The sequence below is a fragment of the Bufo bufo genome, chromosome 1 (assembly GCF_905171765.1).
Source record: "Bufo bufo chromosome 1, aBufBuf1.1, whole genome shotgun sequence".
NCBI classification, from domain to species: domain Eukaryota; kingdom Metazoa; phylum Chordata; class Amphibia; order Anura; family Bufonidae; genus Bufo; species Bufo bufo.
In genome coordinates, this window is record NC_053389.1 from 718,484,971 (window position 1) to 718,612,349 (window position 127,379).

The window sequence follows — 127,379 nt, forward strand, 5'->3', positions numbered from 1 at the left end:
ATAAATGACAGTCTTAAACTGTAGGGCCAAATTTCATCCACGGCACTTGCTGGGTATAACCTATAATGATAGGCCCAATACCGCTGCCTCCCACAGTAGGATATATATGCTCTGACAGAGCTCGGTCTTACCGGTCTTCACTGCTAATACTGCAGCGTTGGTCTGTAGGCCGCACACCCGCAGCGTCCCACGTGGTGTGCTTCTCCCTGAACGTAGCGTCCCACGTGACCAGGTATCCAAAGAGACCGGATGCTTACTTGATGACGTCAATATTATGCGACAGCTTTCACAGCAGCGCTGCTGAATTGGATTTTCTTCCTTTCTTTGCCGGCTTTGTTCCTTTTCTTTGGTTTTAGGTGGATCAACGCTCACTCTAACAACCGCCAGACGCGTTTTGGGGTCTCTCGCCCCTTCCTCAGTGGCCTACTGAGTGAACGGATCCTCACTCTTTATAAATGGTAAGCTCCGCCCACCATCCTCCATATTTCTTATGCATATTGTATTTTATGGAGTGGATTCTCCCGTAATGGAGCGGATCATCTGTGCATTTATATCTGTACATTACAACAGTTCAATACATAAAAACCATAAAACAATAAATAGACCTTATATATGTAGACCCCATTAAAATATAGACACTTGGAGAGGACTACAAAGTCACATACAAAATATCAAAAAACGCACAGAAAACGCATTGAAACCGCTATTGTGCTACATGCGTTTTCTGTTGCGTTTCTTCCTATTGATGGAAGGCTAATTGACTGGAGATAATTTGGAGATGATTTGGAGATACTTTTGCCAGACGAGAGTGGGGAATTCTGTAAATATTGTAGCCTGGGAGGAGCCATCCGGCAAGGAGGGGAGATCACAGTGTCGAAAAACGACCAAACTGCAATGTCCCATCCCTACCGGACAGGCCCTCACAAAAACCCGAACACTTCCATCTCAGCGTTAAGGCCCCTAGGGATGATGGTATCGTATTCAAAAATCCTCCAGGATTCCTGACGCGACATGTGTGCAATATGGTTCCCCCCTCTCCAGGGTTTTTTTACTTTTTCAATTGCTACAAACTTCAACCCCGTAGGATCACTGTTATGTATTACTCTAAAATGTTTGGATAGGGAGTGCGTCTCCAGGCCTTTCCTAATATTTGCCACGTGCTCCGCTACTCTCTTTTTTTAATGTTCTTTTTGTCCTGCCTATATATTGTTTCTTGCATCCACATTGTAACAAATATATCACATCTGTGGAATCGCAAGTTAGGCATTCCTGTATTTCCAAACTAAATGAGTTAACTGTCGACACTACTTTTGTGGTCTTTTTTGGGAAACTAGTAATTTTGCAGTTGGCACACCTGCCACATCTAAAAAACCCATTGACTGCTAACCAGTTTTCTTTTTTCTTGGTTTCTTTCCTCAACTTCACTGTTGGAGCTATCTTGCCGGCCAGATTATTTGCCCTAGTGTACGTAATTTGAGGGGCTTCACTCAAAAGGGGACCAATTACCTTATCATTTAATAAATGTCCCCAATGTTTTCGGATACTTTTTTCCATTGTTTTATACTGAGAATTGAATGGTAATATAATTCTCAATACCTCATCTTGTGGTTGGGGATCACTAGCCAAAAATAAATTTTTTCTTTCCATTTTTTTCACTTTTTCCAGTGACCTATCTATCACCTGAACTGGGTAGTCTCTTTCTAGCAATTGTTGCTTCAACACAGTCGCTTCCTCCTCAAATTTATTATCCTCAGTACAATTTCGCCTGAGTCTCCGAAATTGACTGGTTGGCACATTTACCAGCCAGCGAGGTAGGTGACAGCTAGCATATCTAATAAAGCTGTTCTTAGCGACTGGTTTGAAATAAGTATTGCAATATAATTGGTCCCCCTTTGCCTGTATTTCCAAATCCAAAAATTCCACTTTTAGCTTACTCACTGTGGGGCTGAACACCAAATTTTTTTCATTTGTATTAATGTCCTGAAGGAATACATCCAAAGATTCAGACGTATTTTGCCATATAAACAGGATATCGTCTATGTAGCGCCGCCATAGTACCAGATCCGTCCCCAGCCTGGGCTTGATGACCTCCTCTTCCCATTGCGGCAAAAAAAGATTGGCATAGCTGGGGGCGAATCTGGTACCCATGGCGGTGCCAGTGCGCTGTACATAGAACTCCTGATCGAATGCGAAATAATTATGGGCCAGTATATATCTTAACCCGCCCAATAGGAACTCCAACTGTTCACTCGGGAGGCCGACCTCTCCCGACATTTGTTCCTCTAACGCCTGCACACCCTGAGTATGATCTATAATTGTGTACAGGGATCCTACGTCCAGCGTCCCCAAGATCCATCCATCCACCCACTTAATTGTCTCCAGGGTACCGACAATGTCAGTGGTGTCGCGTATATATGACGGCACCTGTTTCACGTAGGGTTGAAGCCATTGGTCAATATATTTAGATAAATTGCATGATATGGATTCAATCCCTGACACTATCGGGCGACCTGGAGGTGACTGGAGATTTTTATGGATCTTGGGGATGCAATAAAACATCGGGATCCTTTTTTCCGTATTCAAAATGAACCTCGCTTCCTGCTCAGAAAGAAAGCCCATCTCTAATCCCTTTTCGCAATACACCTTTAGCTTTTTATAGTATTCCTCTGTTGGATCTCCCCTTAATTTCTGATACGTGTTTTGTGACTCTAATTGCCTATGACACTCCTTCAGGTAATCTGCCATATTCTGTATCACTACAGCCCCGCCTTTGTCGGCAGGCCTAATAATGATCTCATTTATCTCTTGTAGTGATTTTATAGCCTTAATCTCTTCTTTGTTCAGATTTGTATTAATCTTCCGGCTTTTCATTCCTCTCAAATCCCGTTCAACATTATTTTTAAAAGTGGCCATTTCACTACTGATCTCCTGCCTAGGAAATTTCTTTGATCTCGCTTTTAGATCAGTGTGTGCATATCTGCCTATATCTCCTTCAATATCCATTTCCCTGTTAATTGGATTTTTTAGGAAATATTTTTTAAGGCATAACCGCCTAATAAATTTTTCTACCCCAATGTATGTAGCAAATTTATCCACAGGGTTGGACGGGGCAAATTTCAGACCTTTGTTTAGTAACTGTATCTGTGTATCTGTAAGTACAGTGTCACTTATGTTAATTATGTTGGTCGTCGATTGTACTGATTTCTGTGCTCCCTTCTTGTGTGCGTGTCGCCCTCTTCTAATTGTCCTTTGTGTTCTTGCCGTTTTGACCTGGTCAATGTCGGCGTGTAATAGTGTTCCGTGTTCTGGTGATACCTGTGTTCTTGTCTTGGTGGTTGATGATTCCCCCTGCCCCGTGTGTGTTCCATCGGACGATCTCTCAAATTGTAATCGTGTGTGTACACCCCTGTCTGTGACTGTGTTTCCTCGTATTCTGTCGTGGTGGCGTAGGAGTGCGTGTAGTTCTCATTCGTGCTCTGTGGTGTGGTGGAGTGTAGTCTAAAAAAATGAGGTGTCGCTAGTGTTTCTAATCTATTGGAAATTTTTACATTCCCATATTCTGTGTTTTCACCCTGTTTGTCAGTATCCTCGACTTCCCTATGTGTATTGACATCTGTAGCTACCTTCCTCTCCAAGTAATGTAGCTTCCTAGATTTTTTTCCCTATTATTTCCCTTTCCAAGGAGTCTAGATTTCTGCAAATTCTTTCATGCCATTTATGTACTACCTCGGTATCTGGGAATGTCTCCATTTCTCGTTTGAGGATGTCTATCTGTCCCGTCATTTCCTCTGACATTTGTATCCTCCTTTTGATAATCATCTGGACAAGGGTTGGCAAAATACGTCTGAATCTTTGGATGTATTCCTTCAGGACATTAATACAAATGAAAAAAATTTGGTGTTCAGCCCCACAGTGAGTAAGCTAAAAGTGGAATTTTTGGATTTGGAAATACAGGCAAAGGGGGACCAATTATATTGCAATACTTATTTCAAACCAGTCGCTAAGAACAGCTTTATTAGATATGCTAGCTGTCACCTACCTCGCTGGCTGGTAAATGTGCCAACCAGTCAATTTCGGAGACTCAGGCAAAATTGTACTGAGGATAATAAATTTGAGGAGGAAGCGACTGTGTTGAAGCAACAATTGCTAGAAAGAGACTACCCAGTTCAGGTGATAGATAGGTCACTGGAAAAAGTGAAAAAAATGGAAAGAAAAAATTTCTTTTTGGCTAGTGATTCCCAACCACAAGATGAGGTATTGAGAATTATATTACCATTCAATTCTCAGTATAAAACAATGGAAAAAAGTATCCGAAAACATTGGGGACATTTATTAAATGATAAGGTAATTGGTCCCCTTTTGAGTGAAGCCCCTCAAATTACGTACACTAGGGCAAATAATCTGGCCGGCAAGATAGCTCCAACAGTGAAGTTGAGGAAAGAAACCAAGAAAAAAGAAAACTGGTTAGCAGTCAATGGGTTTTTTAGATGTGGCAGGTGTGCCAACTGCAAAATTACTAGTTTCCCAAAAAAGACCACAAAAGTAGTGTCGACAGTTAACTCATTTAGTTTGGAAATACAGGAATGCCTAACTTGCGATTCCACAGATGTGATATATTTGTTACAATGTGGATGCAAGAAACAATATATAGGCAGGACAAAAAGAACATTAAAAAAAGAGAGTAGCGGAGCACGTGGCAAATATTAGGAAAGGCCTGGAGACGCACTCCCTATCCAAACATTTTAGAGTAATACATAACAGTGATCCTACGGGGTTGAAGTTTGTAGCAATTGAAAAAGTAAAAAAACCCTGGAGAGGGGGGAACCATATTGCACACATGTCGCGTCAGGAATCCTGGAGGATTTTTGAATACGATACCATCATCCCTAGGGGCCTTAACGCTGAGATGGAAGTGTTCGGGTTTTTGTGAGGGCCTGTCCGGTAGGGATGGGACATCGCAGTTTGGTCGTTTTTCGACACTGTGATCTCCCCTCCTTGCCGGATGGCTCCTCCCAGGCTACAATATTTACAGAATTCCCCACTCTCGTCTGGCAAAAGTATCTCCAAATCATCTCCAAATTATCTCGTCAATTAGCCTTCCATCAATAGGAAGAAACGCAACAGAAAACGCATGTAGCACAATAGCGGTTTCAATGCGTTTTCTGTGCGTTTTTTGATATTTTGTATGTGACTTTGTAGTCCTCTCCAAGTGTCTATATTTTAATGGGGTCTACATATATAAGGTCTATTTATTGTTTTATGGTTTTTATGTATTGAACTGTTGTAATGTACAGATATAAATGCACAGATGATCCGCTCCATTACGGGAGAATCCACTCCATAAAATACAATATGCATAAGAAATATGGAGGATGGTGGGCGGAGCTTACCATTTATAAAGAGTGAGGATCCGTTCACTCAGTAGGCCACTGAGGAAGGGGCGAGAGACCCCAAAACGCGTCTGGCGGTTGTTAGAGTGAGCGTTGATCCACCTAAAACCAAAGAAAAGGAACAAAGCCGGCAAAGAAAGGAAGAAAATCCAATTCAGCAGCGCTGCTGTGAAAGCTGTCGCATAATATTGACGTCATCAAGTAAGCATCCGGTCTCTTTGGATACCTGGTCACGTGGGACGCTACGTTCAGGGAGAAGCACACCACGTGGGACGCTGCGGGTGTGCGGCCTACAGACCAACGCTGCAGTATTAGCAGTGAAGACCGGTAAGACCGAGCTCTGTCAGAGCATATATATCCTACTGTGGGAGGCAGCGGTATTGGGCCTATCATTATAGGTTATACCCAGCAAGTGCCGTGGATGAAATTTGGCCCTACAGTTTAAGACTGTCATTTATATTTTTGGGGGTCATCAATAAGAAACTGTCTAGCATCAATCCACCATATCTGGACATTTGCTGGCTCATACAGTGATTGTGGATATCAATATAAGATTGCAACTACTTACCACCAGCCGCTTCACGGCTATATTTTGCGGTATTACCTTGTGTGCATTGCTTAGATTTGTACATGGTCTATATTTTATGTATATTTTAGGGGTATGTTCTTAATTATTTTAACACAATAAAGTGTATTATTAGTATACTGCCTGGTGTTCCCTTTTGTAGTGTGCCCCCCCATACCTGTTGTGTTTATCAGTATTCCCATTTGGTCCTGAGGGTGGGACCCGGGGGTGAGCACCTTTTCCGTTTAGAGAGGAGGTGAGCCGCTGTACCTTGTTTATACCAAACTAAAAGCGATGCTACCTGGTTTGAGAAGCTTTTTACAAAGGACACCATACCTAGTCACGTAATCTCCATCCTTTATAAGTTCATCTCCTCCCAACCTTCTAAAGAAGTACCCACATACATTAGATACTGGGAGTAGGAACTACAGAAAACTGTCTCTGAACCTGAAATTAACCAGATCCACCTCAGATCACACGGTTTCTCCAGGTGTATTAGAACCCAAGAACACTATATATAAAACCATGACCAGATGGTATGATGATCCAAAAAAGCTTCATCAGATGGGATTGTCTGTCTCTGATAACTGCTGGAGATGCTCCCAGCCAGGAGGAAATCTTAGCCATCTTTTCTGGTTTTGTCCTATTATACAATCCTTCTGGTCACAGGTAGAGAACATCATTAATAAAGTTTGTAACACGTCCTTGAGGTTAAATCCGATCTCAGTCTTACTTTGGCTACCTTCAGACTATTGGAACCTTTCTATAAATGACCTACCTACACTTTTAGTGCAAGGCGCCAGGCTCTTGATTCCAATGAACTGGCTCTCCCATATCACACCTAGCATCATCCTTTGGCAAGAAAAAGTAGACCAAATCTACTTATTAGAAGAACTGGCGAGCTGGGCTACGCGTAAGGCCTAATGCACACGACCGTATGGCTTTTTCAGTGTTTTGCGGTCCGTTTTTCACGGATCCGCTGTTCCGTTTTTTGTTTCCGTTGTGTTTCGGTTTCTGTTCCATTTTTCCGTATGGCATATACAGTATACAGTAATTACATAGATAAAATTGGGCTGGGCATAACATTTTCAATAGATGGTTCAGCAAAAAACGGAACGGAAACGGAAGACATACGGATGCATTTCCATATGTGTTCCGTTTTTTTGCGGACCCATTGACTTGAATGGAGCCACGGAACGTGATTTGCGGACAATAATAGGACATGTTCTATCTTTAAACCGAACGGAAATACGGAAACGGAATGCATACGGAGTACATTCCGTTTTTTTTGCGGAACCATTGAAATGAATGGTTCCGTATACGGACCGTATACGGAACGCAGAAAACGGCCAGTAAACGGGGGGAAAAAAACGGTCGTGTGCAGGAGCCCTAACCATGCTAAGTTTACGAAGCTTTGGGCTCCATGGAAGACTCTACCTGAATCTAATATCAGCCTATAGCACCTTATATTTGAAGCTTTTCATTGTTCCATTATTGCAAACCCTCTTTCATTATACCACAACATACGATACAATTGCACAGCAATAATATTTCTCTCTAATCACTTGCCTCGAGGGCTGGAGTGCCTGGGTTGCGGCATAGACTGTATTTTATTTTATTCTAATTTGAATCCACTCATTCCTTTCCTCCTCATTTATTATATTTTATTCCACACATACCCTTTTTTCTCAATCTCCAACCCCCAAACTGATTTATATCCTTTCCTCTACCCTATTTTCAGGTGATTGTTATTGCAGCTTCTCTAGTAGATCAACATCTTGAGGCTATATAAGAATAAGTTTATAATTTCCTGATAGGAATTACAGTGGGGAATGATCCCTTATTGTATAGCTATTGTTAATCCCTTTAACAATCCCAGCCCCTTCCTCCCCATTCCCGCCGACCCTCCCACCTTTAAACTTTTCTCCATAGTTTACCTTTCAACTGTATTACATTTAGGCCTCATGCACACGACCGTTGTGTGCATCCGTGGCTGTTGTTCCGTTTTCCGTGATTTTCTGCGGACCCATTGACTTTCAATGGGTCCGTTGAAAACTCGGAAAATGCACCGTTGTTCATCCGCGGCCGTGATCCGTGTTTCGTGTCCGTCCAAAAAATATGACCTGTCCTATTTTTTTGACGGACAACGGTTCACGGACCCATTCAAGTCAATGGGTCAGTGAAAAAACACGGATGCACACAAGATTGGCATCCGCGTCCGTGATCCGTGGCCGTTGGCAACTTTCACACAGACGGATCGCAGATCCATCTGCATAAAAGCTTTTTCAGATATGAGTTTTCACTTCGTGAAAACTCATATCCGACAGTATATTCTAACACAGAGGCGTTCCCATAGTGATGGGGACACTTCAAGTTAGAATATACTGAGAACTGTGTACATGACTGCACCCGATCTTTTACAGGGGGCTGTGATCCGCACAATTAACCCCTCAGGTGCCGCACCTAAACGGTTAATTGTGCGTATCATAGCCCCGTGTAAGAGATCAGGGGCTGCCAGGCAGGAGGGGGCACACCCCCCCTCCCCAATATTATATTCATTGGTGGCCAGTGCAGCCTCCCCTCTCCCCCCCCCTTTGTTAAAATCACGTTTCGAATCCATCATTGGTGACAGTGGAGAGTTCCGATCGGAGTCCCAGTTTAATCGCTGGGGCTCCGATCAATAACCATGGCAACCAGGACGCTACTGCAGTCCTGGTTGCCATGGTTACTTAGCAATTTTTAGAAGCATTATACTTACCTGCGAGCTGCGATGTCTGTGACCGGCCGGGCGCTCCTCCTACTGGTAAGTGAAAGGTCTGTGCGGCGCATTGCCTATAGCACAGACCTGTTACTTACCAGTAGGAGGAGCGCCCGGCCGGTCACAGACATCGCAGGTAAGTATAATGCTTCTAAAAATTGCTAAGTAACCATTGCAACCAGGACTGCAGTAGCGCCCTGGATGCCATGGTTACCGATCGGAGCCCCAGTGATTAAACTGGGACTCTGATCGGAACTCTCCACTGCCACTAATGATGGGGGAACGTGATTTTAATTAGGGGGGGGAGAGGGGAGGCCGCACTGGCCACCAATGAATGTAATACAGGGGAGGGAGGAGGGTCTGCCCCCTCCTGCCTGGCAGCACCTGATCTCTTACAGGGGGCTATGATACGTACAATTAACCCCTAAGATGCGTGAGGGGTTAATTGTGCGGATCACAGCCCCCTGTAAGAGATCGGGTGCTGCCAGGCAGCAGTGGGCAGTCATGTACACAGTTCGTAGGATATTCTAACTTGAAGCGTTCCCATCACTATGGGAACGCCTCTGTGTTAGAATATACTGTTGGATAGGAGTTTCACGATCTAACTCAAATCCAATGGTATATTCTAACATAGAGGCGTTCCCATGGTGATGGGGACGCTTCAAGTTAAAATATACCATCGGATTGGAGAAAACTCTGATCCTATGGTTTATTAACTCCTGACTTTACATTGAAAGTCAATGGGGGACGGATCCGTTTGCAATTGCACCATATTGTGTCAACGTCAAACGGATCCTTCCCCATTGACTTGCATTGTAAGTCAGGACGGATCCGTTTGGCTCCGCACGGCCAGGCGGACACCAAAACGACTTTTTTTTTCATGTCCGTGGATCCTCCAAAAATCAAGGAAGAGCCACGGACGAAAAAACGGTCGCGGATTACGGACCAACGGAACCCTGTTTTGCGGACCGTGAAAAAATACTGTCGTGTGCATGAGGCCTTAGTCTAATAGCCTAATTTAAAGCTCACATTGTATGTACGATTGATGTTATGATCATACTGTTGCATTCATACGCAGTTGTACCCATTGTTCCTTTTATTTCTTAAAAATTTCCATTACAAAATTACTTGTTAAAATGAATACGTGGATTTAAATTTTTTTTTTTACGAAAGCAAAAAGGGAAAAAATGTGTGTATGTTTGTAAATAGTACACAAAAAATCCTCTATTCTAGTGCTATTTTTTATTTTAGTTTTTTATGAACTAAAAAGGTCTATGTGTATGTGTGTATTGACTTACATTGTGTGTCAGGACAGATCCGTTAGGCTCCGCATCATCATGCGGACACCAAAGCGTCCGCCTCAAAAGCGGAACGGAGACCAAACGCAGACAAACTGATGCATTCTGAACGGATCCTTATCGATTCAGAATGCATTGGGGCTAAACTGATCCATTTTGGGCCGCTTGTGAGAGCCCTGATACAGATCTCACAAGCGGACCCAGAAACGCCAGTGTGAAAGTAGCCTAATTGAAAAATATATATACTAGTAACTACTGGTATAACTTTTTATTGTTTGTATTGTCTTTATTTCACTTATTTTTTTAATTTAATGAATTTTCTTTATTTAGAATTTTTATTTATTTTAAAAAAGTGAATTAACCCCTTCCTGCCACAGTCATGGCAGAAAGGGGTAACTCTCAGCCTACAGACTCGCAGTTAATATCACAGCCAGCAGGAAGAGCGCTCCCCGACAGCTTTTACATTGTACACTGCAATGAATCCTTGCAGCAGGGTCCACGCAGTGAGACTGCTTCTGCTGGTCTCGGCACTCCTCACTGTGACCGCAGCTGTCTAATGACCGTGCAGTCACAGCAATCTGCAGCGCCACGGGGTTATACGTCAGGTTGCAAATAAGAGCCTACTGTCGCAACGTATAAAATCGTGCAGCTGTAGGGAAAAGGTTAATCAAATATATTATTTATGTTTTGGGATATTATATATCTCCCTTCTGGAATCTGTAGATTATGCTTATAGATTTCTTAGGCCTTGTTCACATTTGTGTTGGAGGCTCTAATTGAGACCTCTGTCGCAGAGTCCATCAAAAACAGGAAACAAAAGTTCTGCATGCGGGACTTTTTTTCTCAGCTAAAAAAAAAATTTAACCCGAACAAACGCCATTATTGTTCGGATTAGTTATGTGCCAAATCCGTCACTTCTGTTATTTTTATTAATAAAAAAGGAGCAGAACAATGGAAATCAATATCGGTGGTGTGAACTCTGCCTAAAATATAGGGCTCATTCAGACGACCCATTCATCAAAGGGGCTGCAAAACATGCAGACAGCACACGTGCTTCCATTCCGTGGCCCCGAAAAAAATAAAGAACATGCCCTATTCTTGTCCGCAATTGCATTTCTATCATAGAACTGACCGCGTGCACTCTGCAAAATACGGAGCACACATGGACAGGTATCTGTGTTTTGCGGATCCGTGATTTGCGGATCGCAAAACACTTACGGCCATCTGAATGAGCCCTAAAAATGAGTTATTTGTATGCCAAAAAGATTCCATTGAAAAATATAAACTAGCTATACTGACAGAAAAAGTTATGCCTCTTGGAATGTGGTGAAGAAAAGCAAAGTGAAATATCCAGAAGCTTCGTCCTTATGGCGCTAAAAACTGAAATCATTATTTTGGATGGTGTCAGGTGGAAACACATCTAAAATAGATATATTTTCCTTCAAATATTCTGAGAAAAGTACATAGTCTGTTAGCAAGTGGCTTATCTTTTGTGTGCAGTAGCTCACATTTACTAATGTCAGTACACCTAGACACTGAACATTAAGTTAACATGGGCTAACTAACTAATGATATTGAAATTAGGTGCATTGCGCACCAAAAGTTAAAGGGTTTATCCTGGAAATAATATTGATGACCTGTCCTCAGGATCAGTGGGTGTCTAACAGCTGAGACCCCCTGCCGATCAGTAGTTAGGAGAGCACCGCGGCCTCTTCCTAGGCCAAGTGACGTCACTGTACATCAGTCACATGGCCTAGTTGCAGCGCAGCTCTGTTGAAGTGACTGGGGCCGAATGGCAATACCAAGCACTGCCACTATACCATGTACGGCGCTGTGCTTGGTGAGCTTCCAGGAGCGTTGCAGCTACCTGAAACAACTGATCGTCATGGGTGTCGGGAATCGGACCCCTGCCGATGTGACAATGATGACCTATCCCGAGGATAGGTCATCATTTTAATTTCCTGGATAACCCCTTTAACATGGCGACGACACAACAGTCAGGAGAAATTTAATGTAACCACATTTACTATAGTTAGTTGTGATTTTAGGGGTTGTCTAAGACTTGGGGGGGGGGGGGATAGTTGGGCATGGTGTGAGAATGGGGAAAAAAAAACAAAAAACACTCACCTGATCGTGTTAATCTGGTTACAACGCTGCAACTCCTGGCCTTGTCGGGCTAGAAGTGATTCCGCCCCTCTGATCATCTGTTTGAGAAGCCATCAGTCCTCGCAGTAGGACTTCTCCCAGCTCACCAAGCACAGCACTTCACTTCAATGGAGCTGAGCTGCGCCTAGGCCATGTGACCGATGAACGTGACGTCAGGGAAATCTGAGCCTAGGGAAAGATGTAGAAGGCCACAGCGCTACTGCGAGCACCACTGCCTTCTCAGCTGCCTGGTGGGGGGCCCGGGTGTTGGACCCTCACAGATCAGATACTGATGATCTATCCAGAGCATAGGTCATCAGTAGGGATGAGCGAATTTCATATTTTGAAGTTTCGTGTGCGGGTTCGTGTTGTGGTATTTACTGAATTGCGTTATGGATTCCGTTACCACGGACCATAACGCAATTTCATGACGGAATGCACTCTAAAGGCATTCCGTTATTCCTTCTGTCATAACAGAAGTTAATGGGCTGCAAATCTGTTGCAATTCCACAGCAAAATCTACATATGTTGAACGCAAATTGTGCTGTTGATTTCACCCTGTGCATTAATAAAGAGTGAAATTCTCAAGATCTTCACACAGGAAAAGTCTGTAGCATGTTCTTATTTCCATTATGAGTTTCCCCCATGTATTTTAGTGAAAATTGCCACCGATTTGGGATGTGGAATCTGCACTGCAAGTCTGTGGCAGTACTGAACCATCTAGACGGCCTTATGGAAACAGCAGAACTTTGTCACAGTAATACTTTGTGGTTATGATGTGTGCTTTCTGGCTGCACTGTAAGCAGCGTGTGAATGACACCACTGATGTGTGCTTTGTGCACAGTATATGTACTTTTACTGCCCCCTCAGGGTACTTTCACAATAGCGTTATTCTTTTCCGGCATTGAGTTCCGTCCTAGGGGCGCAATACTGGAAAAAAACTGATCAGTTTTAGCCTAATGCATTCTGAATGGAGAGCAATCCGTTCAGGATGCATCAGGATGTCTTCAGTTCAGTCTTTTTGACTTCTCAGGACGGAGATAATACCGCAGCATGCTGCAGTTTTATCTCCGTCCAAAATTCCGGAACGCCGGATCCACAATTTTTTTCCCCATTGAAATGCATTAACGCCGGATCCTGCCCCGAGTTTTCCGGAAAAACTGATCCGTCATTGCGGTCTGCGCATGCTCAGACCGCAAAAAATGTGAAAAATAAATAAATGCCGGATCCGTTTTTCCAGGTGACACCGGAGAGACGGATCTGGCATTTTAATGCACTTTTCATACGGATAAGGATCCTGATCCGTCTGACAAATGCCATCAGTTGGCATTAGTTTTGACGGATTCGGCAGGCAGTTTCGGCTACGGAACTGCCTGCCGGAATCCTCTGCCGCAAGTGTGAAAGTACCCTTAGGAAGTGTTTTGGATTTCAGATTGTCACAGGGTATCAATCACAGAACAAATGCACCAAACGGATATGCTGGCTAGTCATAGACTTTTGCCAATATATTCCTGTCAGGAAAATATCGGAGCCCATCATGCACCACGTCACGGTCACTCAGCATGGCAAGGGGTCCTACCACTAAGCTACCTATGGTGTGAACACGGTCTGAAGGTGATGTAATCCAGCTCACAGCCAAGCTTCCACACAACCGCCTAGCAGGACCACTAGTGCAATGTGAACAAAGCAAGACTGTAAGCCACACCCATATCAGACCATGTGATGGAGGTTACCAGGTGCAAAAGAGAGTGTTTGAATGCCAGGTAAAGGCACATACACTACATATAAAACAAGACACAAACACAGAAATATAGTGGCAATTCTGGGGGAGCTGCTCAACCCCTAACACTGTAGCGTGTTTTTCATTGGGGGAGCAGTCCCACCACATGTGGACTGCAGCAAACGACTATCCCCAGCAAAAAAAATTGCATATGGTGGAGGATGCCGGCACGGTCCACATGCACCACAAAGGCATCCTACACAAAACGGAGCATTGTGCGGATGAAAATATAATCATATAAATCACAGAAAAAATGCACCAAACGGATATGCCACTGACTATACTGGCTAGTCATAAATGCAGATATTAAAAGCTGAGACTTTTGCCAATATATTCCTGTCAGGAAAATATCGGAGCCCATCATGCACCACGTCACGGTCACTCAGCATGGCAAGGGGTCCTACCACTACGCTACCTATGGTGTGAACAAGGTCTGAAGGTAGCTTAGTGGTAGGACCCCTTGTCATGCTGAGTGACCGTGACGTGGTGCATGATGGGCTCCGATATTTTCCTGACAGGAATATATTGGCAAAAGTCTCAGCTTTTAATATCTGCATTTATGACTAGCCAGTATAGTCAGTGGCATATCCGTTTGGTGCATTTTTTCTGTGATTTATATGATTATATTTTCTTCCGCACAATGCTCCGTTTTGTGTAGGATGCCTTTGTGGTGCATGTGGACCGCGCCGGCATCCTCCACCGTATGCAAATTTTTTTGCTGGGGATAGTCGTTTGCTGCGGTCCACATGCAGTGGGGCTGCTCCCCCAATGAAAAACACGCTACAGTGTTAGGGGCTGAGCAGCTCCCCCAGATTTGCCACTATATTTCTGTATTTGTGTCACAGGGTATCAAACTGTTTTATAGACTTATGAAAAGTGGAAAAACACAGATCCCAGCGTGTCACAAATATAGAATGTGAATATGTCATACCAGCAGTCAGAAGCCAGAAGTGTTGGCAATAAATTCTGCACTGCGTACTGTTTATCCATAAGGCTTTCATTTGGAGAGATGAGCAGATAGCATGTCACCCACCCTGCTTGTGTTAGGACATTCTGTGTGGGGCTCAAAGCGGGCAACACCTACCCCATATTGCAGGGACCCCCCAGAGCGGATAGCTTGGGGACATGGGCACTTTTCCTGTCAGGTGGTTTTAATGTTCTGGCAGTTTCAGTGTTGCTGTGTGGTTGCTTTTTCCCCCCCCCCCATCCCTCTCTTATGTTGACAGGTCTTACCTGGTTTTATCCGGATCCAGCTGGTCCTGTCAGAAGTGGATATTGATGGCTGGAAGATGATTGGCCAGTTGTACAAGCGGCGGGAAATCCTCATCAGCTGATTGGAGAAGCAGTCCTGTAGCTTGGATCGCTGTGTGAATAAAAGACGGGACATAGCTATCAGCTGCTGCAGTGTTAAGAAGATCCGGACCTGAGCCCCGCCCTCCCTCCCCTTTTTTTCGTCGTGTTGCTTATTAGGGGGAAAAAGTCATCCAGCTATTGCTGGTTGGGCTTGTTTATCATTGGGTAAAAGTCACCCAGCTAATGCTGGGTGGGCTTGGTTGTTATTGGTTTTATTGGTCTATTAATTGACCTTGGTTCATGGTTTTATTAAAGATTCACTGGTTCATTACATTTAAGTAACCCCATAATAAAGCAACACGGCCTATTTTATCCAACTAAGTGTTTGGTGTCTTATTTACTGGTTATAGTTATGGTTGGGTCATTATGTGTCCTATGTCCTACATGCTGCTGCCGCCTTTTCCTTTTTCCGTCCAGAGTGCGGGTGTCACGCTTTGGTGTGGGAGGGAAACACCACACCAAGCATAGGAGGGTAAGGAGTGAGGGAATAAGGCCTGGAAACTAGGGAAAGAAGATGGACACCTTCTAGTGCAAACTCTAACCAAAATCCTGACTGACTACCAGTATGAACAGACCCCAGAGGTAGGTGAGTTCATACGCAGGAATACCTACAGTCCTAACTAGCCCTATAGGACCCTGGTACTAATGTCAGGGACGAGACTACCTGTTCCTCCTAAAGGAAGGACAGACAGGAGTCTCCTTCAGGCCTAATACAAGCAATAGGGAAATGCAGCACACAGAACCCATACAAAAGGGAAAGGAACGACTTAACTTCAAAGGAACAATGGAAGCACCAGGAACTCAGCCGAGATCCAACCACAATCTATCCAAAGGTCCAAACAGAAGCTATAAACCGCACAGCATTGTGGGAGAAGCAACTATAAATAGAGAAGGTTAAATGACCCTAAGGCCGAGTTCATGACCCGTGCCCCTGCTGCGGCCCGCAAATTGCGGGCCACAATGCACGATCGACGGCCGTAGGTCAGCCGCATCGGATTGCGGACCCATTCACTTTAATGGGTCCGCGATCCGCCCATTCCGCAAAAAGATAAGACATGTTCTATCTTTTTGCGGAACGGAAGTACTCCGTAGTGCTTCCGAGGGGTCCCGTTCCGTGCGGCCGTTCCGCAATTCAGGATTTGCGGACCCATTGAAGTGAATGGGTCCGCATCCGTGATGCGGAATGTACACGGAACTGTGGCCGTGTTTTGCCACCCGCAATTTGCGGGCCACAATACGGCCACGGATCACACACGTTCGTGTGAACTAGGCCTAATAGCCACACCTGTGGAAAGAAGGTGTGGCAAGCACCAGAAACAACACAGACGTCATTTGATCCAAACGAAAAACATGTCAGATCAAACCACGTGTTGCCAGTCTCACCGATCTCCTGCCACCTGTCAGCAGGAACGTCAGTGACCGCGGTAACAACAGGGAGGCAGCTGCGCCATCTTAGAGCGTGACTAAAGTGAGTACGCGGCTTCTTCTTGTATATACTGTAGTGATATGGACCAAGCTGGTACAATCTGGGCATCTCCTGTATATAATTATATATGTACAGCTAGTATAAGTTATACATCTTCTTATATACACTGCTCAAAATAATAAAGGGAACACTTAAACAACACAATGTAACTCCAAGTCAATCACACTTCTGTGAAATCAAACTGTCCACTTAGGAAGCAACACTGAGTGACAATCAATTTCACATGCTGTTGTGCAAATGGGATAGACAACAGGTGGAAATTATAGGCAATTAGCAAGACACCCCCAATAAAGGAGTGGTTCTGCAGGTGGTGATCACAGACCACTTCTCAGTTTGTATGCTTCCTGGCTGATGTTTTGGTCACTTTTGAATGCTGGCGGTGCTTTCACTCTAGTGGTAGCATGAGACGGAGTCTACAACCCACACAAGTGGCTCAGGTAGTGCAGCTTATCCAGGATGGCACATCAATGCGAGCTATGGCAAGAAGGTTTGCTGTGTCTGTCAGCGTAGTGTCCAGAGCATGGAGGCGCTACCAGGAGACAGGCCAGTACATCAGGAGACGTGGAGGAGGCCGTAGGAGGGCAACAACACAGCAGCAGGACCGCTACCTCCGCCTTTGTGCAAGGAGGAACAGGAGGAACACTGCCAGAGCCCTGCAAAATGACCTCCAGCAGGCCACAAATGTGCATGTGTCTGCTCAAACGGTCAGAAACAGACTCCATGAGGGCCCGACGTCCACAGGTGGGGGTTGTGCTTACAGCCCAACACCGTGCAGGACGTTTGGCATTTGCCAGAGAACACCAAGATTGGAAAATTCGCCACTGGCGCCCTGTGCTCTTCACAGATGAAAGCAGGTTCACACTGAGCACATGTGACAGACGTGACAGAGTCTTGAGACGCCGTGGAGAACGTTCTGCTGCCTGCAACATTCTCCAGCATGACCGGTTTGGCATTGGGTCAGTAATGGTGTGGGGTGGCATTTCTTTGGAGGGCCGCACAGCCCTCCATGTGCTCGCCAGAGGTAGCCTGACTGCCATTAGGTACCGAGATGAGATCCTCAGACCCCTTGTGCGACCATATGCTGGTGCGGTTGGCCCTGGATTCCTCCTAATGCAAGACAATGCTAGACCTCATGTGGCTGGAGTGTGTCAGCAGTTCCTGCAAGACGAAGGCATTGATGCTATGGACTGGCCCGCCCATTCCCCAGACCTGAATCCAATTGAGCACATCTGGGACATCATGTCTCGCTCTATCCACCAACGTCACGTTGCACCACAGACTGTCCAGGAGTTGGCAGATGCTTTAGTCCAGGTCTGGGAAGAGATCCCTCAGGAGACCGTCCGCCACCTCATCAGGAGCATGCACAGGCGTTGTAGGGAGGTCATACAGGCACGTGGAGGCCACACACACTACTGAGCCTCATTTTGACTTGTTTTAAGGACATTACATCAAAGTTGGATCAGACTGTAGTGTGTTTTTCCACTTTAATTTTGAGTGTGACTCCAAATCCAGACCTCCATGGGTTGAAAAATTTCATTTCCATTTTTTTATTTTTGTGTGATTTTGTTGTCAGCACATTCAACTATGTAAAGAACAAAGTATTTCAGAAGAATATTTAATTAATTCAGATCTAGGATGTGTTATTTTTGTGTTCCCTTTATTTTTTTGAGCAGTGTATAATGATATGGAGCATGCTGGTATACCCTGGGCATCTCCTGTATATAATTATATATGTACAGCTGGTATAAGTTATACATCTTCTTGTATATAGTGACATGGACCATGCTGGTATACCCTGGGCATCTCCTGTATATAATTATATATGTACAGCTGGTATACGTTATACATCTTCTTGTGTATAGTGATATGGACCATGCTGGTATACCCTGGGCATCTCCTGTATATAATTATATATGTACAGCTGGTATACGTTATACATCTTCTTGTGTATAGTGATATGGACCATGCTGGTATACCCTGGGCATCTCCTGTATATAATTATATAGCCAGTTTCATAAATACAAAACTGCTGACAGATGTCCTTTCGGGCTCATGCACACAAATGTATTTTCTTTCCCTGTGTGTTCCGTTTTTTTTTTTTTTTTTTTGCGGACCATATACATTCATTTCGCAAAAAATAACGGAAGTTACTCCGTGTGCATTCCGTTTCCGTATGTCTGTTCTGCAAAAAAATAGAACATGTCCTATTATTGTCCACATTACGGACAAGGATAAGACTGTTCTATTAGGGGCCAGCTGTTCCGTTCTGCAAAATACAGAATGCGCATGGACGTCATCCGTATTTTTTGCGAACCGTAAAATACAGACGGTCGTGTGCACGAGCCCGTAAAGTGAGAACCACAGCAGGGCCTGCCATGTGAACACAGCCTAAAGATCATGTTTGCGGCACCATCCAAACTAGCCTACGTCTAACCCCAGAGATCAGCCCTAGAACTCACCCATTCTCAGGTTTTGCGGCGGTCTCAGTGGTCAGACCCCCTTTGTGTTCAGTGATTTATATCCCATTCATTACATGTCCCAGTGACAGGTAATAAAACATTGAGGTGGTAAACAAAAAATGGAAAATCCAGTACTGATTACACTTCCTATGAGGACTGGCATCGCTAAATGATAGACGTCTTTTAAAAACCACACAAGCCATTAAAAAGCTGTTTTGAAGGAAACCGCAGGCATATATTTTCCTACAGAACCGTCTCAGAAATGAGCGTCCAGCTGCGCCTCTCTCCTGTGGCACCAGGTGGCGCTGCTGCTCTCCGCTGTACTCCGGCATGACGTGTTTCCGCGGTCCCTCTGTCTGGGCTCCTCCCATTGGCTGCTGCTGCCGCTGATAGCAGGGCTGAAGGTAACGCACTCATTCCACCCCCCCCTGAGATCGGAGAGAGTAACAGCCGAGGGACGGGGACAGCCACACCGACCTACAGCTGTGGAGCACGCTGCCAAGCCCAGGCAAAACATGCCCAAAAGAAAGCCCGGACCCATCCAGCTCAACCCCACCCCTGATGGGACCGCTGTGAACGGGACCCCGTCTGCAGAGTAAGTGACCGCGGGGGGTGATGGAGGCGGGGGCCCCTGTGGTGGTGGCCCACCGGTTACCTATGAGGCAGGCTCCTACCAGTCATTTCCCGCCTTCTCCAGTGCTGAGACTTTTCCTCCAGTGGACGGGAGAGACACTTGATGCACAGGTCCCCATGTCACTCCCTGATGCAGGGCAGTGCCAGGCTCTGCTGGTATCCCCCTGCTTTGCAGATATATAGTGAAGCCCCACTGTGTGCTACTGGGCATTGCAAGCTAATTGCAAATGTATTCAGGTACTAGAGATATATCACCCAAATACTCACTGTGCCACTCACCATGCCCCAGAACCAATGGGGGCAACTGAACCCTGTAAACTGCCCCTCGGGGTGAATGGCACAGTACACCATGGTCTTCTCTCCTAATGCTCCAACTTCCATTCAGTCTTCCCCATTCTTTAGAAATGTAATACCGAAGAGTCTGACCAGAGAGGGGGAAACACTAAAATATATATATATATAGGGGTTTCTGTTGATTTATGTGCGTTAGAGTATGGCGCCTCCGTTACGCCATGGGCTGCGTCTTGGTTCTTATATAATATTGACACCTATATCTGCAGAAAGTGATGAGGGAGGCAGCGCTGGGTGTTCGGGTGCCTGGTATAACGGGTGCTCCCTTCGGTCTGGGTGTGTCTGGCTGGGAAGGTGTGGAGTGAGCAAGCCCTAGGACAAGAATGTGCAGAGTGCAGCTTTCCTCCTCCTCCTCCTGCAGTGAGTCTCCATTCCAGGCCTGTAAGTGTCCAGACATGCTCAGCTAGGACCCTCCATCGCCATCTTTGTTATGGTGGACACCTGACGGGGTCTCCACTATCCCCCCTTCCCCAGTACTGTCAGATCGCTTCCTCTATAGGACAGAGAAGGGTCTGGCTTGTCATGCCAGCACAAGTCTTTAGGCTGAAATGAATGTGTGAGGGGGCTGAGGGTTGGTATCCTGCCCAGTGCCAGCAAGAATCCACGCTGTGTCAGGTTACTGGCTGTGTACATTAGGAGAAATGACACCCACACAGTCGGGTCACATTATTATGACCACTTCCTAATTTCATTGTCGGCAGCGCGTAGCTCATGAAGGAAGTCGCGTGTTGTGAGCTGGCTCGGTGGGTATATAAAGGGGTGGTGAGCTGGCTCGGTGGGTATATAAAGGGGTGGTGAGCTGGCTCGGTGGGTATATAAAGGGGTGGTGAGCTGGCTCGGTGGGTATATAAAGGGGTGGTGAGCTGGCTCGGTGGGTATATAAAGGGGTGGTGAGCTGGCTCGGTGGGTATATAAAGGGGTGGTGAGCTGGCTCGGTGGGTATATAAAGGGGTGGTGAGCTGGCTCGGTGGGTATATAAAGGGGTGGTGAGCTGGCTCGGTGGGTATATAAAGGGGTGGTGAGCTGGCTCGGTGGGTATATAAAGGGGTGGTGAGCTGGCTCGGTGGGTATATAAAGGGGTGGTGAGCTGGCTCGGTGGGTATATAAAGGGGTGGTGAGCTGGCTCGGTGGGTATATAAAGGGGTGGTGAGCTGGCTCGGTGGGTATATAAAGGGGTGGTGAGCTGGCTCGGTGGGTATATAAAGGGGTGGTGAGCTGGCTCGGTGGGTATATAAAGGGGTGGTGAGCTGGCTCGCTGGGTATATAAAGGGGTGGTGAGCTGGCTCGCTGGGTATATAAAGGGGTGGTGAGCTGGCTCGCTGGGTATATAAAGGGGTGGTGAGCTGGCTCGCTGGGTATATAAAGGGGTGGTGAGCTGGCTCGCTGGGTATATAAAGGGTGTGATAGGCTGTCTGCACACATTCCTCGTCGCTGTCATGGGTAAAAGGGATGATTTTTCAGAGTAGTAAAAAGGGATGATTACTGGCTTTCGGGGGCGAGGATGCAAAACTGTTCTCGTGGTGCAGGTGTATCATGAGTGGACAAGTGGCAGCATTGTGAATAAGTGACGTGGACACTGCGGAGCACAACGTGTCACTGATGTGAGGTGAACATCAGCTATGGAGGTGCGCGAGGGCGGAGCAACTTCTTCAGTGGAGCAACTCGCGACCAAAATGAATCGGGGCTAACCAGACGTGTGCCTAAAACGACAGTGCAGCGGATCCTGCTGCGTATGGTTCTCAGAAGCAGACGGATGGTCACCGCACCTCTGTGAAAGAAGTTGTATCGGCAGAAAAGGCTTAAATTTTGAGGCAATATCCGAATTGGACCTCTGCTTAATTGACAAAGGGCTGCCTTCTGAGTGTTTTTTTTTTTTTTTTTTTTTTCTACTTCATGGAACGGCTAGATGTCATGTCAGGCGAGAAACACGGGAGAAGAAACACCCTACAACCATTACAGGAAGAACACAAGCTGGTGGTGGCAGCGTTATGGTGTGGGGAATGGTTTCATGGCATTCTTTGGGCCCACTCATCCATGTGGCAGGTGCTTTCAACCGATTTGGGTTTAAGTCCATCCTTGCAGATCAGGTACACCCTTACATGCTGATGATCTTCCCTGTGGCGGATGGGATCCTCCAGCAAGACAACGCGACATGTCACACGGCATCTAGAAATGTCTGAAATTGGCTGGAAGAGCATGACCAAGACAAGAAAAACAAGAAAAAACCGGCTGCGCCTTTGTGACATACGTATAAAACATTTTTGCTACATTTTCAAGTATTGGCAATATATTGTAACAATACCTATGATACATTATACACTGTAAGGCATTTATACGCTGATCAGCCATAACATTAAAATCAGCTGGATCCTACATAGCTGTGACCCGTCGAGGCATGGACTCCACAAGACCTCAGAAGGTGTCCTTTTGGCATCTGGCAACTGCATGTTAAAGCATGTCGGATATATGAAAGAGGGAGCTCTGTGATGTACAGTTGAGTAGAAAGCAGAGTCAATCCTCACAGGACTCCTAGAAGAGACGGTGTGAGTCCTGATTACCCCGCCCACAAAGGATGATTGACAGCCTTTTCTGTATAGGCCTGGACCACAGGCCAATATCGGGAGCATTTGTTAACGATAATTGCCTGCTTCTCAGAGGAGGTGAGAGCAAAAGTCACGTCCTCTATATAGGGATGAGGGATCGCTGGTGTGATCGCCTGTCCTCCTAGAGAATCGTTGTTTACACAGGATGATCTGATGCCCAGAAACAATGATTCTGCTGACCACATCAGCAATGCTTTCACACAATGAATGTGATCAGCCGAACCTGTAGGCTTCATTCACATGACGGTGAAAAATGGCCGTTGCACAGCCATTTGAAGAACCAATTGAATAGAACCATTCACAGGGCCATTTTTTTTTTTTTTTTTTAAATAAAATAAAAATAAGACGTACTATTTTTGGCCGTTTTCACAGCCAGACGGATCCCATTGAAATGAATGGGACCGTTTTTAACAGTTGTTTAGACAAGAGTGCATTCAGGGGTTAAAAGTAAAAAAAAAACTAAAAAAAAACTCATCCACTTGCTAGCATGGGAAAACTCACTCCTCGCTTTAGGACCTGATGCTCCAAGCGTATTGATGTCATGTGATGTGACGTCATCATGCTGGGAGCACAGGTCCTGCTGCCTCCAGTGAGGAACGAGTGTTCTATCACATTTAAATGAATGAGGTGAGTATTTCTATTGGACTGCACTCCTGTCTGCGACGTTTCGGCTCATACATTAGCCTTTCTCAAGTCTTGAGAAAGGCTCCTGTATGAGCCGAAACGTTGCTCCGTGCCACTTTATGGGTGAATAAAGTTTCTTCACTGACAATTTTGAAAGTCTACAGGAGTACAGTACAATTTTTCTTTCTACACTCACCTAAAGAATTATTAGGAACACCTGTTCTATTTCTCATTAATGCAATTATCTAGTCAACCAATCACATGGCAGTTGCTTCAATGCATTTAGGGGTGTGCTCCTGGTCAAGACAATCTCCTGGACTCCAAACTGAATGTCAGAATGGGAAAGAAAGGTGATTTAAGCAATTTTGAGCGTGGCATGGTTGTTGGTGCCAGACGGGCCATTCTGAGTATTTCACAATCTGCTCAGTTACTGGGATTTTCACACACAACCATTTCTAGGGTTTACAAAGAATGGTGTGAAAAACATCCAGTATGCGGCAGTCCTGTGGGCAAAAATGCCTTGTGGATGCTAGAGGTCAGAGGAGAATGGGCCGACTGATTCAAGCTGATAGAAGAGCAACGTTGACTGAAATAACCACTCGTTACAACCGAGGTATGCAGCAAAGCATTTGTGAAGCCACAACACGCACAACCTTGAGGTGGATGGGCTACAACAGCAGAAGACCGCACCGGGTACCACTCATCTCCACTACAAATAGGAAAAAGAGGCTACAATTTGCACAAGCTCACCAAAATTGGACTGTTGAAGACTGGAAAAATGTTGCCTGGTCTGATGAGTCTCGATTTCTGTTCATTGTTCAAATGGTCCGAATTTGGCGTAAACAGAATGAGAACATGTATCCATCCTCTGATGGCTACTTCCAGCAGGATAATGCACCATGTCACAAAGCTCGAATCATTTCAAATTGGTTTCTTGAACATGACAATGAGTTCACTGTACTAAAATGGCCCCCACAGTCACCAGATCTCAACCCAATAGAGCATCTTTGGGATGTGGTGGAACGGGAGCTTCGTGCCCTGGATGTGCATCCCTCAAATCTCCATCAACTGCAAGATGCTATCCTATCAATATGGGCCAACATTTCTAAAGAATGCTATCGGCACCTCGTTGAATCAATGCCACGTAGAATTAAGGCAGTTCTGAAGGCAAAAGGGGGTCCAACACTGTATTATTATGGTGTTCCTAATAATTCTTTAGGTGAGTGTATACTAGTGGGTAAGCACCTATTCCCATACTTGGGCTCTGCACCCGTTTCCCACTTTTTTGGATGGTGCTTCTGGTGATATATATAATTTTATTCTGAGGTACACTATGGTGGGCATTTGATGTCCAGGGGGGGCATAAAATATACTGAGGGCACTGCAGGGGTTGGGACGTAAAGATACCCCAATGATCTACATCTGGTTTTTAACGCCCGTTGACAACTGATGCAAAATAGCTGAAAGGCGGTGAAAAAAAGGATGCGCACACTGATGCAAAATGGTTATGAGAAACTGCCAGTGTGTTTTTTTTTTTTTTTTTGTTTTGTTTTTTTTTTCAATGTCCAAACAAAATGTTAGAAATGTTTGCAAATTTATTAAAAAGGTAAAACTAACATTTCACATGGACATAAGTATTCAGACCCTTTGCTCTGACACTTGAAGTTTAACTCTGGGGGGCTTCCATTTCTCTTGATCATCTCTGTGATGTTTCTACACCTTGATTGGAGTCCACATGCGGTAAATTCAGTTGTTCAGTTGATTGGACATGATTTGGAAAGACACAGCCCTGTCTATATAAAGTCTCACAGCTGGCAATGCATATCAGCAAAAACCAAACCCTGACAAAGCTTTGAGTGAAACCCGGATCGGGTGTTTGATCTTTGTATACACTGCTTTCATCTCATTGAAATATTGTGAGTATATTAAACCCCTTTTGCATTTGACCCTGGGTGACTGTGCTTCACTATTGCTGCGACCTTTTGGTTTTCCACAAAAGCACGTATAGGAGTGAAGGAGGCTTCAGGTGGCTTTCGGTGCTTACCCTTGTCCATTAGTTCGAATGGCTCTGACTTGATGAACTTCTTCCGGGACTTTTAGAGGCAGCGCGGTCCAACCAAAAACGCAACTAGACTGTATGTGAATATCTACCCACTTCACAATTGGGCACCTACGACGCCAAATATTATTTATAACGTACAAGGGGAAGTTTTTATTATTTTATTGTCTCATAAGCAGAAAAGAACTGCCTGTAGAGCTCAGAGACAGGATTGTGTGAAGGCCCAGGGTCTGAATTCTTATGTCAATACAATAGTTTTTTTCTTTTCAATAAATTAGCAAAGATTTCTAACATTCTGTTTTCACTTTCTCATTATGGGGTATTGAGGGCAGAATGATGCGGAAAGCCTGAAATTTTATTGGTTTTATTTTTTCATTTTAGCACAAGACCACCACATAACAAAATGTGAAAAAAGTGAAAGGGTCTGAAGACTTTACGAATGCACTGTATATAATGTCCCTCATAGTGACTTCCAGTATAAATATTTGGCTCCATATTGGCCTCAGCATATATAGTGCCACCAACCTTCACATGCCTACATGTTTAAAAAAAAAATTAAAAAAAAAAATATATATATATATTTACAGTAAGTCCACCCCTCACATTTTTGTAAATATTTTATTATATCTTTCCCTGGGACAACACTGAAGATCTGACACTTTGAAAAAAATGTACAGTAGTCAGTGTACAGCTTGTATAACGGTGTATATTTGGTGTGCCCTCAAAATAACTCGCACAGCCATTAATGTGTAAACCGCGAGCAACAAAAGTGAGTACACCCCTAAGTGAAAATGACCAAATTGTGCCCAATTAGCCATTTTCCCTCCCCGGTGTCATGTGACTCCTTAGTGTTACAAGGTCTCAGGTGTGAATAGGGAGCAGGTGGGTTACATTTGGTGTTATCACTCTCACATTCTCTTACTGGTCACTGGAAGTTCAACATGGCACCTCATGGCAAAGAACTCTCCGAGGATCTGAAAAAGGAATTGTTGCTCTACATAAAGATGGCATAGGCCAGGGATGCTCAACCTGCGGCCCTCCAGCTGTTGTAAGAAATACAACTTCCACCATGCCTTGCTGTCCGGGCATGCTGGGAATTGTAGTTTTGCCGCAGGTTGGCATCCCTGGCCTAGGCTATAAGAATGCCAACTCCCTGACACTGAGATGCAGCACGGTGGCCAAGACCATACAGCGGTTTAACAAGTCAGGTTCCACTCAGAACAGGCCTCGCCATGGTCGACCAAAGAAGTTGAGTGCACGTGCTCAGCGTCATATATAGAGGTTGTCTTTTCCAAACAGACGTATGAGTGCTGTCAGCATTGCTGCAGAGGTTACAGGGGTGGGGGGTCAGGGGGTCAGCCTGTCAGTGCTCAGACCATACACTGCACACCGCATCAATGGTTTGAATGGTTGTCGTCCCAGAAGGAAGCCTCTGCTAAAGATGATGCACAAGAAAGTCTGCTTGTCTTCAGAAAACTGCAGGCTAAGGCCTCTTTCACACGGGCGTTGCGGGAAATAGTGCTGGTGCGTTGCGGGAACACCCGCGATTTTTGCGAGTGCAAAACATTGTAATGCGTTTTGCACTTGCGTGAGAAAAATCGCACATGTTTGGTACCCAAACCCAAACTTCTTCACAGAAGTTCAGGCTTGGGATCGGTGTTCTGTAGATTGTATTATTTTCCCTTATAACATGGTTATAAGGGAAAATAGCATTCTGAATACAGAATGCATAGTAAAACAGCGCTGGAGTGGTTAAAAAAAAAAGAAAAAAATCATTTAACTCACCTTAATCCACTTGAACGCGTAGCCCGGCATCTGCTTCTGTCCCCTTTACTGACTAGGACCTGTGGTGAGCATTAATTATAGTTCAAGGACCTGTGATGACGTCACTCCGGTCATCACATGGTACGTCACATGATCTTTTACCATGGTGATTCACAGGTCCTTGAACTATAATTAATGCTCACCACAGGTCCTAGTCAGTAAAGGGGACAGAAGCAGATGCCGGGCTACGCGTTCAAGTGGATTAAGGTGAGTTAAATGATTTGTTGTTGTTTTTTAACCCCTCCAGCGCTGTTTGCTATTATTTTCCCTTATAACCATGTTATAAGGGAAAATAATAATGATTGGGTCTCCATCCCGATCGTCTCCTAGCAACCATGCGTGAAAATCGCACCGCATCCGCACTTGCTTGCGGATGCTTGTGATTTTCACGCAACCCCATTCACTTCTATGGGGCCTGCGTTGCGTGAAAAACGCAGAATATAGAGCATGCTGCGATTTTCACGCAACGCACAAGTGATGTGTGAAAATCACCGCTCATGTGAACAGCCCCATAGAAATGAATGGGTCGGTGTTCAGTGCGGGTGCAATGCGTTCACCTCACGCATTGCATCCGCGCGGAATACTCGCCCGTGTGAAAGGGGCCTAAGGATATGGATTACTGGAACCACGTCCTGTGGTCTGATGAGACCAAGATAAATGGATTTGGTTCAGATGGTGTCAAGCGTGTGTGGCGGCAACTGGGTGAGGATTACAAAGACAAGTGTGTCTTGCCTACAGTCAAGCATGGTGGCGGGAGTGTCGTGGTTTGGGGCTACATGAGTGCTGCCAGCTGCGGGAGCTACAGTTCATTGAGGAAACCATGAATGCCAACATGAACTGTGACATACTGAAGCAGAGCATGATCCCCTCCCTCCCGAAACTGGGCCGGAGGGCAGCATTCCAACATAACGACCCCAAACACCTCCAAGACAAGCTCTGCCTTGCTATAAAGAAACTGAGGGTAGGGGCTCATGCACATGAAAGTATTTTCTTTCAGTTTTTTTGCGTACCGTATGCGGAACCATTCACTTGAATGGGTCCGCAAAAACAACAGAAGGTACTCAGTGTGCATTCAGTTTCCGTATTTCCGTTCCGCAAAAAAGTAGTGCATGTCCTATTATTGTCCGCAAATCACAGTCCAAAGCCCCATTCAAGTCAATGGTTCCGCAAAAAATACGGAACGCATCCGTATTTTGCGGCTCAATACTGTAGAAATGCTATGCCCAGCCCATATTGCTCATGTGTTTGGTGATTAATAAGTTACTGTTTTCCGTTTCCGATCCTCAGAAAAACGGATCGCATACGGAAACCATACGGATATGTTTTGTGGAATAACGGAACGGAAGAGGACTTAAATCAGAGAAAAAAAACCTTGGATACGGAACAACAGATCCGTGAAAAACGGACCGCAAATCGACAACGGTTGTGCGCATGAGCCCTAAAGGTGCTGGACTGGCCAAGCATGTCTCCAGACCTAAACCCTATTGAGCATCTGTGGGGCCTCCTGAAATGGAAGGGGGAGAAGCACAAGGTCTCTAGCATCCACCAGCTCCGTGATGTCGTCATGGAGGAGAGGAAGAGGATTCCAGTGGTGACCTGTGAACTCCATGCCCAAGAGAGTTAAGGCAGTGCTGGAAAATGATGGTGGCCACACCAAATATTCACATTTGGGCAAAATTTGGCCATTTTCACTTAGAGGTGTACTCCCTTTTGTTGCCAGCGGCTGTGTGTTAAGTTAGGCCTCTTTCACAGTGGCATGTGCGGCCCGTAATACACGAGCACAGTCCGTGGGGCAGCGGATCGCGGACCCATTCACTTGAATGGGTCCGCGATCCGGACGTTCCGCAAAAAGATAGAACATGTCCTATCTTTTTGCGGAACGGAAATATGGGACGAAACCCCACGGAAGCACTCCATAATGCTTCCGTAGGGTTCCGCATCTCCAGATTTGCAGACCCATTCAAGTTAATGGGTCCGCATCCATAATGCGGATTTCCCACGGAACGGCACCTGTGTATTGCGGATCCGCAAATACGGCAACGGGGCGCACACGCCAGTGTAAAAGAGGCCTTAGGCTACTTTCACATTAGCATTTTTTGCGGATCTGTCATGGATCTGCAAAAAAACGCTTCTGTTACAATAATACAACTTCATGGATCCGGTCAGTGGTGGGCAACCTTTTTTTTCAACTGAGCCAAATCTCGCCAAAACCACGATTGAAATTTATTTTGAGAGCCACATTTTTAAAACCGAAAATACATAGGATGGTACACTGTTTTTAGTTTCAATAAGTTTTTATTGAGAATATTGTGCATGCAAGTATCCACATAGGTCGGGTACTGTGGGACTCTTTGCACCGGCCCTGTCACGTGGACGTGACCAGAGCCTGTGCAAGGATTTTTTGGCAACACAAGCGAAGCTACATCTCGGTGACCCCCTTCTCCCACCGCCCCGCCCGCAGCTCACCTGGTCCTGGTTCTGTCTGCAGCAGCTGGCTTCTCCTCTGTGTGGTCCTGATATCTTCGATCTGGTTTGAGGACTGTACTTTTCGCCCTATAAGATGCACATAGGTTTTAGAGGAGTATAATCAGAAACAATATTTTCCATTATACCTCAGGTCAGACCACCAATCAGACCCCCAATGTTAATCATACCTCAGATCAGCCCCCTATATCAGCAGTCAGCACCCCATCCATCATGCCCATGTCAGCCCCCATCCATCATGCCCCCATGTCAGCCGTCATGCCCCTATGTCAGCCGTCAGCCCCCCATGTCAGCACCCCATCTATCATGCCCATGTCAGCCGTCAGCACCCCATCCATCATGCCCATGTCAGCCGTCAGCACCCCATCCATCATGCCCATGTCAGCCGTCAGCACCCCATCCATCATGCCCATGTCAGCCGTCAGCACCCCATCATGCCCATGTCAGCCCCCATCCATCATTACCCCCCATGTCAGCCATCAGCCCCCCATGTCAGCCATCATGCCCCCCATGTCAGCCGTCAGCACCCCATCCATCATGCCCATGTCAGCTGTCAGCCCCCATCCATCATGCCCCCCATGTCAGCCGTCATGCCCCTATGTCAGCCGTCAGCACCCCATGTCAGCCGTCAGCCATCAGCCCCCCATGTCAGCACTCCATCCATCATGTCCATGTCAGCCGTCAGCCCCCATCCATCATGCCCCCCATGTCAGCCATCATGACCTTATGTCAGCCGTCAGCACCCAATGTCAGCACCCCATCCATCATGCCCATGTCAGCCGTCAGCACCCCATCTATCATGCCCATGTCAGCCATCAGCACCCCATCATGCCCATGTCAGCCCCCATCCATCATTACCCCCCATGTCAGCCATCAGCCCCCCATGTCAGCCATCATGCCCCCCATGTCAGCCGTCAGCACCCCATCCATCATGCCCATGTCAGCTGTCAGCCCCCATCCATCATGCCCCCCATGTCAGCCGTCATGCCCCTATGTCAGCCGTCAGCACCCCATGTCAGCCGTCAGCCATCAGCCCCCCATGTCAGCACTCCATCCATCATGTCCATGTCAGCCGTCAGCCCCCATCCATCATGCCCCCCATGTCAGCCATCATGACCTTATGTCAGCCGTCAGCCCCCCATGTCAGCACCCCATCCATCATGCCCATGTCAGCCGTCAGCACCCCATCCATCATGCCCATGTCAGCCGTCAGCACCCATCCATCATTACTCCCATGTCAGCCATCATGCCCCCCATGACAGCCGTCAGCCCCCATCCATTATGCTCCCTAATGGGGGACAATGTTGGAGTCTGCACCATCGGGGGGGTGACATGATGAGGGACAATGTTGAAGTCGGTACCTGATATATCACTGGGGTCTGGCTGGAGTGGGGTCGGTCTGGTCCTGGCTCCAATCTCAGCTGGCTCTGCCTTAAGGTGTCTTCTCCAGAGTCCAGACTAGAGTCCAGCAGGGTCGGCCAAGTTCCAACAAGTCGTGCCTCAGTGTTACTCTGTGACTGTGTTCTTCTGCTGCCAGCCTGGAGGGGCAGCTTTTACAGGTCATAGCAGACAGAGCAGCTCCGCCTCCTCGCCTCCCTCCGCCGCGGCCCCACTGACAGTCAGTGACGCCTCCTTTGGCCTGAGCGCCGCACGGCACACATGTAGGCAGGACAGCCGCAGGCTGCCGCCCCCGAGAGGAGGGAGGGGAGCGGGCGCCGGGCACACAGAACAGTGCTCCAGACTAAAAAAAAATTCCAAGTAGCCATTGGCTCCTGAACTGAAAAATTTAGGAGCCAAATCAAATTTTTAGTTGCCAAATCGAAACTGAATCAAAATTTTGGTATCGTGACAACGCTACGCCGATCAGATCGGCGTAGGGTTGTTTTGAAACCAAAATTTTGATTCGCTTTCGTCACCATAAAAAAGTATTGTGATACTCAATACCGTGCAAAAAAAAAAAAACAACAAAAAAAGCTGTGTGCATTTCGCATTTTATGAAACATTCGGCCCATAATAGAACAGTCCTATGCTATTTTTTGGGGTGACAAGGTGACTAAAAAGGCTATGTAATATGTTTATTTATTTATTGTTTATATATTTTATATGTAAAATTGGGAAAGGGGGGATTTAAACTTAATATTTTAAAGTACTTTCACATTAGCGTTTTTCATTTCCGGCACTGAGTTCCGTCACAGGGGCTCTATACCGGAAAATAACTGATCAGTTTTATCCCCATGCATTCTGAATGGAGAGTAATCCGTTCAGGATGCATCAGGATGTCTTCAGTTCAGTCATTTTGACTGATCAGGCAAAAGATAAAACCGTAGCATGCTACGGTTTTATCTCCGGCGAAAAAAAATGAAGATTTGCCTGAATGCCGGCTCCGGCATTTTTCCCCATAGGAATGTATTAGTGCTGGATCCGGCATTCAAAATACCGGAATGCACCCGCACTAAATCCGGACCCATTCACTTCTATGGGGCTGTGCACATGAGCGGTGATTTTCACACATCACTTGTGCGTTGCGTGAAAATCGCAGCATGCTCTGTTGTGCGTTTTTCGCGCAACGCAGGCCCCATAGAAGTTAATGGGGCTGTGTGAAAATCGCAAGCAAGTGCGATTTTCACGCATGGTTCCTAGGATGAAAGTCTATTCACTGTATTATTTTCCCTTATAACATGGTTATAAGGGAAAATAATAGCATTCTGAATACAGAATGCTTAGTACAAGGTCAATATAATAAACATTGGTGGCGCAGTGCGCCCCCCCATCACCCCAATATAATAAACATTGGTGGTGCAGTGCGCCCCCCTCAATATAATAAACATTGGTGGCGCAGTGCGCCCCCCCTCAATATAATAAACATTGGTGGCGCAGTGCGCCCCCCCATCACCCCAATATAATAAACATTGGTGGCGCAGTGCGCCCCCCCTCAATATAATAAACATTGGTGGCGCAGTGCGCCCCCCCCATCACCCCAGTATAATAAACATTGGTGGCGCAGTGCGCCCCCCCCATCACCCCAATATAATAAACATTGGTGGCGCAGTGCGCCCCCCCAACACCCCAGTATAATAAACATTGGTGGCGCAGTGCGCCCCCCCCATCACCCCAATATAATAAACATTGGTGGCGCAGTGCGCCCCCCCTCAATATAATAAACATTGGTGGCGCAGTGGGCAGTGCCAATGAGGGTTAAAAAATAAAAAAATAATTAACTCACCTCCTCCAATTGATCGTCTCCTGTTCTTACTTCTTTCTAGTTTCTTCAGGACGCAGGACCTGTGGTGACATCACTGTGCTCATCACATGATCCATCACCATGGTAATGGGCCATGTGATGAGCTCAGTGACGTCACCACAGGTCCTGAAGAAACTAGAAAGAAGTAAGAACAGGAGACCGGCAGCTACCTGATCAACTGGAGGAGGTGAGTTAATTTTCTTTTATTATTTTTAACCCTCATTGGCACTTCCCACTGTGCCACCAACGTTTATTATACTGGGGGAGGGGGGGCGCACTGTGCCACCAACGTTTATTATACTGGGGGGGGGGGGGCGCACTGTGCCACCAACGTTTATTATACTGGGGGGGGGGTGGCGCACTGTGCCACCAACGTTTATTATACTGGGGGGGGGGGCACTGTGCCACCAACGTTTATTATACTGGGGGGGGGGGGCACTGTGCCACCAACGTTTCTTATACAAATACAGGAGGCGGGTGCCGGAATCAAATAGCCGGCACCCGACCTTTGTGACAGGGAGCTGCGATCAGCGGCAGTTAACCCCTCAGGTACCGCACCTGAAGGGTTAACTCAACTGCAGCGGATCGCAGCTCCCTGTCACAGAGGTCGGGTGCCGGCTATTTGATTCCGGCACCCGCCTCCTGTATTTGTATTAACAGGTCAGTTTTCTTCATTGGTGGCGCAGTGGCCACAGCCCCTCCCCTCCTCCTCCTGCCTCTTCTTATTGGCAGCGGCGGGGACAGCAGCAGCACAGGGGGGAGGGAGAGACTCCTCCTGCGCTGCTGAGAACGATCATCTCCTGTGCCCGCCGCTGTATTGAGCAGAGCTGCGGCGGCGGGTCTAGTCGCTAATGGCATCTGGAGCCCTGCAGAAGAGCCGCATTAAAGTGTGTAAAGAGCCGCATGTGGCTCGCGAGCCGCGGCTTGCCGACCACTGGATCCGGTGGTATAATGTCTTTTTATAGCCATTGATTCGTCTTGAACACCATTAAAAGTCAATGGGGGATGGATCCATTTTCTATTGTGTCAGAGAAAATGGATCCGTTACCATTGACTTACGTTGTGTGTCAGGACGGATCCGTCTTGCTCCGCACCACTTCGCGGACAGAAAAACGCTGCTTGCAGAGTTTTTCTGTCCGCGATGGGAACGCAACCAAACGTAACTGAATGCATTTTGGTGCACTCAGTTTTGTCTCCATTGACAATGAATGGGGATAAAACTGAAGCGTTTTCTTCCGCTATTGAGATCCTATGACGGATCTGAATTAGCGGAATTGAAAACGCAGATGTGAAAGTAGCCTTATTTTGAGGGCACACCAAATTTACACTTTTATAAAAGCTGCACACGGACTACTGTACATTGTATTAAAGTGTCAGATCTTCAGTGTCCCATGAAAAGATATAAAATGTTTACAGAAATGTGAGGGGTGGACTCCCTTTTGTGACATACTGTAGGTGCTTTACATTGTGGACCCTGACCAGCCTGAAGCTCCTTCGTATCATACACAGCAATCTACAATGCTCTGCGTGTACTAACTCCTTTCTGTCCTAGACAACATTAAAGGGGTTGTCCAGGACTTGAAAAGCATGACTGCTTTTTATTCCTAAAACGGCACCACACCTGACCACAGGTTCTATGTGGTATTGCAGCTCATCCCCATTCACTTCAGTGCAGCTGAGCTGCAATACCCAGGCACAACCCGTGGACAGGTGTGGTTCTGTTCCTGGATAAGGCCTCTTTCACACAAACGTATTTTCTTTCCGTGTCTCTTGTTGTGTTTTTTTTTTTTGTTTTGTTTTGCGGTCCGTATGCGAAACCATTCATTTCAATGGTTCCGCCCAAAAAAAAGGAATGTACTCCGTGTGCATTCCGTTCCACTAAAAGATAGAACCTGCCCTATTCTTGTCCACATTATGGACAAGGATAGTACTGTTCTATTAGGGGCCAGCTGTTCCGTTCCACAAAATACGGAATGCACACGGATGTCATCAGTATTTTTTGCGGACCCCAAAATACATTCGGTCGTGTGCAAGAGGCCTAAAGCAGCCATGGTTTTCTAATCCTGGACAACCCCTTTAACTTTTTTCAGCAACTAATGCTATAGTAGCTATTCTGTGGTGTCCAGTCAGGTGGCTAGACTTTTTCGCTGACCCCCTTTTTTTGACTATATCTCCTTAGGTCTCATGTATGAAGAATAAGTACTATTTTTTTTCAGAAACCATTTTGACATATGAAGTCCCCTGTATAAAGAATGCTGCCTTGCTTCAAAGTCTCCGAGGAATTATTATTGATCCACTTAGTACAAGTGACTGCAGTCTTTTCTACAAATAAGTAATTAGGATGAGTAAAATCAAATGATGAATTATTAAAATGTTACTGTTTGCCTACATTCACACAGCAGTATCCATTTTGCGGTTTGTAAACTATGGATACCAGAAATGTTACTACCATCCATGTGCATCCCGCACTTTTCACGGGGCCCCATTGTCAAAATGCCTATTTTTGTCCGCAAAATGGACAAGTTGTATAACTTGGGACACAGCAGCACGGATGCGGACGGCATACAGATGACGTCTGTGTGCTGTCCGCATTTTTTTGGGGTCCATACAAATGAATGGGTCCGCGTGTGATCCACAAAAACACAGATTGGACGCAGTCTGAAAATATAGTCGTGTGCATGAGTCCTTAACTGGATTGGTTATTATAATATGCTACAATTCATATTTCTAATGTAGCAATCATGAACCCCTTTAAAAAGCTAATAAAATATTGCTGTTTTCTTTATAATCCTATATTTTATGCTTATGAATAAACTAGTAATAGGTCTCGGGTAGGGGTGAAACGATTGCTCGATTTAATCGAGTAATTCGACACAAAAAAATCTCGATGCAAACTTTTTGCATTGAGGATTCGTTTGTGTCATGTGACCATGGAGCGGGAGTGAAGCGCTTGTTATTACCGTACTTAGCGCTCCGTGGTCACCCGCCGGCCCACACCACATCGTCAGGTCATAGTGCTCGTAAGCGCGCGCTATGACCCAATGCTGTGTGACGTCAGGATCTCGGTGCAGCGCACCGAGAAGAAGATGGAGGAGCTGTGGAGCTGCGCCCCTACAGGAAAGGTAAGTACTGTCGCTGGGGACATGGCTAGGAGGGGGTGGCACTGGGGGGAAGTTGCGGGCGCAAGCTGGTGGCACTGAGGGGGCAGCTGATGGCACTGGGGTGAGGAAGAGCTGAAGGCACTGGGGGAACTGATGCACTTGGGCTGATTGCACAGGTGGGAAGGGTGTTGGGGACTGATGGCAGGGGGTCTGAGTTTTTATAAAGGAAAACAGTCTATTAATTCATGTTTTCTTAGATTACTCGATTAATCGTAAAAAATCGATAGAATACTCGATTTCTAAAATAATCGTTAACTGCAGCCCTAGTCTCAGGTTGCTGAGCACAAAAATAAAACCTGTTGTCTATATAGTAAGGCCTTTTATTGTTATGTGATTACATATTTATTATTATGGGTTAAATGAGAGAAAAAAAATAACAGAAAAAACAAGATTATGTAAGGCCCCTTGCAGACGAGCGTGTCCGGATGCGTCCAGATGCGTTGCGGCAAACCCGCGTGAGTAGGAACGCAATTTTGACTGCGATTGCGTTCCGATGTTCAGTTTTTATCGCGCGGGTGCAATGTGTTTTGCACACGCGTGATAAAAAAACTGACTGTGGTACCCAGACCCGAACTTCTTCACAGAAGTTCAGGTTTGGGTTAGTTGTAGTGTAGATTGTATTATTTTCCCTTATAACATGGTTATAAGGGAAAATAATAGCATTCTTAATACAGAATGCATAGTACAATAGGGCTGGAGGGGTTAAAAAAATAAAAATAATTTAACTCACCTTAATCCACTTGTTCGCGCAGCCGGCATCTCTTCTGTCTTCATTTGTGAGGAATAGGACCTTTCACTACGCTCATCACATGATCCGTCACTATGGTGATGGATCATGTGACGGACCATGTGATGAACGCAGTGATGTCATCAAAGGTCCTATTGCTCACAAATGAAGACAGAAGAGATGCCGGCTGCGCGAACAAGTGGATTAAGGTGAGTTAAATTATTTTTATTTTTTTAACCCCTCCAGCCCTATTGTACTATGCATTCTGTATTCAGAATGCTATTATTTTTCCCTTTATAACCATGTTATAAGGGAAAATAATAATGATCGGGTCTCCATCCCGATCGTCACCTAGCAACCGTGCGTGAAAATCGCACCGCATCCGCACTTGCTTGCGGATGCTTGTGATTTTCACGCAACCCCATTCATTTCTATGGGGCCTGCGTTACGTGAAAAACACACAAAGAGGAGCATGCTGCGATTTTCACGCAATGCACAAGTGTTTTCCGGATCCGCAATTTGCAGACTGCAAAACAGGCAATGGTGGTGTGCATGAGCCCGAATTCACAAAGTGCTGAGACGTGCCGCCACCATGCACGTACATGTGATTCACTTAGGACCTCCTTTTATCTGTTTCTTCCATACCTAGCACCTGTGTTTCCATCTTTATGGGTCCCTGTGGATGCTGAACAGCTGAGAGGGCGGGTCTAGAAGATTCAGCTACTATCTAATTAAATGACATCTAATTATTATTATGAAGATGTCTCTGTAGCGTGTATTCCTCTGAGCACCCGTCCTGCTGTTTGTACAGGGGATTAAGCTACCAAAAAGGATTCTGCAGTTGCTTGCTTGAAAGCAGTGTCCAGCGTAGTGGCAGTGTATGGATCTGAAATGAAAACTGAAACCACTATACATATAATAAAAAAAAATCTTTTGTTTGCCTGCAGCTCCTTTGCAGATCTGTGTGTCTCCATGGTAACAGGTCACAGACAGAACACTGTGTAGTCAGGTCCTGTAGGTGTACTTTATTCCATCTACCCCCTACTTGTATATGTAGTATACACGCAAGCGCTGCAGCCCCCTCAAACATGCTGATCAGCGGGGGTGCCGGGAGTCTGATGCAACCCGATTGTGATATTTGATGACCTATCCTCAACATAGATTATCAATATCATGCCCTCCAAGAGCTATAGCTTTTTTATTTTTCTGTCTATGTAGCCATATGAGCACCTGTTTTTTGCGCTGGACAAGTTATAGTTTTTAATGGTGATATTTTGGGGTACATAAATAACTTACCGATTAAGGGCTCATGCACACGAACAGAGGGTCCGCAATATATGGGCCCCTGCCATTTTTGCGCCGCATCATGGATGCGGACCCATTTACTTGAACGGATCCGGAAGGTGCGGAACGGAGGCACGGAACCCCACAGAAGCACTATGGAGTGCTACCGTGGGGCTTCTCTCCGTGTCTCCGCACCGCAAAAAAATGGAACAAGTTCTATTTTTTTTTTTTTTGTGGTGCAGACTAATCACGGAAACCTTCAAGTTAAATGGGTCTGGATCCGTCCGAGGCAGCCGCAACGGCCGCGTGTATGAGCCCTAGCCTTTTACGTTTATAAATTTTGCAGCGCTAAATTTTTGGCATAAATAACATAACTTTCTTCATACCAATACGAAATACGTGTGTGTGTGTATATATGTGTGTGTGTGTGTGTGTGTGTGTGTGTATATGTATATATATATATATATATATATATATTCCCCTTTCTACAGAGTTGTGTGATGGCTTGATTATTGCAGGACAACTTGTCGTTTTTTCATTGATTTATAATTTTTGGATATATAACACTTTTTGATCACTTTTTATCCAGCCGCACTCCCCTTCACAGATACACGGGAGACCCCTTCAGCACTTGGACTGGGCTTCCGTTCTTTGCAGCGCCTTCAAACAGCTGACCCAGAGGGGGGTTCTGAGAGTCGGCTATGACCTGATCTGATATCGTCCAGTTCCAATTTGGTATTCTAACCATGTGGACCTGTCAGATCTGCTTTAAAGCATTAGGTTTGGTTGACTTTTTGTGCAGAAGTCTTCAGTATTTCACATGGAATTAAATTCTTTCAGTCTATCAACATGGCGCATGTATCAAAGCCGTGGAGCTATTGTCTGCCGCAACGTCTGCCTGGTTTTTCTGGATGCATCTGTACGATAGGAAAAGTAGATTATCCATGAGAGCGACTGTATGTTTCGATCCATGGAAGTAGAACGTGGGGGATGTGTGTTTGATTGGGGGGGGGGGGGCTGTAGTGTAAGGACGTACTTGTTATTTATGTTGCCTAGCAACACTGGCATTGGAAACAAGCCGAATCCTTATAAATACTACTCTTGAAATGCCTTTCCTCCTACAGAACCCATTAACACTACGATGTCTATAGACCGGAGCAAGGATATCCTAAAATTGTCTTTACGAGCAGGAAATCAGCCCAGGTTTTGCTTGAGATGGAGCAATACCTTTAATGTCACCCAATCTCAGGATGAAAAGGGGAAATACAATAAAAAGTTTCATTTGTGTGGCTGCTTCTTTCTTCAGGGTGCAGGCAAAGCAAGAGTTAATAGAGCGAGTTGCGTGTGTGCGGATTGACAAGCTGAAGCTACCCACGCTGTACCCACATTGCCCACACAATCTTATGTAATGGGAAAATGGGAAACGTGATGGAAGGTTTTACAGCAGGACGGGTTTGGATCGACTGAAGGGGTTAACGATCGGGGATGCTTTGCAGACAGCTCGGCAATGTCCGGGGAAGTACTATACAAGTTCATGGCATCCAGTAATCCCCAGAACATTCCTTTGGTGAATTGTCAGTGGCACATGGGGACAGAAGTAACGCCTGGTTTGTATAATCAGGGCATATATTTAATATTTATGGGGACACTAATTACATGGGGGCTGCCCAGGTCAAAGGACTCGCATACATGGCAGCACTGTGTACACTGTTGATTTCATGGCCTTTTGTCTTAAAAGGGTTTTCAAGGAATCTACTATCCGTAGGGTAGGTCATCCATATTTTACAACGGCGGGGTCTAGGTCCTAGCACCACCACTAATCAGCTGATTGCTGTACTGTATTGGCCGCGTCTGGTTACTACAGCAGTCCCACGCAAGTGAATAGGACTCGGCTGTAGTAACCAGGCACAGCCAGTGTACGGAGCAGTGTCTGGTTCTGTTGCACTGTGCGCTTTGTAATCAGCTGATCGGCGGGGGTGCTGAAAAAAATGAAGTCTTAATGTATGCAAATGAGCCTCTAGGAGCAATGGGGGCGTTGCCATTACACCTAGAGGCTCAGCTCTCTCTGCAACTGCCACGCCTTCTCCATTTTGATTGACAGCCAGCTGTGATGATCTTCATACTGACTGGTCCTGTCAATCTAACTGCAGAGGGTGCAGCAGTTGCAGAAAGAGCAGAGCCTCTAGGTGTAATGGTAATGCCCCAGTTGCTCCTAGAGCTTTATTTGCATATATTGAAGCTTCATTTTCTCAGCAATGCAGACCCCTATGAACATGGGACCAATACAGATGCCTTCAGCTTTGAAGTGCTCATGTAACAGGTCAGCCAGTGTCATAGGGACAAATCTGCTGACAGATGTCCTTTAAGGCTCAATGCACACAATCAGGATTGCATGTGGATTTGCGTGCGACAAATCCGCACCGTAGGTCATGTACACCCAGGTCTATAAATATTGGGACATCGACACAATTCTAAGATTTTTGTCTCTATACACCACCACAATGGATTTGTAATGAAACTAACAAGATGTGCTTTAACTGCAGACTGTCAGCTTTAATTTGAGGGTATTTACATCCAAATCAGGTGAACGGTGTAGGAATTACAACAGTTTGCATATGTGCCTCCCACTTGTTAAGGGACCAAAAGTAATGGGACAATTGGCTTCTCAGCTGTTCCATGGCCAGGTGTGTGTTATTCCCTCATTATCCCAATTACAATGAGCAGATAAAAGGTCCAGAGTTCATTTCAAGTGTGCTATTTGGAATCTGTTGCTGTCAACTCTCAAGATGAGATCCAAAGAGCTGTCACTATCAGTGAAACAAGCCATCATTAGGCTGAAAAAACAAAGCAAACCCATCAGAGAGATAGCAAACATTAGGCATGGCAAAAACAACTGTTTGGAACATTATTTAAAAAAAAGGAACGCACCGGTGAGCTCAGCAACACCGGAAGACCACGGAAAACAACTGTGGTGGATGACCGAAGAATTATTTCCCTGGTGAAGAAAACACCCTTCACAACAGTTGGCCAGATCAAGAACACTCTCCAGGAGGTAGGTGTATGTGTGTCAACGATCAAGAGAAGACTTCACCAGAGTGAATAGAGAGGGTTCACCACAAGATGTAAACCATTGGTGAGCCTCAAAAACAGGAAGGCCAGATTAGAGTTTGCCAAACGACATAAAAGCCTTCACAGTTCTGGAACAACTTCCTATGGACAGATGAGACCAAGATCAACTTGTACCAGAGTGATGGGAAGAGAAGAGTATGGAGAAGGAAAGGAACTGCTCATGATCCTAAGCATACCACCTCATCAGTGAAGCATGGTGGTGGTAGTGTCATGGCAGCCATACATGCCCACGCCAATAGAACTGGTTCTCTTGTATTTATTGATTATGTGACTGTTGACAAAAGCAGCAGGATGAATTCTGAAGTGTTTCGGGCAATATTATCTGCTCCTATTCAGCCAAATGCTTCAGAACTTGTTGGATGGCGCTTCACAGTGCAGATGGACAATGACCCAAAACATACTGCAGAAGCAACCAAAGAGTTTTTTAAGGGAAAGAAGTGGAATGTTATGCAATGGCCAAGTCAATCACCGGACCTGAATCCGATTTGAGCATGCATTTCACTTGCTGAAAACAAAACTGAAGGGAAAATTCCCCAAGAACAAGCAGGAACTGAAGACAGTTGCAGTAGAGGCCTGGCAGAGCATCACCAGAGATGAAACCCAGCATCTGGTGATGTCTATGCGTTCCAGACTTCAGGCTGTAATTGACTGCAAAGGATTTGCAACCAAGTATTAAAAAGTGAAAGTTTGATTTAGGATTATTCTGTCCCATTACTTTTGGTTCCTTAACCGCCTCCGGACCGCCTAATGCAGGATCGCGTTCCGGAGGCGGCAGCCCTGCACACAGTCACGCATATATGAGTCATCTCGCGAGACGTGAGATTTCGCTCAAAGCCGGCCCGCGCATGCGCATCGCGGGCCGGCAAAAGTTAGAGGACAAGTTCGTCATCAGCCTGCCAGCCAATGATCGTGGCTGGCAGGTTGGCGATTTTCAAAAAAACGAATGAAAAGCCAGATAACACATCATATTAGTAAATATGATGTGTTAAATGGCTTGTCTGCTCCTCTGCTGGTCCTTTTCGTCGGTTGGTTCCAGCAGAGGAGCATAGATCACTGTGAGTACCCACCAACACTACACTTAGCCCCAGATCACCCCCCATCACCCGAATTAACCCCTTGATCGCCCCTGTCAATCACCTAGTGAAAGGAAAAAAGTGATCAGTGTAAACTGTCACTTTTTTTTTCCACTGGTATTGACTGTTAGGTTTTAGGATAGTTTAGGCCCCTTGGTTAGGTAGTTTAGCGTCGGTTAGCGCCCAGCCCACCGCACCGCAGTCACTGATTCGCTGATTAGTGTATCGCTAATCAGCATTTGTACATTTATAGTATCTGTAAGTGATCAAAACTGATCACAGTCAGATCTATAATTGTATTAGTGTCACCTTAGCTCGCCCTCCACCCAAAACGCAGTGTTTGCCCGATCAGGCCTGATCGGTCGCCCACACGTGCGTTCACCCACACCCGCCCCGCCGCAGTGACAAAAAAATATATATTTTTTTTGATCACTGCACAATCACTTTCCAAGCGCTGCGGCGATAAAAAAAATCAGTTTTGATATTTTTTTATCAACCGCAGCGGCCTCCGGTACTTCGATAGCCTCCCCTTTGTAAGACAGGCTTGCTTTTTTTCTTGGGTAGTCTCAGGGAATACCGCTAAATTTAGTAGTCCAAATGTCAAACAGGGGGTATTCTTCTGAAGAGGCCTACAGGATTCTGACCCAGTCGGATGAGGAATGGGAACCCTCATCTGACGAATCTAGCGGGTCAGAATATGAACCTGTAGAAAGCAGTGGCAGTCTGACCCAAAGTTCGGACGAGGAGGTGGAGGTCCCTGATAGAACCAGGTGTACCCGGCCCTGTGTCGCTAGACCACAGGTTGCGCAGGATCCGCTTCAAGAGCAGCAGAGTGGGGCTGGCGCTGTCGGATCACGTGGTGATCCAGGGGTCAAATTGTATAAACTCTGTGAAAGGGCCACAGGCTATACCCACAAATTTCGGATCTATGAGGGAAAAGATCAGACCCTGGAGCCGGTCGGTTGCGCTGACTACCTGGGGAGCAGTGGGAAGACAGTCTGGGACTTGGTGTCACCCTTATTTGGCAAGGGGTACCATCTTTATGTGGACAATTTCTACACAAGTGTGGCCCTCTTCAGGCATTTGTTCCTAGAACAGATTGGCTGCTGTGGCACCGCGCGAACTAGTCGCGTGGGCTTCCCCCAACGGCTCGTTACCACCCGTCTTGCAAGGGGAGAGAGGGCTGCCTTGTGTAACGAAGAACTGCTCGCGGTGAAATGGAGAGACAAGCGTGACTTTTACATGCTCTCCTCCATTCACGCAGACACGACAATACAAATTGAGCGAGCAACCCGTGTCATTGAAAAGCCCCTCTGTGTCCACGACTATAATTTGCTCATGGGAGGGGTGGACTTCAATGACCAGATGTTGTCTCCGTATTTAGTTTCCCGACGCACCAGACGCTGGTATAAGAAGGTGTCTGTATATTTGATTCAATTGGCTGTATATAATAGTTTTGTTCTCTACAGTAAGGCTGGGAGAACGGGATCCTTCCTCAAATTTCAGGAAGAGATCATCGAGAACCTCCTGTATCCAGAAGGTTCCGTGGCCCCATCCACCAGTGTAGTTAGCCGTCTACACGAGCGACATTTCCCCAGTGTCGTTCCTGGTACCTCAACCCAACCGTCACCCCGAAAAAGATGTCGTGTCTGTAGCAGGAGTGGAATAAGGCGTGACACCCGCTATTTCTGTCCTGACTGTCCTGACCACCCTGCCCTATGCTTAGGGGAGTGTTTCCGGAAGTACCACACACAGGTACACTTAGCATAGGGATTGCATCTCACAGGACAGGCACACAGGGCTATTAGGGCCCTTTTACTCACAGCTGCTGCAAACCTCTCCTTTCACCTGGGATAAAGTGCATAATGTACTTCGCCACATCTTTGGGCGATTTGCGCTTTGCACATTGTCCCATGGGGAAGGAGAGGTTTGTCCTATAAAAGGTAAGCAAAAAAGTTAACTTCAGTTCAAAAAGTAAAAAAAAAGTTTATATGTTCTGTTCAAAAGTTATTATAAAGTTAATAAAATTTATTGTGTTGCGGCCTGGTTTTTTCTTTTTTGTTTTGTTTTTTTTACCTTCCAGGTGGACCAACCGATCGACTAGCTGCAGCACTGATGTGCATTCTGACAGAAGCATTGCGCTGCTGTCAGATTACACACAAGTCGGTGTATGCGGCGCTGCAAGACGAGATTTCTCCTCTGCAGTAAAAGATACGTTTGCCGAGGCATATGAGCTGAGGAGGTGGCGGTGTTCATATGCTTTGGCAAACACTTTGTGTATATATAAAAAAAAAAAAAAAAAAAAATCCCGGCAATGATTTATTCATCCACATCGATTGATGTGAATGGATAAATCTGGTTTGCCAGGGCATACGAGCTAAGTGGGTATGGATGTTGGGCGGAGCTCCTATGTCCTGGCAGACGCCTTTCCCCTCCTTCTTTTTTTTTTTTTGGCAGAGATTTTTTCATCCACATTGATCGATGCGAATGAAGAAATCTGTGCCGTTCATTTTTTTTCTTTCAGCCCAGAGGCTGAACGGAAAAAAAAAATCTCATTACCCGTATGCTCAATATAAGGAGAATAGCAGAAACTCCTAATGCTGGCCATACATGTAATGATTGCGGAGACCCTCAAATGCCAGGGCAGTACAAACACCCCACAAATAACACCATTTTGGAAAGAAGACACCCCAAGGTATTCGCTGAGGGGCATATTGAGTCCATGAAAGATTGAAATTTTTGTCTCAAGTTAGCGGAAAGGGAGACTTTGTGAGAAAAAACCCCAAAAAATCAATTTCCGCTAACTTGTGCCAAATTTTTTTTTTTCTATGAACTCGCCATGCCCCTCATTGAATACCTTGGGGTGTCTTTTTTCCAAAATGGGGTCACATGTGGGGTATTTATACTGCCCTGGCTTTTTAGGGGCCCTAAAGTGTGAGAAGAAGTCTGGGATCCAAATGTCTAAAAATGCCCTCCTAAAAGGAATTTGGGCACCTTTGTGCATCTAGGCTGCAAAAAAGTGTCACACATGTGGTATCGCCGTACTCGGGAGAAGTTGGGCAATGTGTTTTGGGGTGTGATTTTACATATACCCATGCTGGGTGAGATAAATATCTTGGTCAAATGCCAACTTTGTATAAAAAAAAATGGGAAAAGTTGTCTTTTGCCGAGATATTTCTCTCACCCAGCATGGGTATATGTAAAATGACACCCCAAAACACATTGCCCAACTTCTCCTGAGTGCGGAGATACCAGATGTATGACACTTTTTTGCAGCCTAGGTGGGCAAAGGGGCCCACATCCTAAAGAGCACCTTTCGGATTTCACCGGCCATTTTTTACAGATTTTGATTTGATCAAACTACTTACCACACATTTGGGCCCCTAGAATGCCAGGGCAGTATAACTACCCCACAAGTGACCCCATTTTGGAAAGAAGAGACCCCAAGGTATTCGCTGATGGGCATAGTGAGTTCATAGAAGTTTTTATTTTTTGTCACAAGTTAGTGGAATATGAGACTTTGTAAGAAAAAAAAAATCATCATTTTCCACTAACTTGTGACAAAAAATAAAAAGTTCTATGAACTCACTATGCCCATCAACGAATACCTTGGGGTGTCTACTTTCCGAAATGGGGTCATTTGTGGGGTGTTTGTACTGTCTGGGCATTGTAGAACCTCAGGAAACATGACAGGTGCTCAGAAAGTCAGAGCTGCTTCAAAAAGCGGAAATTCACATTTTTGTACCATAGTTTGTAAACGCTATAACTTTTACCCAAACCATTTTTTATTTTTTTTACCCAAACATTTTTTTTTATCAAAGACATGTAGAACAATAAATTTAGAGAAAAATGTATATATGGATGTCGTTTTTTTTTGCAAAATTTTACAACTGAAAGTGCAAAATTTCATTTTTTTGCAAAATAAAATCGTTAAATTTCGATTAATAACAAAAAAAGTAAAAATGTCAGCAGCAATGAAATGCCACCAAATGAAAGCTCTATTAGTGAGAAGAAAAGGAGGTAAAATTCATTTGGTTGGTAAGTTGCATGACCGAGCAATAAACGGTGAAAGTAGTGTAGGTCAGAAGTGTAAAAAGTGGCCTGGTCTTTAAGGGTGTTTAAGCTAGGGGGACTGAGGTGGTTAACAAGTGGGAGGCACATATGCAAACTGTTGTAATTCCTACACCGTTCACCTGATTTGGATGTAAATACCCTCAAATTAAAGCTGACAGTCTGCAGTTAAAGCACATCTTGTTCGTTTCATTTCAAATCCATTGTGGTGGTGTATAGAGCCAAAAATGTTAGAATTGTGTCGATGTCCCAATATTTATGGACCTGACTGTACATTGCATGCTATGAGACTTTGAAATTCTCATGCACATGATGCGGATTTTGACCTGCTGTGCGGATTTTAAAATCTTCAGCATGTCAATTTAGTTTCTTTCCTGATCGGATTTCATTCAGGAGAATCGGCATGTGGAAAATCTGCATGCAAGTCCGCATGAATTGATGTGGATTGCCCGCACGGATTTCCCTGCGAACACCTGCAGACTTCAGTGCGGATTCTACGCACATAAATCCTTATTGTGTGCATTTACCCTAAGGCCTCTTTCACATGGATGTCCCGGATTTGCTCTGGATGCGTCGCGTGTGCATTGTGGGAAACCCGCGCGAGTAGGCACACAATTTCAGCGCGTGAGAAAAAACTGAATGTGGTACCCAGACCCGGACTTCTTCACTGAAGTTTGGGTTTGGTGTTCTGCAGATTTTTATTATTTTCCTTTTATAACATGGTAATAACGGAAAATAACAGCATTCTTAAAGAGGACCTTTCACTTGTATACAAACTAAAAACTTACTATATCAGTGGGCAGAGCGGCGCCCAGGGGTCCCCCTGCTCTTACTAGTATCTCTGGGCGCCGCTCCGTTCGCCCGGTATAGGCTCCGGTGTCTGCGCTCACTGGACTGATTTTTTTGTATGAGGCGTGTCCCTTGCTGCAGCGCTGGCCAATCGCAGTGCACAGCTCATAGCCAGGCTATGAGCTGTGCGCTGCGATTGGCCAGCGCTGCAGCAAGGGACACGCCTCATACAAAAAATCAGTCTAGTGAGCGCAGACACTGGAGCCTATACCAGGCGAACGGTGCGGCGCCCAGAGATACTAGTAAGTGCAGGGGGACCCCTGGGCGCCGCTCTGCCCACTGATATAGTAAGTTTTTAGTTTGTATACAAGTGAAAGGTCCTCTTTAATACAGAATGCTTAGTAAAATGTGGCTTGAGGGGTAAAAAAAAAAATATTACCTCACCTCATCCTCTTGTTTGCGCAGCCGTTATTGTCTTCTTTCTTCTTCCTTCAGGACCTGCAAAAGGACCTTTGACGTAATTGCGCTCACCACGTGGTGAACGCGTTGACATCAGCGAAGGTCCTGCTGAATGAAGATAGAAGATCCTTCTATCTAAATTCAGTAGGATCTGCGCTATTACAGCATCAAAGGTCCTTTTGCAGGTCCTGAAAGATGAAGAAAGAGGATGATGCTGGCTGCGCGAACAAGAGGATGAGGTGAGTTAAAGAGGACCTTTCACCATTCCTGTTTTAATAGCTTCATGCTATGTAATACCAATTCTGGAGCATCTATTCTTGGGGCTCTATGTTGTGCCATTCCTTTATTATTTCATCTAGAAGTTGTGAATGAATGCTAGCAGTCTTCAGTAAGGGTACAGAGGGGTGGTAACAAGTTGGGGGGGGTGTACCTGCACAGACTCGCTATATCCAATCAGTGCTGCCATTGTCAGACTGTGCAGGTACACATCCCCTACTGGTAATACCCCTCTGTACCCTTACTGCAGACTGCTAGCATTCATTCATACCTTTATTATTTCTACTAAAAGTTATGGCACAACATAGAGCCATAAGAATAGATGCTCCAGAATTGTTACATGGGGAATGCATGAAGCTATAACGCAGATTATAGAGCATGCTGCGATTTTCACACAACGCACAAGTGATGCGTGAAAATCACCGCTCATCTGAACAGCCTCATTGAAGTGAATAGGTCCAGATTCAGTGCGGGTGCAATGCGTTCACCTCACGAATTGCACCTGCGCGGAAAACTCGCTCGTGTGAAAGGGGCCTAAGAGGCCCAGGGATGTTAATTTTGGTGTATCCTTGGGAGGTCTGTGCACCAGAATCTGGAGTAATTTATGCCAGTTTTCTGAAACGCATATCAATAAATGTGTCTGGCCATGGTGATGCTGTCTTTGATTGCCTCTCATGGTACGGGCAGCAGGATGGGTGCAGTGGGAGCGCACATGTAAGTCAGCTAATGACTGGATAAGATCCAGTTCCTGTTCGGAATCTGTTCCCACATCACAAGGACTCATTACCGCTGGCAGAAGATGACACAGGAGTGACAAGTCATTTTCTGCCTGTGGATAACGGTCCAGTTATTAATTACTCTGTTATTTTTGGTCATACAGGCTGTTGAGGAATGGTATTAAAGGGTGGCTGTCATGTTGTCATGCAGTCCGCTATGGGGGCAGCACAGTATATACAGATGAGCAGATTGTTATATAGTTTCTGGGAAAAGATTCAGTATAATTTGTATTTAATTTAATTTTAAGGAGAACCTGGTTACAGACATAGGTGCTTGCCACCAGGGAGTCTCCAGATTTCATCCTGCCCATGGCTCCTGGCAGGTTCCCTTTAACCCCTTCCATCCTGGAGGGTTTTTCGGTTTTGCATTTGTTTTTTTATGCCTGGCCTTCCCGGAGTCATAACTTTTATTTATTTTTTTTTATTCTCCCATTCACATAGACATATGAGGGATTGTTTTTTGCAGGATGTGTGGTTCTCTCTAATGGCACTATTTAATGTTGCATACAATGTAGTAGGAAGCTGGAAAAAAATTCCAAATGGGGTGGAATTGGAAAACAAAATGCAACTCCACAGTTTTATGGGTTTTGTTTTTATGGCGTTCCCAGTTTGGTAAAAATGACCAGTTCCTTTTCATTCTTCGGGTCGGTACAATTACGGATGTACCGCATATGTATGGTCTTAAACACCTTAAGTACCCGGCTCATTTTTGGTTTTGCATTTTTTTTTTTTTTTTTTTTCTCACCACTTTCCAATAGCCATAACGTTTAAAATTTTCTATTCATATAGCCATATGAGGGTTTATTTTTTGTGGGACAAGATGCATTTTTTAAGGCACCATTTAATTTACCATATCTGTTATTGGAAGACGGGGGGAAAAAATTCTTTGTGGGGTTAAATTGAAAAAAGGAAAAAAAAACGCTGCCGCTAAGGTTTTGGGGGTTTTGACATCACGGTGTTCACTGTGTACTAAAATTGACATGATGTCTTTATTCTGCGTCTTAATACGATTTTTGTGTTACTTTTTGATCACTGCCATTAAATTTTTTTGGGGGGGGGGGCGGGGGGGGTGACAAAAAAAATTGGCGAATCGTGTGTTTTTAATTTTTCTGTCACTGCATTTACCGCACAGGAATAAAAAAAAAATTATATTTTAATAGCTCAGAGATTTTTTAGACACGGCGATACCTGATATGTTTATTTTTTTATTAATATATTTTTATATGTAAAATTGGGAAAGAGGGGTGATTTAAACTCAATATTTTAATGTTTTTTTTTATTTATCAACTGCATCAAGACTACGACTAGTTAATAATCAGGCTCTTAACCCCTTCCTTTGTAATATTACGTCAGCAGTGTGCAGGTGTAGGGAGAGAGGCCTATGGCTGATTCCGCTCCATACACAGCAGGTACCGGCTATATTGCACTTAAAAATTTCCCGGTCCTTAAGGGGTTAAACTGAAAAACAATCTGCAGGGAGCAGGTTGATAGTTTTATGGGGAAAATATTCCGTAAAACTTGTGATTTGTACATTTAAAGGGAACCTGTCTCATGGATTTTGGGTATAGAGCTGAGGACATGGGTTGCTAGATCGCCTCTAGCACATCCACAATACCCAGTCCCCATAGCATATACATATATACATATCCAAATTAACCTGAGATGAGTCAGAGCTTGAAATTATGACTCTTCTCTGGTCACACAAGTAAGATATGACTCTTTTAAAGGGATTCTGTCACCAGGTTTCACCCCTGTCAGCTAAACATATGCTGATGTTCAGGGCCTCATCAGGATTCCTAATGTGGGCTTCTAAATGTGATCCGTAGCCTTATTTTGCTAAAAAAACTGGTTTTACTAACCTGTCACTCAAAGAAATAAGGTTCCCAAGGGGGTGTCAAGGGATGCAAGGTGCCGTTTGTGCCCAGCGCCGCCTTTCCAGACTTCTGCACCGCCTCCTAATCCTCTGTGCCGCCTCTCGCTCTCCCTCCACCCCCCCCTCCTCCTGCTGTAAGATCTTGCGCGTGCGCACAGGGCTCTGCCTGATGCGCCCGTGCGGACTTCTCGATTTGGCTTCTTAAAGCGAAGTGCGCATGCGCCGGCACTTCGCTCAACCCAGGTATGACCTGCACTCTGGCGCCAGCCTCTCAGAGCTCTGTGCGCACGCGCGATATCTTACAGCAGGAGGAGGGGGGAGGGAGGGAGAGCGAGAGGCGGCACAGAGGATTAGGAGGCGGTGCAGAAGTCTGGAAAGGCGGCGCTGGGCACGAACGGCGGTGGGTGCGGCCGGCACCTTGCATCCCTTGACATCCCCTTGGGCACCTTATTTCTTTGAGTGACGGGTTAGTAAAACCTGTTTTTTAGCAAAATAAGGCTACGGATCACATTTAGAAGCCCACATTAGGAATCCTGATGAGGCCCTGAACATCAGCATATGTTTAGCTGACAGGGGTGAAACCTGGTGACAGAATCCCTTTTAAAGGCGGGAAGTACAAAAATGCATAATACTTATTGAATTCTTCTGCAAATGAAATTAAAAGTGTAATTTATATGTTTCGGGTAACACGATAAACATTTAGAAATGCTCAGTGAGGGTAGCATAAGTAGAGGTGACAGGTTCCCTTTAAGTCTCTGCCTTTTCTGAGCTCAGATGTACACAGGGCCTTCTCATCAGTGATTAATAGCATTCTGTGTAATGCTTTATGTACATGGCCCAATTGTCGGGCCAATCTTTCCTACGAACTTTCATTCCTGATAATCGACCCGTTTAAAGGCGCCGCTGATCACCCGATAAGACTGCAAAACGCCCCTTCGCCGGGTGAAATGATCTTTCATGCAGGAACCTCGATCCTAGAAACGAGCCACCTCTTGTCCTCCTATAGCGTAATAGAATACTAACAAAAAAAGGCCATTATTACCCATAACAACTAATTGGGAGTCCGTTTATATTTCTTAAAGCAAAAGTCCAGTCAGGTGCTCCAAAATGATATACAAGTCAGTACCGACAGCGCTCTATATTTCTCAGATCTGACTCCATTAGGGCAGAGCTGAAATCTGTGACTACAGTTTAGTCAGTGTCTGTAGGGAGTCTGCGGTAGTCTGAGAGACCCCCCCTCGGTCTCCTCATTGGTAAAGCTGCTTTCCAACCCTATTGGGTGATGGATGTGCACATGTACGTGTGACGGCAATAAATTACACTGTTATACTTTATGATTGTTAGAGGTTTGGCCTCTAAGACCCCACCGATCCTGAGAATTCAGCATTGTGGACGCTTTGCGGTCTTTTTCTATACAGCGGCCCCAGCTAGCTGCTGTGCATGTATACAGCAGCTCAATTCCATTTGAGAGAATGGGGCCGGTTGCAGTTTCCTGCACAGACAGGCGGTCGAGAGCGCTGCTTTGCAGGGAAAACTTAATCGGTACTGTGGCCCTTCATTATCAAGATCGGTAGGGGCTCCAGAGTTAGAAAATCCACCAATCAAGTGATGGCATAACCTAGCGATATGCCCCCATTTTAAGATATGAGAATACTGCTTCCTAGCTTTGACCATCACTTTTCTTATGAGAAGCCTGCTACCAACTGGTTAAGTTTTTATTTTTTTCCCCCACTGTAATGTCTTGAGCAGGTCATCTGAAAATCTGCACGCCACTTAACAGCTTGCCTAGAGGAACACATCCATGGTCTTATATGACCCATTTGCAGATATGGGGACAGCGTCATGTTGAAACAGAATTTCAGGACTTTGGCTCTACTTTGGCAGTCTTACTGATGTGTCAGGTGTTGAAAAGTCCATCACCTGTTGATGCACCACTGCCTCCAGCATGTAATAACATCTTCAAGCACTTTAGACCTTTTCTTGATGTATTTCTCAACTTCTTCCATTCTCAGGACCAACCTTGAGGCCCTTCAGAAGAAGTTAGAGGAGCTAGAGTTGGATGAACAGCAGAGGAAGCGCCTGGAAGCATTCCTCACTCAGAAGCAGAAAGTTGGAGAACTGAAGGATGATGATTTTGAAAAAGTGTCCGAGCTTGGTGCTGGAAATGGTGGGGTGGTCTTCAAAGTTTCACACAAACCATCCAGTCTTATCATGGCTAGAAAGGTGAGCTATTGCTATTCCCTTAAAGGTTCAACAAACATAATATACAAGTTGAATTTTACAAAGGCATACCAGAAGAGTATGGACCAGTTTGGGAGATCTCATTTATGGTTACCAGAGGACTTTTGTGGCATAGTATGTGTCAGTTGTACTGTACGGTTATTGCGGGGTAGTCAATGGGAGTCATTTACTAATGCCAGTTTGGCATAAAAAAAAGTCTTTAAGACCCTGTTTTTACGGTGTCCTCCCCACCGGGAAAATCCCAGCAGCCGCTGTACGGTCTCGGTAGTTGAAAAAGGCTGGGACCAGCCGAAACACACCCTGTATCTTGTTTGCTGAAATAATGGTCTACTGAGAGTATACAGCATCTGCTGGGATCTTCTTCATATCGTGTATTTGATTTATCCCTTCCTGCTGCAGCGCTACTAGTGTGATTGAATGCTGAGCAGCTTTCACATGGAAATCTGCTCCAGTCAGGGGCTGAAGTAGACTGGGACCAGCAGAGGATTCACCTCATTTATGATGAGACCTACACCCCGCCATAAATGAGCCGCATCCCCCGGCAGTGGAGGGAGAATAAAAGACCTACGTAAATCACCAGTCTTTGATAAATGACCCCCAATGTGTTATTTCCTCTTTTTTAGCTGATTCATCTGGAGATCAAACCAGCAATCAGAAACCAGATTATTCGAGAGCTGCAGGTTCTGCATGAGTGTAACTCCCCATACATTGTGGGCTTCTATGGGGCATTCTACAGTGATGGGGAAATCAGTATCTGCATGGAGCATATGGTAAGAATGGGTTCATGGAGGGGATGTGGTGGTGCAGAAACATTGGAGGAAAGGTGAAGGTTTAAACATGCAGGTGACGAATATAAAGGTCTAGTTTTAGAGCACTGAGCAGTAATAAGGTTAGGCTGGGTTCACAGCAGCGCTAGAGGTTCTGTTACTCTGGATTATAGGAGCAGAACAACAAAATTAACAGAAGAGCTAAATGGAACGGACAAAAAAAAAGTTTGTGTGCATCAGCCCTAACTTTCTGAGCAAGGTTGAAAACATACATTCATAAAACATACAGACATAAATTAATCTAGCCTCCTTTGCTGGCTTGATTAATTTTTTCCATCACATTATACACTGCTTGTTTCCAGGGGTTGTGACCACCGTGCAATCAATCAGTGGTGGCCGTGCATGCCGACTATAGGAAAAGGCGCCAGCCTCTCTGGTGACCAAATATAGACCTGTGAAAGTGGCCTAAGATGTAGATGAAAGAAAGACAGACAATCAAACGCCCATTAAAGGGGTTTTCCGGGATTTTCATATTGATGACCTATTCTAAGGATCGGTCATCAATATCGGATAGGTGGGGGTCCGAAACCCAGCACTCCCGCTGATCAGCTGGTTGAAGAGAAGTATATAGGAAAGAGCCGTCCCATAGAAATGCATGGGGCGGATTGTAATTACAACTGCAATGTCAACAGCGAGCAGGTAAACAATAAAGGGAAGACTGTGCTCACACCCAGCGTGGCCTTCTCTTCAACCAGCTGATCAGCAGGGGTGCTGGGTGTCAGACCCCACCGATCTGATATTGATGACCTATCCTGAGGGTAGGTCATCAATATTAAAATCCCCGAAAGACCCTCTAAATCAGTTCTTAAGTGTTTCAAATCAGTTTTTCGGGACTAAGGATAGTCAATCAAAGTTTAATAGGTGGGATTCCAACTGTTAACAGTCCTGATAATCAGCACAGTGAAAGGGGCGAACTTATAATGTTAGACCATCAATTCTTAAAGGGGTTGACAGTTATCTGTAAGATAGGTGATTAATGTGTTATAGCCGGGGACCCCACTACTAGGTACCCGACCGATCATTAGAAGAGGGTTCTTGAGCCTTTTGTTTATCTTCACAGAGGGGTGGGGGTTGGGGGGTTAGGTTTGAAGTGAGTGGTGGTCATACATGGGTCCTGCTTCTCCATTTAATGTCTGTGGGGCTGACGGAAGCAGCTTTCTCTGCCCCATAGACTTTCAATGGAGCACATGATTCTCACTTGATTACCACTTCAGTTTAACTCCTCCTCACTATGGTTGTACAATAACGAGTAGAAGGGGCGTGGGGACCCCTATTCTAGTAATCAGTGGTACCCCGAGCGATTGGATATTTATCACCTAGAGTATTTGTATGAATAGACTCCATACAAACTATTGGTTGGCTTACTTTGAGACAGATTTTAATGCCAGAATTGTGGTGCAATTTTGGCACATAATGGCACATCTTAGGCCTGCCCCCTTTCACGTGAAGCATCCCCTTCATGCTAAACCCTGCCCCCTTGTAGGGCAAGTGTAGAAACCCTAGATGCGCCAATTTGTACTTCTTTTTAGACAGGTTTTTGGCACAGACACTTTAGGAAATCTGGGTGGATGTATTTAGACAAATTATGGTTCTAATTGGCTGGATCTAGATGCCACATTTTAAAAAACGCTGTGTTTTATTTTTTCTTCCAGGATGGTGGGTCACTTGATCAAGTTCTAAAGAAAGCCGGAAAAATTCCTGAGAAAATTTTGGGAAAAGTCAGCATTGCAGTAAGTATCTATAAGCAGTACTGAATAAATACTTCATTCAACCTAAAGGTAGCCTCACACAGGTAGCTTCATTTAGATGGGTGACACTTGGTAACCACCTAATTTTAAAGTGTAAGATTGTTCGCACCGATGTTATGTCCACATATTTTAGCAGATCAGATTGCGTTTTCTTCATCCATTCTGTAGTTTTTCGCACATAAGCTTTTGTTTAGAAAGCAGTGAATGTAAAACATATGGCTGTTTATGCGATTCAGTCTGCTAAACTCCCATGCTGTAAAATAACTAGTTTAACATTAAGGGTCCATTCACACGTCTAAGTGTTCTGCGGATCCGCAAAACACGGACACTGGCAATGTGCATTCCGCAATTTGCGGACTGCACATCGCCGGCACTATAATAGAAAATGCCTAATCTTGTCCGCAATTGCGGACAAGAATAGGACACGTTCTATTTTTTTGCGGATCCGCAAATGCGGACAGCAGTTTTTTGCCCCATTGAAAATGAATGGGTCTGCACCCGTTCTGCAAAATTGCACAACCGATGCGGACACATTTTGCGGACGTGTGAATGGACCCTAAGGGTGGGTTCACACTAGCGTTATGGAGTCCGTTATGGCTTTCCGTTATAACATGGTTATAACGGAACATAACGGAATGCAAAACGGAAGCCTTTAAGAGGCATTCCGTTTTGCTCCGTCCTAATAGAAGTCTATGGGAAAACATAACGGAACCGTCTGGGTCCCGTTATGCAAGACGGAAAACAAAGTTCTGTCGACAGGACTTTGTTTTCAGTCTTGCATAACGGGAACCAGACGGATCCGTTTTGATTCCTATAGACTTCTATTAGGACGGAGAGCAAACGGAATGCCTCTTAAGGGCGTCCGTTTTGCATTCCGTCATAATGCAAGTCTATGGGCAGCAAAACGGATCTGTCCTTCTGTCTTATGGATTCTGTTATTTTCCGTTATAACCCTGTTATAACGGAAAGCCATAACGGACTCCATAACGTTAGTGTGAACCCACCCTAATATTGCTATTTTGCTGTGCGGGTTAACCTGAATAGTCTGTTTATATGCAGACTGCTAGCTCACCAACTAAGCTTGGATTCAGATAACTGATGTTGCTGTCATTCACACTCCTCTATGTGTACATGATACAACGCCTACAAAAGACACCAAACGGTACACCGCACATCAAAAACATAAAAACCTCAAAACCATGGCATTATCCATACACAGATATAGACAACCCCTTGCCCACATGTAGGGTCAAAGGTATATAATACAGCAAGAAATAAAGGACCCAAGGGACTGTGGAGCTCATTCATTGGTTAGCAGGCAATACCTGCAGACTTGGGTGCCGCTTACAAAAGATGTTGTGCAACATTACTGCGACAAATGTCATCGTGTAGCCCTGTACACAATCCCCCATTGCTCCTAGAGGCTCATTTGCATACATTAAGACTTCATTTTTCTCAGCACCCCCCGCCGATCAGCTGATTACAGAGCGCACAGTGCAACAGAACCAGACACTGCTCAGTACACTGGCTGTGCCTGGTTACTACAGCTTTCATGGGACTCAGCTGTAGTAACCAGACGCGGCCAATACAGTACAGCAATCAGCTGATTAGTGGTGGTGCTAGGACCTGGACCCCACCATTGTAATATGGATGACCTACCCTACGGATAAGTCCTCAATACTAGATTCCTGGAAAATTCTTTCAAGGCCTCCTGCACACTAATGTGTGCGCGCCGTGGCCGTGCACAAACACCGACCCTGGGGCAGCCGCAGCAGATCGCGGACCCATTCCCTTTAACGGGTCCGCGATCTGCCTGTTCCGCAAAAAGATAGGACATGTTCTATCTTTTTGGGGAATGGAAGTACGGGACGAAACCCCACGGAAGCACCCCGTAGTGCTTCTGTGGGTTTCCGTTCCGCACCATTCCGCATCTCCGGATTTGCGGACCCATTGAAGTGAATGGGTCCGCATCCATGTTGCGGAATGCCCACGGAACGATGCCCGTGTATTACGGATCCGCAAATGCAGTCCGCAATACGGCAACAGGTAGCACACCTTACTGTAACCCTCCTTTTTTTTTATTTATTTTTTTATATCCCTTCTATGGTATTTGACTAGACAAAATCCTGTAAATCTACCGCATTTGCCGGATCAATTTCCGTTGACGTGTATTAATGCCGGATCCGGTACCAAGTGTTCCGGAAATTGCCGGATCCGGTTTACCCGTCTGCGCATGCGCAGTTCTTTCTAGCTTTGAAAAAATTGAATACCAGATCCGGATTGTATTATTCCGGATGATACTGGAAACACTGATCTGGTATTTCAATGCAAAAGTCTAACGGATCCGGAAAAAAAGATATCCGTTTGCATATGGACTTTATTTTCTAGGGGTGCATTAAGATGTGTTTTGTACTGGCTTTCTAGCCTGATATTAGTAAATGGAATAGATCAGGGATCAGCAGCCTCTGGCACTCCAGCTCTTCTGAAACTACAACTCCCAGAATCCACCTTTCACTTCTATAGGAGTTACAAGAACAGCCAAGTAAGTGTGCATGCTGGGACGAAGGTTGCTGATCCTTGGAATAGAGGATACCCTCCTCTCTTTCCTTCCCATAGTTCTATATTAACCCCTTTGACCTTACATGCGAGGGAGGGGTGGTCTATATCTGTCTCTGTGTATAGATTATGCCATGTTTTCAATGTTTTTATGATATTATCTAACAATAAAGATTTGTTTTTGATGTGTGGTGTACCTTTTGGTATTTTTTGTAGGAGTTGTAGTTTGTAATGTACCCATACAGTATATAATTTATAGACCCGCATTTCTTGTAGATTGGTGTTGAACAGGTTGCTCGATCAGACTGCTGTAGACAGTATTTTTGTGAAATATTCACACGCCAGTTTCAATATATTTGATTACATATAATTAGGCAATGTCCACATCTACGCTGGAGCCTCCGCTTGTTCATTCTGTCATATTTGATGGGAGCAATAGCATTGCAAACTGCATTATTTTCTCCCTAAAAATGGACACCTTGGCAGAACCAGGCAGACCCTATTGTCACATGTGTGATGAATCTGCGTCATGGTTTCTGTTATATATGGAAACCACGGAGCAGATGTGAACAGAACAGGCAGACCTATGCAGACCTTATTCGTTTTCCAAAAGGGTCATCCCGCGAGAAAGGCACCTGTGTCCACATGACAACACTTCATGATGAGCCTTATAACGAATAGCGTCACCTCTTACTTCTGTTATAACGATTTAGGCCCGGTTCACATCCATCGGAAAAAAACACATCCTGTAGTTAAAGCATCTGTTATGCTCATTTATGCACACTTGGCATCTGTTCAGCCGTTTCCGTCTGAGAGCCGTTATGTTAGACGGAAATGCCCTGCACGCACGGTGGCTCAGTGGTAGGCACTGGCGCAATGCAGTTCTGGGCTTTCCAATCCAACCAAGGGCATCCTCTGCATAATAATAAATAAATTAAACGGTTCTCAGATTGAAATGGCTAAAACGGATGCCAAATGTGCATAACTGAGCATAACGGATGCTTAAAATACAGGATCAGAAAAACGGAAAAATAAACGGTGATGTGATCCCGGCCTAAATGAAGTCGAATTAGCACTGTGCATTGTGGCCTTGATATTGTTACCAATTTGACACCAATATATTTTTTTAATAGGTGATAAAAGGCCTGACTTACCTGAGAGAGAAGCATAAAATTATGCACCGAGGTAAGTATTTTTTTTTATTTTTTTTATAATATATGTAATTATAGCCTGGTTGGAATATGAGGAAAGGTATTTCCAGTGTTAGTATTCGGACGTATGCAGCGATGGGTACGTTCACTTCAGTGATGAAAACCTTTCACCTTTGGACTTCTTTTGACCTACATGCTGTGGTTTCTGACCGCTAAATAAGACCAAGAAAGAAATTGCTCTCAGGTCAAAAGGTTTTCAAATCTGAATCCTTTGCACTCTGTTTACTCCATTGAAGTGAATTTACCCATTATGGCATATGTTTGAGGTATTCAAATGTATACCCCCAACAGAAAGCCCAGCGGGGGTCTAAACGCAGGGTGAACTCGACCTTAAAGAGGAGCTGTCACATCTCCTGACATGTCTGTTTTAGATACTACAGTAGTATACACTCAGTACTACTTAAATAACAGAATCTGCACCCTGTCTGCACAGGGCCTTAGAGCTCTGCATCAAACAGGGTGATACGGTTCCCCTTGTTAATTGGGAATGTCTCTACATGCTGATGGCATTAGACTGCTGTACAAAATGCCATGTCGCCCCCATCTATCAGGACACAGATAACATGATTGTCTTAAGGTCCAGGGAAAACTGTTAGGCCCCTTTCACACGAGCGAGTTTTCCGCGTGGGTGCTATGCGTGACGTGAACACATAGCACCCGCACTAAATCCTGACCCATTCATCTCAATGGGTCTGTGTACATGAGCAATGTTTTTCACGCATCAGTTCTGCGTTGCGTGAAAATCGCAGCATGTTCTATTTTTCACGCAGCCCTGGCCCCATAGAAGTGAATGGGGCTGCGTGAAAAACGCATTGCATCCACAAGCAAGTGCGGGTGCGATGTGTTTTTCACTGATGGTTGCTAAGAGATGTTGTTTGTAAACATTCAGTTTTTTTTATCACGCGCGTGAAAAACGCATCAAAACGCATTGCACTCGTGCGGAAAAAACTGAACAACTAAACGCAATCGCAGACAAAACTGACTTAACTTGCTTGCAAAATAGTGCGAGTTTCACTGAACGCACTCTGAACGCATCCGGACCCAATACGCAACGCCCATGGGAAACCAGCCTTAGGCCCCTTTAACACGAGCGTGACGGATTGGCTCCGGATGCGTTCAGTGAAACTCGCACCATTTTGCCAGCAAGTTCAGTCAGTTTTGTCTGCGATTGCGTTCAGTTTTTTCCGCGCGGGTGCAAAGCGTTTTGATGCGTTTTTCACGCGCGTGATAATAAACTGAAGGTTTACAAACAACATCTCCTAGCAACCATCAGTGAAAAAACACATTCCATCCGCACTTGCTTCCGGATGCAATGCGTTTTTCACTGAAGCCCTATTCACTTCTATGGGGCCAGGGCTGCGTGAAAAACGTAGAATATAGAACATGCTGTGTTTTCATGTAACGTAGAACTGATGCGTGGAAAAAAAAGCTCATGTACACACCCACTGAAATGAATGGGTCAGGATTCAGTGCAGGTGCTATGCATTCACGTCACGCATCGCACCCACGCGGAAAACTCGCTCGTGTGGAAGGGGCCTTACTGTGTAATGCCTAATTCAGGCCTGAGGGGGGCGGTAGAAGACTGCATGCCCTCTGAATCCTCAGGCAAAGATGATTGGGAGATATATTACAATGGAGAGAGCTGCATGCCTAAACCTCTCTAGAGTGTTGACCAGGGAAATAGGGGATCCCAATTCTCCAAATAGGTGTGGGTCCTAGAGGTGGAACTCCCACCCATCAGACATTTTATACAGGTATTTTCAGTATTGGATTTAAGCGGCCCTTTGTTTTATTGACGCCCTTGAGAGTCACGCAGTTTGACATGGTGGCCCTCAGACCAAAAAACGGGGCTGTGAAGTCAGAAAGCTAAATTTCTGCCTCCGACATATCTGACCCATGTCAAATAATTACTAAGAACATGCTGTTGTAAAATTGGGGCAGCATCGGGCTTTTCTTCACCATCACGTAAATTTATATTTATTGCAATAGAATGTCTTCTCTAAATTCCTGTGAGTACTGCATTTTATATGTGCATTTTATAGAACAATAATATAGAATATTTAAATTTTTTATTTTAAATCCAGAGTTGAAGTCAGTACATTTCTGCTGACTATGCCGCCACGACTCTTAAAGGGGTTCTGCACTTTCATTTAACTGATGATCTATCCTCTGGATAGATCATCAGCTTCTGATTGGCGGGGGTCCGACACCCGGGACCCCCGCCGATCAGCTGTTTGAGAAGGCAGCGGCGCTCCAGTAGCGCCGCGGCCTTCTTACGGTTTACCGCTGGCCCAGTGACGTCACGACTAGTATCAACTAGCGTGGGCGGGGCTAAGCTCCATTCAAGTGAACAGAGCTTAGCCCCGCCCACACTAGTTGATACTAGTCGTGATGTCACTCGGCCGGCAGTAAACAGTGAGAAGGCCGCGGCGCTGCTGGAGTGCCGCTGCCTTCTCAAACAGCTGATCGGCGGGGGTCCCGGGTGTCGGACCCCCGCCGATCATCAGCAGCACATGATCTATCCAGAGGATAGATCATCAGTTAAAACAAAGTGCAGAATCCCTTTAATTCTTGGTGTACTGAGACATTATTCACAAGGTGTTGTCAATTTACTTAATTTCTAAGGCCTCATGCACACGAAAGTATTTTCTTTCCATGTCCGTTCAGTTTTTCTTGCGGACCATATGCGGAACCATTAATTTCAATGGGTCCGCAAAAAAAAACCCTGAAGTTACTCTGTATGTCCGTATATCTGTTCTGCCAAAAAAAAAAAGTCCTATTATTGTCCATTTTATTATGGACAAGGATAGGACTGTTCTATCAGGGGCCAGCTGTTCTGTTCCGCCAAATACGGAATGCACACAGACGTCATTCATATTTTTTGTGGACCGCAAAATACATATGGTCGTGTGCATGAGTCCTAAGAGTAATATCCGAGGAACAGCAGTATGCAAAGATCTAAGATAAGTGCTGGGGAGTTGATATTTTATGGGTAAAACCAGTAGTCACTAAAACAGACGTATCAGGAGTGCCGTCAAGTCCTCTTAAAGAGGTTTTTTCATTAAACAATTTTATCCCCTATCCTGTTACGTGTCTGATTGGTGGGAGTCTGAACGCTGGGTATAGGGGAATGAGGCGGCGGTCACGCATGCACACTGCTTGGTGGGAGTCTGAACGTTGGGTATAGGGGAATGAGGCGGCGGTCACGCATGCACACTGCTTGGTGGGAGTCTGAATGCTAGGTATAGGGGAATGAGGCGGCGGTCACTCATGCACACTTATGGGTGTCTGAACGCTAGGTATAGGGCAATGAGGCGGCGGTCACTCATGCACACTTATGGGTGTCTGAACGCTAGGTACAGGGGAATGAGGCGGCGGTCACGCATGCACACTGCTTGGTGGGAGTCTGAATGCTAGGTATAGGGGAATGAGGCGGCGGTCACTCATGCACACTTATGGGTGTCTGAACGCTAGGTATAGGGGAATGAGGCGGCGGTCACTCATGCACACTTATGGGTGTCTGAACGCTGGGTATAGGGGAATGAGGCGGCGGTCACGCATGCACACTGCTTGGTGGGAGTCTGAACGTTGGGTATAGGGGAATGAGGCGGCGGTCACGCATGCACACTGCTTGGTGGGAGTCTGAATGCTAGGTATAGGGGAATGAGGCGGCGGTCACTCATGCACACTTATGGGTGTCTGAACGCTAGGTATAGGGGAATGAGGCGGCGGTCACTCATGCACACTTCAACTCTGTTCAGCTCTATGGGACTGGTGGAGATAGCTGAGCCACACCAATTGTTACCCAACTTTCCGAGTCTCAGATATTAATAAGAAATGTCAGAATTAGAAACCATTTTTTTATTTCAGAAGTCCACTTGAAGGCGTTGGCATACAGTATATTTTCTGTTGTGCAATGGCATTAGATTAATTCTCCTTTGCTTTAAAAAAAAAATCTGCTGCGAGAAAAAGTACAGTACGTTTGCCTTCGAGTTGCATCATACAGATTAGTTGAAGAACATAATGAAATCTGGATTTCACCCGTCGGTATAGAGCAGGCAGCAGTTACATGCTCTACAGTACATCACATTGATCACTGGATACGGCGCCTTCCTTCATTGTTTCACCAAGGACAGCGGCGGCTGTCAGTAGGAAGTCTGAATCTCCATGTCGCAGTAGAGTTCATCCACAAGTGCTTTAATTGCCCCCATAGGAGAAGCTTTTAGAGCATCTGTCACTGAGTAACTGAGCACATTGTTAGAGGAAGGAATACTCTGACTACTGGGCTTACACAGAGATGTCGCTGTCTGCTCCATGCCACCCCCAGCTCCAGTACTTTCTATTGCTATTCCTCTGCACTCGTTAATTCTTTCCTTACTCTGTTGTAGATGTGAAGCCATCTAACATTCTTGTGAACTCCAGAGGAGAAATCAAACTCTGTGACTTTGGAGTCAGCGGACAGCTCATTGACTCAATGGCAAATTCTTTTGTGGGGACGAGATCATACATGTCCGTGAGTGTCTATATGTCTTTCCAATATATTGTACAGATCCACCTCATTATCACTGCGTGTACTGTAGGTTGTGTGGCACATTACTAGTGCGCATTATGTAATTTTCTGATTGCCATGCAGCGTGCAAGATATGCCATCTTTGTATACTGGATGCCATTTGTTCACATTGTGTGTCACACAGCAGATGGAGTATTAGAAATGTCCTCCCACACAGTGATTGTGTGTATGTGTGTGTGTAATAACAGCTCTCCGATACACGTGGGGGTGGGTGTAATCCGTTCACATTATGTCCCCCAGAGACATTTTGATGCATTACAGAAAACGGATTAACACTTTGTTCCTGTGAGGGTTTGTATTAGGGTACATTTTACAACACAATATTTGAAAGATGCATAAGAGAAAATAATGGTGTTTTCTACGTGTTCCAAATATATGAAGACATTACACATCTGAACAGGAGTTCTTATATACAGTGCATTTGGAAAGTCTTCAGACCCTTTTTCCTTTTTTCACATTTTATGTTGCAGCCTTGTGTTAAAATAAAAAAATAAAAATAAAATCAGCATTCTGCACTCAATCCCCCATAATCATAAAGTCAAAAAAGAATGTTTGAAATCTTTGCTAATGTATTGAAAAGGAAAAACAAAAAATCTTGCATTGACATAAGTATTCAGACCCTTTACTCAGGATTTAGTTGAAGCACCCTTGGCAGTGATTACAGCCTCCAGTCTTCTTGGGTACGATGCAACAAGGTTTGTACACCTGGATTTGGGAATTTTTGTCAAGCTCTGTCAGGTTGGATGGAGACAGTTGGTTTTAAGTCAGGGCTCTGACTGGGCCACTCAAGGACATTCACAGCGTTGTCCCTAAGCCACTCCTTTGTTGTCCTGGCTGTGTGCTGAGGGTCATTGTCTTGTGGGAAGGTGACCCTCCAGCCCAGTCTGAGGTCCAGAGCACTCTGGATCAGGCTTTTATTAACCCCTTCAAGACCGCAATCCGTATATATACGTGATAGCTGCACATACCCCGTGCAGCTGCCACGTGTATAGACGTCAAGGCAGCTCTTTAATCCAAGCACTGCAAAGCGCTTGGATTAAAGCTTCTGCCCCTGTCCTGCTGCTGTCACGGACAGCATACAGTGCAGTAATGCCGGCAAGGGACCACTCTGATTGCACTCTGTGCAGACTAACCAATCGGATCGCGGCAGTGAAAAAATGCCGGTTTTGGGCTCTGATCTGCGCTTTGCAGATCAGAGCCTGAAATCAGATAGTGTCCTCGTGCCCCCCCCCCTATCTGTGCCCCTCCAAGCCCCCCCTTGTGTCCGCCTGCCCCTGAAGCTCTCTCCACATTCAAGCAGCCTGCCGAGTGCCCTGATGCGGTCCGCCCCCTCCCCGCCCCATACATTCCTCCTGCCTCCATTTTGTGCTGCCTCACCTCCCTCAATGTTGGCAGTGACACCCCCCCGCCTTCCAGCGCTGCCCCCGATGCAGTTCGGTCCCCCATCAGCAGAGAGTGTCAGCTCTAACCCCATAGATGCCGCGGCATCCATGGGGTTAATAGAGGGAGGGGGCTCACTCTTTCCACCATCAGGGCTGCTGCGCTGCGATGGCAGCGCCCGATGGTTGCCATGGCAACCGGACGCTTTGCAAATACACATATTAGGTATCACCGCGTCCGTAACGACCGTCTCTATAAATATATCACATGATAGACCCTGTCCGATGAACACCATAAAAAAAAAATATAATGTGTAAAAAATGCCATTTTTGTCACCTTACATCACAAAAAGTGCAACAGCAAGCGATCAAAATGGCTTATGACCCCCAAAATAGTACCAATCAAACCGTCACCTCATCCCGCAAAAAATGATACCCTATTTAAGACAATCGCCCAAAAAATAAAAAAGCTATGGCTCTCAGAATATGGAGACACTAAAACATAATTTTTTTGGTTTTAGAAATGCTATTATTGTGTAAAACTTAAATAAATAAGAAAAAGTATACATATTAGGTATTGCCACGTCCGTAACGATCTGCTCTATAAAATTACCTAACCCCTCAGATAAACGCTGTAAAAATAAATAACCCTGCCCCATAAAGTGTCATAATGAATGATCAAAAAATCCTATGTACCCAAAAATGGAACCAATAAAAACCTCAACTCTTTCTGCAAAAAACGAGCCCCTGCACAAGATGATCGGCAAAAAAATAAACATATGGGGCCAGATTTATCAGGACTCTGACAGCTCACTCCACTTTAACATATGGCTAAAGTCAGTTTTAGCCAAGTCAGATTTATGATCGGCCCTTTAAGACTGTAATCAATGTGGTTTGACGTTAGCAGTTTATCCGTCAGTAAGCAGCTTTACAAAAGTCACACATCTTTACGAAATAGTCGCACGTTTTTATGAAAAAGTCGCATGTTCTATTAAAAAGTCTCATAAGATAAGCATGGTCCTCACTGGAGTGAAATTGCGACTTTTTAAATAGTCCCAATAGTAAATCTGTCTAGAGATTCATTTACATAAGAAAACACGCCCACTTTCAGAAAACTGGCGAGCATAGTGCAGAGCAGAAAAAAGTTGCAAATTTGTGCGCAGTTTTAGCGTTTGGGACTTTTTTGGGGACTTTTTCACTCCATTTTTCTGACCTGAGCTAATGATAAATCTGTCCCATGGCGTTCAGAAAATGGACACACACAAACATAATTTATTTTTCAAAATTGCTTTATTATGTAAAACTGAAACAAACAAAGTAGACATATTTGATATCTTTGCGTTCGTAACAACCTGCTCTATAAAAATAGCACATGATCTACCCTGCGAGATGAATGTTGTAAAAAAAAAAAACCTGTACCAAAACAGCCATTTTTCAGTTACCTTGCCTCACAAAAAACTTAATATTTTAAAATATTAAAAAAATAAAAAATCATATGTACCCCAAAATAGTACCAATAAAACTGGCACCTTATCCCCTAGTTTCCAAAATAGGGTCACTTTTTGGGAGTTTCTACTGTAAGGGTGCATCAGGGGGACTTTAAATGGGACATGGCATCTAAAACCAATCCAGCAAAATCTGCCTTCCAAAAAACCATACGGCGCTCCTTTCCTTCTGCGCCCTGCCGTGCGCCCTTACATCAGTTTACGACCACATGTGGGGTGTTTCTGTAAACAGCAGAATCAGGGTAATAAATGTTGAGTTTTGTTTGGCTGTTAACCCTCAATGTGTTGAAGAGAAAAATGTAATAAAATAGAAAAATCTGCCAAAAAAGTGACATTTAGAAATTTCATCTCCATTTTCCTTTAATTCTTGTGGAACACCTAAAGGGTTAGCAAAGTTTGTAAAATCAGTTTTGAGTAACTTGAGGGGTGTAGTTTCTACAATGGTGTAATTTATGGGGGGTTTCCACTATGTAAGCCCCACAAAGTGACTTCAGACCTGAACTGGTCCTTAACCTCTTAAGGACATAGGGCGTACAGGTACGCCCTTGTGCCCTGGTACTTAAGGACACAGGGCGTACATGTACGCCCTGTGTATTTTCGATCACTGCCGTGCGGCTGGCAGTGATCGGAACCCGGTGCCTGCTCAAATCATTGAGCAGGCACCTAGGCTAAATGCGCGGGGGGGTCCCGTGACCCCCCCATGTCGGCGATCGCGGCAAACCGCAGGTCAATTCAGACCTGCGGTTTGCTGCGATTTCTGCAGTTTCTGGTCCCCGCGGTCCCTGACCGCGGGGATCAGAAACTTTATATGCCTAAAAAAAGTTTTATTCACCCCCCCCCCTGCACCCCCGAATGATTTTTATGGTGGCGGGAGGTGCAGGGGGGGGGTTGTGGGCGGTGCGGGAGGCGGGCGGTGCGGCAGGCGGGATCGCGATCCCCCGCCCGCCTCCCCTTGTATAATCGTTGGTGTCTAGTAGGGATCGACCGATATTGATTTTTTAGGGCCGATACCGATAATTTGTGAACTTTCAGGCCGATAGCCGATAATTTATACTGATATTCTGGGAATTTTCATTTTTGAAAAAAAAAAAAAATTCCTACACAAATCTGCTGAAAATTAATATGTTTATTGTTAATGTGTATTTTTTTTTTTACTAACTTTTAGCCCCCTTAGGGACTAGAACCCTTGTCCTTTTCCCCCTGATAGAGCTCTATCAGGGTGAATAGGATCTCACACTGTCCCTGCTGCTCTGTGCATAGTGCACACAGCAGCAAGGAGCTGAACATGGCAGCCAGGGCTTCAATAGCGTCCTGGCTGCCATGGTAACCGATCGGAGCCCCAGGCTTACACTGCTGGGGCTCCGATCGGAGGAGCAGGGGAGAGGGGACCCTGTGGCCACTGCCACCAATGAGTAATACTGGGTGGGGGGGGGGGGGGCGCACTGCGCCACCTTTTTTTTTTTCCTATTGGCCGGGATTGGGGTGGGGGGCGCACTTGGGGGGGGGGGGGGCGCACTGCGCCACCAATGAAGATAAGTCTCTCAATCATTCATATACAGGAGGCGGGAGCTGGCTGCAGAATCACATAGCCGGCTCCCGACCTCTATGAGCGGTAGCTGCGATCCGCGGCACCTGAGGAGTTAACTACCGCGGATCGCAGCTATCGCTCATAGAGGTCGGGAGCCGGCTATGTGATTCTGCAGCCAGCTCCCGTCTCCTGTATATGAATGAATGAAAGGCTTATCTTCATTGGTGGCGCAGCGGCCACAGCCCCTCCCCTCCTCCTTGTCTTCTCTTCTGTCATTGGCGGCAGCAGCAGCACAGGGGGAGGAGACACTGCTTCCTTCTCCCCTGTGCTGCGGAGGGAACACAGAACGCGCTGAGAGCAGCGCGTTCTGTGTTCCCAATACGTTATCGGTATATCGGCAAAATAGATGCCGATACCGATAACGTTCAAAAACCTCAATATCGGCCAAACCGATAATCGGTCGATCCCTAGTGTCTAGTGGGGATACCAGGGTGCCAGCACATTGCTGGCACCCTGGTATAAACGGCTGACATCTGCGATGCGATGTCAGCCATTTAACCCTTTCCATACAGCGGTCCGTACGGACCGCTGTATGGAAAAGGTTAACAGCGCAGGGAGCTCCCTCCCTCTCCCATCGGGGGGCTGCTGTACCTTTGCAGCCCCCCAATGGAGAGGGAGAGAGCTCCCAGACAGCCCCCCGAGAGATCCCCTCCTTACCCTTCCCCGTCTGCGAAGTTCTGAGCAGTACTGAGCAGACGGGGAAGGTTCCCATGGCAACAGGACGCCTCTCAGGCGTCCTGCTGTCCATGGTGCTGAACAGATCTGTGCTGAAAGGCATAGATCTGTTCAGTGTAAGTAAAATACAGTGCAGTACAATATATATTGTTCTGTACTGTATTATACAGACATCAGACCCACTGGATCTTCAAGAACCAAGTGGGTCTGGGTCAAAAAAAAGTGAATAAAAGTGAAAAAAAGTAAAAATCAAAAAACACATTTATCACTGATAAAAAATGAAAAAAATAAAATTCCCTACACATGTTTGGTATCGCCGCGTCCGTAACGACCTGATCTATAAAACGGTCATGTTACTTTACCCGAACGGTGAACACCATAAAAATAAAAAACTATGATGAAATTGAAATTTTGCCCACCTTACTTCCCAAAAAAGGTAATAAAAGTGATCAAAAAAGTCGCATGTACGCCAAAATTGTAACAATCAAACCGTCATCTCATCCCGCAAAAATCATACCCTACCCAAGATAATCGCCCAAAAACTGAAAAAACTATGGCTCTTAGACTATGGAAACACTAAAACATGATTTTTTTTTGTTTCAAAAATGAAATCATTGTGTAAAACTTACATAAATAAAAAAAAAGTATACATATTAGGTATCGCCGCGTCCGTATCGCCCGGCTCTATAAAAATATCACATGATCTAACCCCTCAGATGACCACCGTAAAAAAAAAAAAAAAAAAAAAAACGGTGTAAAAAAAGCCTTTTTTTGTCATCTTACGTCACAAAAAGTGTAATAGCAAGCAATCAAAAAGTCATATGCACCCCAAAATAGATGCCAATCAAACCGTCATCTCATCCCGCAAAAAAATGAGACCCTACTTAAGATAATCGCCCAAAAACTGAAAAAACTATGGCTCTTAGACTATGGAGACACTAAAACATTTTTTTGGTTTTAAAAATGAAATCATTGTGTAAAACTTACATAAATAAAAAAAATTGTATACATATTAGGTATCTCCGCGTCCGTGACAACCTGCTCTATAAAATTACCACATGATCTAACCTGTCAGATGAATGTTGTAAATAACAAAAAAAAAAACCGTGCCAAAAAAGCTATTTCTTGTTACCTTGCCGCACAAAAAGTGTAATATAGAGCAACCAAAAATCATATGTACCCTAAACTAGTACCAACAAAACTGCCACCCTATCCCGTAGTTTCTAAAATGGGGTCACTTTTTTGGAGTTTCTACTCTAGGGGTGCATCAGGGGGGCTTCAAATGGGACATGGTGTAAAAAAAAAACAGTCCAGCAAAACCTGCCTTCCAAAAACCATATGGCATTCCTTTCCTTCTGCGCCCTGCCGTGTGCCCGTACAGCAGTTTACGACCACATATGGGGTGTTTCTGTAAACTACAGAATTAGGGCCATAAATAATGAGTTTTGTTTGGCTGTTAACCCTTGCTTTGTAACTGGAAAAAAAATATTAAAATGGAAAATCTGCCAAAAAAGTGAAATTTTGAAATTGTATCTCTATTTTCCATTAAATCTTGTGCAACACCTAAAGGGTTAACAAAGTTTGTAAAATCAGTTTTGAATACCTTGAGGGGTGTAGTTTCTTAGATGGGGTCACTTTTAGGGAGTTTCTCCTCTAGGGGTGCATCAGGGGGGCTTCAAATGGGACATGGTGTAAATAAACCAGTCCATAAAAATCAGCCTTCCAAAAACCATACGGCGCACCTTTCCCTCTACACCCCGCTGTGTGGCCGTACAGTAGTTTACGGCCACATATTGGGTGTTTCTGTAAACGGCAGAGTCAGGGCAATAAAGATACAGTCTTGTTTGGCTGTTAACCCTTGGTTTGTTAGTGGAAAAAATGGGTTAAAATGAAAAATTAGACAAAAAAATGAAATTCTCAAATTTCCTCCCCATTTGCCAATAACTCTTGTGCAACACCTAAAGGGTTAACAACATATGCAAAATCAGTTTTGAATACCTTGAGGGGTGTAGTTTCTTAGATGGGGTCATTTTTGGGTGGTTTCTATAATGTAAGCCTCGCAAAGTGACTTGAGACCTGAACTGGTCCCTAAAAATTGAGTTTTTGTAAATTTCTGAAAAATTTCAAGATTTGCTTCTAAACTTCTAAGCCTTATAACATCCCCAAAAAATAAAATATCATTCCCAAAACAATTCAAACATGAAGTAGACATATGGGGAATGTAAAGTAATCACAATTTTTGGGGGTATTACTATGTATTACAGAAGTAGAGAAACTGAAACTTTGAAATTTGCAAATTTTTCCATATTTTTGTTAAATTAGGTATTTTTTGGTGCAAAAAAAATTATTTTTTTGACTCCATTTTACCAGTGTCATGAAGTACAATATGTGACGAAAAAACAATCTCAGAACGGCCTGGATAAGTCAAAGCGTTTTAAAGTTATCAGCACTTAAAGGGACTCTGGTCAGATTTTCAAAAAATGGCCTGGTCCTAAGGTGTAAAAAGGCTGTGTCCTTAAGGGGTTAAAAAGTGGGTTTTGGAAATTTTCTTAAAAATTTGAAGAATTGCTTCTAAACTTCTAAGCCTTCTAACGCCCTAAAAAAATTAAATGACATTTCCAAAATGATGCCAACATAAAGTAGACATATGGGGAATGTTAAGTTTTATAAATATTTTATTAGGTATGACTAATAAATGGAAATTTTTGATAAATTTGGGATTTTTTCATAAAGGTGAAATATATTGACTCAAATTTATGACTATCATGAAGTACAATATGTCACGAGAAAACATTCTCAGAATGGCTTGGATAAATAAAAGTGTTGCAAAGCAATTACCACATAAAGTGACACGTCAGATTTGTAAATTTTGACCTGGACACTGGGGCATCAATGACCCTTGGTCATGAAAGGGTTAAGAATATGTCTGAACTTTGCCCCATTCACCTTTCCCTCAACCTTGACTACACTCCTTGTTTTAGCCACTGAACGCCCTCCCGGGGAAATTTCAATTTTTTTTATTTTAGCATAAGACTGCTACAAAATGTGAAAAAAGTGAAAGGTTCTGAAGGCTTTCCGAATGCAATGTATAGGCACAAGTTGCAGAGTTAGCCTCTTAGTGCTCACGTGTCAGTTTTTTTTGACTAGCTGATGGTCTGTTCTCTGCTTCTTTATAATGAATACAATGCATAGGACACTGTTTCGTAACCGGGGTTTATTGGAACATGGTCACGTGTCCTCCACAGCACAGTGGCACCAAATGCTGTCACCTTTACAGCAGGGATGAAAAGTTATTTCGGTCTGCCCAAAAATGCTTGGCAGCGGGACAGGCAAAGTCAACAAATCTTCACCAGAATATAGATTATTTTTGTTGTTGCTGCTCGTACTCCAAATGTTTCTTTGAGGTGAGGGTGGGGGGGTCCCTATGGTTACATTCGCACCTGCTGGCATAGACAAACAACTGGTTAGACATTATGACGCCAGTCTCCAGTTAGTAAAAATGACAAAACTGACATCTACTCTATTCGGCACATAAAGGCCAGAGATATTAGGAAAAAACTATGAGAGTCATTTACGAACAGATATCAACCACTTTTTGGCATATATCTGTCGCAGATTGCGGAGCAAAGGTTATTTTTGCCGTAATCTGCGACTTTATCCCCTTTTCGAACGCTAAAGCCAGGTCTAAAAAAGGGAGGGCCAGCCGCCCTTTATTTTACACCCCTGTTTTAGGAGTAGAAAATGGTCTAAATCTACACCCGCCAGGGCAGGAGAGAATAAGACTGGCGTCTAAATCGCCGATCTTCATAAATGTCTGTCTGTCACCCCCCCCCTCCCCCCATGTGCTGACAGGACCCCCTACCTTTTATGAGATGAATTTATATATTTTTTTTAACACATTGGAGCATTAAAAATATTCCAAAACTATGTGAAAAATCACATGTAGACATCACTATCTGCAGTGCATCTTATCCATATGACTGTATGTTCTCTTACTCTAGCCGGAACGACTACAAGGCACACACTACTCTGTGCAGTCTGACATCTGGAGCATGGGTCTCTCACTGGTGGAAATGGCTATTGGGCGCTATCCAATTCCACCCCCCGATGCTAAGGAGCTGGAACTGATATTTGGCTGTTCTGTTGAAGGAGACCCTTCGTCATCTGATCTGTCTCCCCGTCCCAGACCACCTGGTCGCCCCATTAGCTGTAAGTATTGCATTTGCAGGTCTCTGTACTTACTACTGTGTTTTCTTCAGCAATTTGTCAAGTTTATGTCTGAATACTGCCTTGATTTCCACTGATATCTGTCCTGCACTACTTGTGTATAATATAAAACTTAGCTTTTACTATCATTAAAATAGAATGAATATTTGCCCCCCAAAAAACTTGATTAAAAATATTCCCCTTGATGCCTGTATTGTAGTCTCAGTGATATCGTTAGGTATATAAGACAACAAACTAGAAGGGACTGTGGATGCATTTGACCCTCATACATTCAGTGCTGCCTAATCCGTAGTGGATTGTCATCTGATTTATAAGAAGAAATAAAGATACGTCCACTCTCGAACTCAGAGGACTTGATAGTTACCCCAAATTGGTAAAGTGGTTACTCTAATAAATCGCCAGAGAGGACATTATGAAATATCTAGCTGTCGGTTGTCATTAACCCTTTTGCTACTGGAGCGATAGGCAAACATGGTGCCTGCTCGCACGTGCCGGCAGGTCTCTGCTGTTTCAAACAGCAGAGACTTGCGGCTAATTATCGCAACCGGCAATAATGCCGATCGCGGTAATTAAAGCCTTTTTAGATGCCCGTGATCAAGTGAGATCATGGTATCTAAAGTGTCAAAAACCGGGAAACTTGCACTTCCAGGCATCTTACCAGCATCCTCTGTGGCCCATGAGGATGCCTGTAATTGGTTTCAATGCTCTCAGCCTCGCTAAAGAGGCTGACAGTATTGAAGCCGCAATTGTTATTTTGGCCACCAGGTGGCAGACCAACATAAAAATAAAAAAAACAACATAATAAAAACAGTTATGGCTCAAGGAAGGTAGGGAAGAAAAATGAAAACGAAAAAAAATAATAAAAAAACTCTGGTATCTTAAGGGTTAAGCAATGCTAGCCATTATTATCTAAGTCTTTATACAGAGAAAAACTAGCAAAATTGTATTTATAATTTGGCAAATTGCGTAAACAATGCATCTTTTCCAATGGCTACAGTTGACTGCTTCAGTAAATGACTTGTCAATGTATCTAGAAGACGGCAGCTATGTCATTCAGCTATACGGTCTGTGGAACTGTGGGCCTTTGTCACAGCAAATACTGAGTCGGTCCCTAAGTTCTGTTCATACCTCATAAGAGGAATGCTTATAGTGATAAATCATGGTAATGTGCCTGCTGCCAGACAAGATCGAGAGGTGGAATTTAAAACCTAGGACAGGATAGCTTCCCGACATGTTTTGCTGTAAGCTGTTCCTGCTTCAGGGCACCTGGACCGGCGTCTGTCTGAGATTGGCCCTGGTGATGGGGGTTTCTTTATGACATTTAAGCAGGTGTTTTCACTGACTGGCCTCATCGCTATTTAGGCAACAGCTTTACAAGTTGAAAGACCCATGACTTACACCATCTGTTTGCTAGAAGTTCCTTACCCCCTGATGACACCGGTTTCACGGCGAAACATGTCGGGGAAGCCCTCCTGTCCTAGGTTTTAAATTCCACCTCTCGGTCTTGTCTGGCAGTGGGTACTTTAGGCACACTACCATGATTTATCACTATACGCTACAATATATGAACAGAACTTAGGGACTGACTTGGTATCTGCTGTGACAAAGGCTCACAGTTCCACAGATGGTATAGCTGAATCAAATAGCTGCCGTCTGCTAGATACATTCACAAGTCCTTTACTAAGGCTAGTTTCACACTTGCGGCAGGACGGATCCGACATGCTGTTCACCATGTTGGATCCGTCCTGCGGCTATTTCGCCGGACCGCCGCTCCGTCCCCGTTGACTATAATGGGGACGGGGGCGGAGCTCCGGCGGTGCACGGCTTAAGGCCGCCGGACTAAAATTACTGCATGTCAGGTTTTTTAGTCCGGCGGACTTCGCGTGCTGCGCCGGAGTTCCGCCCCCGTCCCCATTACAGTCAATGGGGACGGAGCGGCGGCACGGTGAAATAGCCGCAGGACGGATCCGACATGGTGAACAGCCTGTCGGATCCGTCCTGCCGCAAGTGTGAAAGTACCCTGAAGCGGTGAACTGTAGCCATTAGAAAAGATACCGTACATTGTTTAGGCCACTTGCCGAATTAGAAATACAATGTTGCTAGTTTTTCTATGTATATACAGGCTTTTTGGCTTTCCGTCTGTGAGATCCGTTCAGGGCTCTCACAAGCGGTTCAAAACAGATCCGTTTGCCTCCGTTCAGTCACCATTCCGCTCTAGAGGCGGACACCAAAACGCTGCCTGCAGCGTTTTTCTGTCAGTCATGTGGTGCGGAGCAAGACTGATCCGACTGATTCTCTGACACAATAGAAAACTGATCCGTCCCCATTGACTTGCAATGAAGTTCATGACTGATCCGTCATGGCTATAGAAGACATAATACAACCGGATCCGTTCATGACGGATGCATGTGGTTGTATTATTGTAACTAATGCGTTTTTGCAGATTCATGACGGATCCGCAAAAAACGCTAGTGTGAAAGTAGCTTTAGATGACGCTGGCGAGCATTGCTTAATAACAGACAGCCAGATATTTCATAATGCCCTCTCTGGCAATTTATTAGAGTAACCCCTTTACCAGTTTGGGGTAACTATCAACTCCTCTCAGTTGAGAGTGGACGTATCTTTGTCTTCTGATAAATCAGATGACAATCCACTACGGATTAGGCAGCACTGAATGTATAAGGGTTAAATGCATCCACAGTCCCTTCTAGTTTGTTATCTTATATACCTAAGGATATCGCTGAGACTACAATACAGGCATTGAGAGCAATATCTTAATCAAGTTCTTTGGGGGGCACATATTCATTCTATTTTACTCATCATAAAAGCAAAATTTTATATAAACGGGACATGACCGGCTGTTTTTTTTTTTTTTTTTGTACCTTTTAGCTATTTTTCTTTGGCTTTCTATTAATATACTCTGGACCACCTTAGGGTCTTTCTGTTTTCATATGCTGTGTATAATGACAGCCATGCAGAAAGATTGTATAGAGAAACCTGGGAGACAGAACCTGTGCATTACTTGCTGCTGTATTAAGAGTTGTCCGGGTTCACAATTTTCACCCCTCCAGCCCCTCTGATATGAGCATTTCATGCTCCAATGCTTTCCCTTGACGTGCGCTGGATCGCGCAGGGCAAGGGCTTGTTTCTTTGCATTTTCACACTGCTAGGCGGAGACTTGAAGCTAGCCGTGTTACCGGTGACGTTACCGGTATTAATGGGCGTTCTTTAGCGCTGCCCTAGCCGTTTTACAGCATGCCCATTAGTGCCGGTGACATCACTGGGAACACTGCTACGCAGAAGCCTTCACCTAGCAGAGACCCGTTACATCTCCAGAGCTAATGAAATGCTCAGATCCTCTTCTCAGAGGGGCTGTCTGGGTGAAGAAGGGGATATGTCTGGGCTCTGAACCCGGACAACCCCTTTTAATGACTCATTCGAATTATATTTTAGTATAGTCGGGAGCAGGGGCGTTGCTAGGGTCTCAAAAGATCTGGGGCACAAGCCCCAATAAATATGTTTGCTGTACTTGCTATACAGCAGCACTTGCCTGTCACATCCAGGGCCTCCAGGTGACGCCTCCTCTCTGTCATCATCTTCTCTGTAGATCTTTTCTCTCATCATCTTCTCCACTCTGTCTGGACAACTTCTCTCAGCCGCCTCGTCTCTGCAGAGTGTGACACACAGACATCTTAGCTTCCTCACATTCTATCATTATCCCCCAACTGGAGTCCCCACAGTGTTATCCTGCTGCTTGCTGTGCCCCCCCCTTCCCCCCAGGGGTGTAGCTATAGGGGGTGCAGAGGTAGCAGTCGCTACCGGGCCCAGGAGCCTGAAGGGGCCCAAAGACACTTGTGCCGGATAAGAAAACACACAAAGCACTGAGGGAAGGGGGGCCCAATCTGAACTCTTGCACCGGGGCCCATGAGCCTTTAGTTACGCCCCTGCCCCCCGTCCCCCCAATACCCCCAAATACTATCCTGAAGAAACATTACTGCCCCCCAAAGTAATAGTGCTCCTCATAGTCCCACCAATAGTAATTCCCTTCTAGAATACCCTCATTAGTAACACTGCCCCAACCATGATAATGCTCCTCAACAATGCCCACATTATTAGAAGAGCCCTCCCATATTAATAATACCCTAACAGAGTCCCCAGTAGAAATAAGGCCCCCTATTGTTACCCCAGTGGTAATAAAGCTCCCTACAGACCCCTCAGTAGTAATAAGGCCCCCATAATGCGCTTTGTAGAAATAAGGCGGATCTAGAAGACCCTCCTATAGAGCCCCCAGTAGTAATAAGACCGCCTATAATGTCCCCTGGATCTGCAGTGCCCCCTGCAGTTATAATCCTCCCTTCACCATACAGTCCCATGTAAATAACATCACCTCCTCCCCAGCCACCTCCAACGCACAATCCCATGTAAACATCACCCCCTAAGGCTACTTTCACACTTGCGTTCGTGCGGATCTGTCCTGTACTTGTACAGGATGGATCCGCACCGATAATACAAACGAATGCACCCGTTCAGGACCGATTCGTTTGAATTTCTAAGTCCCAATACGGATCCGTCCTGACTTACATTGAAAGTCAATGTGTCACGGCGGACGGGATCTCAGATACATAGATAAACCAACAAACCAGATTCTAAGCGAGAAGCAGGGGAAGGGTCACCTCCTAGCAAATCCCTGACTTCTCTCCCTACCCTGCTAAGCCCACATTCAGACCTTGATGGTAGGAATAATGTGTCCTCGTGCCTGGGATAAAATACCCTAGGATCCCTGAGATGGTGAAAAGGGGAATAGGAGCAGCCTGCTCCCTCAGAACCTGGAGGGGACAGAAGACACACAAACAACCTAGACAGCAAACAACAAAAACAGAAACCAAACTTATCTGATCTGAGCTGGAACAGACAATCCTTCCTTCCAAGGCCAGACTGATTTCTATAACCTGCACAGAATACTGGGATTGAGTGAGATTTAAACCAATGACCCCACCCAGTGCACCTGAAGGGAGGCGGATCCAGCACGACTCCAAAACAAAAAACTAAACACGTGCTGCTATTCTGGCCGACCTCCGCACATAGTCAGAGCAGGGCATGACACAATGTGGGACGGATCCGTTTACAATTGCACCATTTTGTGTTAATGCAAAGGGATCCGTCCCCATTGACTTACATTGTAAGTCAGGACGGATCCATTTGGCTCTGCAAGGCCATGCGGACACAAAAACGCTACTTGCCGCGTTTTGGGGACCGCCTCCAAAACGGAACGGGGGGCCGTACGGAGCCGAACGAATGCATTCTGAGTGGATCCACATCCATTCAGAATGCATTGGGGTTAAACTGATGCATTTGGGGCTGCTTGTGAGAGCCTTGAAACTGATCTCACAAGCGGATCCCCAAACGCAAGTGTGAACGTAGCCTAAACATTAAGTCCCATGTACATAAACATCATTCCCCCCCACCATCCACTTTCAATATACAGTCCCATGTAAATAACATCACCCCCTCCCCCAGCCACCTCAAGCACACAGTTCCATGTCAATAACATCCCTTCCTTCAGCCCTAACATACATCCCAGTTAAATAACTTAAATAACTACAACTCCCAGCATTGCTCTGCCTCTCCCTTCACTTACCTCTCCTCATGTACAGCCATCACCATTAGGCTCCTTCTCCTCTTCACTCCGGTCCAATCCTGCACTGGTCACATCCTATCACAGCCTGTTTTGCTGATCACATGACCTGTGATGTCACCACAGGTCCTTCATCTCTTCCCAGTGTATTAGATTCAATTGTATTGCCGTTCTGTGTACGGCAATACAGTTGTATCTAGCAGGCAGGCAGGACATTCGGGGCATGGGACAAAACATCTGGGGCCCAGGCCCCGAATGTTTTAACCTAGCGACGCCCCTGGCCGGGAGTACTTTTTAATACATTAAAACATAGAAAAGGTCATGTAGAAAGTTAAAGTCTGTATTTCTAGAACTGCTTCTACTTAAAGATGACCTATCACCTCTCCTGACATGTATGTTTTAGTAACTACTGGATTTGGATTGAAATTACGTTTGTGTGCATGAGGTCTTAGTCTGATCAAGGGCATCTGTCAGCAGATTTCTACTGTGGGGAGTCGCTCTGGTAGACAGGATTAGCGGACGCAGTATAGAGGCAACAACAAGTTCTTTGGATCAAACAGTTCAGTGTTTTATTCACACTTTAGGCAAGCGACAAAACAAGCAGTCATATTCAAACAAAAAGTCACCTTGCGGTGTTGGTGGTAATTCTCACCATGCAGCAATTCTGCCTCAAAGAGTCCTTGCTGATAGCAGCACCAATCTGTTTTTACGCCAAACCGGTAGTAAGCCTTCATCCAGTCACAAGGCTCCCAGACCTCAACAAAGACATGGCTTCTGAGCTCAGCTGCCTATTTAAGGACCGCAAGGTGCTGCCAAAACCCGGACTGGCATTTAAAGTCCGGTATTTGACCTCACCTGGCTGTAAATCAGCCCAGCAGCACATGCTGGGAGGAAAATACCTGTTTTCCCAGACCAAACCTCTCACTGTGTCACATACCCTTCCCCTTTGTTCAACCCTGAGGGGGTGAACACACTCCAGACAGTGTACCCAGGACAGGGCATCCGTGTTTCCCTGTAACCGGCCTGCCCTGTGTTTCACAGAAAACTTAGTTTTGTAGGGAGAGAAACCATCGGGTGACCCTGCCATTTCTATCCTTGGCCTGGCTCATCCACTTGAGAGGGGGGTGGTCAGTCACCAGGCGGAATGTTCTCCCCAATAAATAATAGCGGAGAGATTCTAGTGCCCACTTGATAGCCAGGCACTCTCTCTCCACTATACTATACCTCGGCTGGGGTGAGATTACGGCTGAAGAAGACAACGGGATGCTCCTCCCTGTTGACTTCCTGAGACAGTACAGCACCAAGGCCTATTTCGGAGGCATCGGTCTGTACTATAAACTCCCTTTTTGAAGTCGGGCGTCACTAAAACCGGGAACCTGCACAGGGCCGACTTCAAAGCGGAGAAAGCCTCTTCTGCCCGATCATCCCAGCGAACCATCATTGACTTGTGTCCCTTCAAGAGTCCTGTCAAGGGCGCGGCTAGAGTATCAAAGTGGGGAACAAACCTCATGTAATAGCCCACCATTCCCAGGAATGACTTTATTTGCCTAGTGGTGACAGGTCGGGGCCAATTCCGTATCGCCTCTATTTTGATCCCTTGGGGTTTGATGACTCCGTGCCTAATGACATACTTAGTCTCTTCTAACCATATCGCACATCCTATCGACTTTCCCAGTCGGTACTGTGGATGACCATATCGTCCAGGTAAGCCGAAGCGTACCGACTATGTGGATGAAGCACAATGTCCATCAGTCGCTGAAAAATGGCGGGGGTGCCATGCAGACCAAAGGGTAAGATCTTTATATTGATACAGCCCCTCAGGCGTGATGAAGGCAGTTTTGTCTTTGGCAGCCTCCGTTAAGGGCACCTGCCAGTACCATTTTGTGAGGTCCAAAGCAGAAAAATACCGGGCTTAACCTAACCTCTCGATTAGCTCATCCAGCTGGGGCATGGGTACGCATCAAATTTGGAAATCTCGTTAAGTTTTCGAAAGTCATTGAAAAACCGCAAAGTCCCGTACAGCTTGGGTATCAATACTATAGGACTGGCCCACTCTTTTTCACTCCTCAATGACGTCTAGCTGCAACATTAGCTGCACCTCCTCCGATATATGGCTTGTCGCCGAGCCTCGGGCACTTGGCATGGTTTTAATCTGACTTTTGCCTGAGGCTCAATGACAATGTTATGCTGGATTACGGAAGTGCGTGCAGGGAGGTCCGAGAACACATCCGTGTTCCGACTAACAAACTCCCTGGCCTCCTGAGTCTGTTTAGAGGAGAGGCTGTCAGCAATTTTTACTGTGGCAGCCGCCTCTCTTGCATCAGAGGGGCTGGTACCTCTTCTAGAAAACCCGGCCGCGGGCTGTCTTCATTACAGGTCTCCCTATCTTTCCACGGTTTGAGTAAATTCACATGGTAAACCTGTTCCGGCTTTCACCGCCCTGGCTGGTGTACCTTGTAGTTTATATCTCCAATTTTCTCGAGTACCTCGTAGGGCCCCTGCCACCTAGGAACTTACTGTCCACGGTCGGCACCAGAACCAAAACCCGATTACCCGGGTTAAAGATCCGGACCAAAGCCTGCCGATTATAGACCCGACTCTAGGCTCTCTGAGCTGCCTCCATATGCTCCCTAACAAGAGGCAACACTGTGTCTATCCGATCTTGCATCTGGGTAACGTACTCAATGACACTTTTATGTGGAGTGGGTTGTTCCCACACCTCTTTGGCCACATCCAAGAGACCGCGAGGGTGTCTGCCATGTAGCAGTTCGAAGGGCGAGAACCCAGTAGAGGCCTGGGGTACCTCTCGCACTGCGAACATGACATAGGGCAGAAGGAGGTCTCAGTCTTTCCCATCTTTAGACACTACCTTTTTCAACATATATTTTTTAAAATGTTTGGTTAAACCGTTCTACCAGACTGTCCGTTTGCGGATGATAAACGGACGTCTGTAGTTTTATGTGCAGCAACTTACAGCGTTCCCTCATCACCTTGGACATCAAATGGGTCCCCTGGTCGATCAGAACCTCTTTAGGTAATCCTACTCGGGGAAAACATCTCCATTGACTCCCTAGCTATAAGCTTGGCTGAAGTATGTCGCAGTGGCGCCGCCTCCGGGTACCAAGTGGCATAGTCTAGAATGACTAAGATGTGTCTTGCGGACTTTAGTACTGGGCCTATGAAGTCTATAGCTATTCGGTCCAACGGTACTTCGATAATCGGGAGAAGTACTAGGAGACTACGGAAATGTGGCTGGCGGCTAGTTATCTGGCACATTGGGCAAGACTTACAAAACTCTTCCACTTCTTTGAATATGCTGGGCCAGTAAAACCGCTGTAGAATACGAATCTGAGTTTTCTGCAACCCCAGGTGACCCCCGAGAGCGTGTTGGTGGGCTAGATCTAACACAAGCTTGCAATGAGCCTTGGGGACCACCAACTGTTCAATAGGCTTACCCCATAGTTGGTTTACTCGATACAACATATCTTGATAAAACAAAACATGCAATGCAACAGCTCTCTACAAACCAAATTAAGTACAAAAATGCTTAATAATTGCTAGTTCTATACTTATAAATTAGAGATGCTTGGCAAATCATTTTGTACTAAATTATTTGATCCCGTCTGCCGCACGTCAAGGCGATCTCTGTAAGACTGGTTCCTAACACTAAATTCTACCTGTTATCTGCCATGAGGGCTACCATACAATTCAGGGAGTGTAGGTTTCACATGCATGCTGGGCCTGCTTTTATTTCTGTCATCTTTGGTGCCAAAATTGCTTTGATTTGCCAAGCATCTCTAATTTATAAGTATAGCCTTAGCAATTATTATGCATTTTTGTACTTAATTTGGTTTGCAGAGAGCTGTTGCATTGCATGTTTTGTTTTACAGTGTTGTTCTCAGCCATAGCAACGTGCGCCTGCGCATTGGGATGTGCTGACTGACCCCCTTTTTCTTTTTAACATATCTTGATTAACCACAAAACTGGGAAACACTGTGAACCACAACAACCTGGGGGAGAGTCAGTGTTTCCCAGTTTTGTGGTTAATCAAGATATGTTAAAAAGAAAAAGGGGGTCAGTCAGCACATCCCAATGCGCAGGCGCACATTGCTATGGCTGAGAACAACACTGTAAAACAAAACATGCAATGCAACAGCTCTCTGCAAACCAAATTAAGTACAAAAATGCATAATAATTGCTAAGGCTATACTTATAAATTAGAGATGCTTGGCAAATCAAAGCAATTTTGGCACCAAAGATGACAGAAATAAAAGCAGGCCCAGCATGCATGTGAAACCTACACTCCCTGAATTGTATGGTAGCCCTCATGGCAGATAACAGGTAGAATTTAGTGTTAGGAACCAGTCTTACAGAGATCGCCTTGACGTGCGGCAGACGGGATCAAATAATTTAGTACAAAATGATTTGCCAAGCATCTCTAATTTATAAGTAAAGAACTAGCAATTATTAAGCATTTTTGTACTTAATTTGGTTTGCAGAGAGCTGTTGCATTGCATGTTTTGTTTTACAGTGTTGTTCTCAGCCATAGCAACGTGCGCCTGCGCATTGGGATGTGCTGACTGACCCCCTTTTTCTTTTTAACATATCTTGATTAACCACAAAACTGGGAAACACTGACTCTCCCCCAGGTTGTTGTGGTTCACAATCTACTATTAATACATTTTCCCAGGCGCGGGATAGGGTTGGGTCCCGAAGTTGGGCGGTACCAAAATTATCCCCGGAGACATTGAGGTCTGCCAATTCAGGACCCGGCGGCAAGTCCTCCAAGTCTCCCACCATCACACTTAGTGGGGTTGTCTCCCCCTCTTCCACCGAAGTGGCAGTCACTCCTACCGCTGCCCCTTCGGTCTCAGGTTCCCAGGGTGCTGGTTTCCCCCCTGAGCCGGCCACTCTGCTAGGGTTACCCCTGTGTTATGGGTATCAGTCACTCTCATAGCAGGCCACAGTGCCGGGAAGTCTCTCCCTATTATGAGTTCATAATGTAGATTTGCGGCGACAGCCACCTCGTGGGTTCATCTACCGGCCACCATGTTTAGAGACACCAGCGCGGTGAGGTAGTCTTTTAAGTCTCCGTAGATGCACATCACCCCGACTTTCCGGCCAGTATACTCAGTGGACCGTACCAGGGTAGCCCTTACTAGGGTCACCAGACTCCCTGAATCCAGCAGAGCCTCCGCCAGAGTGTCTCCCACTTCCACCTGGCACAAGTGATGTAGAGACTCTGGGGCACCTGTTGCACACAGCCTCCTGGCATATAGCGACTGACGGTAGCTGTAGTTAGTGTCCATGGGCTCAATCTGATGGGGACAGTTAGCCCTTACATGGCCAGGCTCCTGACACCGCTAGAAAACTATTGGAGCCAGGTCCGCCGTGGGTACATCCCGGATGAGTTTTATCGGCTCAAATCTCCGGGGCTGGGGTGGAGATTTCCGGGGTTTGCCCGCATCCTCCACCAATTGTGGGGACTCGCTCTGGTAGACAGGATTAGCGGACGCAGTATAGAGGCAACAACAAGTTTTTTGGATCAAACAGTTCAGTGTTTTATTTACACTTTAGGCAAGCGACAAAACAAGCAGTCCTATTCAAACAAAAAGTCACCTTGTGGTGTTGGTGGTAATTCTCACCATGCGGCAATTCTGCCACAGAGTCTTTGCTCATAGCAGCACCAACCTGCCAACCTGTTTTCACGCCAAACAGGTAGCAAGCCTTCATCCAGACACAAGGCTCCCAGATCTCGACACAGAGACATGCCTTCTGAGCCCAGCTGCCTATTTAAGGACAGCCAGGTGCTGCCAAAACCCGGACTGGCATTTAAAGTCCTGTCCGGTATTTGACCTTACCTGGCTGTAAATCAGCCCAGCAGCACATGCTGAGAGGAAAATACCTGTTTTCCCAGACCAAACCTCTCACAGTACCTATGACACTGGCTGACCTGTTACATGTGTACTTGGCAGCTGAAGGCATCTGTGTTGGTCCCATGTTCATATCTGCCCTCGTTGCTGTGAAAAATTATGTTTTAATGTATGCAAATGAGTCTAATTAGGTTGTGTGCATGATGGCATAGTAACATTGAAAAAAAAAAAACATATCCATCAAATGCAACTTATTATTGTACAGCGTTGATCCAGAGGACGGCAAAATAACCCCTTGTGAGATAGTTGCCAATTACCTCATATTAACGATAACAATTTCCATCTCCAAAAGTTTGGACACAATAATTAAAGGGGTTATCCCACCTTCTAATTTCATCGCCGCGTCTCCTGTTCACTCTGTACTAACGCCTATTTCCTGGGGCGTTGTTCTTTCTATTGATGGGCAGCTCGTCAGCGCTCTGCTAATCAGTTGACTCCGCCTCCCTTACGTGAGTGCGCGCTCCCGTTATAACCGAACTTCATTCTGGGAGATGCCGCAGCGCTTTCTCTACCCTCTCACGTCCTGCATTCCGCGGCTCTGTTTCAGAAGCAGCACAAGGGAATGAAGAACCGCGCATGCGCGGCTGGCGGCGTGCACGTTCATGGAAGAAATGCAGCCACACACTGGAAGGTGGTTTCGCTCGCCGCGCATGCGCGGCCATTGCATTCGGCCGGCAAAAGGTGTCTGTAACTAAGGGAGGACACAGTACAACAATGAGGTAAAAGGGGCAGGTTTTTAGCGAGAAGGGTAGGAATTGGCTTAAACATTATATTTAGGAAAATGATCATTGTCGCAGCGTGGACAAATAAAGCGAGGATCCTTTTGATGGGATAACCCCTTTAAGGCTGATGGGGCACAGTGACGTCTGTGACATGTACTAATTAAAAAAAAAATAATAATTTAACTTCTGAAATGTGCTAAACATTTTAAACCATCAAGTAATTTTTTTGCACTCAGAGCTGCTGCTCTCCACAGACATTATCTTGTGTTGTAATCTCTAAAACTCTAACTCTATTGCTTTGCTTTTTTGCAGCCTATGGTCCGGACAGCCGACCTCCTATGGCCATTTTTGAGTTACTGGATTATATAGTGAATGAGGTAAATTTTCAGTCCATTTATGTGTTGGTGTCTCCTGTGCATGTTACTTGCCTCTCTCTTTGTGTGTACTGCATTAAGAAGAAGTTTGTCCAGGATCAGTTAGTCTTGTGTTTTTTTTTCTATTTTCTATTTATATGGGGTTAACTGTGTAATTCTTTGCTCACATCCTAAAAAACATGGTGGGACAGCCGTCACGTTGTCTCTACAGCTTACAATTTGTTGCTGTGGGGAAGGAAACAAGGGGCTCTTGAGCTGCAGAAGATGCCACGTATGTCTAGCCTAAAGACAGCTATACTCCAATAGCTGATGGCTGAATGATGGTTCGGCAGACAGTTATCTCTCCTGGCTACCCCATACCTATACACATTTGTTTTGGCCTAAGGTGTACTTGTACTCAGTGGGGAGAAAACTGCTGACAGACGCTACTGGCAGTGGTTTTACTACCAGGAGAACAATAGGATTGGGGAGAAAATATTAATTTCACTCGATCCTTCTCCCCTCAACATCATCTAATAGGTTCAGGAGCTCTGTGGGCACATTGGACTTTTGGCCAAACCTGACATTTTCAGCATCTTTAGCCAACGATACACTAATGGGTATGGGGGCCTTAAGACTTTGATTCACTTACCCTGGACTTGAAGTGGAGAACTGTCATAAGCCAGTTGATCCATGCTCCTCTGAAAGAGATCCAGGCCACCATGAAGCAGGCAAAGCCACCCAGCCTGATGCAGGTTTTCACTCATTCATCAGGTGATCAGCGGATCCTTTACACAGGTCCTAGGAATGCTCCTTACCAATAGTTGCACTGATCATTGGCCTATGTAAAGCCTCTAATCCACTTTTCAGTTTTATTTGCACAAAATCATTTTGCAAAGTCACCAAGCTCTAAAGAGAACATTTTCTCTTGAATCAAAGCATTGTTTGTCAGGTCGTTTTGGAGAAATACACCAGAAAAGTATTGGGATGCTTCTCTTCCCTTTACTTATTGTGTATTTATTGTGTTTTTACATATTTTACATAATTCTCTGTGTAATGCAGTTTCTTCTCCACTTTCAGCCACCTCCGAAGTTGCCCAGTGGAGTGTTTGGAGCAGAGTTCCAGGACTTTGTGAATAAATGGTGGGTATGACCATTATGCAGGCAGATGTATCCTGTTCCTTTGCTTATATTGTACAAGTGAATTACACTTCATGGATGTCTGGAAGGAAACACAGTCCTCTAGGTGTCAGTTGAAGGCCTCACGCATTGTCATGGGGCATGAATTGCTGTTTCAGAAATGTCCATGCTACAGTGAATTAGACTTGTTCTTAAAAGAAAACATGTCATCAAAATGCAGATCAGTCTGCAGGCAGCATTTTATAGAGCAGGAGGAGCTGAGCAGATTGATTATAGCTTTTTATGGGAAAAGAGTCAGTATATTGTGTACTTTATTCATTGAAATCTCAGCAGTCATGTGGGCGGTACCACTCAGTAATTGACAGCTAACCTTGTATAATACAGGGAACGCTGTTACTGAGTTAGGACCGCCCACATGACTCCTAAGGATAAAAAGAGCAGAGATTTAAATGAATAAATCACAAGTTTTACTGAATCTTTTCCCATGAGACTATATATCAATCTGCTCAGCTCCTCCTGCTCTATCACATGCTGCTTGCAGATTGCGCTGCATTTTCATGGTGTCAGGTTCCTTTTAAAGGATACCTATCAGAAAAAAATTAGGAAAAGACCCTTTTATTGGACATTCAAATTGTAAATCTGTTTCTAAATAAATATATCATAAAAATGATTGTTTGAAGTTGCTGGTCCAACGCCTGAAGAAGGCTTCTGACAACATTTCCGGTTCTGATTCCTATAAGGCACAGCATTGTCTTGAAGACCTGGTGTGAATTCTAACGTATACCTTTGACCTGGCTTGAATAGCAGTGTGTTATGTAGGTACATCTTTATATTTGTTGATTGAGAGCCATGCAATGTCTCATGACACCGTTTGACAGAAATCAGAACAGGAACTTTTGTCAGCAGAATCGGCCTCCAGGCTTTGGGCCCATAAACTCAAGTGATCGTATATTTGCAGAGATAAGATATTACAAAGTGTTTAGATGAAAATTGACTTTTTTCATTTTCTTATGTCAGTTCTAAATCTCAGAGAATTCCTTAAAAAAATTGATTTTCATCTGCAGTCTCTTTCTTTAGAAAATATACTATATCTGTTTAATGAATCAACTTACCTTATACCAGGTAGATGCGCCCACTGGATTCCTCCATTGCAGTTTTTCCTCTTCACACAGATGCCACAGTTTTCAAAATTGCTGATAATAAATAGCCAGGTCCATAAATATTGGGACATCAACACAATTCTAAAATTCTTGCCTCTATACACCACCACAATGGATTTGAAATGAAGTGAACGAGATGTGCTTTAACTGCAGACTGTCAGCTTTAATTTGAGGGGATTTACATCCAAATCAGGTGAACGGTGTTGGAATTACAACAGTTTGCATATGTGCCTCCCACTTGTTAAGGGACCAAAAGTAATGGGACATTTGGCTTCTCAGCTGTTCCATGGCCAGGTGTGTGTTATTCCCTCATTATCCCAATTACAATGAGTAGATAAAAGGTCCAGAGTTCATTTCAAGTCTGCTATTTGTATTTGGAATCTGTTGCTGTCAACTCACAAGATGAGATCCAAAGAGCCATCACGATCAGTGAAGCAAGCCATCATTATAACTGTTTTCAACATTCTTAAAAAGAAGGAACGCACCGGTGAGCTCAGCAACACCAAAAGACCCGGAGGACCACGGAAAACAACTGTGGTGGATGACCGAAGAATTCTTTCCCTGGTGAAGAAAACACCCTTCACAACAGTTGGCCAGATCAAGAACACTCTCCAGGAGGTAGGTGTATGTGTGTCGAAGTCAACAATCAAGAGAAGACTTCACCAGAGTGAATAGAGAGGGTTCACCACAAGATGTAAACCATTGGTGAGCCTTAAAAACAGGAAGGCCAGATTAGAGTTTGCCAAACGACATCTAAAAAAGCCTTCACAGTTCTGGAACAACATCCTATGGACAGATGAGACCAAGATCAACTTGTACCAGAGTGATGGGAAGAGAAGAGTATGGCGAAGGAAAGGAACTGCTCATTATCCTAAGCATACCTCCTCATCAGTGAAGCATGGTGGTGGTAGTGTCATGGCGTGGGCATGTATGGCTGCCAATAGAACGGGTTCTCTTGTATTTATTGATTATGTGACTGTTGACAAAAGCAGCAGGATGAATTCTGAAGTGTTTCGGGCAATATTATCTGCTCATATTCAGCCAAATGCTTCAGAACTCATTAGACGGCGCTTCACAGTGCAGATGGACAATGACCCAAAACATACTGCAAAAGCAACCAAAGAGTTTTTTAAGGGAAAGAAGTGGAATGTTATGCAATGGCCAAGTCAATCACCTGACCTGAATCCTATTGAGCATGCATTTCACTTGCTGAAGACAAAACTGAAGGGAAAATGCCCCAAGAACAAGCAGGAACTGAAGACAGTTGCAGTAGAGGCCTGGCAGAGCATCACCAGGGATGAAACCCAGCGTCTGGTGATGTCTATGCGTTCCAGACTTCAGGCTGTAATTGACTGCAAAGGATTTGCAACCAAGTATTAAAAAGTGAAAGTTTTGATTTATGATTATTATTCTGTCCCATTACTTTTGGTCCCTTAACAAGTGGGAGGCACATATGCAAACTGTTGTAATTCCTACACCATTCACCTGATTTGGATGTAAATACCCTCAAATTAAAGCTGACAGTCTGCAGTTAAAGCACATCTTGTTCGTTTCATTTCAAATCCATTGTGGTGGTGTATAGAGCCAAAAATGTTAGAATTGTGTCGATGTCCCAATATTTATGGACCTGACTGTAGCATAAACTAATGTGTTGGGGAATTCCATTATCTTTACTTCCCTAATTTGCTAATACTCTACATAGAGGCTGTTGCTGACAAATCTACTTTGTCTCCGGATCCATGCGGCCGACTATCAGCAGACTCCAGCAGCAACCACTTCCTCTGCTAGCTGCAGATCAGTCTTCAATCTGTTCGATGCAAAATCATATACCGTGATGCATGTTAGAAAAGATCTATCACTTCATGCCTCTTAGTAGTAAATATTCTATTCCCCATAAAATAATTCTGGAGCACATTTTTTAAAAACTGATTTGTCATGCCTTTATGTCTCTCTTAAAAATGTGTGAACAAATTGACAACTGGGTGATGCTAGTTGAGGGTGTGTTCTCTACACAGTTTGATACTTCCCAGTCAGTGCTGCCAGTGTCGTATTATGCAGGGACACACTCCTTACTGGTAGCACTCAGTTGGCAATTCATTTTATTCCTAAACATCTAGGAGGAATAACAGAGGAACAGCTCAGTGCAGAGTTATGGGGAAAAAAAGTGTTTGAGAAGTGCTATTTTATGGGGAATATAGTCATTGCGTAGGGTGGTGCTTCCCAACCAGGGTGCTTTTGGGGTCCCTTGGTATCTGGTCAAAAATGCCCTAGTACACAGGGGAGGTCTCACTTTTGAAGTAGGGATGGTAAACTGATTTAAGCCTGCCTTAAGATGCTTTGTACCTAGGGACAGGCAAAAGCACTAAAACATTAAAATTTAGCTTTTCCTGCCCTTACACCAAGCTAATTTTGAGTTATGAAGTTCCTATTGTAAACACATTTTTCAAGGCGTACTAAATAGAAATATGATTTGGAAATCATTGTTTAACCCTTTACTGTTTTTTTTTTTTGTTTTTTTTAACGCAATCCTTAAAGGGAATCTGTCACCATGAAAACGCAGCGTAACCTGCAGGCAGTATGTTCTAGAGCAGGAGGAGCTGAGCAGATTGATGTATAGTTTTATGGGAAAAGCTTCAGCAAAACTTGTCTCCTAAATATTAGCAAGACAACCCAACATAGTGAAGTACCGCAAGGGTTCTTATGATCATGCTTTTTTATTTTTTTTATTGTACTTACAAAGTTTAAAACAAATGAATGCATATAAAATGATACTGTGCGTCTTTTTCTCCACCTGCCCGACCTGGGTTTTCGCTCCTTGCTTCGTCAGGGGCAGCTCCGTACTAAACTAACACCCTCCATTTTATGATGGTATATGGGCGTTGTCACTAATACCTCCTAAGAGACGCCTTTTTCAAATAAAATGAGTCATTTAAAAACATTAAAAAAAGACTATTTCATACATATTCTCTCATTTACATCATACAAATCGCAGCATAATCATCTCATGAGCTTATCTTGTCCACATAGCCATATCCAATCAAAAACACTTCATTATTTTTTCAGACCCGGCAATTAAATAGTCTACTTTCTCTATTATTTCAGCTCCTTTTAAACAATTGCATGGTGCTTAAATACCATTGATACCTCCGATCCTTCTATTCTAATCACATGATAAATCCCCACATACATTAATCTCTATTACAGGTTAGATCCCAAGTTCTACATTCCTCCATTTTTTCATTTAATACAAGTCTTGATGTCAAGCTCAACATTAAATCCGGTGGGTTGCAAAGTGCCCAGGCGATAGATCCATTCCACCTTTCTTATTAATTTTTGCAATAGGATCCTCCCCTCTCCGCTTTGTCAATACTTTCTCCAAACCCACAAATTTTAAACCTGGATTTTTATTATGTCCTTTTTATAGTGAGCTGACACACTATGCGTCTCCACCCCTTTTTATATGTATATGTTCTTGCACACTTGTTTTGAGTTTTCTCAGGGTCCTCCCTACATAGTGGATGCCGCAAGGGCACTTCCTCATGGAGATCACCCCCATACATTCGCATGACACTTCACCTTTAACACAAATCACTTTACTTCTAGACACTATCTCCTCAATTCATAGAAACATAGAATGTGTCGGCAGATAAGAACCATTTGGCCCATCTAGTCTACCCAATATACTGAATACTATGAATAGCCCCTGGCCCTATCTTATATGAAGGATGGCCTTATGCCTATCCAATGCATGCTTAAACTCCTTCACTGTATTTGCAGCTACCACTTCTGCAGGAAGGCTATTCCATGCATCCACTACTCTCTCAGTAAAGTAATACTTCCTGATATTACTTTTAAACCTTTGCCCCTCTGATTTAAAACTATGTCCTCTTGTAGCAGTTTTTCTTCTTTTAAATATTCTCTCCTCTTTTACCTTGTTGATTCCCTTTATGTATTTAGCAGTTTCTATCATATCCCCTCTGTCTCGTCTTTCTTCCAAGCTATACATGTTAAGGTCCTTTAATCTTTCCTGGTAAGTTTTATCCTGCAATCCATGTACCAGTTTAGTAGCTCTTCTCTGAACTCTCTCCAAAGTATCAATATCCTTCTGGAGATATGGTCTCCAGTACTGAGCACAATACTCCAAATGAGGTCTCACTAGTGCTCTGTAGAGCGGCATGAGCACCTCCCTCTTTCTACTGGTAATTCCTCTCCCTATACACCCAAGCATTCTGCTAGCATTTCCTGCTGCTCTATGACATTGTCTGCCTACCTTTAAGTCTTCTGAAATAATGACCCCTAAATCCCTTTCCTCAGATACTGAGGTTAGGACTGTATCACTGATTTTATATTCTGATCTTGGGTTTTTACGCCCCAGGTGCATTATCTTGCACTTATCAACATTAAATTTTAGTTGCCAGATTTTTGACCATTCCTCTAGTTTTCCTAAATCCTTTTCCATTTGGTGTATCCCTCCAGGAACATCAACCCTGTAACAAATCTTTGTGTCATCAGTAAAAAGACACACCTTACCATCGAGGCCCTCTTCAATTTCGCTGATAAAGATATTAAACAATATGGGTCCCAGAACAGATCCCTGAGGTACCCCACTGGTAACAAGACCATGGTCTGAATATACTCCATTGACTACAACCCTCTGTTGTCTGTCCCTCAGCCACCGCCTAATCCATTCAACAATAGATTCCGTTTTGTCTATTTCCCTTTGGATGGTTCTTGCAAGGTGCACAAAAACCGCACCATGTGAATTGGTGTTTGTTTTTGTTGATTAATAGGTAAAAAAATCTATTCACCAATTTGTATTTAATATTTGGGGCTTTTCTGAAGGTTATAGTAGTTTTTTCTGGGATTAACCCTCCCATTCTCCAATTCCTCCTTTCTTTCCTTTGCAGGAGCCATTTTGTTTTCCCCCTTCTTTTCTTCTTTATTTTTATTTTTCTCCCCTTCTTTCACCACATCCTCTTTACATTTTTGCAAAAAGTTTTTTTTCTTTTTTCTAGGAACCTTTGCTCAATTAATGTACTTTGTTCCTCATAATCTTGCCAATCCGTACAATTCCGGTGGACTCTTTTTAACTGGAATATTGGAATATTCCTTCTGGAATATTTTTTAACCAGGCTTATGGTGACAACTGGAGGTTTCAATATACCCATTCACATCAGTCGGTTTGAAGTAGGTTTTGGTCTTAATTTTTGCCCCTTCTATAAAAATATTTAAATCCAAAAAATTTATGGAGGTGGGACTAATAGACTCATTTTTCTCATTTATATAAACTAAAAATCTTGCCAATCCCAACATATCCCCTTTCCATATGAGCAAACAATCGTCTATAAATCTTTTCCAAAATACTAGACCTCCCTTCATCTCTATGTATCCTCAACTTAGGACTTATAAATTCCTCCTCCCACGCGGCCATGATTAAATTAGCGAAACTGGGGGCGAATTTCGCCCTCATCGCTGTCCCTTTGCACTGTAAATTAAAAATTTCCGTTGAACCAAAAATAATTATGGCATAGACAGAATTCTAGACATTCAAATATAAAAATCCTCTGTTCAGATGTCCTCTCAGGATCTTTCTTGATAAAATAATCCACCACATTTTTCCCTTTCTCCCTAGGGATTACTGTATAAAGGGATGTAACATCCACAGTCGCAAATAGTACATGTTCAGTATAGGGACCAAAATTTGTCAATCATTTTATTACATCCCCTGTATCTTTCACATATGCAGGGGTGCCAGTTACATATTTTTGCAGGTAGAAATCCACATATTCACACAAGCGACTTGTAGGGAATTAATCCCTGACACTATTGGTCTTCCGGGGGGATCCATAGTGCTCTTATGTATCTTAGGTAAATAATAGATAACAGGAATAGCTGGATGCTTAATTCCCTAATATTCATATTCTTTCTTATTTAAAATCATTTCTTCTCTTCCCTTTTTTAATAACAACGTCTCAATTTCTTATTTTAAATTAATAGTCGGGTCTTTTTTAAGTTTCTTGCATGTTTTCTCATCTTGTAATAATCCTTGCATCACATATTCATATTTTTCTTTATCTAAAACTATCACCCCTCCCCCCTTATCTGCTGGCTTTATAACTACGGTATATGCTTATTGTTTTCCAATGACTTCAAACCCTGTCTTTCCCCATACGTAAGGTTCATGTATATATCTTCTCTAATTCTTTTAATAAACCTCTCTTAAAGGGCTTCTGTCACCCCACTAAAGTGTGTGTTGTGTGTGTGTTTTTTTTTTTTTTTTTTGTGTACTTATAATCCCTATCATGTGATATTGCCATACCTTTATGTTATTAATAATTTTCGTTCAGTAGATTTAGCAAAAAACTTACTTTTATAATATGCTAATTACCTTTCTACCAGCAAGTAGGGCGTCTACTTGCTGGTAGCAGCTGCAGAAAACCGCCCCCTCCTCTTGTTGATTGACAGGGCCAGCCGCGATCTCCTCCTCCGACTGGCCCTGTCAGCATTTCAAAAATCGCGCGCCTGTGTTCATTCGGCGCAGGCGCTCTGAGATAAGGAGGCTCGGCTCCTCAGCACTCCCTCAGTGCGCCTGCGCCGATGACGTCACCGAAAGAGAAGACGTCATCGGCACAGGCGCGCTGAGGAGGCGAGCCTCCTTATCTCAGAGCGCCTGCGCCGAATCAACACAGGCGCGCGATTTTTGAAATGCTGACAGGGCTGGCCGGAGGAGGAGATCGCGGCTGGCCCTGTCAATCAACAAGAGGAGGTGGCGGGTTTCTACTGAACGAAAATTATTAATAACATAAGGTATAGCAATATCGCATGATGGGGATTATAAGTACACAAAAAAAAAAATCTGTTTAGTGGGGTGACAGCCCTTTAAAGGCCTCAACACACTCATATTTTTTTTTGGGTTGCGGAAAAAAAACTAGATTTTTTTTTTCCGCGTAAACTAGTGTGGATAATATCACAATTTCCTCCTTCTCTTGCAATTTGTTTTGGGTTCGACATCCTATATTTAGTAATATTTAGCTTCCTAATAAAACGGTGGAGAGGAAGTCCCGTTGTTTATCCAGTGATCAATTGCATTGAAAATAGACTGTTTGTCTGCCTTTTGAATACTGATACTTCATTGTGGATTTAGGAGCTGCGTGGTCTTTTGTATAATATTCAGGACTAAGTGGGAATGCTAACCTACCTCACCATAGACCTACTGCGCTCCAGGAGGAATTGCAGTTTGAGACTGTTTTACTTTATTTTATTTTCATGTTTGTATTTTTTTGTGTTGATTATCAGTAAAACTTGTAATTTATTCATCTAAATTGCATCTGAGCTAAGGAGTCATTTGGGTGGCTATCTATGTGTGCACACTCGCCTTGGGAATGCGGTCACTGCTTTATTTATTTATTTATTTATTTTTTAAATATGCCTCCTATGCCCCGCCAAATTTCTCCCGCTCAGTATGCTAATACTGCGCAAGGAGGAGGAGACTGAGTCTACGTGGGTGTCTCCTTCTCCCTGGTTGTAGCGCTGTCCAATCGCAGCGCAGAGCGTTACAGCCAGGGAGCGGGAGAAATCCAGCGGGGCATATTTAAAAAAAATCAAGCAGGGTGGCAGCATCAGCAAGTACAGGTATATATCTCCCTTAATAAAATCGCATGAAATGTCCTCTTTAAAGGGGTTGTCCGGGTTCAGAGCTGAACCCGGACATACCCTTATTTTCACCCCAGCAGCATCCCTGAGCCTAGCATCGGAGCAGCTCATGCTCTGATGCGCTCCCGTGCCCTGCGCTAAATCGCGCAGGGCACGGGCTCTTTTGTTTACAATAACACACTGCCGGGCGGTAACTTCTGCCCAGCAGTGTGATCGGTGACTTCACCGGCTTTGAGGGGCGGACTTTAGCTCTGCCCTAGCCGTTTTACTGGCTAGGGCAGAGCTAAATCCCGCCCATCAGTGCCGGTGACGTCACCGGGGTTCCTATCAGCCCCATGGAGAGCCCCGGTACGTCACCGGAACTCCTAAAAATGCCTTTGCCCTGCGCAATTTAGTGCAGGGCAAAGGAGAGCATCGGAGCATGAACTGCTCCGATGCTCATGTCAGGGGGCTGCCGGGGTGAAAATGGAGGGATGTCCGGGTTCAGCTCTGAACCCGGACAACCCCTTTAACTCAGAATGAGCAGCGATTTAGACTATTTTCACAATGGCGTTTTGGCTTTCCGTTTGTGAGATCCGTTCAGAGCTCTCACAAGCGGTCCGAAATGGATCATTTTTGTCCTAATGCATTCTGAATGGAAAATTATCCACTCAGAATGCATCCGTTCTGTCTCCATTCCACTTCGGAGGCAGACACCAAAATGCTGCTTGCAGCTTTTTGGTTTCCGCCGGACGAAACTGAGCCAAACGGATCCGTTCTGACACACAATGTAAGTCAATGGGGACGGATCCGTTTTCTATGACACATTCTGGCACAATAGAAAACGGATCTGTCCTCCATTGACTTTTAGTGGTGTTCAAGACGGATCAGTCTTGGCTATGTTAAAGATAATGCAATAGGATCCGTTCTAAACAGATCTGAACGGATCCGTGACTGATCCGCACCAAACGAGAGTGTGAAAGTAGCCTTAAATGAATAAATTACAAGTTTTGTTGAATCTTTTCACATAAACTATATATCAATCTGCTCAGCTCCTTCCACTCTATAACATGCCGCTGGTAGCTTACACTGAATTTTCATGGTGACAGGTTTCTCTTAAACACCGATGCCACATTAAGTGTGTATTCACACTTGGCAGATTTGTTGCAGACATTTTTTTCAGGGGTTGTCCTGGTGGAAAGCACATTGATGTCTGCAAATCCCACTCAGATGAATGGAGCAGTTGCAGAAATTTCTGCAGCAAATATATGAATTCACCTAACATGAGCAGAAATTCAGGTGAGACACAAGAGTGCCATATATTAGAAGTCACATTTGGTAATATTATTTCTTTATTTTTCCTTCAGCTTGGTGAAGAATCCGGCAGAGAGAGCCGACCTCAAACAGCTCATGGTAATGACTTCCTGATTTAACAAATGTCAATGTTCTGGTCTGTGAAATGCTGAATCTCTTTGCGTACATGTCATGGGCTCCCGCCAATTTTTCCTTCTGTCACTAACACATGCCTTGGATTGTCCTTTAGGTTCACAGCTTCATTAAAACGTCAGAGCAAGAGGAGGTGGATTTTGCCGGATGGCTGTGTTCTACTATGGGCCTGAAACAGCCCAGCACCCCCACTCATGCAGCGAGTGTGTGAGGAAAATGAGACAAGAAGCCGGTCCAGGCAGAGAGCCAACCTATCCCGCTTCTGCCATCCTGCAGGGATCTCTGCAGAACGTGCCAAAAATAAACGGTTTATATTCCTTCTCTTTACCCCTTCATTCAAAGAAGGGTGTGGTTCAAGAATAGATGTATCTCAGTGTCTCCCGTGGGCTTCACCTGCAGTAAGATGCTTGCTTCTATCCCATGATGCTTTGTGGTTCACAACGTTTTCAGTCCATAACAGGAAAATTCTTCTAGTCTTTTTGTTTAGGAGGGGAACAAACTGTTAATGTTAATTTTAATTTCCTAGCAAAAGGGTTCAGTGGCTGTCAATCTCAGCCAAGGGCTGTAATATTTTATTTTATTGTTGTCTCTCTCGAAGTCAAAAGCAGATTGAAAAGGTAAAGATACAAATGTCTAATTTGTACCAGTTATCTCGATATATTTCTCTAAAGTAAAAAAACAAAACCTATTTTTCTTAATATTACTGTTCATGACAGCTGAAATTGGTCCCATATGAGAATACAACCCATACTGTCAGCTAGTACCCTCAGCTGTCTGGAGATCTGAGCCATGCGGGTAGCTGTCCGCAATAAAACCAGCATCAAAGCCATAACCCAGAGCCTACCATCTTTTAGGAATTTGCCTTCTTTTTGGAAATAACTCCTCTCTGCCGGAGCGTGAAACTGGCTACCGCACTTAATCTCTCTTGGTACAAACCACTCAGTTTTAGTACATTTAAAGGGGTTCTGCACTTTGTTTAAACTGATGATCTATCCTCTGGATAGAACATCAGCTTCTGATCGGCGGGGGTCCGACACCCGGGACCCCCGCCGATCAGCTGTTTGAGAAGGCAGCGGCGCTCCAGCAGCACCGCGGCCTTCTCACTGTTTACCGCCGGCCGAGTGACGTCACGACTTGTATCAACTGGCCTGGGCGCGGCTAAGCTCCATTCAAGGGAATGGAGCTTAGCCGCGCCCAGGCCAGTGATACTAGTTGTGACGTCACTGGGCCGGTGGTAAACAGTGAGAAGGCTGGAGCGCTGCTGCCTTCTCAAACAGCTGATCGGCGGGGGTCCCGGGTGTCGGACCCCCGCCAGAGGATAGATCATCAGTTTAAACACAGTGCAGAACCCCTTTAAATATAATCAATTATAACATACTACATTTCAGGTTTTCTGTAATGTGTAGCAGTGAAGTCCATGGAGCCTTACAGTTGTATTAAATGATAGTACCCCCTGCATGTTGCTCCGGTAGAGGAGGGGGATGTGTATCCAGCAGTTATCAGTTGTTCTGGTGCCTGTGCCTCTTCACCTGCCCTGACTTTTCATATTTATTTTCTATTTGAATGTTATGTGATCGCTCAGAATCATTTTGCTGTGTCAGGCTTCTGATCTTCATTATTCTCCTGTACCGAGTGTATGTAAGCTGCTTCTTACATCAGACAATACGAGGTGATGAAGAGAAGGCTGCCAGCGCTTGGTTCCATCAGAAGCCTTCAGTCCTTATACCCTGTACCTTTGGAAATCTCAGTTGTATTATCTTTGACTACAATAAACCTATGACAAAGACTTGTATAATTTTGGACTGAATTCTGTAACCTAAGTCATTAAACGAGGCATGGACTCGCGGGGCAGGGATGTAATACTACCACTTTACAAAGCGCTGGTGTGGCTTCATCTGGAATATGCAGTCCAGTTCTGGGCACCTGTCCATAGAAAGGACGCTCTGCAGCTGGAAAAAGTACAGAGGAGAGCAACTAAACTGATAAGGGGCATGGAGGGTCTTAGTTATGAAGAAAGATTAAAAGAATTAAATTTATTTAGTCTTGAGAAGAGACCTCTAAGGGGGGACATGATTAACCTATACAAGTATATAAATGGGCCATATAAAAAATACGGCCATGTCAAATGCCCTCAAAAGACAAGAGGGCACTGCCTCCGACTGGAGAAGAAAAAGTTCAGTCTCCAGAAGCGTCAAAGCTTCTTTACTGTAAAAACTGTGAATCTGTGGAATAGACTTCCTCAGGACATGGTCACAGCAGGAACAGTGGACAGTTTTAAAAATGGTTTAGGTGAGTTCTTAAACGTAAATGACATGCTTATGAAAATGTGTAGAAATCTGAGTCTCACTTCCTTCTGGGATTCGCATCCCCACCTATCCCTTGGTTGAACTTGATGGACTTATGTCTTTTTTTTTTTACCGTATTAACTATGTAAAGCTACTGTTCTATCAACTCCAATATTGAGAACCTCTCACAATGAAATGCAGTGGGATCTGCAGCATGTTTTAGAGCAGGAAGAGCTGAGCAGATTTTATATGGCTCTGCTCTCTCGGAGCTCCGTTGTACACAGGACATCTTTTCAGTGATTGATAGTATCCTCTTCATAAGTGTGTATACTGAGATAGCTGTCAGTCACTGATAAGACGACCCCATGTATAACTGAACTCAGAAAAAGCTGAGATTTAACCCCTTAAGGACACATGACTTATCGGTACGGCATGTTTCCCGAGTCCTTAAGGACACATGAAGTACCGGTACGTCATGTGGTGTTCCGATTACTGCCGCCGGGCCGGCTGTGATCGGAACAAGGTGCCTGCTCAAATCAGGCACCTCGGCTAAATGCGGGGGGGGGGGGGGGGGGGGGGTTAACAGCTCAGGGAGCTCCCTCTCCCATCGGGTGGCTGCTGTGCCTTTGCAGCCCCCCGATGGAGAGGGAGAGAGCCCCCCTCCTTACCCTTCCCCGTCTGCGCAGTTCTGGCCACTACTGAGCAGACGGGGAAGGTTCCCATGGCAACAGGACGCCGTCTCAGGCGCTGAACAGATCTGTGCTAAAGGCAGAGATCTGTTCAGACAAAGTGTAAGTAAAATACAATACAGTACACTATATATTGTACTGTATTATACAGACATCAGACCCACTGGATCTTCAAGAACCAAGTGGGTCTGAGTGAAAAAAAAGTAAAAATCAAAAAACACATTTATCACTGATTTAAAAATGAAAAAAATAAAATTCCCTACACATGTTTGGTATCGCCGCGTCCGTAACGACCTGATCTATAAAACGGTCATGTTACTTTACCCGAACGGTGAACGCCATAAAAATAAAAAGTTAAAAACTATGATGAAATTGAAATTTTGCCCACCTTACTTCCCAAAAAAGTAATAAGTGATCAAAAAAGTTGCATGTACGCCAAAATTGTAACAATCAAACCGTCATCTCATCCCGCAAAAATCATACCCTACCCAAGATAATCGCCCAAAAACTGAAAAAACTATGGCTCTTAGACTATAGAAACACTAAAACATGATTTTTTTTTGTTTCAAAAATGAAATCATTGTGTAAAACTTACATAAATAAATAAAAATTATACATATTAGGTATCGCCGTGTCCGTGACAACCTGCTCTATAAAATTACCACATGATCTAACCTGTCAGATGAATGTTGAAAATAAATAAAAAAACGGTGCCAAAAAAGCTATTTCTTGTTACCTTGCCGCACAAAAAGTGTAATCTAGAGGAACCAAAAATCATATGTACCCTAAACTAGTACGAACAAAACTGCCACCCTATCCCGTAGTTTCTAAAATGGGGTAACTTTTTTGGAGTTTCTACTCTAGGGGTGCATCAGGGGGCTTCAAATGGGACATGGTGTCAAAAAACCAGTCCAGCAAAACCTGCCTTCCAAAAACCGTATGGCATTCCTTTCCTTCTGCGCCCTGCCGTGTGCCTGTACAGCCGTTTACGACCACATATGGGGTGTTTCTGTAAACTACAGAATCAGGGCCATAAATAATGAGTTTTGTTTGGCTGTTAACCCTTGCTTTGTAACTGGAAAAAAAATATTAAAATGAAAAATCTGCCAAAAAAGTGAAATTTTGAAATAAAGGGTTAACAAAGTTTGCAAAATCAGTTTTGAATACCTTGAGGGGTGTAGTTTCTTAGATGGGGTCACTTTTATGGAGTTTCTACTCTAGGGGTGCATCAGGGGGGCTTCAAATGGGACATGGTGTCAAAAAACCAGTCCAGCAAAATCTGCCTTCCAAAAACCAAACGGCGCACATTTCACTCTACGCCCCGCTGTGTGGCCGTACAGTAGTTTACGGCCACATATGGGGTGTTTCTGTAAACGGCAGAGTCAGGGCAATAAAGATAGTCTTGTTTGGCTGTTAACCCTTGCTTTGTTAGTGGAAAAAATGGGTTAAAATGGAAAATTAGGCAAAAAAATTAAATTCTCAAATTTCATTCCCATTTGCCACTAACTCTTGTGCAACACCTAAAGGGTTAACGACGTTTGTAAAATAAGTTTTGAATACCTTTAGGGGTGTAGTTTCTAGAATGGGGTCGCAAAGTGACTTCAGACCTGAACTGGTCCCTAGTAAATTTCTGAAAAATTTCAAGATTTGCTTCTAAACTTCTAAGCCTTGTAACATCCCCAAAAAATAAAATATCATTCCCAAAATAATTCAAACATGAAGTAGAAATATGGGGAATGTAAAGTCATCACAATTTTTGGGGGTATTACTATGTATTACAGAAGTAGAGAAACTGAAACTTTGAAATTTGCAAATTTTTCCAAATGTTTGGTAAATGAGGTATTTTGTTATGCAAAATAAAAAAATTTTTGGACTTCATTTTACCAGTGTCATGAAGTACAATATGTGACGAAAAAACAATCTCAGAATGGCCTGGATAAGTCAAAGCGTTTTAAAGTTATCACCACTTAAAGTGACACTGGTCAGATTTTAAAAAAAATGGCCTGGTCCTTAAGGTAAAATAAGGCTGTGTCCTTAAGAGATTAAAGGGTAACTGAGTTTTAGACCTTTTCACAAATTAACTGCTTTTGCTGAAGCCTCCCCCAGTGCTCTGATCTGCTTATACTGACTTCTGGTTGCCCCAGTGTGCTGCTCCTGTATCCAGCAATTCTCCTCAAGCCTGAAGGCGCATCTTAATACAGGCAGTCTGCCAGTACAATACTGGTCTAGACTTCCTTTCCCATACCTGGGCCAATCTCCAGTGAGTCCTATCCTAATCCTTGCCCTATCCTCAGCACACACAGTATGTAAGAGACAGTTTATACACAGATCTAGGTCTCCAGAATACACATTATCATGACAGAACGGAGAGGGTAAAATAATTGCAGGTTACAGAAAATGGTTTATAGGGGAGAAGGGGTGTTTTAGGGAAAACATCCAGAACACAAGGACACTGATTACAGCACAGACGGGACAAGGACTATGTAAAATGATGCAGAGTTAGTGTAGTGAGGGATGCTGACTAATAAGCTAAAACCAACACATGCAGAGGCCCTCATGGACTTAATAAATTAATTCTGTTATGACTGGAGTAAGAAATGCACTATGTATTGGAGGGAAGATGTGACTGTCTATATACAGACAATAGCGGTCTGAGATGCTGAACAATCTGCAGTGTTCAAGCTCTGAACCCTAGATGTGGAAGGGGCCTCTGCACTGAGTTCAGAAGCACACTGAGCTCTGGAGCCAGCCAGTGAAGACAGACACACCCACTTCCTTCAGTCTGTCTATGCTTCTAAGGACAGGATTCACCTAGTAACAGTGAGTGGACAGCAAAATCGCTAGAAAGGGGGATCCCTAGTGGTAGATATTTCAGAAGTGTTTTTAGGGAGGATAACATGAACATTTTTAATCAGTGATAAAGTGACCTTTGAGAACAAGTTGTTTGAAACGTTACTGCCCATTTAAGGAAAGCTGTCACCACGAAATGCAGTGTAATCTGTAGGCAGCATGTGTTTAGAGCAGGAGGAGCTGAGCAGACTGATAAACATTACAGTTTTATGGGAAAAGATTCAGCTCAGTTGTACATGGGGCCATCTTATTAGTGACTGACAGCTATCTATGGCTACACACTTAAGAGGCATCTACACTGCTTGGACTAGCAGACAATTAATCAGGGCAGACAATTAATCAGGAAGGAAGCGGTCCTTCATGATGATTGCCTGGTCATCAGTGAAGGTGAAGAGCTGGATATGCATGAAGTGATCACCTCCACTGTATGGGGACAATTGATGGCTAGTGCTATTGCTCGTCCAAGTATAAATCCATTGTTTTTGAGCAGTGGAGTACTGTTTTGACAGTGCAGTCTGCTGCCCAGAAACCATAATTTAGGTGTCCACAGTAAAGATCATTTAATCATCTGGTGATCTGCAGTACACGGACAGATTATCGTGAACAAACGTTTGTCAGAACATTCATTCTCAATAATCTGACAACTGGGCAGTCTAAATGAAGCATTACACAGAGAATACTATCAATCACTGAAAAGGTAGCCCTGTGTAAAACAGAGCTCAGAAAAAGAGACTTAAATGTATAAATTACAAGTTTTGCTGAATCTTTTCCCAAAAATCTGAATTAGTTTTACCGGTAATTCTATTACCCACCCACCTCAGTGTTTACCAAATTACTGTAGTGCCTGTGAAAACTATTCACTTTTTTTTTTTTTAGTATTATACTCTATTTATCTACACACACATATATACACTCTGCTTTTTCTTTTTTCGGGTGAGAATTCTGTGCCATCATGATGGAATTATGGAAACGGCATTACCGGTAACACTAATTCAGATTTCTCGTACTTTTTTCCATTGGGGACACAGACCATGGGTATAGCTTAGAGGTATTAGTAGGAGGGACACTATACAAATACAAAAGAGCTCCTCCTCCTCGGGCTATACCCCCCGACTCCACCAGGAGAAACTCTGTCTTTGTCTGGTGAAGGAGGATGACTACTCCTTTTTGGTATTTTTGTCTAGATGGGGACGCAGGTTGGCATGGCGCCTTCCTGGTCCCCCATGGAGTGCACGCCGCCGTCTTTGGGACGCTGCCTGGATGCCTCTGGATGCCTCCATTATTCCCCAAGAAGGCAAGTGGATCCGGGCTCGACCTGTCAGCTCCGGCATCCCACCAGCCCCTGGGTCACCTGCTGCTGCCCTCCAACCAGAGCACTGAACTCCGGCGAGTCAGATGTCTGAAGAGGTGAGCCCTGCTGGTACAGGACAGAGGGAGAAGACTTCAGAAGCAGATAATTATAAAGCTGCATCCTCTGTGTCTCCCCCCTACCTCCCTCTCTGCCTCTGCACTACGACCTATGGGCTGCCTGGGTTATTGGGGAACTGGGTGTAATTCCGTCTGTCTGGGGGGCAGGGTTTTATGGTGGCACTCTTTAGGGCAGGCGTCTCCACTTCGGATGCTCCTTCTAACCTTTTATCTGGCGGTATGTCTGTTCACTGAGCGGCGCCGCTTCTTTGTCTACAATCGCAGCGCACAGCCCCCCTCCGGTCTCGGGTTTATATAGGCCCTCCGACACCCCTGCTGAGGGTGCCATGCCTTACATTAACCCCCGCTACGCCGAGCGGTGCCGGGGGCCATTTTTTTTTTTTCTTTAACCTGAGTGTGGAGCGCACGCTCTTTTCGCGCGCCTATGATTCATTTGGGGGAGGAGCCTAGCGCTTCACTCCGGCTCCTTCCTCCGTCTGCTGGCAAGCTCCTCACTTCGTGTGGCTGCTCCCCTTCTCCTCTCTGGTCGGTTTTCCTGTGCTGTTGCCTGGGTGGTAGGATTTTTTCATCTCCCATCTGCATTTAGACCTTCTTTTGTGGGTTGCCATCATGCCTAAGTCTGTTAAGACCTCTTCTCAGACCCCAATAGGGTCCTGTATGGAGTGTCTGCTTCCACTTTCGGTCACTGGTACCTCTGCCTCCTGCCCTGCCCCTGGACAGAATCACCCTTCTCTTGCCCAGACCAGCCCCTCTCCGGTCTCTGTGGAGTCCGCGGCTCCCGCTTGGGCATCCGCCATATCCAGTGCGGCCACTGATTTGGCCCTATTCGCCAAGGCAGCCATGTACTTTATGGAACGTATGGCAGTTTCCAATCCTGCGACGCCAACCACTCCGTCTCCTCACAGTGGTTCCCGCAGAGGACGCCTGACTTCTAAGAGGCAGCGTGAGCGACAGCATCCCTCCTCGGATGACTCCGCTTCCCCCCCCCCCTCGTCTAGAGGCATGTTCGGACGACTCTTCCCCCCCAGGGAGCGCAGGTCTGAAGGGGAATTGTCCGGCTCGGAAGAGGTCACGGAGCGTGACCTTCCGCCTAAGCTCTCCACTATGGTGGCTGACAGGGACACCTTTATCCTCCAAGGGGATTCTCCTCCTTCCACTAGGAGGGAGTTTGCCCTTTTTCCTCCCAAAAAAACCGGAGGCTGCTGCCTTTCCGGTCCATGAGGAATTTTCCGCGGTCATATCCGAGGCCTGGGACCGTCCTAATCAAAAGTTTTCTGCCACCAAACGCATGGATACTCTCTATCCTTTTCTGGTGGACAGCGTGGAGAAATGGTCTTCTCCCCCTAAGGTGGATCCCCCAGTGGCCAGGTTAGCCAAAAACACGGCCCTCCCGGTCCTGGACGGCTCCTCTCTGCAGGACGCTGTGGACAGGCGCCTAGATTCTCTGGCCAAATCCATTTTCTCACTGGCGGGCACGTCCCTGCGATCTACCTTTGCCTCGGCATGGGTGGCCAGAGCTGTGCCATCACCAGGACCTGGCGGAACAAGATGCGTCTGCTGACACACTGGATTTGGTCCTCCAGATGTCTCAGGCTTCCAAATTCCTCTGCGAGACCTCCATGGACATTGGTTCCCTCTTTGCCCGCATTTCAGCCCTCTTTGTCATTCAGCGCAGGGAGGTCTGGTTGAAGGTATGGGACGCCGACGCTTCCTCCAAGCATTCCCTTGCTAACCTCCCCTTTGAGGGTTCCAGACTTTTTGGGGTTCAACTGGATGAGTTCATCTCTGCCGCTACTGGGTGCAAGAGCTCTCCCCTTCCCCAGCCCAGGTCTAAGCGCCCCTTTCGGCCTAGGACTTCCGAGTCTCTGTACCGATCCTTTCGCCGCTTCTCCTCTAACAGGACATCACCTGCTTCCTCCGCTGGGGGGGGGGGGGTCACAGGACTCCCGAAAGAAGCCCTCCTTAAAGCCCCAGCCTTCCTGGCGCCTGAGGGCACAGTCGGCCCGCCATGCGGCTCCCAAACAGTCTTCTGCATGAAGGGGCGCCCCCACCCCTTGTGGTGGGGGGCCGCCTGCTCTCTTATCAGAAGGTTTGGAGGGCTCATGTTCAGGACGCATGGGCTCTAGAGATTGTAACGTCTGGTTACAAGATAGAGTTCGCGTCCAGACCGCCGGAAAGTTTTTTCCTTCTCGCGTTCCGGGGGATCCGACCAGAGCCTTGGACCTCTTAACCGCCTCCGGACCGCCTAACGCAGGATCGCGTTCCGGAGGCGGCAGCTCTGCGCACAGTCACGCATCTACGCGTCATCTCGCGAGACGCAAGATTTCCTGTGAACGCGCGCACACAGGCGCGTGCGTTCACAGGATCGGAAGGTAAGCGAGTGGATCTCCAGCCTGCCAGCGGCGATCGTTCGCTGTCAGGCTGGAGATGCGATTTTATTAACCCCTAACAGGTATATTAGATGCTGTTTTGATAACAGCGTCTAATATACCTGCTACCTGGTCCTCTGGTGGTCCCCTTTGCTTGGATCGACCACCAGAGGACACAGGCAGCTCAGTAATAAGTAGCACCAAACACCACTACACTACACCCCCCCTGTCACTTATTAACCCCTGATCACCCCATATAGACTCCCTGATCACCCCCCTGTCATTGATCACCCCCTTGTAAGGCTCCATTCAGACGTCCGTATGTTTTTTACGGATCCACGGATACATGGATCGGATCCACAAAACACATACGGACGTCTGAATGGAGCCTTACAGGGGGGTGATCAATGACAAGAGGGTGATCACCCCATATAGACTCCCTGATCACCCCCCTGTCATTGATCACCCCCCTGTAAGGCTCCATTCAGACGGCCGTATGTTTTTTACGGATACATGGATCGGATCCGCAAAACACATACAGACGTCTGAATGGAGCCTTACAGGGGGGTGATCACCCCATATAGACTCCCTGATCACCCCCCTGTCATTGATCACCCCCTTGTAAGTCTGGCTCCATTCAGAGGTCCGTATGTTTCTTTATGGATCCACGGATACATGGATCGGATCCGCAAAACACATACGGACGTCTGAATGGAGCCTTACAGGGGGTGATCAATGACAGGGGGATGATCACCCCATATAGACTCCCTGATCACCCCCCTGTCATTGATCACCCCCCCTGTAAGGCTCCATTCAGACGTCCGTATGTTTTTTACGGATACATGGATCGGATCCGCAAAACACGTACGGACGTCTGAATGGAGCCTTACAGGGGGGTGATCAATGACAGGGGCGTGATCACCCCATATAGACTCCCTGATCACCCCCCTGTCATTGATCACCCCCCTGTAAGGCTTCATTCAGACATTTTTTTTTTGGCCCAAGTTAGCGGAAATAGTTTTTTTGGGGTTTTTTTTCTTACAAAGTCTCATATTCCACTAACTTGTGTCAAAAAATAAAATCTCACATGAACTCACCATACCCCTCACGGAATCCAAATGCATAAATTGTTTTAGACTTTTATATTCCAGACTTCTTCTCACGCTTTAGGGCCCCTAGAATGCCAGGGCAGTATAAATACCCCACATGTGACCCCATTTTGGAAAGAAGACACTCCAAGGTATTCTGTGAGGGGCATATTGAGTCCATGAAAGATTGAAATTTTTGTCCCAAGTTAGCGGAAAGGGAGACTTTGTGAGAGAGAGAAAAATAAAAAAATTTCCGCTAACTTGTGCCAAAAAAAATAAGAATTCTATGAACTCACCATGCCCCTCATTAAATACCTTGGGGTGTCTTCTTTCCAAAATGGGGTCACATGTGGGGTATTTATACTGCCCTGGCATTTTAGGGGCCCTAAAACGTGAGAAGAAGTCTGGGATCCAAATGTCTAAAAATGCCCTCCTAAAAGGAATTTGGGCCCCTTTGCGCATCTAGGCTGCACAAAAGTGTCACACATGTAGTATCGCCGTACTCAGGAGAAGTTGGGCAATGTGTTTTGGGGTGTCATTTTACATATGCCCACCAGCCTAGGTGGGCAAAGGGGCCCACATTCCAAAGAGCACCTTTCGGATTTCACCGGCCATTTTTTACAGATTTTGATTTCAAACTACTTACCACACATTAGGGCCCCTAGAATGCCAGGGCAGTATAACTACCCCACAAGTGACCCCATTTTGGAAAGAAGACACCCCAAGGTATTTCGTGATGGGCATAGTGAGTTCATGGAAGTTTTTATTTTTTGTCACAAGTTAGTGGAATATGAGACTTTGTAAGAAAAAAATAAATAATAAAAAATCATTTTCCGCTAACTTGTGACAAAAAAATAAAAAGTTCTATGAACTCACTATGCCCATCAGCGAATACCTTAGGGTGTCTACTTTCCGAAATGGGGTCATTTGTGGGGTGTTTGTACTGTCTGGCCATTGTAGAACCTCAGGAAACATGACAGGTGCTCAGAAAGTCAGAGCTGCTTCAAAAAGCGGAAATTCACATTTTTGTACCATAGTTTGTAAACGCTATAACTTTTACCCAAACCATTTTCTTTTTTACCCAAACATTTTTTTTTTTATCAAAGACATGTAGAACAATAAATTTAGAGAGAAATTTATATATGGATGTCGTTTTTTTGCAAAATTTTACAACTGAAAGTGAAAAATTTCATTTTTTTTGCAAACAAATTGTTAAATTTTGATTAATAACAAAAAAAGTTAAAATGTCAGCAGCAATGAAATACCCCCAAATGAAAGCTCTATTAGTGAGAAGAAAAGGAGGTAAAATTCATTTGGGTGGTAAGTTGCATGTCCGAGCAATAAACGGTGAAAGTAGTGTAGTGCATAAGTGTAAAAAGTGGCCTGGTCATTAAGGGTGGGTGGTTAATGGCAGTTTCCTCCCTTCTGGACCGGGGGGGGGGGGGGGTTATTACCCCGGTTCCCCCAGAGGAACAGGGCACAGGTTTCTATTCAAACCTGTTTGTGGTCCCAAAGAAGGAGGGGTCGGTGTGACCGATCCTGGACCTAAAGCTGCTCAACAAGTCTCTACGGGTGCGGAGGTTTCGAATGGAATCCCTCCGTTCCATTATTATTTCTCTTCTTCCAGTGGAGTTCCTCGCGTCCGTGGACATCCAGGACGCTTATCTGCATGTTCCGATCGCAGAATCTCACCAACGATTCCTGCGCTTCGCCATTGGTGGTCGTCACTATCAGTTTGTTGCCCTTCCTTTCGGGTTAGCAACCACCCCTCGGGCCTTTACCAAGATCCTGGCACCGATCATGGCGCTTCTTTGTACCAGGGGCATTCCTTTACTGCCCTATCTGGACGATATCCTGATAAAAGCCCCCTCGCTTCCGCAGGCCGAGGACAGAGTCCGGATCACTGTTCAGACTCTGGAACAGTTCGGCTGGATAATCAATTTCCCAAAGTCCCCTCTCCTCCCATCCCAGAAGCTCTCCTTCCTGGGGATGATTTTGGACACCTCGTACGCCAGAGTGTTCCTGACAGTCTCCAAGTCCTCCCAGATCCAGGGGGCAGTGTCGCATCTGCTGCGCTCCCAGTTTCTCTCCATACTGGAATGCATGCGGGTCCTGGGTCTTATGGTGGCCTCTTTCGAGGCCATTCCATATGCCCAGTTTCACACTCGCTTGTTGCAACAGGAGATCCTTTCCCTCTGGGACAAGACTTCTCGGGGTCTAGACGATCGCATCCGCTTGTCTCAGCGGGTTCGGGCAGCTCTCCCTTGGTGGCTGTCGCCGATGAACCTGAGGTCGGGGAGTTCCTTTCTCCCATTCTCCTGGACGATCGTCACCACCGATGCCAGCCTCCTGGGTTGGGGCGGCGTTCTCCAGTCTCGCACGGTTCAAGGGACTTGGTTGGCGGCAGAGTCTCGCCTTCCGATCAACATTATGGAGCTGAGGGCGATTTTCCACTCTCTCTTCCATTGGGCTCCTCTCCTTGCGGGCCTCCCGGTGAGGATTCAATCGGACAATGCCACGGCTGTGGCCTACATCAACCATCAGGGTGGGACCCGCAGCCGGATGGTGATGCAGGAAGTGACGAGAATTCTAACGTGGGCGGAGTCGCACCTTCCGGTGTTGTCAGCAGTTTACATTCCAGGAGTGGACAACTGGACAGCGGACTTTCTAAGCCGCAACAAAGTGGATCCAGGCGAGTGGTCTCTGCATCCAGATGTATTAGAAGAAATCTGCCGCAGATAGGGCCGTCCGGATGTGGACTTGATGGCGTCCAGGCTCAACAACAAGCTCCCGGTGTTCCTGGCTCGCGCCCGGGATCCGAAGGCGTACGTGGTGGACGCGCTGGTGTCTCCGTGGCAGGACTTCAGTGTCCTCTATGTCTTCCCTCTGCTTCCTCTACTACCGAAGGTTCTACGCAAGATCGAGGCGGAAGGGATTCCGACCGTTCTCATCGCCCCAGAGTGTCCCCGCCGCGCGTGGTTCTCAGACGTGGCTCGGATGCTGGCGGACGCCCCATGGCCTCTTCCCGACAAAGGACTTACTGTCTCAGGGCCCGCTCTTCCACCAGAATTTACGGTCTCTTCGTTTAACGGCGTGGCTGTTGAAACCGCCATCCTGAAGAAGAGGGGATTCTCGGATTCAGTGATTAGAACCATGATCAGAGCGAGGAAGCCGGCTTCCTCCCGGATTTACTATCGTACCTGGAAGGCCTTCCTGACTTTTTGTGAGAGCTCAGGGTTCCCTCCCCTTCGCTTTTCCATCCCGATGGTGCTGTCTTTTCTTCGGTCTGGGCTTGAGATGGGACTGTCGCTGAGTTCCCTGAAAGGTCAGGTTTCGGCGCTGGCCGTCTTTTTTCAGAAGTCCCTTGCTCTTATGGGTCCTGTGAAGACTTTTCTTCAGGGGGTGGCACATTCGGTTCCCCCGTATGTTCCCCCTTTGCCTCCTTGGGATCTCAATTTGGTCCTGCGCGCTCTGCAGCCGGCCCTTTTCGAGCCTCTGAGAAAGGTCTCCCTGACTTTTCTCACCTGGAAGGTGGTCTTCCTTGTGGGAGCCTACAATAACCCAAAAACCAAACCTCACTCCCCAACTTACTGCAACTTGTACAAAAAAAAGAGCAAGGATTTAACAAGGTAAAAAAATCTCATTTTATTAATTATAAATCATATGAACATTATAGGTGAGACTCAAAAGGGACAGAACATGGAGACTGGGCCACAAAAGGGCTCTGCAATGTGGAGAATCACAATGGGGGATAATGTGACCATATACAGCAGGTAACAGACAATTAACAGAAGCTGTGAATATTGGAGTAGTTGCGGGTGCAATTGCTGTCCCCTAGTGTTGAACAACTACCTAGCTCTTATTCACAGCGTCCAAGCAATGGATGCTGTAGGGTGTAATTGGACGGTGCAATACTACTCATAAAGATGGCATATAACAATAACTGTAAATCACTAGTCCCACCCTAATCCAGATACCATGTTACCTACCCATGTTGCTGCTGAAAAATGGTGACACGGTTCCCCCACTGCTTCGACCTCAACACGTGTTGAGCCTACGTGGCGAAACACGTGTTGAGGTCGAAGCAGTGGGGGAACAGTGTCACCATTTTTCAGCAGTAACATGGTATCTGGATTAGGGTGGGACTAGTGATTTACAGTTATTGTTATATGCCATCTTTATGAGTAATATTGCACCGTCCAATTACACCCTACAGCATCCATTGCTTGGACGCTGTGAATAAGAGCTAGGTAGTTGTTCAACACTAGGGGACAGCAATTGCACCCGCAACTACTCCAATATTCACAGCTTCTGTTAATTGTCTGTTACCTGCTGTATATGGTCACATTATCCCCCATTGTGATTCTCCACATTGCAGAGCCCTTTTGTGGCCCAGTCTCCATGTTCTGTCCCTTTTGAGTCTCACCTGTAATGTTCATATGATTTATAATTAATAAAAAGAGATTTTTTTTACCTTGTTAAATCCTTGCTCTTTTTTTTGTACAAGGTGGTCTTCCTTGTGGCCATATCTTCCATCAGACGGGTGTCGGAGCTGGCCACTCTTTCCTGCCAGGAGCCTTTTCAGTTTTTTCACCAGGATAAGGTTGTGCTCCGTCCAGTTCCCTCCTTTTTGCCCAAGGTGGTCTCTCCCTTCCACCTTAACGAGGATCTTGTCCTGCCCTCCTTTTGCCCTTCTCCGGCAAACCCCAAGGAACGCGCTCTGCATTCCCTGGATGTCGTACGGGCCCTGAAAGTTTATCTCACGGCTACCGCTTCCGTCCGCCGTTCAGATTCCCTCTTTGTGATTCCCGAGGGACCTCGTAAGGGTCTGGCGGCCTCAAAGGTCACTGTGGCGCGATCGATCCGCTCGGCTATTTCCGCGGCTTATCGCGCTCGTGGTAGGGTTCCCCCGGCTCGGATTACCTCTCACTCCACTAGGGCGGTTGGGGCCTCCTGGGCAAGGCGCAATCGTGCCTCTGCGTCTCAGCTGTGTAAGGCGGCCACCTGGTCGTCCTTACATACCTTTACGAAGTTTTATAAGTTGCATTCACTGGCTTCGGCTGATGCTGTCTTTGGCCACAGGGTTTTGCAGGCTGTGGTTCCTGTTTGACCGTTGGACGTTCCTCCTGGCGGTGCTGATATTTTTTCCCACCCCATGGACTTCTTTAGGACGTCCCATGGTCTGTGTCCCCCAATGGAAAAAAGTACGAGAAAAGGAGATTTTTTGTGAAACTCACCTGTAAAATCTTTTTCTCGTTTTTTCTATTGGGGGACACAGCTCCCACCCATTCTGCCTGTTGCAGGAGGGGTTTTCAGTTTCTGTTTGTGGTTGGACCTCATGGGCTTTGGTCCGATGGCTTCCATTATTTTTTCTTGTCTCCTTCTCCTACTGCTTTTGCAATGCCTGAGTTTCTCCTGGTGGAGTCGGGGGGTATAGCCCGAGGAGGAGGAGCTCTTTTGTATTTGCATAGTGTCCCTCCTACTAATACCTCTAAGCTATACCCATGGTCTGTGTCCCCCAATGGAAAAGACGAGAAAAAGATTTTACAGGTGAGTTTCACAAAAAATCTCCTTTTTTCCATTTCACCACCATGACGGCATATAACTGGAGACCTAACAGATCACCAATTAAGGGGGGCTATAGCTTGAAGAACCTGTCATCCGAAACATAGTTCTGATGATCCTGATAAATCAAGCCTATAATGTCTAATAAAAGTATGCACATTGGACCAGGTCGCAGCCCTGCAGATCTGTTCCAAAGATGCACTAGCTCCACGTATGTAGAAGACACAGCCCTGGTGGAATGGGCCCTAATCTTTTACTGAAGACCCTGAATCTGATAACGGCTACAGATTATCTGTCTAATCCACCTAGCAATAGAAGCTTTGGATGCTGCCTTCCCTTTGTTTTTTCCTGCGAATTGGACTAAAAGGCTGTCTACCACTCTAAAGCTTTTGGAAACCTCTAGATATTTCAGTACCGATCTTCTGACATCCTAAAGAATAGTATTCTCTTTCTTTTGCATTTTTAGGATTATTACAAAACAAGGTAGTACTATTTCTTGATTTCTATGGAAATCTGACACAATCTTAGGAAGAAAACCAGGAATCCAGAATTGTTAGATAGGAATCTCTGACAGGGCTTGTATCTCTCTTTATCTTCTTGCAGAAGAAATTTCTATTAGGAAGGCAGTTTTGTAAGAGAGGAATTTAACTGAACTATCATTTAGAGGTTCAAAAGGACCCGCTGTTAGCTCCTTTAGCACTATGTTTAAATCCCAAGAAGGGACACAAGGTCTAATGAAAGGTTGTAATCTACAAGCTGATCTGATAAACCTTTTAATCCATCTATGCTCTGCTAGGTCTGTATAGAAAAAAGCACTGAGAGATCTGCACCTTTAGGGTAGAAAGTCAAAGACCTAGATCTAAACCTTGCTGAAGAAATTCCAGAGTTCTTTGGATGTTTGGTTCTGAATGATTTGGGTTAGGTTCGCCCGACCAAGAACAAAACCTCTTCCAGATCTTTAGATAAATTGCGAAAGTAATTTTCTTTCTGCTAAATCTGAGTGTGGAGATTACTTTATCTGAAAGACCCTGGCGTTTTAGGATCTCGGATCCATGCTGTTAACCTGAAGAATTCTGGATGAGGGTGGACAATCGGACCTTGTGTTAGAATGTAATTTCTGGTGAGAAGAATCCAAGGTTCCTGTAGAGACAGCTTTCTGAGAATGGGAAGCCAGCTTCTCTTTGGCCAGAATGCGGTTATTAGTACGAGGGTTGGTTTTTCTTGAAGGATCTTTTGAATCACCCTCGGTATCAGCTGGAATGAGGGAAATGCATAAGCTAGGCTCCAGTTCCAAGTCTGGGAGAAGGTGTCCCCTTTGCATTCTTTTTTGGAGCGAATAAATGTATCACGGGAGAACTCAATCTCTTTTCGATCAGTCTGAAGATCTCTATATTCAGAGACCGTTCCCACTGGTCCAGCTTCCTTCTGCTTAGAAAATCTGCTATCTGATTTTGGGAACCTTTTAGATGAACTGCAGATATACAGCTTACTGATTTTATTTTATATTTTTTTTTCGGCCCAGGAAAAGATTTTCCCTGACAAATTTATTAGGTCCTTTTGATATTGTTCCTCCCTGGTGTTTTAAATAAGACACTGTTGTTACATTGTCGGGTATTATTTTTATTTTTTTATTTATATTTTTATTGATTTTTCAATAAAGAACAGAGGGTAACAGGGTACCAAGGTATGGCACGCAGGCCAAGTCAATATACTGATGAAGACATAGTGGATACATTATGGTTTACATTCAAGTAAAAATAAAAATCAAAGAGCATAGCATAACGAGTAATCTGATGTAAATTAGGAATATAAAGAAAATTCGAACCACTGGCATTAGAGGGATATGTTGTGTAATCCTGAGGTGCACATAACGTTTCTGGTTTAATTAAAGGAGGGAAGGAAATCTGCTGGTGTTTAAGTGAGAAGGACACTCTTGTTCCATATATATTAGGAGATCTCTGAATACCTAAATGTAAGGTTTTAGTGGTTAAGGGGATTAAGGGGTAGGGGGGGGGGAGGAGTTTTATTTTGGGGAGATCTGAAGGACGACCAAGGATGCCATTTTTTGATTAAGGTAGTGTGTGTACGGTTTTCCCATGAGGATAGTTCCTCGAATCTGTGTAACTGATCAACCTTCTGCAACCATTGGTCTATGGATGGTGTCTGACTTTGTCTCCAGAGTCTGGGAAGTACCAGACGGGCGGCAATCAATAATTGCAGAAAGACGAAGGGTGTGTGTGGAGAGTCTCCATCCTGGTTAAGGGAAAGTAAAGCTAATTGAGGAGACGGCTGAAGTGAGGTATGACATATTTTGTTTGCCAGGGAAAAGATTTCAGTCCACCAATTTAGTATCAGGGGGCATGTCCACCATATATGGAGGAAGGTCCCTCTCTCCCGAAGGCACCTCCAGCAAGTGTCCGAATTGGTTTGAGAGAAAAGTGCGTATTTATCTGGCGTATTGTACCACCTTGTGAGGATCTTGTAGCCATTCTCCTGAATTCGGACACAGCGGGAGGCCCTGTGAGGATGTTCAAGAATTTTGTGAAGAGAGGTGAAAGGAATGGTGATGTTCAGGTCTATTTCCCAATGTTTTATGAAAGCAGGTTTGGCTAAAATAGGCGGTGAGCGAAGTTTGCTGTAAATCTGTGATATAAGCTTCCTTGGAGTTGTGGAAAGGGAGATCACAAATTCAAACCACACTAGAGGACGCAGAAGATCACTCTTGTGAATGTGTTGGTTCACATATGCTCTGAGGTATGAGACTGTAAAGAAATCGCATGGGCGAGGGCTCAGTAGCTTATTCATGGAGTCTAAATCTATCATGTTGCCAGAGTGGTCAAATAATATTATTCCTGGTGCTGAAGTGATGAGGTTTTGCGATGTAGTCATTCTCAGGGCCATAGGGGCCGTGTCTATGACATCCTTTAGTGAAAGGATTGGGGAGGGAAAGGGGATGGCACAGTGAGAGGAGGACAACCACTTCCAAGCTCCTAAGGTTGCTTTGACAATCGGGAAGTGGGATAAGGGACCAGTTATGACATTTTGCCGACCCAAAAGGAGAGCTCTAATTGGCGTATTAAGTATGTCGAGTTCCATTTCCACTACAGCAGAGTGTGGAGAAGGGCGTAGCCAAGCTATGGCTCGAGATAGTAAAATGCCTCTGCCATAGAGTTCTGGGTTTGGAAGTCCTATGCCACCATCTTGCCTAGGTTTAGCAAGAAGGGAAGATGCTAGTCTGGATTTTCTCCCATTCCAGATAAAGGGCCTACATTTTTTTTGTATTGAAGTGTAATAGTGTTTAGGTATGGGGATTGGTAAGACCTGTTGCAGATAGGTGAGACGTGGAATGATTAGGGAGGAGAGCAGATTTTTTCGGCCGAACCAAGATAAAGTGGGGTTAGAGAGAGTGCGTTTGTCTATGGTGTTAAAAATAGACGATTTGAGTGGGATATAATAGTGGTAGGTTGTGGTGGCTCACTAGCAAGTAGTTAAGGTATGGTGCTACAAGCTCATATAGAGGGAATCACCCCACCCTCTCTTAAAAGGCAAATGTAGTAATAGAATAATGAGCGAGCACTCATACACTTGGCAACCAGATTGACATGTGCAGAAAATATTTATTAAATCCCCATAAAATACAAGTAATAAAATTTATAAGAACAATGTAGCAATAGTATACAACATTACAGTCACATATATTGTGGTAGATATGATCAACACTATATTCATATGACTCAATAGTGTCGATAAAACAATAATATATATCACACCAAAAAACTTCAAGTATATGCTGTGCCCCTGTAACAGACAATATATAGGACGTACTAAGAGGCCATTCAAAAAAAGAGTGGCCAAACATATTGCCAACATCAGGAAGGGTTATGATAAACATTCTCTAGCTAAACATTATAAAGAGATGCATAATCAGGATCCATCGAGCCTGGTGTTTACGGCACTGGAGAAGGTGGAGAAACACTGGAGAGGCGGTGATTTTATCAGACAAATGTCTAGGATAGAATCCAGACGCATTTATGAATTTGGATCTCTACAACCGAAAGGCCTTAATTCGGAGTTGGAAATTTTGGGATTTATGTAGGTCGGGTGTCTCGTGGCCGACGGCACGTCGCATGCTAGGCCGTTTATCGGCGCTGCGACGTGTCCTTGGCTCTGAGATACCCACCCTTCTTTATCAAATCCGAATAATTGTATCAAACTCTAGGATTCCTATGAAACTTTCAAGATTCCTCACATTTATTATTTATTGTTTTACATTTTTATATTGATATTTTAATCTTGAAAATTTGTTTAATAATATTTTATTATAAAAAGTCATTTTATAAGTGTTAGCAATCAGATATTAAGTTTATATTTCACACAATGATATATCACACCAATTGGGACATCTGGGCCAAAAAACGCATGTGTCCCCAAAAAAACACATAAAAAACACATGGAAACTGCAAGAAGAAAAAAAAATTAAGGCTGTATAGAATTATCCCCTGATTATGTGGGAGGATTCCCTGGCCAACTGGGAGTAGCATGAAGAACAGGTGTCCGAGATTTGGGAAGCAATTAAAGGAATGGATAAAAATGGAGGCAGAGCAGGCAGACACTTGACCACTGAGGAAGGGAGAGTGAATCTACCCGTAACGCGTATGGTGAAACAAGTGATGTACCTGCATTGAAAAGACTCCGATAATACTGTGTGGCCATACAGAAGAAAATTTCTACAGTAAAGGATTAACTATTCTTATCGTCGAAAGCTGCACCAAAGGAAATTGCGGAACAGAGTGGCAACTCCCGCGATCTTTGGAACTCCTGCGAAATTTAAACCAGCTTGCTGTATGGAGCGACTGAATAAGCCGGCAAATATTTAAAGCTCCATTGAAGCAATAGGGAGACAGCAGACGATAGACGGTAAGCCAAATATCGATTTAAAGTTTTCTTCAATTCAAAGCTCATATCGACCTTAAAAGGATATGCTATAAGAGACTTTTCACATTATCAGGATTCCTGTGGACACTTTATGAACATATTGCGCTCCCAGTGAATACACCTACAACATTTTCAGTGACATTCAGTTTCCCAAATTGGGATAGAGCGCTAGAAGATAATACCCCCTCTTTCCCAAATAAGAGCATATACTTGAAGTTTTTTGGTGTGATATATATTATTGAATTTATCGACACTATTGAGTCATATGAATATAGTGTCGATCATATCTACCACAATATATGTGACTGTAATGTTGTATACTATTGCTACATTGTTCTTATAAATTTTATTACTTGTATTTTATGGGGATTTAATAAATATTTTCTGCACATGTCAATCTGGTTGCCAAGTGTATGAGTGCTCGCTCATTATTCTATTACTACATTTGAGTGGGATATAGTTAAGGGAGAAAGGGTCTTTTAATGTAGGGCTAATTATGACACCTAGGTAAGTGATGGAGGGAGAGGACCAATTAAAAGCGAATTCTCCATTAGGCGCTGTTTGGTAGAAGAGGGAATTCCTGAGCACAGGACTAGAGATTTGTTGGCGTTAATCTTGAAATCTGAGATAGAGCTATAGAGATTGAGATGGGCTTGTATATGGGATAGTGAAACTAGTGGATTAGTTGTCATTACAAGAACATCATCTGCAAATGCTGCAATTTTCTGCTCACTACCTCCCAAACATAGACCCTCTATTTCTCTGTCCAGCCTAATAGTGGATAAGAGCGGTTCCAAAGCCAAAATGAATAAAAGTGGAGACAGGGGACAACCCTGTCTGGTCCCATTTCGTATAGAGAAAGGGGAGGAAAGGGTCCCATTAACCATGACCAGAGCAGTCGGCTGGTCATACATGGTGAAAATGGCTTGCACGAAGGAAGCAGGGAGGCCAAACCGAAGCAGGGTATCCTTCAAATACGTCCATTTAACTCTATCATCCGTGCTGAGAAGGAGCAGAGGCGTAGAGGTGTGATTAGAATGGCACAGCGCATTGATCACTTTGGTGGTGTTGTCTTTGCCTTCCCTATTACGGATGAAGCCCACCTGGTCCCTGTGTACAAGCTTGGGGAGGAGAATAGCTAATCTGTTAGCTAGCATTTTGGCTAGGAGTTTGAGGTCTATGTTTAGGAGGGATATGGGCCTGTAATTGGAACATTGTTTAGGGTCTTTCCCTTTAGGAATAAGTGTGATGTGGGCTGATGTCATGTCTCTGGATAAAGGTACTCCTTTTAGTGCTAGATTACAAACCTCAAGGAGATGGGGTAGGAGGATGTTGTGAAAAGTTTTGTAATATGAGGCAGGAAGGCCGTCTGGGCCTGGGCTTTTTCCTTTTGGCATTTGGCTCAGTTAAGTTAAGGTAAGAGGTGATTCCAGTTTTTGTTTTTGATTTGTGGAGACAGTGGGGATATTAGCCGAATCAAGGAAGGATGAGGTGATGGCTGCCCTAATATCTGGCGAGGTGTTAGTAGGGAGGTTATAAAGATTTTCGTAAAAGGAGCGAAATTGGGCTGCAATCTGGGGGGCAGAAAATATCGATTTGCTCTCAGAGGAGGTAAGTTGGTGAATATGGTTTGCGACTCTTCTGCCTTTAATCCTACTCATGAGAAATTTGGTGGCTTTGTCGCCATGGGCAAAGTATTTGTGTTGGGAATTCATGTAATATTTGGCCACTTTATTCTGTAAGAGGGTTTTGAGTTCTGCTCTGTGCCTTGATAGTTCCTGGAGATGGAGATCCGAGGGATTTTTTTTGTGAGAAGTTTCTAGTCTCTGAATATTTTTGAGAGCTTCATCAATTGCTTTTTCCCTAAGTTTTTTCTGATGTGAGCCAATACTAATAAATTGACCCCTAATGAAGGGTTTGTGTGCATCCCAAAGGGTATTCGCGGAGAGGTCAGGACTTTTGTTGATTGAGAAATATTCTGTGATGTGTTTGGAAACTAAGTCGATCGTGGGCTGGTAACCTAATAGGGATTCGTTTAGACGCCAGTTGAAGCAAGTAGAAACACTATGTGGGGCAGTGATCGTGAGAAAGATTGGGGAGTGGTCTGAGAGGTGTATGGAACCTATGGATGCTTCTTTGCAGAGATACAGATGTTCTTTGGATATAAATAAATAGTCAAGACGGTGGTAGGTGCCATGTAAGGGGGAGTAGAAAGTGAAGTCAGATGTATCTGAATGGAGGGATCGCCACGCATCTACCAATTGGAGATTCCAGAGGTTGTCTCTGAAATTTTTAAGGGATCTGCCGGAGTGTGATGATTTCCGGGAGGAAGTGTCTAAGTGTGGACATAGGGCAATATTCAAGTCCCCTCCCAACACTACTATCCCTTCTTTAAAGGAGTGAATAAGCTGAAGAATACTAGTGAACCAGCGGGATTGGTTAGTATTGGGGGCATATAAATTAATAAAGGTATAGGTTTGTGAATTTATTGTACCTTTCACTAACAGAAACCTCCCGTCAGGATCAAGTGAGTGGCTTATAAACTTAAAAGGGATTTTTCTTTGAAACCCTATGCTAACTCCACTTGATGCTGAGGAGCCTCCACCGCAATGGAACCAGTTTGAGTAGTGAGAGAACTGCATGTTGGGATAGTGATTAAATCTGAAGTGGGTCTCCTGGAGGAACACAACATCTGCTCCAGCTTTCCTTAGGATAGAAAATATTTGGCTTCGCTTTGAAGGAGAATGAAAGCCTTTGACATTGTAGGAGGCTATATGTAGGTCAGCCATCGTGGGTTGTGTATGGTGGGGTACCTTGAAGCCATTGTTGTGTCCTCCAGGAGAGCGCTGAGCAGAAAACGGGTGTTGTTGGCAAATTCCGGATGCTTGCCCATGAAGAGAGGGGTCTCACAATGTATAGGTGAAATTGACAGATACCTTGGGAAGGTAACAAAAGGGAAAACATAAACATCAAAATTAGAACAGAAAACATAGGTGAGCGTACAGCAGTACACTAAGAACATAGAGGGGTAGACGGTCAAGTGACCAAATAGTGGACCGAGTAGCACTAAAATAAGGGTAATGATAATAGTAAGCAAGATATGTCAGGCCGATTGGCTGCTATAAAAAAAGGGAAAAGAAAACAATATTAAGACTCAAATCATACAAGACCAGGAAACCGGTGGACATCTGGTGTCATGTTGCTTCGAGAAGAGGGTGAACAGTGCTGGGAGACTGGAGTTCAATTCTTTTTCAGGTATCTTGCGAGAGGCTCCTAGGTGTAAGCTGATGGTTTCTTTTCTTTGATCTTGAGGATTTTGGGGTGCGCTGGACTTCAAAAGGTAGAACTTTGGGAAGCTCAGGTAGATCCCCTAATTCATGATATTGCTCCCAGTTCTCAATTTGTATAGCAGGAATGTCCAGCTCTGAGATGATTGGTGCGACATCAGAATAAGATGAAATACTGAACCGCTTGTCTGCGGTGGAAAAGGTGAGCCCAAAAGGAAAGGACCAGCGATACATTACATTGTTGGACCGAAGCCAGTCGGTCAGGGGTTTTAGGATTCTCCTCTTCTTAAGGGTGGAGGGAGCCAGGTCTTGGAATATCTCCAGCCTTGCATCTTCATAGGTGAGATCCGTATGATTGCGAGCTGCATCCAAAATGGCCGCTTTAACTGGAAAATTCAGAAATTTGCAGATGATGTCTCTGGGTGGCTCATTCTGCTTGGGTTTAGGGCGTAGCGCTCTGTGAGCGCGTTCAATAGCGATTTCTTGGGAGTAGTCAGGTCCTAGCAGAGAATCGCATATGGACATTATCGCGGGAGCGATCTCGCCTGGCCCTATTGATTCGGGAATCCCTCTGAATCTTAAATTGTTTCAGCGCCCCCTGTTCTCCTGGTCTTCTAAAGCTATATGGAGCTTATTGAGGTGTTCCGTACAGCGGCGGAGTGAGGCTGATACCGCTGATTGGTGGGTCAGAGACGCGGCTTGCTGCGTTTCGAGTGTTTCCATCCGTTCTCCCACATGCCTCACCTCTTGGCGGAACGCCGATATCTCGGTGAGTAAAGACTCCATTACTCTGCTAAGCGCCCGGTCCAGATAGCGTCTGGTGAGCGGTAGGTCCGAGTTCGGTTGACGGTCCTCAGAGTCGCTATCCCCTTCGGAGTATGCAGGAGTGCGTTTCAAGGCCTTGGCTTGCTGAGCCGGCGCCATCTTGGGTTCGCGTGCCGCGATAGTGGCGACCGCCTTTTTAAGAAATTTGTCCATGTCTCCGCTTGGGATCTGGCTTTTAGGGGTCATGGATTGTTCTCCCAGCCTAGGGTTCCCGATTTTTACCATCGTTGCTCACAGGGGCTAATTATAGCAGGTGCTAAGCTCGATCACTGTAGCGGAGCTGTGAACTAAGCGTCCATCTCAGTCCGGCGCAAGCTCCGCCCCCGTCGGAGATTTTTTGATGATGACTTCTTAAGTGAACTGATGTGGCCTTTAGAGTCTCCCATACAGTCCGAAGCTCTCTGTAGTTTGATGACTGTTTTTCTATGGCTGTTTGCCAAAGACCCTGGGAAAAATATTTGGTCTATACTCGCAACCCAGCCTGACTTGCCTGCATCTGTCTGAATCTGGATGAACAGTAATTTTTGCCACACTAGCCCTCTGTTGAAGTTTGATGGAATGGTCCACCAGATGAGTGATTGTTTGACATGTTCTGGGATTAGCTTCTTCTGATCTAGAAATATCTGACTTCTGTCCCATTTCTTCAGCAGCCAGGATTGCAGACTTCTAAAATGAATCTGGCAACTAGACACTGATGTTATGCATGATGTTAATACCCCTAACAGAATCATCGCTTCTCTTATGGAGCAGGAACTCCTCTTCTGAAAGTTCCGCACCTTCTGTCTAAGGTGAAGACAAATAAGTCACAGGGGCCTGATGAGATACACCCAAAATTATTAAAAGAGCTTAGTGGTGAGCTGGCAAAACCGTTAACAGATTTATTTAACCAATCATTAGTAACAGGAGTCGTCCCGGAAGATTGGAAATTGGCTAATGTCATGCCCATTCACAAGAAAGGTAGTAGGGAGGAATCGAGCAACTATAGACCAGTGAGTCTGACATCAATAGTAGGCAAATTAATGGAAACCCTATTAAAGGATAGGATTGTGGAACATCTAAAATCCGATGGATTGCAAGATGAAAAACAACATGGGTTTACTTCAGGGAGATCATGTCAAACAAATCTTATAGATTTTTTTGACTGGGTGAATAAAATAATAGACGGTGGAGGTGCAGTAGACATCGCATATCTAGATTTTAGTAAGGCTTTTGACACTGTCTCACATAGAAGACTTATCAATAAACTGCAGTCATTGAGCATGGACTCCCATATTGTTGAGTGGATTAGGCAGTGGCTGAGTGACAGACAACAGAGGGTGGTAGTCAATGGAGAACATTCAAAACAAGGTCATGTTACCAGTGGGGTTCCACAGGGATCTGTACTGGGACCGATTTTGTTTAATATCTTCATAAGTGATATTGCAAAAGGCCTCGCTGGTAAGGTTTGTCTTTTTGCTGATGACACAAAGATAGGTAACAGGGTTGATGTTCCTGGAGGGAAACGCCAAATGGAAAAGGATTTAGGAAAACTAGAAGAATGGTCAGAACTCTGGCAACTGAAATTTAATGTGGATAAGTGCAAGATAATGCACCTGGGGCGTAAAAACCCAAGGGCAGAATATAGAATATTTGACACAGTCCTGACCTCAGTATCTGAGGAAAGGGATTTAGGAGTAATTATTTCAGAAGACTTAAAGGTGGGAAGACAATGTAATAGAGCAGCACGAAATGCCAGCAGAATGCTTGGATGTATAGGGAGAGGTATAAGCAGTAGAAAGAGTGAAGTGCTTATGCCGCTGTACAGAACACTGGTGAGACCTCACTTGGAGTATTGTGCGCAGTACTGGAGGCCATATCTCCAGAAGGATATAGATACTCTAGAGAGAGTTCAGAGAAGAGCTACTAAACTAGTACATGGATTGCAGGATAAAACTTACCAGGAAAGGTTAAAGGACCTTAATATGTATAGCTTGGAAGAAAGAAGAGACAGAGGGGATATGATAGAAACTTTTAAATACATAAAGGGAATCAACTCGGTAAAGGAAGAGAGCATATTTAAAAGAAGAAAAACTACCACAAGAGGACACAGTTTTAAATTAGAGGGGCAAAGGTTTAAAAGTAATATAAGGAAGTATTACTTTACTGAGAGAGTAGTGGATGCATGGAATAGCCTTCCTGCAGAAGTGGTAGCTGCAAATACAGTGAAGGGGTTTAAGCATGCATGGGATAGGCATAAGGCCATCCTTCATATAAGATAGGGCCGGGGGCTATCCATAGTATTCAGTATATTGGGCAGACTAGATGGGCCAAATGGTTCTTATCTGCCGACACATTCTATGTTTCTATGTTTCTGTCTTAAATAAAGCCTTTATCCTTTCTTCTGGAAGAAAAGATGTTTATTCCTCTGATTCTAGAAAGATTCCTAGAAATGTTACTCTTGTTTTGGGAAGAAGACAGGATTTTTCAGGTTTATCACCCATCCCAGTTCTTCTAGTAGGAGTAAGAATCCGCCACTATAAAAAAATCGTCTAAGTAAGGGATTATTATCAAACCTTCCTTTCTTAACCGCCTCACGTCCGCCCATAGGATATAAACGTCCTATGGGTGGACGTCTATTTCTGACAGCATGTTTTAAAACGTCCTGTCAGAAATAGCAGCTGCACGCTAATCGTGCAGCTGCTGATCGGGTTGCCCGCTGTCAGTGACAGCAGGGCAACCCAGAGATAAGGCAGGGACAGTGCCCAGGTGTCCCTGCCTTCACGATCGCTGCAGACACAGCGCTCACCGAGCGCTGTGTCTGCAGAGCAGGAAGCGCTGTGCGCTTCCTGTTCCGGCCCGGCGGTCATGTGACCGCCGGGACCGGAGAGTGCAGGGGCTGTGTGAGGTCTCTCAGAGACCTCGATCAGCCCTGCTGTGAGGCTGTACAGCGCAGGATTGCTGCTGTACAGCCTCTATAGGGGTGCATTTCCACTGTAACTGGGGCTACTATGTCAGCCCCAGTTACAGGAGAAATCAACAGTGAAAAAAAAAAAAAAAAGTGAAGTAAATGTCCCCCAGAGGTCTTGTATGACCTTATGGGGGACGAAAAGTGTAAAATAAAATAAAAATAAAATAAAGTGTTGAAAAAATAAAATAAAAAAAAGGTTCACATGTAAAAAAAAAAAAAAATCCCAAGTAAGGAATAGAAAAAAATTAAATAAAAAAATACATATTTAGTATTGCCGCGTCCGTAAAAACTAGCTCTATAAAAATATCACATGACCTAACCCCTCGGGTGAACACCGTAAAAAAAAAAAAAAAAAAAAACTGTCAAAACAAGCAATTTTTGTCACCTTGCATCACAAAAGGTGCAACACCAAGTGATCAAAAACGCGTATGTCCCACAAAATAGTACCAATAAAACCGTCACCTCATCCCGCAAAAAATGAGCCCCTACATAAGAAAATCTCTCAAAAAATAAAAAAACTATAGCTCTCAGAACATGGACACATTAAAACATAATTTTTTGGTTTCAAAAATGCTATTATTGTGTAAAACTTTAATAAATGAGAAAAAGTATACATATTAGGTATCGCCACGTCCGTAACAATCTGCTCTATAAAAATGTCACTTGACTGAACCCCTCAGGTGAACGCTGTAAAAATAAATAAATAGAAACTGTGCTAAAACAACCAATTTTTTGGTCACCTTGCCCAATAAAGTGTTATAATGAATGATCAAAAAATCATATGTACCCAAAAATAGTACTAATAAAACTGGCACCTTATCCCCTAGTTTCCAAAATGGGGTCACTTCTTGGGAGTTTCTACTGTAAGGGTGCATCAGGGGGCTTCAAATGGGACATGGCATCTAAAAACCATGTGGAGTTCCTTTCCTTCTGCGCCCTGCCGTGTGCCCATACAGCAGTTTACGACCACATGTGGGGTGTTTCTGTAAACCGCAGAATCTGGGTAATAAATATTGAGTTTTGTTTGGCTGTTAACCATCGATGTGTTAAAGAAAAAAATTGATTAAAATGGAAAATCTGCCAAAAAAGTGAAATTTAAAAATTTGATCTCCATTTTCCTTTAATTCTTGTGGAACGCCTAAAGGGTTAACAAAGTTTGTAAAATCGGTTTTGAATACCTTGAGGGGTGTAGTTTCTACAATGGGGTCATTTATGGGGGTATCCACTATGTAGGCCCCACAAAGTGACTTCAGACCTGAACTGGTCCTTATAAAGTGGGTTTTGGCAATTTTCTTACAAATTTGAAGAATTGCTTCTAAACTTCTAAGCCTTCTAACGTCCTAAAAAAATAAAATGACATTTCCAAAATGATGCCAACATAAAGTAGACATATGGGGAATGTTAAATAATAACTATTTTATGAGGTATCACTTTCTGTTTTGAAAGCAGAGAAATTGAAATTTAGAAAATTGCGAATTTTTCAAATTTTTGGGTAAATTTGGGATTTTTTCATAAATAAAGGTGAAATATTTTGACTCAAATTTATGACTATCATGAAGTACAATGTGTCACGAGAAAACAATCTCTGAATGACTTGGATAAATAAAGGTGTTCCAAAGTTATTACCACATAAAGTGAGATATATCAGTTTTGCAAAATTTGGCCTGGTCAGGAAGGGGGCAAAGGGCCCAGATGGGAAGTGGTTAAATGTGCTACCATTTCTATAACTAGCTTCGTGAACACTCTGGGGGCTGATAAAATGCCAAATGGGAGAGCTATGAACTGGAAATGAAATATGTTTCCTGCCAGATCCTTTAGGGCGAATCTTAGGATTTCTAAGATAGTTCCTGTATTGGCTCATGGTAGCAAGCGTCTTTTAAATCGACCATAGTC

General features: G+C 44.8%; 1 protein-coding gene across 1 annotated transcript; it reads left to right on the plus strand.

Annotated features, from left to right (window-relative positions):
- Positions 1 to 19,579: 19,579 nt before the first annotated feature.
- On the plus strand, positions 19,580 to 97,731 carry MAP2K1 (mitogen-activated protein kinase kinase 1). The gene is made up of 11 exons (XM_040414296.1): positions 19,580 to 19,829; positions 52,684 to 52,894; positions 53,536 to 53,682; positions 55,392 to 55,469; positions 59,177 to 59,228; positions 63,643 to 63,767; positions 72,973 to 73,180; positions 85,801 to 85,865; positions 86,922 to 86,983; positions 97,140 to 97,185; positions 97,316 to 97,731. Exons 1-11 carry the CDS (start codon positions 19,750 to 19,752, stop codon positions 97,427 to 97,429), a joined length of 1,188 nt encoding a protein of 395 aa, XP_040270230.1. The 5' UTR covers positions 19,580 to 19,749; the 3' UTR covers positions 97,430 to 97,731.
- The last annotated feature ends 29,648 nt before the right edge of the window (positions 97,732 to 127,379 follow it).

Excerpts from the sequence above, each read along its gene's own strand:
- MAP2K1 (XM_040414296.1), top strand. The coding sequence starts at position 19,750 with ATGCCCAAAAGAAAGCCCGGACCCATCCAGCTCAACCCCACCCCTGAT. Across the intron at positions 55,470-59,176 it reads TGGGAAAAGTCAGCATTGCA|GTGATAAAAGGCCTGACTTA; the intron begins GTAAGTATCTAT and ends TTTTTTTAATAG. Across the intron at positions 97,186-97,315 it reads CCGACCTCAAACAGCTCATG|GTTCACAGCTTCATTAAAAC; the intron begins GTAATGACTTCC and ends ATTGTCCTTTAG.